This window comes from Kogia breviceps, chromosome 3, assembly GCF_026419965.1.
Source record: "Kogia breviceps isolate mKogBre1 chromosome 3, mKogBre1 haplotype 1, whole genome shotgun sequence".
NCBI lineage: Eukaryota > Metazoa > Chordata > Mammalia > Artiodactyla > Physeteridae > Kogia > Kogia breviceps.
In genome coordinates, this window is record NC_081312.1 from 41,448,276 (window position 1) to 41,588,926 (window position 140,651).

A 140,651-nucleotide genomic window follows, 5' to 3' on the forward strand; every position below is an offset into this window, starting at 1 on the left:
TCAATCCCTGCTCTGGGAAGATCCCATATGCCACAGAGCAACTAAGCCTGTGCACCACAGCTACACAACTACTGAACCTGTACTCTAGAGCCCATGAGCCACAACTACTGAAACCCATGCGCCTAGAGCCCATGCTCCGCAACAAGAGAAGCCACCACAGTGAGAAGTCCACACACCATGACGAAGAGTAACCCCCGCTTGCCACAACTAGAGAAAGCCCATGCACAGCAATGAAGACCCAACACAGCCAAAAGTAAATAAGTAAGTAAATTTATTTTTTTAAAAAAAGTAAGTTTGGCTTTTATTATCTTTAATAGCTGTTCATGATGATTTCTCTTCTAAATATTGAAGTGACTGAAATACTCATGTGGTAAATACATACATTTCTACTTTTATCTTCTTACAATGTATTGGAAAAAAGTCTGGAAATAGCACTGTATTAAAACAGTTCCATGGTAATAGGAAATCTTCACTGTTTCTGAAGTCTGTTGTAGCTGTTGTTTAAATTCTTGATAATGTTAATATTAGTTAAAAGTAAGTCTTAAAAAGAATATTTAAAACTTTCAATAACGAACTATTAAAGGATGACATATATGACTGACGTTTTCATATTCTTTTTGAGAGTTAACAGTGGCCCAACTTGTTAACATTGACAGATATTTGGGCTTTAATTTTATTTATTTTCTATCTACAGAGGTTTTAGATCCATTTCCATAATATAATTAATACCTTCATTCAAAACTTAATAATATAGTAATGCTTAAGTTTCTATACATGAAAAATATTAAAACTTTCACCTAACTTGAAAAATTATTTAAGCATCTTAGTCATTGAAGGAAAAACACAAAATGCAAGCCAGAAGACAAAAGCAAAAATCACGAATCTTGGTCTTAAGCAACTTCCAAGGTTATATCGTCAATTCAGGTCACATTCTACACAGTTTTCTTAGCTACATTTCTTTAAAATTGTAAATCATGCACAATTATCACCTGAGACACTATAAATCATTGAAAATAAAATTTTATTTCATTTATTCTGCTTACTAAAACAGGAAAGTGTGTCAATACATTTAATAAAAATTTTCCCAAAATGTAGAAAACAAATGTTCTGATTGACTTCCAGCTAATTAAAAAACTTAAGCCATCTGATTACTCCAAAGTATCCTATTCTATAAGTTGCATGTGTTACCTAGATGAGCTTTCTTTTTCAAGTTTTTGTAATAGTACACTTGCACCTTTGCCATTAACTCTAAATTAGCCTTTTTTTGTTTTTGATTTTGGAGGATAGGAAGTTTTATATAAATAGTGTACTGATTGCTGTAGACCATAATATTAAATTGTTGCAATTATATGAGACCTATATGTTGTATTTTTACTTGTATGAATCTGTGTATGTTTATGTGGTATTAGGACCACCCCAAAATATGCCTCAATGGCATATTGATTTGTTTGAATTAAAGTTACTTAAAACACGACTGATGCAAGAGGGACACATTGACCCTTCCTCTCTGTCTCTCTGAAGGTAGGAAATAAATCTCCCGTATGAAATGTGCCCTGGCTGTACCTGGAGGCAAAAAGATGTAGGGAATTCAGGGCCTAGAAGCTTGTATTAACAAACCTTGTTACTTCTTTACTAATTTACAACCCAAGCCTAAACTTTACGTAAATTCCTTACTAATTAAGAACCCAAACCTGAGTTTATTTATCCTGTCAAATTCTCACAAATTTATTTTTCTTCATGTAAAAAGATATAAAAGCTGCCTGCTTTGTGTCAGTCTCTTCGCATCGTTTTATGATCTTCTGTGTGCACAAAATTCAGCTGGTTTTTCTACTGTTATCTGTCGTGTGTAAATTTTATTATTATTCCAGCTATGAGAACCCAGGAGGGGTAGAGGAGGAAATTTCGCCCCTTGTCCCTGACTGATAGTTGCATGTATTCATTAAATTCATGGATGTACACTATGTTGTTGCTTAAAAACTACAATGGTGGCAATTTAAAGACTATTTTGTTGCTAATAATGGCTTAATACCTAAAACTGAACAGAGTTGGTCACAAGGTAAATTAACCAGGGAAATATGCCAGTTTTGACTTCATTTCCATCCTATTGAATGACTGCATTCATTCTCTTTAGATTTAAAGCTCTTCATTCTACTATTCCTCAACACTCTATAGAATTCCATCTTGCTTTTCACCTATATTTTAACAGTTTAACATAGATGGCTGGATCAAGTCCATTGTTCCAATTGTATGTAGCTTAAAAAGCTCTGCAGTGTTTTACTGTTTCCATTGTATCTGGCTTCTCTGAGTGCTCTGCTCACTGCATTTTACTGCTGTTCTCTCTGTTTTCTAAACCCATTTATGCCTATTCTTTCTGAAGACACTTGTTCATCTGAGCACTCAAATTGACTTCTCATTCTATTTTCTTAACTAAAAATGCACCATTAAGGTTGATTGAAATCATTTAAAGAACTGCATAAAAAAATGAAAGGCTATAAGAAAGTAGACTACCAGTGTTTGTAAATACCTGTTTTCAGCCAAATTGGTAGGATGAAATAAGAAATAATTGGAAACTTAAAAATATTATTGATATATTTTTTACAGATTAGTCTTTTTTGGTTATTCTTTGAGAAACATACTTGTAAAACATTTGGGGGCAGGGAGGGAAGGGAAGGTGTTATGTTGTAATTAAAGATGAAACAGTCAAAGAGTAGAGCCAAACTACTAAAATTATTTAAAACATTTTAATGTTTTACAGTAAGCAATATGTAAAACATGCAGGTCCATGATTAAAATCTACAGCTTTTAAACCACACGATCTTAAATTTTTTTTGTTTAAAATACAGATATTGTTGTTTAAAAATAAATGTAATCATAATGGTTTACAAAACTATAAACTGTAAATGATTTATTTAATATCATCACTAACCTTTTTTCCTACTTGTAATGTTTAAAAATGGAACTCTGTTGGTATGAAATACTTTTAAGCATTTGGAAGTTCATTAGAATTATAAAATTAAAAACTGGAAGAAAATGTAGAATACTATTTGTGAAAAATACTTCACATCCATTTTCATTTTATTGTTTGATCAAAATGAAATGAATTTTTAAAAGGTACCAAAATATGTTATCCCAATGGATTTTTATTCAGAGCATATGGAAATACCCTTTATTTATTTATTTTTTATTTTTTATTTTTTTTGCAGTATGCGGGCCTCTTACTGTTGTGGCCTCTCCCGTTGCGGAGCACAGGCTCCGGACGGGCAGGCTCAGTGGCCATGGCTCACGGGCCTAGCCGCTCCACGGCATGTGGGATCCCCCCCGGGTTGGGGCACGAACCCGTGTGCCCTGCATCGGCAGGCGGACTCTCAACCACTGCACCACCAGGGAAGCCCCAAGATACTCTTATTTTTAATGATACAATATAAGGAAAAAATATTCTAATTTAAAAATTAGCATTTCAGAATCACCAATATTTTATATGGAAAATAATGTTGACGAATTTGCTTTCTGATTTACCTAAAAGAGTGTATAGTTAAGGTAAGACCTAATAGATTACACATGAATGATAAATAATTTGATTTAAGGTAATTAACACTTTCAAAGCTCCTTCTAAGTTCCTTTGAATGTATTATTCTATTCTTAGGTCACAGAATTTCATGTTTTTGCTATAAAATCATATATTTTACTTTAATTATAAGGAAAAATCATCACCAAAACTAAATTTGAGATTAAAAAATGCATAAATTGAGCCTGAGAAATGTCTTTTCTGTAGTTTACAAAGCAATTTTATTCATAAATTGAAGAAAAAGAGTAATAATATAATTCATATTTTTATAAGATATAGACTTGTAGAAATAAAATATTAGTAATAAAATAACTGTGTACTTTTTGCTGACCTAGTTCTGAAAGACAACTGCAAACTAAAATTGCAATTTGGTACAGGTTTTTCTTTAGAAATACTTCAATAATGTGGATGTATGTAGAGGGTATTATGCTAAGTGAAGTAAGTCAGACAAAGACAAATACCGTATAATCTCACTTACATGTGGAATCTAAAAAACAAAACAAACAAAATGAAAAGAAAACAGATTCATAGATACAAAGAATGGGTGGTTGCTAGAGGGGAAGCAGAGAGGCATGGAGGGTGAAACAGGTGAAGCAGATTAAGAGATACAAACCTCTAGTTATAAAATAAATAAGCCAAGGGATGTAATATACAGCATAAGGAATATGGTCAATAATATTGTTAATAACTTTGTATGGGGACAGATGGTTACAAGACTTAGAGTGGCGATCATGTCAAATCACTATGTAGTACATCTAAAACTAACAATATTGTACGTCAACTATATTTCAATTTTAAAAAAAGAAAGAAAAAATATTTCAGTAATAGAGGAAAGTACAGAGAGATGAACAAGAGAAGTAGTTAAGCACTTGGAGGTTGTCCAAAAGTTCTAAGTTTTATAGCAGAGGAATTTTTAAAAAACAGCCAGTTTCTATACCAAAACAAACTGATAATAGATTCATTGAATAACCAACAGGACTCAGACTTAAGTGCTTGGTTCTACTCTTATAGAACTATAAATAATTTACTTCTTTTTATGTAACATTTAATTGAAGCTAAGCACCTATAGCATGACTAACAGTAAGATCTAATGTTTTAAAACATTAAAAACTTCTCATAATATAGGATAGCTTATGAGTAAATAATGAAATGACATGTTACTTAAACATAAGGACTATTTTAAAGCTAGTCATGAGTGCCTGCAAACACACACACACACAGATCCACACTAAATATTCTATGCAAAAATGTGCTCACAACCATAGTTAATTTTGTGTCAGTAGTAGAGAAATCAAGTAAAAAATAAAGTTCTAATAAACAGTTATAGTTAGTCTTCATAAATAGAAACCAGATCACTTTGACATTATCTATATGCAGTTCAGCAAGGTAGGCTCCTGGTCTATAGTTAAAGTGCCCTAAATTTTAGCTTTCCAGGTTGTTTGTGGAATTGTCCTTTAACTTAAAACAAGGCATACAATTATGCATATGACTGCATGCAAAATAAATTTATCATGATATTTGCTGGGGGGCAAAGAACTAATTTTACTGCAGAAATTATACATTTTCCCTAAGTTAAATACACTGAAAGAGAATGAATAAATAGTTTACAGTTTTTACACACATTAGGGCTCGACAACAGCTGATTAAACAGCACATTAGGAATAAATGTCAGTTCATTTGTAGTAATCGAAAAAGCAATGAATTTAGAGTTGAAAAAATCTAGGATTTGGTGTGATATCTTTTCCTTTTAAGGCCAGTTTTTTTAAATCTATAAATGGAGACAGTACATGTCACATCTACTTCATAAGTTTGTTATTAGGATAAACTATGTTAAATATGGACTAGCGGTTTATAGTAATAAGCACTACCTGCTTGTTTTGTTACAATCTGTTGTGAAATGTATTATGAATAATTTAAAATTTCACAGTTGGTGAATGATCTACTTAAAAATTTTTTTAGAGCAGATCTAAAGCAGACCCGTAAAAACATCTCTCATATTCAATTACATTTTCATTTGTTTTGTTGAATAGGAAAGGGATGAAGTTATAGCTACTGATTTAAGAACTGCAGGTAACCAACAGCTTAACCTGTCCAGGAGAGTATGTATCATCATCTGCTTTCATGGCAGAAAAACTTCAGAACTACTGTGTCAAATTATCCTAGTAATCATCCCCCTCATTGCTTTTATATGGAATTATTGATTGTATATTTATATTTAAAATGTTCTTTTTTTTTTTTTTTTTTTTTTTTTTTGCGGTACACGGGCCTCTCACTGTTGTGGCCCCTACCGTTGTGGAGCACAGGCTCCGGACGCGCAGGCTCAGCGGCCATGGCTCACGGGCCTAGCCGCTCCGCGGAATGTGGGATCTTCCCGGACCAGGGCACAAACCCGCGTCCCCTGCATTGGCAGGCGGTCGCTCAACCACTGCACCACCAGGGAAACCCTAAAATGTTCTTAAGGTTGGGTCAATGTCTGTTTCAGTACAGCACCTAGCAATGCCTATATACGTTTATTATTATTCTTAGTGTTTGTTACTATTAAATTAAGTATCACAAATTTACTTTCTAGAACAAATTAGAATTAAATTAAAATTTTATAATAAAAATATCTCAAAATTGAACAATGTGTTCAAAAAAATCAAGTGATCTCAAATATATTAGAAATGCATAGAGGAAAATGGAATAGAAGAAAATACATAGAAGAAATGGCTACAAGAAAAAAATGTCAAATGTTAAGTGGATGCTGGATAATAAGTTATGTTTCTCCTGCTTTATACTTTTCTGCTCTTGTAAATTTTTCTCCAGTGAAAACCTGTTACTTTATTTTTCCCATCCAGTTTATTATTTACAAAGATACTTTTTACTATAAAAGTAGCATATATTGAGCATTTCATTTATACATAGTCATAAGAGAAAGAAAAAGCAAATGATGTCAAGTTAAGTAACAAATAGTGAAGAGCAGATGCTTATCATGACACTGTAATGACAGCAGTTGTCAGAACTAAAGGGCAACAAAGACATCTTCTGGACACCTTAAGAACTGCATGGTTCCTTTTTAAACAAAGGATCTTATTTCTACCTTAGAGTAATAGTTGTTTAAAAACCACACATTAAGAAAGGTAAAATCAATCTGTATTAGGTTTGAAATTTTAAATATTACAAAATTAAACTACAAACATACAGTATTTAAAGAAGACACAAAATTGTTGCATTAGTTTCCAAAATATCCTTAAAACTATTTCCAGATAGATTATAAAATAAAAATATTTTAGTAAAAATAATTTATTTTCATATAAGGAACACATAAAATAATATGAAAATTACATGTAGTATTGAACCACTCTACTTGAAAAATTTAAACAGAATACTTCATGAATCTTGGAGCCCATTGATATAAAAATATGATTGGCAATTTAATCATTAAAGAACTGTGTTTAATAAATAAACAAATTGAAAACCACATTTGATTTGTGATTTGTCCTAGTACTATACAATGTAATTATCAATATTTTAGAAAACTTATTTCCAGTAAAATATAATTGAGTCCAAATTTTAAATGTGTCCACTTATTTTGAACATGTGTTTATTTAGCCTAAAACTCATTTGTAAAATTATATCATTAGGGGCACATTCAATGAATTATGTATATGAGATACTATTCTTTTATTCTTAGAGCATGAATGGCTGGTTGCACTCATAGCCACCTTCAGGAAGTACTATTGATGCCTATGATTTCCATCTCTAAACAATTCATACGGTGGACTCAGTTTGAGGCTATTTTTTTCAAAATATAGTCCTAAAAAACTAATCTGTAGTTCAACTAGCAAAACTCAACTTGCTTTAGTAATAGTTGTGTTTGGTAAGAAATGTGTGCTTTAGCTTTAGGTAAGCCTAAATGAACAGATATTCTACAAATTAAAGTATGCTTATTTCCTAAAATTACCTTTTCTTAGTATCTTTATATGAGAAGCCAAAATGAGATTTTACAACTAAATGCTTCCAATACCCCAGGACTAAACATTTGATTCTATGAACTTTGTTTTATGTCACTTGTATCTTTTCAAATTGTTGTATGATATACTTCATGATTTTTCTAACATAGAAAATCAAATGAATAACTAAGATAACCATAAAGAAAGTTTAAGAAAGATGATATTAAATAAAATTCACCAAGGGTGATAGAGATTATCTTCATATGGAACTGAAGTGCTTCAGTAACATAAGTAACGTGATTATCTTATATTTTTTATCACTGACACTGTCTGCTAGTTTTTGCACAACTACTAAACAGAAATAGGTTTCTTGGTATATATTCATTTCTCTTTAGGCAGTTACATTCGATTTGATCTTGGAAAGTGTCTGCCAGGAATTCTGTCAGAAACAAAATATTTATGAGTCAAGTAAGTAATGGTGACAATTTCTTAATGGATCAGCTCACTTAAGGTAATTCTGCAGTAAATAATTTTTGTATTTTGTATGTGTACAATTTCAAAAAGACAACAGAAGAGAGAATAATATCCTATTTTTGGCTATCTATAAATCAGGTTATCATGAGGATAAACCATTGATATCAAAATATGGTATCAATATATTACACTCACTAAATATATTCTCAGTGGGACATGACTGATTATAGCAGGGAAGTCAGTACAGCAAGTACCAGGCTTAAGCTAGATCTGCTGCTAGGTCTCTCTAATAGACACTCCAGAGATTGGCTACAAAGAAACTAGAGGACAGGTATTAACTGGAAATCTGGGTGGACAGGTGTTGAGCAGCAGAGTGAATTCTTAATGAGAAGTAGCATGTTCTTAGGCCTTCAGCTGACCTCTTGGGCTAGGATCCAAATTGGAGGAAGGGCGACTGGGAATTATAAGAAGCTTGAAGAATTTACATAATTCTCAGCCTTTGTGATTTCAGAGTTGAATTTATCTGTTGTTCAAAATATAGGTGAACTTCTTTGCATATTCAGTGATTATAAGTGACTTGGGAGAGAATACAATTAAAAGTAGTTCCCATAATAGTAGTTCCCAATTAATAGTAGTTCCCTATTTCTATAGATGACAAGCAAATTTGGGAAGTTGTTTTTTTTTTTAATGATGACAAGTCATATTGAAACACAGAATAGCTTTACCTTCCCTCATCTTGGTTGCTCTGGTATATTTGTGCACTTGGAGATGCCATATTCTGATGTGATAAAAGAGATGGAGAGAGATTTATCCCTCTGAGTTGCCGAAAAGCTATTTCTGCATGAATGCTCCGAGGATTACTTGTTAGAATCCCTGCATTCTTGTCTTTTTTGTCTGAAATTAGGAATTATGAAACAATGAAAAGCATTAATAAATTAATAAGGTTTGGTTGTCCTTCAGTTGACTGTGTGCTATACATATTTCATAACATGAATTAAAAATTTTAAATAAAAATTAAAATTGGACTATATTTCTAGCACTTAATGCTGCTTAAATTTTTCTGAGCTAGTGGATCAATTTGATTCCTTCTTGGTAATTTTTAAAAATATAAATATCCAGAGCTGTGTGCTATAATAAATGTATCGATAAAATGACCATACTTTTCAAAACAAAATTTGGGGCAACACAATCAGAAAATAGGAAAGAAATAGGACTTTTCCAGAAAATCCTAACAAAGTAGTTGCATAATGAATCTTAAAGAAAGATATCTGAGAAGAAAGTTATGGAAATGAATCCAGGGTTGAACTAATGCCCCTCCAAAGATATTGAAGACATTCTTGAAGATGACAGTGATGACACTGTACTATTAAGGAGGCTAATAACAATTTGGTATGTCTAGTTTTACTGATAGTTCTATCTACTGGACAAAAGCATTTAATTTCTCACTATGATTAAAATCTTGAAGCCATAAGTATGTAGAAGTATGAAAAATAAGTTAAACAAAAAATAACATCTTAGAGTAAATTATGTTGGATTTCTTTTAACTGAGTTTCCTTTAAAAATAATTGCATATTCTTAGTAGGCTTTTAGATCATTTTATTGTTATTGTGATGTTCAGTTTTATTGTCTAACAGTAGTCTGAGGCAAAGTGTGATGTTCAAAAGAATGGAAGAGGTGAGCCCTCAGGGAAAAGAGTAGCTACCCCCAATTTCACCAAAATGGTAGCCAGTGAAGATCTGGAATTAGAGAAGAGGCATGATCTAAGTCTGAATGAAAATATATAATAGAATGAAACATTTCCATGCCTTGTCCTTTTAATATACTCCCTTCCTTTAGAGAGCTACCTCTTGAAACACTTTCCTACTAATAGCTTCATGAATATGTAAAATAATATAGTGGTTTCAAGGATGAAGTTTGATCTTCTCTCTGTAAGATACACTTTGAACCCTAAGAGTCTGTTGTTACCAATATTTTTAAACCTCTGATTTCTACTTTTAGCAGGATGTACTACAGGTTTTAGTAGGCATTTGCTATGAAATATAAAATGTAATATTTTATTACAAAATGTAATAAAAGCTTTGAAAAGAAATGTCAAGAACAACTGTGCAAGTATCATAAAGTTCAAATTGCAAGCAAATGTTTAGTTACAACATATTAGTAGTTGAGTAGAACCAAAAAATACTATAGATTCTTTGAAATCAGAATGGTCACATGAAACTTGAACAAACATTCAATTTTAGGAAATGTAAATGTAAAATATGCAATTTTAAGTAGTATTAGAAATCAAAGTGAGATTTTTGTTTCAAATAAAGTGTTTTTGTTTTTTTACATTCACTCAGAAACTGTCAAAATACCTTCAACTTCACGAGTTAAAGTGAAGTCAGATCCCAAGCAATGGCTAAATCCACCAGGCCGAATTACATTTGTTATCTTTATGGGAGGAGCTTTCACTTGGCCAAATGATCCACCATCCACAGGAGAGTTGGTAACAGGAATAAACTACATAATAAAATAAAAGTTAAGAATGCCTTATCTCTGAAACTCAGATCAGTCGTCTTAGCCTTACCACAAGCCCCACTTGATAATCACCTTAAAACTTTTTAGGTCAGAAATTACATGCTTCCCTAAACTCAGAGTTTGTATGAGGCAAAAACTGTGAAACAGACAGATTTTTGGGCCCTTAACCCCTCTCAGAACCTTATGTTCTATTTTTTTCAGACTGCATTGTACTCATTACAACAGTCTAGGGTGATGGCACCTCCCCATTCCAAAGAGTCTTAACAAGGTAAGTGTAGAATTAAGAAAATGAGAATTAAGCCGTTACCCTTTTGTGATTTCTTTTTTTCTGAACAGGAATTTCTAGATGGTAAGAGTTGTATCTTCTACATCTTTGTGTTCCTCACATTACCTCCCCAGGTGTCTTGCAGTTAAATTAGTTTTTCAAAAACAAACAATAAAATGGGGACTAAGAAAAGCATCTTATAACAATCACTTTTAATGAGTGTGCTAACTCTCTAAACAGTGTTTACATTTTATGTTAGTTGAGAATTAAGAGGCTTTTAAAAGATTTTCAGGAATCAGCAAATGGAGGAGAGAAGTAATTTAGGCTGGAGACACTTGGTTTCCCTAGAAATTTATGCCTGCTCTGTCTTCAGTAAGACTGACCTTGTTTATACTTTAAAAAATATGAATTCTGAATATATGATTCAATTTATTGAGATACAGTCTTTTTCCATTTGTGTAAAATTACCCATTTCCCTCATATTTCAGTAAATGTAACCAAAATGCAGCTTTGTAATGAGCACTAAGGTATCAGGCCTTTTACTAAAGCTGATCCCAAATTCCGTAATTCCTTCATGGGAGTTTCATCCCATCATTAAACTAGAATATTGTCAAATTTTCTTCTGAAACCAGAGCACCAAAATGTTCTGGTTTAAAGGACAACTTTAGATTTCATTTATTTCCTCTTTATTTGCTGTTAAAAAGAAAGAACAGCAGCAACTAAAACAAAGAAAAATACATTAGACTGAACTGATAAAACTTGAAAAGTATTCTGTTCTTGTGTCTTCTGAACAGCTAAATGAATAGCTCAATTTTTTTCTAGCCAGGAAAATAAAAATTATTATTGCATCTTACAATAGATTTCTCTGAAATAAAGACTTTAAATACCCCCTTTATTTTACTAACCATATATAGATGAATTCTTTAAAACCCAATTTTTAAATAAAATATTTACATATAGAGTAAATGGAAAGATAATTAAATTCTTGTTTATGGCACCGATTTGAATGGCAAGAATAGGTATCTAGAATCACTGAATACAACATGGTAGTATAGAATGGGAAAAATCTTAGTTCACTATATGAGAAATAGAAAAGAATAGCCAACAAGCAAAACCTTTAGTGAAATAATCATCCATCATTGACTACAATTTGAGTTTATGTATTTTTTTTGCTATATGAAAGTAATTTAAAAAATATGGATATTGGGATCTTTAAAGTTGCTCTAAGTGATTTCTTTATATGGAATTTAGTGAGTATTTATGAAATTATATGGAATTTTTAAAATGTAGCCAATATTATCTTAAAATAGAATTTATAAAATATAATGTTACAATTTGTATAGGTCTCTCACTGGAGGCCTCACATATGCAGTATGATAGACATACATGCCCCCCCAAAATGTCCACATCCTAATCTCTAAAACCTGTGAATGCTTTACGTGGCAAAAAAGGACTTTACAGGCATAATTAAATTAAGGATTTTGAGATGGGGAGAATATCCTGGATTATCTAGGTGGGCTCAATACAATCACAAGGGTCCTTATAAGAGGGAGGCAGAGAGGGTCAGTGTGAGAGAAGATGTGATGATGGAAGCAGAGGTCAAAGTGATGCCATTGCTGGAAGAGGGCCATGAGCCAAGGAATGCAGATAGCCTCTAGAACTTTGAAAGGCAAAGAACAAATTCTCACCTAGAGCTTCCAGAAGGTATGCAGCCCTGCCGATACTTGTGATTTTAGCTCTGTAAGACTGATTTTTTGGACTTACAACCTCCAGAATTGTAAGATAATAAATTTGTGTTGTTTTAAGACACCAAATTTGAGGTAATTTGTTACAACAGCAATAAGAGACTAAAGTTTCCTTTAGTTTTCCACTTCTGGAAGCAAGAAGTGACTTGCTCATGGAATATAAGAGAGAAAGGGAAAGGAGGCGTAAATCATTGAACTAAATTTTAATTATTCTCTTTTTAAAGACTAGAGACTGTGACAATAATTCGGTAGATGACATTAGATGGTGCTGTCTCTTAATTATACAGATTAGTAGCTAAGATTTTTTTCACAAAGCATAGTTTTTAGAAAAACATTTGTAAATATAACCCATAAATGAACCAATTTCCTCTGCCTAATCTATATAATCTTTATTAACATTGTACAGCTCTAAGTTTCACAGGTCTCTATAGCTGTTTTGACCCATAATAGAATCCCCTTGGTTAATTTTTAAAAGTCAGGGAATAATAAGAATTAGATCTATAATTCTTTTTATAATTCTTTAAAAAAATTTTAAAACATAAAAGTACATGTGCCCACACATCTTTTGATGAAGGACCAAGGTCTTTTCTTTAAGAAAGAGTCCTTTGACTGGTATTTTATCTAATAGATAAATCCACCCTTAAGGGTTTTACCTACAATTTCCAGTTTTGGTTTTGTTAAAGCAGCAAGAATTCAACAACATGTGGAGAAAATTTGAATACAAGAAACTGTCTAGATTTAAAGAAATTTTCCCACATATTTGTCTGAATTTTTATAATTTTCTTCCTTATTTTGCATGTTTTTTCCTCCCAACCTAATTTGATATTATTTGTGTATGTGTAATCAATTATTTGTGATTTGTGTAATTGATCTTTTTCCAGACTTTACAGAGAATCCCATTTGGCTTTCATAGAAACACAGAAATAATAATTTAAAATTTGTACTGGTGTATCTGTTTATTTAAAATAAAAGTTATAAGTTTTTGAAAAAACACAGCCGACTCAATAAATATGTGAATCTATTGCTGAAGGCAGAAGGGAGCTTAGAGAGTAGCCTACTAGTATCAAACGTTCAATTTGCTCTGGGAACTAGTTAGTTTGTTTTACAAAGGGAGTGGAGAGTGTTGGGTAAACCAGTGAGATAAATGAAAGCATCTACAGTAGTCTTATCTCTTTCCTCTTCAGTTTAATTTTTAAAAGTAATCTTTGTTCACTGACTAATGCCCTTGCTCTCTGGCTTTCACTGACAGTAGAGGTTCATTTACATTCTCACTGCCCCACCTTAGTCCAGGTCTTCATAATCTCTCTCTTGGATTATTCTAAAAGCCTCTTAGCTGGTTTCTCTGCCTCCATTTCCTTCTTCCTTAAACCTTGCAAAGGCACAGCTCTAATAGTATTACTTCTTTGTTCAAAAACCATAGCTTTTCTGTGTTAAATTTAGTCTTTTTTTAAGATAGTTATGAAGAATCCTGATGGTCAATGATAGAATTTCCAAATGATATGCTTTTGTGGCTTCTCTCTCTAACCTCTTCCCTGTCATGCTCAGATACCCTACTAGGGTTCATAGGCAAAAGGCCCAATTAGGGCTACCGTGGTGGTGCAGTGGTTGAGAGTCCACCTGCCGATGCAGGGGATACAGGTTCGTGCCCCGGCCCGGGAAGATCCCACATTCCACGGAGCGGATAGGCCCGTGAGCCATGGCCACTGAGCCTGCGCGTCCGAAGCCGCAACGGGAGAGGCCACAGCAGTGAGAGGCCCGCGTACCGCAAAAAAAAAAAAAAAAAAAAAAAAAAAAAAAGCCCAATTATTCTGCCAATATACAAGAAAAGAGGCACACACACACACCTCCCTTGCTAGATGAACTACACAGTCCAGAGAGTTTGAGGTCATTGTTCCTTCCTTCCCTTTCTATCTCCTAAGTGGAGAGAGTTTTATTGTTAGTCACTGTTTATAAGAGTGATACGTTACAGTTTCTTACCTTCTAGCATTATCTGACATATGGAGCAAGAGGCACACAGTTTAAAATAATTTTCTCTATGTCAAAGTATGTTTTTTGAATAAGGAGCTTTCCTAGCTTCTATGTGTATGTGCTCTATTCACCAGATCAAGCTGCTTTTCACAGTAATCACCAAATACGTACTAAAATTATCTAGAAAAACATCATATATCAGGTTTAAACATTTAAGTAAAAACTCATGACAGAATGTTCATCTACTAATAATTTATGTATTTTAAAAGGAAAAGTGTAAATAATAGAATTATTACCAAATTTTTCTTTGCTTGTTGTTCAGAGAAGTGAAATTCAGCTTTTGCCCTATCATCTGAATTCACAGGGATTCCATCTAACATCTGTAAATTAGGCAGTCGAAATATAAGCACGTGGCGATGTAGCATTTTTCTACAAATCTGAATAAAGTTAAAACAATTCATTCCTTAAAAAAACTTTTTATTTCAAAGATTAACCTTTATAGAGAAGCATAGACAGCAGAGATGACAGGTAACAGCTAATTTGTAGTATTAAATTATATAAATACGAACTCCCTTTTTGAAAGATTTCTCAATTCCCTGTTATGCCAAATGAAGATGAGAAGTTTTTTTTTTTTTTAACCAAGGCTACCACTTGGAGATTTAGTCTCAGAGTGTATGGTATTGTTCATTAACTACAAGCAATCCCAACTCATGAATAGTATTATATTATAAAAGTTCACTTATAAGTAATTAGTTTGAAACTTGTATGATAATTTCCCATAGGCACTATGCAGTTTAATTCAATACACATCTATTGAACTATATGACATCACTTCATAGTATTAACCTACTGTAAAAATACTTGCATATGTATGTAAGAAAGTGTAGAAAGTGTTAACATAGTAGACTTGAGGCTGTTATCTTTAGAAGGATCTGTTTGCAAGGAGCTCTTGACAAGTGTTTGGTAATTGCATTTTGGAAGCTCTCCCACCCTTCCTTAACTGATAAGGGTAGTTCACTATGCCTAGACTGCTTATACAAACAATAGGATTCATGTTCAACCTGGGAGTCTGGAATTTTGGTATGTGATTGGCACAGGGTACCTACATGACCAGCTTCCAAAAAAACCCTTGAATGCTATTAAGTCTAATGGGATTTCCTGGGCAGAAATATAACACATTTGTTGCTACATTTTTGTTGGTGTGTGAGGAGTGCACACTGTGTGATCCCCTCATGTGAGGGAAAGAGCATAAGGAAGCCTGCACATGGATTCCTTCAGACTCTGCCCACGTGTTTTTCCTTCATCACCTGGCTGTGTATCCTCATTACATCACAGTAATAAATCTTAGCCATGAGTATAGCTATATGCTAAGTCCCTTGACTTTTAGCAAATCTTCTAGCAAATCTCTGAATATAGGTATGATCTGGGGTACTGACAACACAGAAGGAGTATGCAGCACTGTTTGTGATAACAAAAGAAAGAAAGAAAGATTATCATCAGAAGGGAATAAACTATTTTTTTAATGTAGTAGATACATATACATTAATGGAAAGAGATCTCTAAGCCATAAATTGAGTTAAAAAAAAGAGCACATTCAAGGCTACAAAGCCAGTTTCATAAAACCAAAGAATGTATAAATAGACTGTCTCTTCTGATTGAAAGGTAATAACACTAGAAATAAATAATAACAAGATAACTAGAAACAAGAAGTAGACCCCCTTGTATATGACAATGACAGTTTATATTGTAATCAGTTGGAAGAAGACGCTAGTCAATAAATTGTGCTTGGATAACTGTTTATGCATATGGAAACAGATAAAATTAACTCTTTTCTCACATTTTATAAAAATAAATTATATACAACTATAAATTATATTTAAAATAAATTAACTAATAAATTAGAAAAATAACACACTCACTGGATTGCCATAAACTGTAAGCTCTCTGAGGGAAGAGATACCATCAAGTTTTTCCAGTTCTGCCATATCCTATTAAAAAATTTAGCAGTAAGTTATTATTTGGTTAGACCCAACATCTTTCAGTATATGCTGATTTGAAGTAATTATATGTAAGTGTTGGATTGTAACGAGTTCATGATTGAATCTTCTGAAGTGAGCTTGATTGACAATATTCTGTATTGTTGATTAAAGACAGATCTGTGTACTATTGATTCCAAATACATGACTGGGTAAAGATGACCTGCTAACATGGGAAATAGGCCATACAGCAGCCCTTACTAGGAAAGACCATATTTTTTTCAGAAGATTTATGATCTATTCTAAACTCAGATTATATTTGGTTAATTCCCAAGAGGATTGACCTAGATGTGTAGAAAAGGAGGTGAATCTAGTCTAAACAATTTCAAAGGTGCATATCAAACACAACCTTCACCGTGAAGGAGCATGTCATATTGAATGGACTTAATACTGATATATTTGATGGGAAAGTATATAGTTGAAAAACTATTTCTCTAGTTGAATGACTTGCCTTTGCTACTGGATGGGATTATTTATTATTATCTATTTGACATTGGTGAAAGTTTGCAAATACATTTTAGTTTCTGCAAAGTTATTTCTAAAATGCTATTGCTGACAAAATTTAGGCAACAAGATCAGCTTCAGGTTGTTGCTAGTTCATAGTAATAAAACAAAGTTATTGATAAGCTCCTCTTCTTATTTGGGATGATTAGTGGGTTTAGCCAGTTCATCTAGTAACTATAAAAATTTTTAGACCTATTTTAGATCACTTGGAAGTGGAATTTGAGAAGCCACAGGAATGCCCCAGACCCTGTGTATCCTTGAAATTATTAGTAAAGCCTGATACTGGGTAAGGTCTCAGATTCATGTAAGTCTGATTTGACATATCCTTTGTGTTAGCTCAGTTGCTATCACTGGAAAGAGTTCCTATAGGATAGCAATTATCCTAATTTAGATTTCTTCTGGATAAAGCTTTGGAAGAACCATTGCCAGTTTTGGCAGGCTTTTTCTCAGATGAATGTTGTTTGACCCTTGATGTGTGAGTTGTATGTAGTTTTCTCTGTGTATGTATTTCCTAGTTGCTGTGTAGAAAAGGGCACTGCTCATGAATTCCTTGTAGCCTTGAACAGGCTTTTATATCACTCCAGAAAAGGCTTCCTGAACTCCAGCAAGAAGAGCCACTAACAAATATTGATCATGTATCTCCTATGTACCAGATGCTTTGCTATATTACTAATACAAATGTGGGCAAGAAAGACATGGTCCCTGCCCTTGCGGGGCAGTATACAGTTCAGTTTGTCTTCAAGATTGTCTTAGAGGTATGGGCAGAAATATCAAGATTGGTAAAAGGAGGGCTAACCGATCATCAGCAAAACACTGAGAGAAATGTTAGGGCTGTATGTGTGTACCTTCAACCCTCTTATCTGCATACTATCTCAGAAGAGAGTTTGGGCAGGCTCAGTTGGGGCAGTGGCCTAATGGAAATAGGCTGAATTATGAGCAGGTGAAACAAATGCAGGATGCTAGCTTAGGAAGCCTTGAGTGGGGAAAGATGGATTATTAAAGCCAAGTTGAAGTCCATTATCAGGAGTTGATTCAAATGTCAGGTAGACCAAGTACATATGTTAAGTTTAAAGGGGCAGAGGGAGTCTGGGATTGAGATGCGCAAATAGCTTGGACCAAGAGAAGTCAGGAACAAAAAATATCTCTTAGAGGATCTGCAGGTAGATGGATGTGGGTTGGTTGGGTTTATAAGTCTAGCAGCAGGGTGAGCATTTCTGCATCCCAGAGTATTTACATGTCATATAAATGATAAATAACACACTAGCAAAATTTTCATTGGTGTGCTTGGAAGCTTTATATTCAAAGGAGTTAAGTCTTGTAAATCTCATAAACGATGTTACCTGGATTTTATTATATCCTAGGAAGAGTTTCTCTAGTTTTACCAAAGGTTGTAATTTGCTCAGCTCTTGTAGTCTGTTTTCCTCTAGGTGAAGTGCCAACAGAGAGCTTGGTTTGGCAAAGGCACTATCATTAAAGGCTCTGATGCGGTTATGGTCCACTACCAATTCCTGAAGGACCTCTAAGTTGTCAAGCCCTTCAACTTGACTGATTTCATTCCCTGAAAAAGATAACTCATGATATGTCAAGTGAGCCCAAACTGAATAAAAGTTATCTATCTTCATTTAAATATTTTTTTATCAGATGATTCTTTAAGAAGTGAAGTATTAAAAAGAACATATTTCCAAGGAGAAACAGAAATGTAATTTACAGGAAGGTAGCATCATCATCAAATAACATTTAGCAAAATTTTTCCTTTAAGATATAATGTACAAAATGTACTGAATTGACCCAATCTGTCTGTTCAACAGTTAAGTGCTAAAATAGTTGATACTGATCAAAGTAGATGTATAAAAGTGCTACAGAAGATATGCTTCCTAGCTTATACAGCTCAATAACAAAAAAACAACCCAATCAAAAAAATGGGCAGAGGGCCTAAATAGACATTTCTCCAAAGAAGACATACAGATGGCTGAAGCATATGAAAAGATGTTCAACGTTGCTAATTATTAGAGAAATGCAAATCAAAACTACAATGGGGTACCACCTCACACTGGTCAGAATGGCCGTCATTAAAAAGTCTATAGACACAGTTTGCTTCTATGTCCTGGCTGTTGTAAATAGTGCTGCAATGAACATTGTGGTACATGACTCTTTTTTGAGTTATGGTTTTCTCAGGGTGTATGCCCAGTAGTGGGATTGGTGGGTCATATGGTAGTTCTATTTTTAGTTTTTCAAGGAACCTCCATACTGTTCTCCATAGTGGCTGTATCAATTTACATTCCCATCAGATGAATGGATAAAGAAGATGTGGCACATATATACAATGGAATATTACTCAGCCATAAAAAGAAATGAAATTGAGTTATTTGTAGTGAGGTGGATGGACCTAGAATCTGTCATACAGAGTGAAGTAAGTCAGAAAGAGAAAAACAAATACCGTATGCTCACACATATATAGAGAATCTAAAAAAAAAAAAAATGGTTCTGAAGAACCTAGGGGCAGGACAGGAATAAAGACGCAGACTTAGAGAGTGGACTTAATGACTTGGGGAGGGGGAAGGGTAAGCTGGGATGAAGTGAGAGAGTGGCATGGACATATATACACTACCAAATGTAAAGCAGATAGCTAGTGGGAAGCAGCCACATAGCACAGGGAGATCAGCTCGGTGCTTTGTGACCACCTAGAGAGGTGGGATAGGGAGGGTGGCAGGGAGACGCAAGAGGGAGGAGATATGGGGATATATGTATATGTATAGCTGATTCACTTTGTTATACAGCAGCAACTAACACAACAATGTAAAGCAATTATACTCCAATAAAGTTGTTTTTAAAAAAGTCTATAAATAACGGATGCTGGAGAGATTGTGGAGAAAAGGGAATCCTCCTACACTGTTGGTGGGAATGTAAATTGGTGCAGCCACTATGCAAAACAATATGGAGGTGCCTGAAAAAACTAAAAATAGAGTTGCCATATGATCCAGCAATCCCAATCCTGGGCATATATCTGGAGAAAACCATAATTCAAAAAGATGCATGCACCTCAATGTTCATTGCAGCACTATTTACAATATCCAAGACATGGAAGCAACTTAAATGTCCATCAACAGATGAATGGATAAAGAAGATACAATGGAATGTTACTCAGCCATAAAAAAGAATGAGATAGTGCCATTTGCAGCTACATGGATGGACCTAGAGATTATCATACTAACCGAAGTAAGTCAGAAAGAGAAAGACAAATACCATATGATATCACTTAAATGTGGAATCTAAAATATGACACAAATGAACCCATCCACAAAACAGAAACAGACTCACAAGCATAGAGAACAGACTTGTGGTTGCCAAGAGGGAGAGGGGCTGGGCGAAATATGTACTGGAGTTTGGGACTAGCAGATGCAAACTATTATATCTAGAATGGATAAACAACAAGAGCCTTCTGTGTAGCACAGGGAACTATATTCAATATCCTGTAATAAGTCGTAATGGAAAAGAATATGAAAAAGACTATATAAATGTATAACTGAATCACGTTGATGTACACCAGAAACTAACACAGCATTGTAAATCAACTATAATTTAATTTTAAAAACAAACAAAGAAAAACAACTTAAAAAAAAAAAAGACCAAAATGCACCAGGAAGTAGTTAGAAAAGCAAAAAAAAAAGATACACTTCCTGAGTATACTGGGTTATTCTAATAGGTATTCAAATAGGTATATCTAATTATTTATTAAAATAAACTAATTTGTAATGTTAGGTTGGAAGAATATACCTTAATTATGCTGTTACTTCTTTCTCAACATATTTTTACACTGCAACTACATTAAAAAATTAAGAATTTATTATGTTCATTAAAACCTCAATCCTTTCATTATAACCTATGATTTCTCTCAGCTGTAGCAATCAATAGTTTTATAAGTATGAATGATAACTTATATAAGAAGAGAACCGTTGAGTCGACCAAATGCTTTTATGTGTGTTTTCTATTAGATTCTTAAAATAGGACAGGGAAAATATCCTTTTTTAATGATCAGAAAACTGAGGGACAGAGAAACTGTCTTGCTCAATGACGTAGAAGTGGCAACACCAGGCCTACCCTAGACCTTTTACAATGCTGCTTCTGTGCCATTCTATCTTTCGTCCACTATTTATCCTCTTTGTTACTGGACTGAATTGTGTCCCCCCCAATTATTATGTGAAAGTCTTAACCCCTAGCCCCTCAGAACATGGCTGTATTTCGGTCTTTAAAGAGGTAACTAATGTTAAATGAGGTCATTGGGTGATCACTAATCCAATATCACTGGTGTCTTATGTGAAGAGGAGATTAGGACACAGAGGGAAGACCATGTGAAGATACAGAGTACAATTATAGGCCAAGAAGAGAGGCCCTCAGAAGTGACCAACCCTGCTGATATCTTGATCTTGGACTTCTGGCCTCCAGAACTGTGAGGAAATAAATTTTTGTTTAAGCCACCCAGGCTGTGACTTTGTTATGGCAGTCCTAGCAAACTAATATATTACTGAACATGTGATCCCACTTTCTTGGAATTCTCCTCTTTGTAATTTAACATATTTCATCGAACTTAAGATGCCAACAATTGTTAAGATATGTCAATATTTTGTGTATACTAAGAAAGGATAAAAAACATGGCTAGATAAACTATATTATGCCATCAATAAAGATACAACCTGATTTCAAGACATGTTAAAATATAAAAAGTGGGTGTCTCAGAATTGATGAAATATGAGAAAGTTACCTTATTTTGTTTTATTCCTTAGAGAAATTGATAACATCATAACCTTCAATGAAATTGCTCACAGAATCAAATCACAGACTTTGAAACATTACCAGTGCCTTACTTAAGAATGAGAAAAAGACTATTCAAGTCAGACTGAGAAAAATGACTCAGTTGTGTTAATATATTACTTTTATGAAATTATGTGTTTGGACGGTCACTTTTTTTTTTTTGCGGTACGCAGGCCTCTCACTGTGGTGGCCTCTCCCGTTGCGGAGCACAGGCTCCAGACGCACAGGCTCAGCAGCCATGGCTCGCGGGGCCAGCCGCTCCGCGGCATGTGGGATCTTCCCGGACCGGGGCACGAACCCGTGTCCCCTGCCATTGGCAGGCGGACTCTCAACCACTGTGCCACCAGGGAAGCCCTGGACAGTCACTTTTAATAAAGTCCAGTGGTATAAAAATCACGTGAAGTAGCTTTAAGTGCTGAATAATGTCTACAGTAGCATATTTTTGGCTATTTTTCATTTTAGAATGCTCACTAAACATGTAAGAAAGAAAACTCCAAAACAACAGTGCTAAATGTGATTTCAGGGATCATATATTTAACTAGCAGAATTTGCCATTGTTAGAAAACTCCCACTTATTTATTTACTTTTAAATTTTTTTACTTATGAGATATTATTTATTTCCCTTAACAGTTCATTTTTCCTTAATATCTTTACTGGAGTATAATTGCTTTACAATATTGTGTTAGTTGCTGCTGTATAACAAAGTGAATCAGATATATGTTTACATATATCCCCATATCCCCTCCCTCTTGTACCACCCTCCCACCCTCCCTATCCCACCCCTCTAAGTGGTCACAAAGCACGGAGCTGATCACCCTGTGTAATGCAGCTGCTTCCCACTAGCTAGCTGTTTTACATTTGGTAGTGTATATATGTCAGTGCTACTCTCTCACTTCATCCCAGCTTACCCTTCCCCCTCCCCACGTCCTCAAGTCCATTCTGTACATGTGTCATTTACATCTTTATTCCTGTCCTGCCCCTAGGTTCATCAGAACCATTTTTTCTTTTTTCTTTTTTTCCATATTTATGTGTTAGCATATGGTATTTGCTTTTCTTTCTGACTTACTACACTCTGTATGACAGAGTCTAGGTCCATCCACCTCACTACAGATAGCTCAATTTCATTTCTTTTTATGGCTAAGTAATATTCCATCGTATATATGTGCCACGTCTTCTTTATCCATTCATCTGTTGATGGATACTTAGGTTACTTCCATGGTCTGGCTATTGTAAATGTGTTGCAATGAACATTCTGGTACATGACTCTTTCTGAATTATGGTTTTCTAGGGTATATGCCCATAGTGGGATTGCTGGGTCATATGGTAGTTCTATTTTTAGTTTTTTAAGGAAATTCCGTACTGTTCTCCATAGTGGCTGTATCAATTTTCATTCCCACCAACAGTGCAAGAGGGTTCCCTTTTCTCTACATCCTCTCCAGCATTTATTGTTTGTAGATTTTTTGATGATGGCCATTCTGACTGGTGTGAGGTGATACCTCATTGTAGTTTTGATTTGCATTTCTCTAATGATCAGTGATGGTGAGCATCCTTTCACGTGTTTGTGGCAATCTATATCTTCTTTGGAGAAACGTCTATTTAGATCTTCTGCCCATTTTTGGATTGGGTTGTTTGTTCTTTTGATATTGAGCTGCATGGGCTGTTTATATATTTTGGAGATTAATCCTTTGTCAGTTGCTTCATTTGCAAATATTTTCTCCCATTCTGAGGGTTGTCTTTTCGTCTTGTTTATGGTTTCCTTTGCTGTGCAAAAGCTTTTCAATTTCATTAGGTCTCATTTGTTTATTTCTGTTTTTATTTCAAAACAAAAAGGGTGGATCAAAAAGGATCTTGCTGTGGTTTATGTCAAAGAGTGTTCTTCCTATGTTTTCCTCAAAGAGTTTTATAGTGTCTAGCCTTACATTTAGGTCTCTAATCCATTTTGAGTTTATTTGTGTATGGTGTTAGGAAGTGTTCTAATTTCATTCTTTTACTTATAGCTGTCCAGTTTTCCCAGCACCACTTATTGAACAGGCTGTCTTTTCTCCATTGTATATTCTTGCCTCCTTTATCAAAGATAAGGTGACCATATGTGCATGGATTTATCTCTGGGCTTTCTATCCTGTTCCATTGATCTATATTTCTGTTTTTGTGCCAGTACCATACTGTCTTTATTACTGTAACTTTGTAGTATAGGCTAAAGTAAGGGAGCCTGATTCCTTCAGCTCCATTTTTCTTTTTCAAGATTGCTTTGGGGGCTTCCCTGGTGGTGCGGTGGTTGGGAGTCCGCCTGCCGATGCAGGGGACGGGGGTTTGTGCCCCGGTCCGGGAGGATCCCACATGCCGCGGGGCGGCTGGGCCTGTGAGCCATGGCTGCTGAGCCTGCGCGTCCGGAGCCTGCACTCCACAGTGGGAGAGGCCACAGCGGTGAGAGGCCCGCGTACCACAAAAAAAAAAAAAAAAAAAAAAGATTGCTTTGGCTATTTGGGGTCTTTCCACACAAATTGTGAAACTTTTTGTTCTAGTACTGTGAAAAATGCCCTTGGTAGTTTGATAGGGATTGCAATGAATCTGTAAATAGCTTTGGGTAGTAGAGTCATTTTCACAATGTTGACTCTTCCAATCCAAGAACATGGCATATCTCTCCATCTGTTGGTATCATCTTTAATATCTTTCGTAAGTGTCTTATAGTTTTCTGCATACAGGTCTTTGTATTTAATTTGTGATGGTTAGATTAATATGTGTCTTGGCTTGTTTCTCCTTGGATTTATCCTGTATGGGACTCTCTGTGCTTCCCGGACTTGATTGACTCTTTCCTTTCCCATGTTAGGGAAGTTTTCAACTATAATCTCTTCAAATATTTTCTCAGTCCCTTTCTTCTTCTCTTCTTCTGGGACCCCTATAATTCAAATGTTGGTGCATTTAATGTTGTCCCAGAGGTCTCTGAGACTGTCCTCAATTCTTCTCATTCTTTTTTCTTTATTCTGCTCTGTGGTAGTTATTTCCACTCTTTTATCTTCCGGGTCACTTATCCGTTCTTCTGCCTCAGTTGTTCTGCTATTGATTCCTTCTAGAGAATTTTAAATTTCATTTATTGTGTTGTTCATTTCTGTTTGTTTGCTCTTTAGTTCTTCTAGGTCCTTGTTAAACGTTTCTTGTATTTTCTCCATTCTGTTTCCAAGTTTTTTGACCATCTTTACTGTCATCACTCTGAGTTCTTTTTTAGATAGCTGCCTGTTTCCCCTTCATTTGTTTGGTCTGGTGGGTTTTTACCATGCTCCTTCATCTGCTGCGTATTTCTATCTTCCCACTTAGCTTAACTTACTGTGTTTGGGGTCTCCTTTTCACGGGATGCAGGTTTATAATTCCTATTGTTTTTGGTGTCTGCCCCCTGTGGGTAAGGTTGGTTCAGTTGCTTGTGTAGGCTTCCTGGTGGAGGGCACTGGTGCCAGTGTTCTGGTGGGTGGGGCTGGATCTTGTCTTTCTGGTGGGCAGGGCTGCGTCTGGTGGTGTGTTTTTGGGGTGTCTGTGCATTTAGTATGATTTTAGGTAGCCTCTCTGCAAATCTGTGGGATTGTATTCCTGTCTTGCTAGTTGTTTGGCATGGGGTGTCTAGCACTGGAGCTTGCTAGCCATTGGGTGGAGCTGGGTCTTAGTGTTGAGACAGAGATCTCTGGGAGAGCTCTTGCCAATTGTTATTACTTGGGGCTGGGAGGTCTCTGGTGGTCCAATGTCTTAAACTTGGCTCTCCCACCCCAGACACTCAGGCCTGATATCAGGCCGGAGCATCAAGACCCTGTCAGCCATATGGCTCAGAAGAAGAGGGAGAAAAAAAGAAAGAAAAAATTAATTAATTAATTAAATTAAAATTTAAAAAAATTTTAAAAATTATTAAAATTAAAAAATTTAAAAGTAATTTAAAAAAGAAGAGAGCAACCAAACCAATAAACAAATCTACCAATGATAACAAGTGCTAAAAACTATACTAAGGTAAACATAAAAATCAGAAACAAGTCAGTCTCAGACAGCAAACCTGAAGTCTACATTTTACCGTCTCTACCAGTAAAGGGGCTTCCTATTGTGTGGAAACTTTTCCTCTTTCACAGCTCCCTCCCAGAGGTGGAGGTCCCATCCCTATTCTTTTGTCTCTGTTTTTACTTTTTTCTTTTGTTCCACCCAGGTATGTAGTGATTGCTTGCCCTTGGGAAGTCTGAGGTCTTCTGCCAATGTTCAGTAGGTGTTCTGTAGGTGTTCCACATGTAGATGTATTTTTGATGTATTTGTGAGGAGGAAGGTGATCTCCACGTCCTACTCCTCTGCCATCTTGATGGTCTCGCAGCTCCCACTTATTTAACTAGATAGTTACATTTTAGATAAATTTGACCCTTAATGCTTAAGATTCTAACTTGCTTCCCTACAGCCCCACCCTGCCCTTTCCCTAAAGACTGTACCTTTCCCACCATCTTGCAAATTTAACACAACATGTGAAATGTAAGTTCATTAACTCGCTGGTAGACCATGGCATGGCCTCATCTTATCGCTGCCTACATTTGTGTACTCCTCTACAACTTTTGCCCTCTTCCCTCTTTAGACTGACCTTAGAGTTATCTCCTCCTGTTCAGTATCTTTAACCTAACTCACCTCTTTACAAACCTTTAAAATGTGCTTATAATTTCACTAGCTACCATCTGATCTCTTACCTTCTTTTCAGGGACAAGTTCCTTGAGCATGCAACCTCTGACCTCTGTTTGTTGTCTTTACTGCCTATCCAACCACTTCCCTCTAATTGTTTTCACTTTGGTTTTTGCTCTTCCCATACTTCCAGATCTGATACTCTGAAGGTTACTAATGGTCTCCTTTTTTGTTGAATCCAATTGTGTACATCCAGTATTTTTTTCATAGGCCTCATTCTTTTTATCATTTGACTTTAAATCAATCACCCTCTTTTCTCCTAACATTTAGAGTTTGTATTTCTTGGTTTTCTTTCAAAATTTTGTGAATTATTCCTTTGCTGGTGCTTATTCCACCCTTCTTAATACTGGATGTGGGGTGTGGAAGGAAATTGCTCAGAGGTAGTGGGTTTGTCTCCACATCTCTTTTTGGCTTTTCATTCTTTCTCTATACTTATTTCCTAAGTAAGCACATATGCTATGACTTTACCTGTTACCTCCACTGGGATAATTCTAAAATATACATCTCCAGTTCTGACCTGTGGTGCAGTACTACAACCTGAAAATGTTTCCATTTTAATGTCTCAAAGTTGTCACAACACTAACTAATCTTTCCCTAGCTTTAGTACCTCACTTTGCCCAATCTCTTAATGAAAGCATGCAAACATCTTGAACTATTTTTCTTTCCTTGTATATCTAGTCATTAAGTACTAATATTTACTTCTTTTAAACTGCATTTTGGACTCACCCTTTCCTCTGACACCACTCTAGCCCCATTATGTCATTCATGTTGCATAGAAAATGCCATGTGTTTTGGTGTCAGAGCTAGAATGCAATATTCTATAGCTCTAGAATATCACACTTACATTATTTATATAAATAACCCAAGATAAACCCATTAGTGATTACTAAAATATTTTTGTCAATGAATCTGTTCTAATGTTGATGCTTATATTTGCTTTCAAAACAGGATGATAATCAAATCAGTTTTTAATAATAAAGACTTACACATGAACAGTGTTGCTACTCACCCTGAAGAAAGAGGAATTTTAAATTTCTTAGTCTGTTAAGTTGTAGCTGAATCAGATTACAAATTCCATTGTAGCCCAAATGAAGAACTTCTAAACTGTGCATTATTGGAGGCAAATTTTCACTGCTCATTGTATCTCTGAAACACACATGTAAGTTTGAGCCCATAAACTTAATTTCACACCAGCTGTTTGTATAAACATGAAAAGACAGTTTAGTATGTACTTACTATAAATTGAAGTTTAAAAAGAAAAAGAATGAATTTACTAATAAATCAAACTATATTATTCTGTCTTCATAATTTATATAATAATCACATTTTCTTCTTTAAAAACAGTTTTATATGCTAAAGAACAAAGAAATACAGAAAGAGTTACTTGAAATAAAAGGCAAGAGCCAGTGCAATCAGGCAAGAAAAAGAAAAAACCAATGTATTCAGATTGGAAAGGAATTAGTAAAACTGTCTTTATTCTCAGATGACAGGATCTTATATTTAGAAAATACTTAGGAATCCACCAAAAAACTATTATTGCACCAATAAACGAGTTCAGCAAGATTACAGGGTAAAATATTAATATACAAAAATCAACTGAATTTCTATACATCTTCAATAAACTGAGAATGAAATTAAGACTTCTATTCACAATAGTATAAAAAAGGATAAAATACTTCACAAAAAATTAACTAAAGGAGTACAAAATGTATACACAGAAGACTACAAAACATTGCTGAGATAAATTAAAAATCTAAATAAATGGAGAAATATTCCATGTTCACAGATTAGAAGACTCCCTATTACTACTAAGATGGTAGTTGTCCCAAAATTGATCAATAGATTCAATGCAATCTCTATCAAAAGTCCAGCAGGTTTTCTTTCTTTCTTTTTTTCTCCAGAAAATAACCGTCTCATCATAACAGTTATAAGGAAATGCAAATAACCCAGAATATCCAAAACAATCTTTAAAAGGAACAAAGTTGGAGGGCTTACACGTCCTGATTTCAAAACTTATAAAGCTGCAGTAATCAAACCAGTCTGGAACTGGCAAAAGGACAGACACCTAGATCAATGGAATAGAATTAAGAGTCCAGAAACAAACTTTTATATTTATGGTCAATTGATTTTCAACAAAGGTACCAAGGCAACTCAGTGGGGGAAAGGATAGTATATTAAACAAATGGTGCTGGGACAAATGAATATACACGTGCAAAAATGGTAATATATGGCAAAATGGCATATATCCAGACAATGGAATGCCCAACATATTCAGCAATAAAAAAAGAATGAACTATTAATAGATGCTATAACATGGATGAATCTCAAAAACATTATGCTAAGTGTAAGAAGTCAAATGCAAAAGACCACATATTATATGATTCCATTTATATAAAATGTCTAGAAAACATAACTCTATAGAAAGTAGATTAGTGGTTTCTTGGACCTAGAGGTGCAAAAGGGAATTGACTCCAAATAGGCACAAGGCATCTCTCTGTTGTGTGATGGAAATGTTCTAAAACTGTACTGCAGTAGGTAGTAGTTGCACAACTCTATAAATTTAGTAAAAATTATACACTTAAAATGAGTGAATATGGTAAGTAAACTGTACTTCAGTAAAGCTGTTAAAAAACAAATATGAGTAGTCTCCAATATAAAGGATGTGTATAAATTTTCATAGCAACTTTAATCAAAATAACTTCAAACTGGAAACAACCCAAATGTTCATCAATGATAAATAGATAAACAACTTGTCATATAATGGAATACTACTCAGCAATAAAATGAAATGAATTATTGACACTTGCAACAACATAGATGAATCTCAAAAGAATTCTGCTAAGTGAAAGAAGACAGATACAAAAGACTACTTACTATATGATTTTAATCATATGAAATTCTAGAAAAAGGCAAACTGATAGTGATAGAAAGCAGATCAGTAGTTGTCACCAGGATGTGGAGGGAGGGAATTGTGAAGAGTTATAAAGGGAAGTTTGGGGATGGGAATAGTTTGTGCCTTGATTGTGGTAATGGTTATATGACTAAATACATTTGTCAAAATTCATTAAACTGTACACTTAAATTGGTGAGTTTTTTAATATGTAAATAATACTTCAGTAAAGATGATAAAAACTCAAGGAATGCCCTTCATTGGGAAAACTGGAATGAAAGTATTTTGACTTGGAGATATATTTATATTTTCCTACCAAAAAAGTGTAGGAAGGTGGGAGGTAAGTCCTCATCTTCTTCATAAGGTATCTTTTCCATTGATGTTGGGGCATTAAGTAACCAGGTAAGTAATTTAGAAACAACCAAAACAAAGGTTAAAAGAAACCTAAGTCCATACTACTGGGTAAGGGGCTCTTTTGTGGGTAATAACATTTTGAGGTTAGATGATAGTAATGGTTGCACAACCTTTTGGATATACTAAAACAATCACTGAATTGTACATAAAGGGTAAGTGTTATGGTATGTGAATTGTATCTCAATTTTAAAAAACCAAGGTATTAAAATATAAGGTTTTTTCTTTCATTTTTTACAATATAAGTATGAAATGGAGAAGGCTGGGGAAAAACAATAACAAAGGAGTATTTTGGTATCTTTTTATTTGTGAAGTTTATTTTTGGCATGTAGCATGTAGCTATTAAATTAAGTATTAAAATAAGCTAAATGTATGTACTGCTGTCACTAATGTAACTAACTGCTTTTTAAATTCCCAACCAAAATTATTTATAGTTGTAAAAATAAAGAATAATACCTGTTTATTTTTGAAGTTCCTTGCTGCCCATAGCCACTTGAAGGCACTTTCTGGTAGAGTAGTTGTCTATTGGTCAAGTGAGTCTGAGGCTTTAGTCGGGGCATGATTGATTCGATATGATTATAGTTGAGGCATAAGACCTACAGAAGGAATCCATTATTAATCAGATATTAACATATGAATGATGCTGTAAATATATCTTTGGTTTGAGATTATCACCATTCTAAAAACTATTAAAACGGTATGGATAAATCTTGGACTATACAACATAATTTAATATATTAGTGTTAAAAAATGACAAATTTTTATGTCCCAAATTGTCTGGATTTGACTTTGAATGTGTTTTTTATTATCTGACATGCTGAAAAATACACCATTTCAAACTAAATAATGGAGACCCTAGAAAGCTGCTCAACTTTCTCAATCTGTACTCCTGACTTCTCGAAGCCTTATTTAGATGAAATAACTCTAGTTGGAGAGATCGTTATTTCCCTAAGTTTAAAAGGCATTAGTAGGTGGCTCAAAGCTATAGGACAGGAGGCAATGAGGCTGCTTTGAGAACCACAGTGTCCTCCAGCTTCACTCACTACAAAGGCAGCCTTCCATCCCATCTCCTGCTAGAGAGGAAGATTCACTGTTTATAAAGACAATCGCATAAAATTGACATCAGCCGTAATAACTTTGGGAAGTAATGCTTTTTTTTCTTGGTGAAAAAATACTTTTGGAAAATTAATTTCTCTTCTTTAATGACATGAATATACATGTCATTAAAGTAAAGAAGATTACAACTTGCACTGAAAACCTTGAAAGAAAAAAAGAAAATTTGTGAGTGACTCACCTTCACGTTAGGCAGATAGATTAATCCACTGAATGAGGTAAGATTATTGTTCTGTAGATTCACATTACACACATTTCTAAATTGGTCAACTGGAATCAAATCCACAGTTCTGAATTTAGACAGAGTAAATACAGTTATAATTTTAACAGGCAAATTATATCGGTGAATCTCTCATGTGTAACCCCAAAGGCATTTTTAAAAAATCTCATCTGACAAATTCTATGGAAAAGAATTTCCTTAACATAAAATATATGCATCAGGGCTTCCCTGATGCATACAGTATTTGTATCATACAAATACTATATACAGTATTTGTACACAAATACTGTATTTGTATACAAATACAAATCATACAGTATTTGTTTATCTCTGGCTGACGTATTTCACTTAGCATGATACCCTCCATGTCCATCCATGTTGTTGCAAATAGCAAAAACAAAATTTCATGCTTTTTTGTGGCTGAGTACTATTCCATTTTATATGTATATACCACATCTTCTTTATTCATATGTTTATGGTCACTTAGGTTTCTTCCATATCTTGGCAATTGTAAATAATGTTGCTATGAACATTGGGGTGCATGTATCTTTTTTGAATTCGTGTTTTCATTTTTTCCCAGGAGTGGAATTGCTGGGTCACATGGTAGTTCTGTTTTTAGTTTTTTTGAGAAACCATACTGTTTTTCATAGTGGCTGTACCAATTTACAGTCCTACCAACAGTATATGAGAGTTCCTTTTTCTCCACATCCTCGCCAACATTTGTTATTTGTGGTCTTTTTGATGATAGCTATTCTGACAAGTGTGAGATGATATCTCATTGTGGTTTTAATTTGCATTTCTCTGATGATAAATGATGTTGAGCATCTTTTCATGTGCCTGTTGGCTATCTGTATGTCTTCTTTGGAAAATGTCAATTCAGATCTCTTCTGCCCATTTTTAATCAGGTTGGTTTTTGTTGTTTTGTTTTTTTGATGTTGAATTTTATGGTCTGTTTATATATTTTGGATATTAACCTCTTGTTGGTCATATATTTAATTTGCAAATACTTTTTCACATTCAGTAGGTTGTCTTTTCATTTTGTTGATGGTTTCCTTGGCTGTGCAAAAGCCTACCACACCTTTAAACAAATCCTCAACCCTGAAGTTACAATTATGATACACTTTATACATTGAAAGTCATTTATTCTTTTGACATGTTTTCATTAGTTATTTCCTAAGTGCAGTCAATGTGTTTGGAAAGGCTACAACAAATATGAAAGTCACTGTCTGTGTCCTCAAGAAATGGGATTCAGAAAAACTATAATAAAAAAGGAAGGGCCTTCTATGTTGTACAAAGAGATTTAAAATTTTATTCTGTAGACAGTGGGAAGACACTGAACAATGTTGAGAAGGGAAGTGATCTGATAAAACTTGCATCTTAGAAGGAGGTATGGATAATAGATGGATTTGCAGGTAAGGTTATATAAGACAAAAAACCAATAGTTTCTAAATTAGTTAATTCCCCAACCTAGGACAACGGCAATGACTATGGAAAGAAGGAGGAACTATGACACACACTTAAGACACAGACTCTATAGAATGTAGTGATTAATTAAAAACGGAGGATAAAGGAGAGAGAGAGCGGACTCTAGATTTTTGGCTTGGGCGACAACAGGTGAATGTTGTTTCCTAGATGCTATCTAGAGAGCAATTGAATATTCAAATTAGGAGCCTAGGTTTGGGATAAATTAGGGGGTCATCGTCATAAATTAAAACTATGGCTAAAGATGTCTGCCTGTGAAGAGTGCAGAATAGAAAAAGAAAGAAGAGAAATGGATTTATTAAACAGGAGGACAATGATAACATTCATGAGAAGAGCATCAGAGGAATGGTGGCAGTGGTAGCCAGATAGCATTGGATTAGAGTGATACAATGTGAGGAGCAAACCTAGTATGTTCCAATTTTAAAAGCTTGGTTGTAAAAGAAAAGGGAAGTATAAGGTCTTAGAAAGAGATTGATGAGATTTTTAATCATAGTGTGTGATAATAAAAGTTATTAATGCAATTCAAAGATGGTAAAGTTAGTATGAGATTGTGAAGTAGTGTAGATGATCTTCTGAATTACTGGTTATATTTGGATAAGATGTATAAATTATAAACCTTAGAAAAATAATAATAACTGTAATAATATCAAATAGCATAGAATAAAATGATTGTACCTGATGGATGATGAAGTCCAATTTAGTTCTTGCATTTGGGTGAAGTCTGAATGTCCTTGTCGTTCAGCAATCATATCAGAAGTAAGTCTGCCACCAAACAAATCTTTTGCACACTCAGTCTCTGATGGTTCCTATATATGAGGATATTTAGAAAGTGATGTTCTCTCTTACAGATGACTAAATGACATTAATTCTTTGGTTCCAGGTCAAAATGGAATAGCCTCATTTCTCCCTATTTCCTACTAAGTACAGCTAAACCCCTGGATATTATATATAAAATAAATATAGGAGACTGAAAGGTACAGAGAAGAAGGCAGACCACCTAGGGACCTTGGGACCTGAGGAATGGCACTGTGGTGAGTCCTCTGGTGTGTTACTGAGATAATAATAAGACAGAGACTGCAGATAGCTATGTGGCAGATCTCCCTGTGGGAAGGCCCTGAATATAGCTGGCAAGTCAGACTGAGGCTGGTAGCCCTGGGGGGGCTACAAATGGGTCTTGACAGGAATAGATACTGACTCTGGACTGGAATTTGCTTACCCAGTGTAAATGCAAATGCACATAATGCTATAAAAGAACTGGAACAGAAGATATTGCACCAATCTGGACAGTTGACTTATTTCTTCAGACCAAGGAACACACGTTAACAGCCCATAATGTCTAACAGTGGGCAGAAAGCTATCCTCCTCAGAGTAGTAGTTCGATAGAGAACTGGAATGGGCAATTAAAACATTGGTTGTCTAAAATGGGGAGGAGATAAAAGCATGATGGGCTGGCTTACATACCTTCCTAAGAGTGCTCATACTTAGTGTGAACATGAATGGGGCTAAAGGAGGGTCCCCACTGGATAGACTTCTGTTTTTCTGGTGCATCTGGGGGATGGGGCAAGGATGCTGATATGACTATGCAATTCTTGCGAAAGAAGGATAATGCTGGTATAACCATTATATTTTTTCTTTCCTTCTTCCTCACATCACCTCAAATTTTTTTTCTACCTGATGCAGTGGCCACAGGACCACAGCTACAGCTACAAATACTGGAAACAAGGATAATTCCTAAGTGAGAAACTATGTTTTTAAGCCTTTTGTCAGGATTCCTAAAGGGCTGATGGGGGTAGGTTTTACCTTCACCCCATCCGGCAAAACTGGGGTTAACAGTGAATGTATCTGTATTTCCTGGTAGCAAAAATAGCCCACTAGTTTTGCACCTATATAACCTTGTCCTATCTGAAGGGGGGTGGACCAAGGGGAGGTATATGCTAGACTAGGCCAGCACAGTGGCCGAACCTAATATTCCTTCCAAAGTTGGAAAAGTATGGGTGTAAATGGAGAGAACAGGGAAGGGCACTTACGGGTAAAGGAACTAATAAATAGGTTATGTAATGAGGAAATCCAATATTATATTACTTCAAAAGAGGTTCAGAGCAAGAGATGATATTGTCTCAGTTCAATTATATCAGATGCCTGAAGAAAGGGTTAAGCTATGTGTTTTGAGACCACTCCTGCTTTTGGAACCTGACAAAGTCTCCAATGGAAACCTGCAAATCTGAGTGGCCTCACTGTGAGAGACATTTCTATATGATTATGGACTGGATAATTACTGAATGGGATTACAGTAATATTCCAATATATTTTGAATTTTCTGATTATTTTGCTGTAAAGGATCTGTGTTCAAAGGCCAGAGCATGAGCTATGATATTGTGATTTATAATAAGAAACCTGTATTTGGTCTTTGTCTACTGTTCTGGCACATAGCTCTTAAAACCCTCATAATTTCCTATATAAGAGTCGTAGGGGCATCTTTTATTATAATATTTGTTTTTTTGTTTTCGGTTCCTGAAACAGGTCCAGAGCCATAAAGGTGAAAGGACTGTGTTGCTATTTATGACAAGCTCCTTTCAACCAACCTGAGTTTATCTTAACAAGATGACTTTTGGAAAGTCCTTAAGAATGGGGGCTGGTTGCCAGGGGAATCAACCATGATTAGAGGGTTGGAACTTCCAGTACCACTCCCTTACTTCCCAGTATGATTATATATCCATGGAGCCTTGGGCACCAAGTGAGGCTCAGCTGTCCATGCTTTACTATTAAAAAGTCATGTCACTTGGAATGTCATTTAAATTCTCTGGAGTTCTTTGTGCTCATTTATAAAATAAAGGATTTGGACTATGTCATTTCTAAAGTCCATGTCCATTTACCTCTCAAACACTCTAAGATTATATTGCTCTTCTACTTCCCTCTGTGTCTACTTTTGGTGACTTCTTTTCCTCTTTACATTTCCTAAATGGAACTATTAAAGCCTCACTTGGATTTCTTTACTTTCTTTACTCTCTTTCCTTAGTCAATGTTATATGCTTTTGGTTTTAGTCATCAGCTTTCTTCGTGTGTCTAACACTTATCTTATTTCTTCCTGTAATCATATTTCTGTTATGATATCTCTTAGTGGAATAGACTCAAGTCTTGTAGACATCTTTTATTCTTCCATTTCCTTGTCCTTCAAATTTAATTGGTTGCCAAGTTCTGTCAATTCTTCCCAGTATTTCTCCTGCCTTTCAGCTCTCCATTTTTAAAACCACTTCCCCTTGGTTTATTTCAGTTTCTCATTACATCACATGTAGACCACGCTAATAGCCTCCTGTTGGTTTTTCATCGATCACTCTGAACACTGCTGTTAAATTTCCTAATATATAGTTTTCAATATGTTATTCCCTAACTCAAAAATCTTGAATGCCTTCCCATTACCTCTCAATTAAAGTCTAAATTATTCAGTCTGGTCTTCATGTCCATTATTAATTCATATATTTATATTCTACCTCATTCCACAAAGAATTTGTGGCAGCTTACAGGAGGAACATATAATCAAATAGTAAAATGCAAATAATAAATACTGAAGATCAAGACTGAGAATGATGTAAGTTAGAATAGATCAAAACTGAGGATAGGGACAGATAGACCATAAGTCCTACAGGGTTTCTGTCATTGAACCATAAATGTGGCCCTGAGCTTTTAGGTAGTCAAAGTGAAAAGGAAAATAGTTTAAAAATACTCATTGTCAGTGAGGAGAGCATAACTTTTCCTCAGGGGGAAAAGTTTTTCCTACACTGACTTCTAAAAGCACTTTCTCAGGTGGCCCTTCAAATGAGGGCACAGAGAGATAGGAAGGATAAGGTACTCAACACCACCATTGGAGCACATACAGTACTAGTTTCATGAGAATGTTTTTAAAACGTCCCTCAATGAAAGCCAACACCTAAATAAAACCCAGTATACAAGATTCTAGAGAATTGTTTGTGTTTGGGGGAGAATGTTTTTGATTCTTCATTCTGAGGAGGGCCCTGAAAAAATCAGGGTTAGAATTAGTAATCTTCTCAGAGCACCTCAAAGTCCCAAATAATCATGAACTATCTCTCAATTTCCTAGAAATTTGATGAGTTTTATTGTCTGACAGGGGCTAGGCAATGTTACACAGGGAACCTTTTTATTCTTCACCCATTTGTTGTGCACTTATCCTGTTACATGGAAATCAGGAGCCCTGTATGAACTTACTAGTTATAGAATCCAAGTTTCCAAATATTGCTTTCATATTCAGTCCTATGTTCTGTGTTATTTTTTACACAGTATAAAAAGTTATTTTTTTACTAGTATAGTTTACTAGTAATGTTGACATACCATTTTTTGGTTCAAATATGTTTTTCTTAAATCTTAACAACTGTATTTTTCCAGGTAATAGGAAGCTGTTTTTAGGCCCAAGAGGACAGTAGGGGTCCAAGGCAGTTTCTCCTATCCTGTCTCATAAATCTGTTAGGCACTGAATTCAGTGGGTGCAAATGTAAGCAGCATCTTCCCTCCCCAACTACCTCAATTTAAACAATTAAAAACTGGCCAGAGGAGAAACATTTAAAACCCAGATCTGAAATGTGCTTTGGAGACCTAGATTTTAATAAGCATAATAAGCTAGGGTAACATACTAGTGATAAAGCAACATTCAAAATGATTATGGCCTACGGATATATTAATATGAAGCCTGCACCAAATGCTATGAGTCAATAAAACAACTTACAATTGAGATTCCATCCAGAGCTTTCAGTTCTGGAAGATGAAATATTACAAACAACCGGTAGTTTTCTTGATTCCATACAATAATGTTTCCATACATGGCTAGAATGACCAGGTTGCATAAACCCTGGTAATAAAAATACATATATTCAAAGTGATATATATATATCTCACTCTAACAAGTTTTTTTCCCCTTCAGAGTTTAATCATCCTTGAATATTAATATTAAATTACTCTATCATTTCATAGTGATTTGAGTGCTTTTAAGTATGCTGCTGTTTAGTGCAAGCGTTGTACTTTCATACTATTAAGGTCTAATTTTGTGCAGTATTTCAGTGGTCTATATTATATGATCAGAATCCCTTTTTGGATGCTGGTGCTAAATGTATTACCCATGATAAAGACTTGTAAAGAAATTTAGCAAAGTTTAAAACATATACTTTGTTTATGGAATAACGATCGGTTAAATAGTATGTGTGTATACAGATACAACAGTGAAATGAAACAATGAAAAACACAGTCTTCTGATGAGGGATAAAACTGAAGTGCTTCTGCCTTGTAAGAGAGTAGCAGAATTCATCTTAAGGGAAAATGTGCTTCCTTATTAGATAAGATGTTTGTTGTGAAGGAAGGGCCCTGAGTAGATATGGATGGGAGAGGTTAAGACAAGAGGGAGTAAAACTAATCTGCATCTGTAATGTAAAATGGTTTGTTTTGTTGCTGTTGTTGATTAGGTTGACTCTGCAGCTCTAGAAGTAGTTGTATTGGGGGAATTCAATGATGATAAGGCTGCAAGTAAGGAAAGATGGGAAATGGACATAAGTTTTTGGTAGGAGATAAAGCCCTAGCAATATGGTATCAGCAAAAGGAAAGAGGCCACTGCAAGTCCCAATGGTAGGAAATGGCCATCAAATTCATTTTTCTTGATTTTTATTTTCTTCCTTACATTTTTCTATATTTTCCAAATTCTGTACAGTGAACATGCATTACTTTCATAGTATAAAGAAATAAGAAAATATTTAGAAAACCAAAAACATTAGTACCCCAGATAGTCACCTTTAAATTGTAGATCTCCTGATTGAGAACAATATAGTTATTGCCTATGTATAATTCAGTTAGTGTAAAAGCTTTTTGTAAACCACTCAGTGAAGTGATTTTGTTGTTCTCAAGAGAAAGGGAATGAAGATGAAGCATGTTATCAAAAGTATGCTTTTCCAAACCAGTGAGGAGATTATTATTTATGCTGAGGCGGGTTAATTTAGTCAGCTTGGAAATGCCTAGAAAAATAAGCAAATTCAAGAAAAGATTCAGACAGCACTGAAAGGTTAATTTAAAAAATAACTGGCTGGTTGTTTTACTGTTTCTCTTTTTCTAAGTTCAAATGGCTTTACAGATTTTATAATATTAACCATCATTGTTTTTCCTTTTGTTAAAGAATAATAGAATGTGTACTAAGTCTTAGATAATATATTAAATTCCAATTTTGGATTTCCAAGTAGACTCATTTTTTTAGGTGTTAAGGGAAGGTATTGTATAGGAAATACTGAATTTAAGCTTTCAAATAACCTTTAAATTATGTAATTAATTAAGGTTTTCACCATCACAATAATGTAAAGCTCTACTTTACAAAGCTCAAAATAATCACCAACCCCCATTGTAAAACATTAAGGGTCAGGAACTAGAATACAACACTCTGGAAAGTATTCCTTACTGTGCCATCATTTGTATTAAAAAGAATCTAATTCTGCCTTTGTATGCTTGAAAGTACTCTAAGACAGAACTTTAGAAAATGCTTCTTCCCACCACAATCTAACCCCCTATGTACATTACGTGCTGTAGACACTTTATAACTATAGGTAGGACCGTGCTGTTGACAGATAAGAACTCTGGAGTCAGACCTGGTTTCAAATGTTGGTTTCACACTAGATTTGGGACCATAGGTAAATTATGTAAAATTATGTAACCTCTGAGCCTAATTTTCTTCATCCATGAAATGGATATACTGAAATCTACTTCTAACAGTTATGTAATTAAATGGAATGGCACTTGAAAAGTATCAGTTATAGCTTTTGGCAAATAAATAATCAGTCCTCAATAAATTTTATTCATGCACCCCTTTCACACCAGCCTTTATCATGGGACTATGAAATGCTGAAAGCAAATCAATCTAGGGCAAGTTAGGATGTACTATCAAAGCAAAAATCCTTAAATGCATATTAAGCCTATCTGTGTTTGGAAAAAAGAAGATAAATATCTGTTAAAGTTTAGTGGGGTAGCTATGTTTGAAAAGTGGGTATAGGGAAAATACAGGTTGAAGGAGTCTTCCTTTCAGTGGGCTTATGGAGGGGAATAAAAAGGAAATAGGGTTCTCAACTGTTATATACATAGCAAAATTAACACCCTATTGTATGGGAATGGAGACTAGTGATAGTTGTAAACACAGATGCCTGACCTACACCTCCCCCCCTTCACTGTTTTCTTAGCTGAAATCTACAGAGGAGAGGCCTGTGGATATATATACTCAATAAGTTTCCTAAGTGATTCTTATGATGAAGCAATTTTTAGAAACTATTGTTAACAGCCATTAAAATAAAGTATAACAAATGTTATACATGCTGTTTTTAATACTTGCTTTTGCATATGTAATTTTTTAAAGTAAAATTTTCTATTTTATGAAAAAGGTAGTACACACATGCTAAAAACAATTCAAAAGCTAATAAAGTATAAATTAAGTCTCTTTCCCAGGCATGATTTTCAATTCCTACCTTCTCTCCTTGACAAGGACAGCCTTGTTACCAAAATGCACATCCAGAAATGTATTATACCTAGATAAGTATGCATGATATGTGTGTGTGTACACTTATGCAGGCATTAGTAAAGCTGCTTAATTTGTACTTGTATGTGAATCCCAGTAAAAGGTTATATAGTACATCTGATTTTCAACCTCTAGTGAATAAAATGTTCATTTTGTTGAAAGTCTTCAAATTTCCAAATGTAACCTTAATTCCATATTTTGAAAAATGAACTGAGCTGCTTTATCTTTTTCAAAAGCACACCTCATTCTTTCATTTATTTACTCAATGGTACAGAGTTTGAATACTGACTAGTTTATAATGTGCTAAGTTTGGTAATAGATGGTAAACACGGGTTAAAAGAGGGGAGGGAAGGCAACTAGTTAGGCTCATTATATATGGTAGCCAGTCACAGATCCCGCTAAAGAGGTGTTTAGAGTACTCTACTCCAAACCTTCTTGGAAATTCTCAGGAGACCTTCCTCTTCAGAAATTCTATCCTCAGTGTTATTCACTTTTTGCTCTTTTTAATTAGACATTCATATTTTAAGACTTTAGAAATCTCTAATACCTTACCTCCTATCTTTGAGATGCAGTTTCCATCTAATGTGAGCTCTTCCAAGTTAACACAAGATTCCAAGCCTTCCATTTTAGTGAGATTATTGTTGCTGAATGATGCCCACTTCAAATTTTCCAATTTTTCTAAATTTGTGATTTCAAAAAGATGTTGCCCATCTAAATTTAAGGCAGTTATCTGTAGAATAATTCACATTATATGTTGCTTCTGGATGATATCAATAACTTCAATGTTATAAGATAAAAAGTCTAATGAAATAATTCAAATGTGGTAAGTAACATTAAAAAGTCCCCTAGGAACTAAAGATATTGCAAAGTTCTTAGTTTACAGAAAAGTAAAATTTGACGAGATTATAACTCAGAGAGGGACTTATATGGTATTATAGACACTGAGCTATGCCAGTCAGATTCCCCGCAGTGAAGGCTTTGTCCCAGTTGCTGCAAGTGCTGTTGGCAGAAAGCCTTCAACTGTCAGTCCCTTCAGGGACAGCATCAGCAGCAGAGAGCTGCCTTGCCCAAGGTCATGCTCCTTCCCAGGTTGGCCCACATCCAATGATGAAGGGAAAGAAAGGCCTGGCCATCTCAGCCCAACTTGGGACAGATTTAAAGGGCCATTCTAATTTCACAACTCCCTGTGGGGTCAGCTAAGACTATCACGGAGCCGGCATCACAACTAAATATCTATGTATATTCTGTAATAAAAGGAATGCCACTAATATCTTCCATTTTCAAGGGTCAGATTCTCTTAGCCCAGTTTCTATCTTTGGCAAGAGGTAAAAGGGTGCTTCTTGAGCAAGAAGCTGCTAGTGCTCCAAAACTTTTCCCTTAGCCTTGGCTGAATTCTGACCAGTTCCCCCATTCTCTTGCCAGGATTCTTGATCCCTTTTACCTCGCCATCCAAACTTTTGGCTTGGTCTCTGGCTCTGAGCTTTAAAGTTTTCTTGCTTATTTTGATATATCATCAGAATCTACCCTTTGGTTTTGTAGTGTACCTTTATGCTAAATTTCCTGTTCTGTAGTGACCACTGCTGAGTTCTAGCCCCTGTGACATAACTACTCATGACTTGACTTCTCTTTTACTTTTAATTTGGCTCTTCTAGTTTTCTGCACGTTACCTGTCTATGCCCTCGTTATGATACAAAGCCAAAGTTGACTAAAAAATCAATTGAAATTAAATTTTTATATTAGGTTTAATAGATTGTCTTTACCTTCAAGTACCAGTTTCCACTCAGATGTGAATGTGGTCCTAACTTTGAAATCTGTGTCAGAATTTTGGCAGAAGGCCATATACTAAGAATCCGTGATCTCTCCTCTTTAGTACTAGAATGCCGTAAGAGAGATAACTAATAAAACAAAAACATATAAAGGAAATAGTACAGAGAGGTCCATATATATATATATATAGTTAAAAGAATTGTTTCCTAGATGAGCGGCCCAATGAATACTTTTAAAATATGACATTTTCTTTGCCTTAAAATGTTTTCAGTATCTGGATATACTTTATATATCTCACTCATTTTTTTGTTTTAGCAGACATTTAACCACAAAATAATATATATAAAACTGTGAAAGGATTGTTATAAAACAAACACCATACAATCCATCATGAAACCAGTTTAAGAGCCAGAATATTCCTACTACCCTAGAACCTCCCTGGGTGCCCCATCCTAATCTTTTGTTCTCTCCTTCTCCTTGGAAGCCATCACTCATCTCAAGTGAATCAATCCCCTAAGAAGCAATCTTAGGGGATTTTGTATCTACCATACTTGCTATCTTTATAGACTCATGTTTATATCCATAAATAAAATATAAGTCTTATACATATTCAAACTTTATATAAATTGAATAATATGTTTACGTTCTTCTATGACTTGCTTTTTTGCTCAGCATCATATCCATGAGATTCATTTACGCTTCTTCCTGTAGCTGTAGTTCATTCATATGTCATTGCTATATAATATTTCCTTATCAGTTCTCCCATGAATGAACGAACATTGAGCTGATTTCAGTTTTTTGCTATTATAAGCATTGCTGTCATAAATATTCTTGTGCATGACTCTTGGTATATATATGCAAGAGTAACTATATAACTTGCTAGGTTTAGGGTATGTATATATTCAGCTTTACTAGATAGGGCCAATTTGTTATACAAAATGGGTGTACCAATTGTAACCTTTACTTCAAACCTTTGTGAAAACTTGATATTGTCAAGGGTTTCCCCCACACACACAGTGGCCATAAATTGGTAGATCATTTAAGTTTTAATGTTTATTTTCTTGCGTATTAATGTGATAGAGCATCTTTTCCTAAGTTGTTTGGCTGTTCTGATTTCCTCTCCAGTGAAATGTCTGTTTAAATCTTTTACTCAGTTTTCTGTTTGATTGGTTGTCTTTTTCCTGATATATTTAGGATATATAAAGAATATTTTTTTTCAGATGTGTTTCAGATTTCTTTTCCCACTATATAGCTTGTCTTTCTGCCCTTTGAGGAATAGATGTATTAATTTTAACATAGACAAATCCAGTCTTTTATAGTTTATGCTCTTTGTTTCTTGCATAATAAATTCTTCCCTCATTCAAGGTTACAATGATAATCTCTGATCTTTTCTTCTAAAACATTTTTGGTTTTGTTTTTTGTAGTGAAAACCTTAATGCACTTGTTCCAGTGCCTTTTATTGACTAGCTCCCTGATTTGTACAGGCAGCTCTGTTATTTATCAAGTTTTCAGGTATGTGTGCATCTACACTGGGTCTTTATACTCTGTTGTATTGGTCTATTTGTCTAACTCTGCCAATTCCACAATGTCTTACAGGATTTTAGTAAGTTTTGATTTCTGGTAGGATAAATCCCCAACTCTTCTTCAGGAGTTAATTATATTTTTATCAACAAAAGAGTTTCTTTCCTTCACTTTGAACAGATACAAAATTAAACATTACATTAAGGAATTAATATTCAAATATTCCTCAAAAAGTAAATAGCTAGATAACTAGAGTGGAGATATTTAGGATGTTGAAACTACTTTGGCCAAAGTAGGGTTCTTAATCTGGATAATATAGGTATTTCCCCTTCCCCAAGTTAATAGGTTTTGTTTTCTTTCAGCCAGACACATATAATATCAATACTAGGTAAATAATTTACTAAATGCTTTCTCAAGGCCTTGAAGCTTACCTTATCCACAGAAAGTTGCTTATTTTCATGTAGGTTCTAAAGGACTCTGGTGAGTTCAGGTTGACTAGGAAAAAAACAGTTACCCTAGAGGTATTTTTGGGGTAGTGTGCAGGGATGAGAATCCATATACCCAGTTGGTATTTAAATGGAATACATTTAAACAGAAAGAAAAATTCAAGTGATATGATTGTTATAGACTGATTTTTTTATTAGCATGCTAAGAGAGAATATAAAATCTCAATAACAAAATAAGAGTATGGGAAATATTATTTGTATATTCTAAATAGAACAAGAAATATTAAACAGTAAAATCCAACCTGAGTAATCTTTGTCCCAGAAATAAATTTCATAGCTGCTGTTGCTTCTTCTTCAGAAATAAGGACTCCATCTAACTGAGTAAGAGTCTTTAATCTGCCAATAACACTCAGCCTTAATGTGGCTGGCTTGGGAAAAATACCAAAAGTTAATTTTTACAAAATATTACATGTGCTATGACATGGAAAGGAGTTCTTTGTTCTTTCCCACATAATTCAAATTATGCATCTCCTACTTTATTATATTTGTCTAAAAATAAAGGCTTAACTTAATTCTTTAAATAATAGTTGAAATTAAATTATATTTAAGAATTAATCTTTTTTGTTTGAAGGTGGATAGTTCTACTCTTGTGAAGAGAGGAAATCCCACAAGCTGTTGAAAAGTGACTGTGGTGAAAAGTGTTCACAGAACAACTTCAGTGCCTCCTGTTTATCTAGATCAGCATTTAGCTAGTCAGCTCCATGAGTGATCCAATACAGATCTTTAGCTCTTGACATTTAATTTGGCAACAGGGCTATAGCTGTACTGTGATCATTCAGGAAGTCTGATTTGGCAAAAGAAAAATATCCTTCAATTTTACTGAGCTAAAAAGGAGAAATACAATAGTATAAACATAGTAATATGGCCAATTTAATAGAACCAATCATGCTTTAGTCCCTTTTAAAAATGTTGAACACAGTCTATATACATTTTTGAAAAGCAAGGAAAGGAATAGTCTTGAAATTATAAACTTGGAGCTTATTTTAAATACTTGGAGATACTCTTCAATATAATCATTGAATATTGAAATTTCTTAGCATGAATCTACATATTTTTGTGATGAGAAAGAATAGCGTTCAATCAAATTTCCTTTTTGTAACAACATAAATAAGACTATAATTCAGGTTTATCAGGGAATGTGAGGCATAGGAACCAAGAATAATAGAATACAGTGAGAGAAACATACTATTGTTAATTTAAAAGTAAACATGCTTTTGTTAATTTTTCCCCCTTTAATAGTATGTTTCTCTCACTGTATTCTATTATTCTTGGTTCCTATGCCTCATTACAGTAGGGTTCTAGCATGCTGAGCTATACTGCAATATGAAAATTCTCTGAAGGTGTGCAAATGGCAGTGACATCTAACACTCTTAAAACCACAATACTCTTAAACTATTAGAGGTTGCAAAAAAAGTCTGATGTGAAATTAAAGACTTTTCTTATAGTAACATTTTATTCACTTGATCACTACACTAAATTCAACTTATCAAATACTTAAGGGAATTCTAGCAAGACAAAGATAGTTTGACTATTTCTGGCTATTCTTGAATAGTAGTGAGAAAACAGCTTTGAAATAAAAATGATTGTTTGCTTTTTTATAAACATTTCTGTTTCATACCTTTTGCCATGGATTATGTTGAATATCCAGAGTGAGAAGGCTTGTGGTGTGTTTGCATAACATATTTATTTCATCACCAGACTTTTTCAGTTGATTCCAGCTCAAGTCTAAGTGCTTAAGTTTCATCAGACCTCTAAATCCCTCAAGAGTTATCACATGGTTATGGCTTGCATCCAAATATTCAAGGTTATACTGCAACACATACAAATAGAAGTGATGCTAGAAGGATCACGGTTTGTATTTACATAGTTCTTTTCTCTCTGATTCTCTAAATATTTTACGTGCTTTTTTGGCAATCGTCACAGAAGACCTAAACAGTAGTTATACTGCAGCAATGGTATCAATGTACATATTTTCCTAGTCATTTTCTCTTAATTCGCACTTCAGCCTTTTAACATAGAGTGGCAATGTTTGTTTTCATGGAGGAGAAGGCAAAGAGAAACTGGCAAGATAATTGTCTCCAACAAACAAAGAATTACATTTCTTATATCTAGGCTTCTAGTTTATACCATTGAACTCATGGCCTGGTTAAAAAAGGTTCATCTTCAGAGGCAGAAACTAAACCTATTCCATTCTTTAATTTCCTTTTTTAGAAGTACATGATTTTTAATAATAATTTTTAAAAATTATTAAAGTAACACATGTTCTTGTTGGAGATCTGAGAAATACAGTAAATAAATAAAAAGAAAAAATAGAAGGCATATATAATTCTGTTGCTCAGAAAGAACCACTGAAAACATTTTTTATTATATGCCAATATATTTTTTCTTATATAAAACGTATTTATTATTCTGTTCTATAGAATTTTGTACCCTTCTAACATGTTCACACACCATTAAATATTCTTCAAGATGATTTTTCATGGGGCTTCCCTGGTGGCACAGTGGTTTAGAGTCCTCCTGCCAATGTGGGGGACATGGGTTCGAGCCCTGATCTGGGAAGATCCCACATGCCGCAGAGCAACTAAGCCCGTGTGTCACAACTACTGAGCCTTCACTCTAGAGCCCATGAGCCACAACTACTGAGCCCAAGTGCCACAACTATGGAAGCCCATGTGCCTAGAGCCCATGCTCCACGACAAGAGAGGCCATTGCAGTGAGAAGCCCACACACTGCAATGAAGAGTAGGCCCTGCTCGCCGCAACTAGAGAAAGCCCGTGTGCAGCAACGAAGGCCCAATGCCACCAAAACTAAATAAATAAATTTATTTTTTAAATGATTTTTCATGATTGCATAGTATTCTAATATGTGAATTATTAGTATTGTTTTTGTTTGTTTGTTTTTGTGGTATACGGGCCTCTCACTGTTGTGGCCTCTCCCATTGAGGAGCACAGGCTCTGGACGTGCAGGCTCAGCAGCCATGGCTCACGGGCCTAGCCGCTCTGTGGCATGTGGGATTTTCCCAGACCGGGGCACAAACCCATGTCCCCTGCATCAGCAGGCGGACTCTCAACCACTGCGCCACCAGGAAAGCCCCATTAGTATTGTTTTAAACATTTCATTATGGACATTTATGTGGCTTCTAATTGTTGTCAACACTGCAACAAATGTCCATGGTCATAATACTTTAACTGAGATGCCAATATTTTTTCAGAAAAGGTTTTTAGAAATAAGAGTACTGGTTTTAAGGATTTCTGTATTGTTAAGACTCTTGATAAATGTTGCCAAATAGTTTTAAGGAAGTTTGTACCAGTTTATTCTTCCAGCAATGGAATTTGAGAATGCTCATTTCCTTAAATACCCACCAATCCACACACCTTATTTTAATTTACATTATTATCAGTGAAGTTGCACATCTTCTCCATGTGTTTATATTAGACATTTAAAAATTTTGTTTGTTGTGTTTCTCATCTTTGGCCATTTATATATTCAGATCTTTATTTTACATATTTGAAGAAGTCTTTAAGACTTTAATTTGTTACTTCTACTTGTTGCAAACAAAATTTTCTTTTAAAGTATATATGAACTCAGACCCAGAACAAGAAAGAGATAAAGAGTACTTGAAGAAAATATTTGCAACATATTTTTTAAAATAAAAATAATATTACTATAAATTAAAAATAAACTTGATTTCTTTACAGTTTAAAACAAACAATTGTTTGAATTCAACATAGAGTTAGTCTCTGCTATATAATGCATAGTTCATATTGTTGGAATAGTGTCTATTATATTGACTCAGGTTTCGAGTTGAGGGTTCAGATCATTAAAATCTAAAAAATTTCTGGAAATCAAATAGTGTTACTGACTTTTTAATCTCATAACTAAGCATAGTAAAAAAATCCTATAATTTACTGTGATTATAATTTCTTGAACAAAAGGATATTTGGCAGTAAAAAAGTATTAAGGATATAATCTTAGAACATTCTTTTAAATTAAATTAATTTAGATTTATAAAAATTTACTATATGGCCCATCTTCTCCCATTTTTCATCAAAAAGTGGTTAAAAACTTGTCCCAAATTCTGGCGCTTGCATATAGACTAGCATTTGTGAATCTTGCATCATATAAAGATAACTGCCCTCTTTCCTTGAAAACAGGGGTGGGATCTTCACTTTTTTATATTCCCAAAATATAAAACAGACTCCATACACTCCATAAATATTCAAGGAATATTTTCAGTTTTGTAGCAGAGTTTTGTGTTTTAACATTTCTTTTGCTTCAGTTTACATCTTTTGTAAGTTACAGTACAATGTAGCCCAACTTACAAATATTAAAACCCACAAGACCTCTTTAAAATATTTTATGGGTAATAGTTCAATCTCTAAATGTAGATTAGCTGTCTCAAGGCATTAGAAACACTTTAAAAATAAATTTCTCATTGGAAAAGATAATACAGAAGTACTATTTCTGTAAAAATTTAGGCCCATAATCTATTAAAGTTGCAAATAGCCATACATATTTGTCTTTCCTTGGCCAATTCTGACTATGGTGTAGCTATTTTCAGAGAAAAAAAAAAAATTGTTCCTATTCCTTTTGCTTGGATACTCTCCTTTTCTGATAGTTCAGGTGAGTGAATGACAGGCATACAGCTTACACCATTTCAATTTACCTTATGTGGATGTCTTATTTAGATTTTTTAAAACTATAAAAACTATATAGTGTATTTCCACCATTTATGAGGCCCAGGTCTTCCATTATATAAACAGTCACAAGTTGGGTATTTTGACTCACAAGGCAAGGCCAGGGTGATGAACACATAGTAACAATATGTTTACTTTCTGCAACCTAGTAGAACTAATGCCTAGCATGCAAGATGGGTATGGAAACTCTCCATGTTAGACATGCTTAAGGAAAATGATAGTAAAAGTGAGAGGCAAATTTAAAAACTTAGAAGACAATAGGAATAACAGGTGAGTGATTAAATTAGATCATAGCCTTTTATGATGCTGAGATAAATATAATTAATATTAAACACACATACAAAGTTGATTACTGTAGAATATAGAGGCTAGGCAGCATAGGTGTTCAATCTCTCTGAATCCCCACATAAAAAGAGAGTTAAAAATAAAACCAAAATTCTATGGACAACATTTATAACAAAGCTACATAACAAGGTAGCCCCATAAGTCTCAAAGAAGTTGGTGGGGATAAACCACCGACAACCACAAGACCTACATGGTGTCCAGGTCTATGTGAGAGGAAGAAGGAAGCATCAGGGCAGCATCTGATGGACCTGAGAATAAGAGAGCCCCCAAATAGCCAACCAATATTCAGTGGAAGGTATGAGGGCTAACTGAATACAGCAGTTGAAAGTGGGAGGAGTTTTGCCCTCTTTGACACCAGGTGAGTGCATGGGACCTAGAGTAAAAAGGTCTGAAGGGGATGGAGCAGTCTAGCCCCTACGAATCTTCAAACTGCCCCACCAGGGCTCCCTTACAGAACTGAATCTTTCTTGGGGAAGAAACTGATGGGCTAAATAAAAATTAAACAGGATAAGGACAAAAAAGGCAAATAAAAGAGAAAGTTCAGACTGAAGTGGAGGAAGAGAATAGAGCCAGGAAATTTCAGAAAGTTAGTGCTACAGTTTTTAAACAGTACATATAAACAGCAGAAGAAGGAGATCTGTGAAATTAGAAAAGCTTTCCCAAACCTCACTTTTGTTTTAAAAGTTAAGAACTAATTTCACTGGAAAATGAGCAGCAAAAAAGTCTTAAGGTCAAATCCCAGATAAAGCTGTGTGTGTGTGTGTGTGTGTGTGTGTGTGTGTGTTTGAGAGAGAGAGAGAGAGAGAGAGAGAAATATTGCTATATTGCTGCTGGCACTAAAAGTATACCAAAAATATATGCCCAAGAAACATATCATAACCATAAACCTATTATTCCAGCACAAGCAAAAAGATTTAAGAATGATATAAGATACAAAATAACAACATAAATCTGGATTAGAAAAACTCAGAAATGAGATGAAAGAATTCTAAATAAAATAATAAAAGCATTTCAGGAATGAAGATTAAACTAGTCAAAGACAAAAGAAGTAAACACAACAAATAATGCCTTAATTACAGAACTAGAACAAAAAATTTCACAATTTGTATGGAAACACAAAAGACCCCAAATAGCCAAAGCAATCTTGAGAATGAAAAATGGAGCTGGAGGAATCAGGCTCCCTGACTTCAGACTTACTACAAAGCTACAGTAATCAAGACAGTATGGTACTGGCACAAAACCAGAAATATAGATCAATGGAACAGGATAGAAATCCCAGAGATAAACCCACACACATATGGTCACCTTATCTTTGATAAAGGAGGCAAGAATACACAGTGGAGAAAAGACAGCCTCTTCAATAAGTGGTGCTGGGAAAACTGGACAGGTACATGTAAAAGTATGAAATTAGAACACTCCCTAACACCATACACAAAAATAAACTCAAAATGGGTTAAAGACCTACATGTAAGGCCAGACACTATCAAACTCTTAGAGGAAAACATAAGCAGAACACTCTATGACATAAATCACAGCAAGATCCTTTTTGACCCACCTCCTAGAGAAATGGAAATAAAAACAAAAATAAATAAATGGGACCTAATGAAACTTAAAAGCTTTTGCACAGCAAAGGATACCATAAACAAGACCAAAAGACAACCCTCAGAATGGGAGAAAATATTTGCAAATGAAGCAACTGACAAAGGATTAATCTCCAAAATTTATAAGCAACCCATACAGCTCAATAACAAAAAACAAACAACCCAATCCAAAAATGGGCAGAAGAACTAAATAGACATTTCTCCAAAGAAGATATACAGATTGCCAACAAACACATGAAAGAATGCTCAACATCATTAATCATTAGAGAAATGCAAATCAAAACTACAATGAGATATCATCTCACACTGGTCAGAATGACCATCATCAAAAAATGTACAAACAATAAATGCTGGAGAGGGTGTGGAGAAAACGGAACCCTCTTGCACTGCTGGTGGGAATGTAAATTGATACAGCCACTATGGAGAGCAGTATGGAGGTTCCTTAAAAAACTACAAATAGAACTACCATATGACCCTGCAATCCCACTACTGGGCATATACCCTGAGAAAACCATAATTCAAAAAGAGTCATGTACCAAAATGTTCATTGCAGCTCTATTTACAATAGCCAGGACATGGAAGCAACCTAAGTGTCCATCAACAGATGAATGGATAAAGAAGATGTGGCACATATATACAATGGAATATTACTCAGCCATAAAGGAAATGAAACTGAGTTATTTGTAGTGAGGTGGATGGACCTGGAGTCTGTCATACAGAGTGAAGTCAGAAGGAGAAAAACAAATACCGTATGCTAACACATATATATGGAATCTAAGAAAAAAAAATGTCATGAAGAGACTAGGGGTAGGACGGGAATAAAACACAGACCTACTAGAGCATGGACTTGAGGATATGGGGAGGGGGAAGGTTAAGCTGTGACAAAGTGAGAGAGTGGCATGGACATATATACACTACCAAATGTAAAATAGATAGCTAGTGGGAAGCTTCCGCATAGCACAGGGAGATCAGCTCAGTGGTTTGTGACCACCTAGAGGGGTGGGATAAGGAGGGTTGGAGGGAGGGAGACGCAAGAGGGAAGAGATATGGGAACATATGTATATGTATAACTGATTCACTTTGTTGTAAAGCAGCAAGTAACACACCATTGTAAAACAGTTATACTCCAATAAAGATGTTAAAAAAATAGTGCCTTAAGATAAATAGAAGGTGAAAAAGATGAAAAATTTAAAAATCAAATCAATATAAAATCTAAATGGAGAGATTAAAAGGACTCAAGAGAAAGTGACAAATAGTGAAGATAGATAAAGATTCAACATATGGATAATGGGAGTTCCTAAAGAAGAGAACCAAAGAATGGAAACAGAAAAATTGCTAAATACCTCCAGTTCAAAAAAATAAAAGAAAAAATGATTTTAATCTACATTTTGGAAAAGCATACTGTGAATCCGAAATATTGACCCAGAACAACCAAGCCTGTGACTTAAAAGGGAAAAAATTATACATTCTCATCAGAGTTTTCTACCACAACACTTTATGCCAGAAGAAAATGAAATAACATTTAAGATGCCCAAGAAAAGAAATTGTGAGCCAAGGATTTTATATCTAACAAAACTGCCTCTCATGTATAAAGGACATACATAAATTATTATCAACATTCAGTAACTGAAGGGATACTGTTTCCATAAGCCCTTCCTGAGGAATCTATAATAGAATATTTTTCAGACAATCAAAATGTTTGATACCACCCTAAGAACTGGTGATAAGAATTAAATACACAATTACCAATGAACTAAAAGGGAGAGTGTACAGAGTGTAAGGGCTACATGCTCTAACAAAGTAGATATAGTATGATAATTTTAATTATTTTTAAAAATAGAGAATGAAAAGAACATACAAAAAATTTTTAAAAAATCTTTCCATTAACATGTTGATGAGAGTATTAGCGCTTTCATTCTGAGACTGTTGTGTGTGTAATAGGGGATAAAACAAATGAGTGGTTATTAAATATCCTAATTCTATCACCTTGTATCCCTGAGAATCAGGATTATTGGTGTGGGAAAAAAAGATATAGATGTAAGTAACAGAGAAAGGTTAAGTTAAGTGATTTGCAGTCTTAAATTCGAATTGGAAGTATCAATATAAATTCATGAGGTTAGTTTTAGTTGCACATATACCACACACACACACACACACACCCCTCCCCCACAACAAATTCTGTCCAATGGAAAGACCTAGAAACAATGACCAACCCAGATTGTGGCCTTAAATACCACTTCTCTAAAAGAAACCAGGGCTCCTTGAAGAAACAGTTAATCCCATGTCTGCAACAGAAAAATGAATAAAATGTGTACGGAACATCTTTCATACCAGGCGGCAAAGAAGCTATCACAGACTGCTAGGGTCATGGCAAAAGGAGCTAACCTTATGATGCTTCCACTAGCTAAGGATGAGAAAATTTGAGCTTCAATCATGATAGTAATTGCAGTAAATTGAATATCATCAAATATGTTTAAGTCCGTGCATTCCTAATGATAGTAAAACTAAAAAAGTATTGCTTATCTTTGGGAATTTGTAAGAAACTAATTCATTATATTCAAAGTTGGTAAATTGGGCTTCCCTGGTGGTGCAGTGGTTTAGAGTCCGCCTGCCGATGCAGGGGACACGGGTTCGTGCCCCGGTCCGGGAAGATCCCACATGCTGCGGGGCGGCTAGGCCGTGTGCCATGGCTGCTGAGCCTGCGCGTCTGGAGCCTGTGCTCCGCAACGGGAGAGGCCACAACAGTGAGAGGCCCGCATACCGCAAAAAAAAAAAAAAAAAAAAAAAAAAAAGTTGGCAAATAATCTAACATCTATTCTGCATTTTCTATATGGGTGGTCCTACTGGGTATCCAAATAATAGATAAGGGGAAACGTCTCTATTTAAAAGTGTTCCAATTAATAAATGAAAAAGAAATTCTAGAATAAGAATGTTGCTATTTTGTAATCGCCAATGAATTAATAGATACAGGCATTAATAATGGCTCCTAGAATCAGAAAAGTGAGACAACTAGACATTATGTGTCCCTTGTAGTCTCGCCAGAGGAATGGAACCTGAGTCTGATCCAATCTCTAGATCCAGTTGCCAATTTGTAGAAAATCTGGAGGGTGTATCATAGGTAAGCAAATTGGCGGGGTCTGGACTGTGGGAAACTCTGGTTTTGAAGGTCCAAGTATTTCTACAGATAAACAGTGGGGAGCAGAAGGGGATAGAGGGAAACTTAAGAGACTTAAAAAATACAGTACATTAAAAAAAGGAAAACCAAATTTCTGTGCTAGGGATACACATTTGGGTGATGGAACTATAGGGGAAAAAGAGCAGGGAGAGGATAACTATTAGCAGTCAGGATAATGATTCCTTGAAGGAATGGGGCATATAGAAGGGATTTATGCTGTAGGTGGCAAAGTTTTATTTCTTGACCTGGATGCTAGTTAACAAGCATGTTCACCTTATAATAATTTACTGAACCACTTGTTTGTAGTATGTAGTTTTCAGTATCTGTGTTTTATTTTACATGTACAGTATCTCCTCTCTCTGAACATCCGAAGATCCTTACAGTCATTTTTAAAGACATGTTTATACACTGGATTCTTAATGTCTGAGGGGTCTGTATCTAACTACCTTTACTAGTTCTAAAATTTTAAAATACCACTTGGGCATAAAATTTGTCCAGTTCCCTTACCTGTAAAATGACTGTGGTAATAGTCATCCAATAAACAGGCTGTGAGGCTATGATGATGAAAGAAATTTTTGTATTAAAGAACGACAAAGCTACATTGCAAATACATGCTGGGCAGCTGGATAAGCTCACTCACCTTGCATGACTTAAGAGTTTAGTCTTTAAATCTGTGCCTAAGCAAAATTATAATGCCTGTTATAACCTTTGGAACTGCTAGCAAATCATTAGAAGAAAATTAAACAAAAATGCCCCAAATTTATATATAGTCCTGGGACCTCTATTAAACTACCTTCTTTCCTCAGTTGCATACCAAACCCAAGGGGAATTCTATTAAAAAGGACTTTGGCCTTACAGTTAAGTCTTTAATCCATTTTGCATGTGGCCGTCCAGTTTCCCAACACCATTAAAATTCCTAGAAGAAATATAGGCAGTATGCTCTTTTACGTCGGTCTTAGCAATGTCTTTCTAGATATGTCTCCTAAACAAAAGCAAAAATAAACAAATGGGACTACACCAAACTAAAAAGCTTCTGTACAGCAAAGGAAACCATCAACAAAATGAAAAGACAACCTACTGAATTGGAGAAGATATTTGCAAATCATATATCTGATAAGGGGCTGATATCCAAAATATATTAAAAAACTCATTCAACTCAACAACAAAAAAACCAACCCAATTTAAAAAATGGGCACAGGAGCTTTTTCCAAAGAAGACATACAGATGGCCAACAGGTGCATGAAAAGATGTTCATCACTAATTATTAGGGGAACACAAATCAAAACCACAATATCACCTCATGCCTATTAGAATAGCTATTATCAAAAAGGCAAGAATTAAAAAGAGGATGTGGAGAAAAGTAAACCCTCATACACTATTGGTGAGAATGTAAGTTGGTACAGCCACTATGAAAAACAGTATGGAGAGTCCTCAAAAATTAAGAATAGAACCACCATATGATCCAGCTTTTCTACTTCTGTGTATTTATCTGAAGAGTACAAAAACACTAACTCACAATATGCACCCCTATGTTCATAGCATCATTATTTACAATTGCCAAGATATGGAAGCCACCCAATTGTCCATCAACAGATGAATGGATAAAGAAGATGTGGTACATATATACAATGGAATATTACTCAGACATAAAAAAGATGAAATCTTGCCATTTGCAACAACATGGATGGACTTGGAGGGTATTATGCTAAGTGAAATAAGTCAGACAAAGACAAATACTGTATGATATCACTTGTATGTGGAGTAAAAAAAAACCAAAATAAATGAACAAACCAAACCAAATAAAAGCAAACATATAGATAAAAAGAACACAGTAGTGATTACCAGAGGGGAAGTAGGGTGGAGGGAGGGCAAAATGGGTAAAGGTGGTCAACTGTATGGTGATACATAGAAACTAAACTTTTGGTGGTGAGCACACTGCAGTGTATACAGAAGTTGAAATCTAATATTGTACACACTTTTATAAACTTATATGATGTCATAAACCAATGTTACCTCAATTTTAAAAAAGGGACTTTGGCTTAGTACAAGAAAAAAGGAAGAGGGGTTAATACTAAAATCTAAGGCCAATAAGCAAAGCAGCAACTCTCACCACAGTCTCAGAAGTAGCAGTACATGGGCCTTGACATGGCTGCAAGGAGATAGAGTAGAGAATGAGCAAGAGCTGAGAATGATGATATATTCTGAAAAGGTATGTCAGTGACTTGGGACCTATGGAAACAGGGGTTGCTGGGTTGGAGTTCTGGAACCCATATGTAATTATTTTTTTTATATGACATATAACAGGGAAAACAAAAGCCAGATAAGATCCATACCTGGGTGTACATGTGTATTACTGTATTTGTCCTTGATTTATAAGAAGGCAAACACAAATCAAACAAGATCTATGTGTGTGATGCAGGTAGAAAGGACAAGGCAGAGAGAAAGAGAACTAACCATATGGATAATAAACAGATAGGAAGACTTGACAACATTAGCTGTGAAGTAGTAAACTAGAAAGTGAAGAAGAAAGAAAGACTCACAATAAGGAGGAAAAAAAGAGTGAGAAAAAAAGAGCAGAAGAAATTGGAAATGACGCTTTATAAATGACATTTTCAAAACAGGTCTGGAGTAGCTTTACATTTATTTTCAAGTAGCTAGAAATCAGATGTGACCACAGGTGTATATTTGGTTTGTAAACAGAATCTAAATCTAAGGCCTATTTTAGAGAAATTAACATACTATATATATAGTTTATGTATGTTTTGTTCCTGAATTGGGCTGTTAATGTAGTATATATGAGGTCTAAATTACAAAAATAATTTATTCATTAAATTAATAATTTTATTTTACTTAAATAATTTCAAAAAGACAGTTCTTACCAGGTGGTATACATCATCTAAACAAGTAAATTCATTAAAGCTGATATTAAGTTTTCGAAGTCCTGTTAACTTGGAGAGATCTCTCAATTTACTCAAGCTGTTTCCATGTAGATTCAGACTCTGAAGTAAAATAAAATGTAAATAAAAAATAAGACAGATTATATCCAAATTATAGCTATTTAAATAACATTAAGAGAGAGCCAATGAGAAAAAAACATAATTTTGAAAATATAGTCTGATTTTATAATCTGATTTTAAAAGGTGTAGTTTCTAATAGCAGCATTGCATCTGGTTCTTGATTAATTTGATCTTCCACTTGCTCTAAGTTTATCAATAATCGCCATGAAATTATTTTTAGAAAATGGTTAAATATTTTGTTGTGATATTCTTTAGGGCAGACCTATTTCTCAGGTTAGTGAACAGTGTAGGCCCTAAACATTTTGGGTATTGGCTAGGTTGCCTCTCAAGAGAAAGGATGGCAAGGATACACCCTGATTACAGGAAACCATATGAGGGTACTGGACTAAGGAAGAAAGGCTGAGGGTGTTAAAGTGGGAGACAAATCAAAGAAGGAATTGGGAGAGTGTCTAAGACAGTTTCTACATCAGAATTTGGCCCAGATTTTCCCTGCCCATTTGATCCTGGGCTGTATAAAAATGAATGTTATTATATTTTTATATTTAGGGGAGACCCTGATGTCTACATAATTTTTCTCTTTATACCATTGTGAATGGTATCAAATGAAGATTTATGTATAGTCTACAAAATAAATAGTGGCACAAGAAAATGTCAATATAATTGACCACACTATTCACAACAAATGGGTATCATGATAAAATCAGGTATCTACCTCCCAACCCTCCTCACTTACCACCACCATCTTATACCCTATTATACTGTGGACATAACTAAATTCCTGGCAGGGAGAAACAATTGAATGTCAAATAGTTATCAAAACTTTGCTAAAATTAAGAAGGGCCAATTTATGCAGACTAGTTTACAGGTCACATATGACAGATTCTACAGATACCTTACACTTAACATGTTCACAATTGAATTCATCATCTTCTCTTATCTGCTTGGCAGTCCATATTTTCAATCCTGATTAAGAGTTTCACTATCTAACAGATGTTTTTGATCATCCATTTCCCCTCTTTTCTATATACATTTGATTCTAGAAATGTTTCTTAAACCAACTGCTCCATACCATCACCACTACAGTACCTTAGTTCAGACTATTATTTGTCCTTTGGACTACTACAATAGTTTCTACTGGATTTCTATACCACCAGTCTGACCACAGTTAAATCTAACCACAAGCTATCAGTTAGGGTCTTTAAAAACAGAGAGCCTATTCCCTAAACAAAAGAATGTAAACTTGTAAATTTGCCTTCTGAAATCCATCCTGATGTAGCTATAACCTCTTATTCTTCCAGCCACAGCCTCATGTATCTTCTTTGTATTCCAACCTACACCTATACTTCCACTGTCTCACACCTTATGTTCTAGTCACACTTAATTCCTCAGTGTTCCCTGAAGACACCAGGATCTTTCAAAACCATGTGCTTACAGATAAAGTATTTCCTCTGCTTGGAAGACAAAAACAACAAAATCTCTCATATCCTTCAAAAATCCACAAAAAACCCACCTCTTTCTGTGGACCTCTCCCAGCAACTCCAAACTTCCTGTATTTGTTTCCATATCTGTCTCCTCCACTGAAATAATCTCCTTGGGGCAGGGAAAATAACTTATTCATTGAACCACCATACTAACTTTATTGCCTAAAATACAGCAAACCTCAGTAAATGCTAAATGAATAAATCAGTGCAAAAGCCAGACATAACTCACAACTCTAATTTTCAGTATTTAATTGTGCTGTAAGAAAATATAAAATTATGTTACTCTGGGTTTTTTATTTCTACATATTTTATTTATTTTTATAGATGTCCTCGTAAAACTCGACCTATTGGGGATAACTGAAAAGAAAATAAGAGGCATGTACCCTCCCCTCAGTTTCTCTTACAGTAACAGCACAAAGAAGGGAGAACAAAGGGTGTGATATCTAAATATCCTTCTTCTAATATCTAGTATTCTTACTGGAAGCCCTAGAAAATTTGCTGGCTTTTAAGCAATATAGGCAAATTTAATATGAAAAAGCCCCTCCATTCTTATGTTATGCGTGTTGATCAAATTAATACAGTCAGGTGGAGGTCACAAGCTAGCCAAGGTATTCTGAAGTCTTAACTCTCCTCTCTGTTTCTTATCACAAACCAAAGATAATAAAAAAGACCTACCTTCTGGTGCTGTTTTTTTTTTAACTTTTATTTAATCGCTTTAAATCTATAGGAATACATGTTCTAGAAGCTCAGTCCACTCAGAGCACATTCATTTATTAAACCTTTCATTACAGAAGCTTCATTATCAATAATTCATTACTCAAATATGAAATCTTGACAGTATAGTTCAGAAACAATTTTTCCATGCTGTCAGCTGGCAGATTGCTCCTGTAATAAGTATACTGCACACTTAATGATAAAGGTGGTGATATTGCCATCATGTTTTGAAGTTTTCCTTCCTCTCTAATAATAATCCTCTAAGGTAACGACAGTCTCCTAGACTTGAAGATTTGGTGGATGATGCTAACACAGTTTTACCAAAGCAATCCCATGAACTTACTTTAAAAAGTGTTTCAAATATTTTTAGAAGCAGGCTGAAAACTGTTGACCTCACTTATTATTTAAAAAAATTTTTTTTGCTTTCTCTTTCTGTTTCACACAATCACTTGAGAAAAAAATGTCATCATAAACAATGGATTTAGAAATGTTAACTATGGAGCAAAGTAATTGACTTTCAAGATAAAAATCATTTCTGAATTTTTATCTGTACCTTAGCTTTCAGTGCATGCATAGAAGGATAGTGTCATGTAAGAATAGTTTGTCTTCTTAAGTATTCTTATCAATTTATCAGTTAATATCAATTTGTTTACTACTTCTGCAGGTTCAAGCAAACAACCCACTTTCCTTGTTAAGAACCACTCAAGACATTCTTTTTTAAAACAAGTAACTAATGAGTATCTCATGTGTACTAGATATTGTGCTAGATAATGACAGAGTTGATGCTAGTCCAGTCAGTGTTTATGAGTAAATTAGAAAAAGGCATCCTTAAGACACCTTTATTTTCCAGCTTTTAGAAAATTGTTGCAATAGGCTGATTTTGTTAGTAAAAGAAATTTTACCAACAGTCATCAAAAAATTGTTGTAGTAAATATACTACTCTTATTTGAAAGTTGCCCCTTAGGTGTGGCCCTTTTGTTCAATGTACACTGTACAATCTTATATTGTTGCCCTCATGCTGGGAATATAAATGACTAAGAACAGCCATAATCTCTGCCCCTGTGGAATTTATAGTTTAGGAAGGATACAAAGCATATGACAAAGGAATCTTACTTAGATTCTTATCTAGACCTAGAGGTAAGAGAAGGATTTAATGCTTAAGTATAGATAAAAAATATGTGTGGGAGTTAACTAGGAGAAATGGGGTCAGGGGAGAACATTCCATGCAGGAGTACAGTGCAGGAGTACAGTACAAGTGCAGAGGCTCTGTGTGGCTGCAAACAGGGTACATTAAAGAAACAAAAAGGAGGCTGAGCACAGATTGCTAAAGGTAGGGTAATATGAGAAGAGTGTGGAAAGACAGGCCAGGGACCAGGTCATGCAAAACCTTATAGGCCATATTAAGGACTCTGGGTTTTTTTCTTGTTTTTTTCTAAAATTATTTTGTGGTACGCGGGCCTCTCACTGTTGTGACCTCTCCCGTTGCGGAGCACAGGCTCCGGACGCACAGGCTCAGCGGCCATGGCTGACGGGCCTAGCTGCTCCGTGGCATGTGGGATCTTCCCGGACCGGGGCACGAATCCGTGTCCCCTGTATTGGCAGGTGGACTCTCAACCACTGCACCACCAGGGAAGCCCCTCTGATTTTATTTTTAAAACAATGGAAAATCATTTGAGCATTTCAAATAGGAGTAGTGAGGGGTGACAAATCAGACTTGCATTTTGAAAAGACTCCTCTGGCTTCAACATGGAGAATGGGTTGTGGCCTTAAAGCGGAAGCAGGACAAGGCCTCTTTTGCATAGCTCTAGTAGGCCGGTACCTCCCCACCCCCCAACACACAGACACACACAACTTGTATTGAGCTATAGTCAAGTTATATAGTGAATGGCATCCAAAGAGCACATTAACAGAATACAATGTGCATGGTGCCTCCTGGAGTTGTGTAGTAGCCCTATGGAAGTAGTCTAGGTCGGAGATAAAGGGAGTTTGGACAGAATGGTAGCAGATTTGAAATGGACAGATTGAGAGTCAGGATATAGAGGGAGGCTTAATATCTCAATAGAATTTCCTCAGTGTAAAGTAAGTTGCTTCAATAAGTTACTCAAATTCTGTTGATTAATTTTGTAAAGATAAAACTCCTGTATTCTATGTTGATTGGTCCTGGAAACTGTTTTGAAACTTACTATCTTAACAGTTAAAGAGAGTTTATTTGTTATTCAGGAATGAAATTCCTTGCAAATTACAAGGCTACCTCTAGACCTCCACTGTCCTCTATGATAGCCACTAGCCACATGGGGCTATTGAGCACTTGAACTGTGTCTGAACTGAGATGTGCTGTGAGTGTAAAATATACTCCAGGTTTCAGAGACTTAGCATGAAACTATCTGTTAATGAATCTTCGTATTGCCTGTAGGTTGAAATGATAATATTTGGGATATATTGAGTTAACTATAATATATTATTAAAATTAATCTTGCCCTTTAATTTTAAAAATCTTTAAAAATGTGGCTAATAGAAAATTCAAAATTACATATGTGGTTCATATTATATTAGTGGACAACACTGATCTGTAGAAGAAAAGGGCTGGGCACTTTTAAGCATGACCAGCATGGACAGCATGCTGCCTGGCATCATCAGATAGGTGGTTTAATATCTTTAGATATCTATCTTTAGATAGATTCTGACCAAATTCAAGGTTCATGTCCCCAAATTTTATTCCTCATCGTACTCACCACAATATGACTGTAAATACTAGTCTTGGCAAGGGAAAGTATTGTTTTATCATCCAAGCTAATAAGTTTTGGTCTGGGCTTGATCCTGGGATCCATTTTTATAACTTCATCATCAAATTTCAAATCCTGGGACAATACTGATCCTTCTGAATTTTTTTTGCTTTCTTCTAGAATAACATTGTTGAATGCAGAAAATAAAGAGTGAGCCTTGACCTAAAAAAATTATCAAAAATGTTGAAAATTTGGTTGCTGTATTTATCATTTTGAAAAAGAAATAGGCTATATAGGAAAGATGAGTTAACTTTTTTTTCCTGTTATATAGTAATATCTATGATGAGTATCACATTAGGAAATCTATGAGAGTAGAATAAAATTGTGGGCTAAGAATGGGTGTGTCCTCCTGCTGAAAATTCTGTAAAACTAGCAAAAGACAATTCTAAAATATTTTATAACAGTGGAGAGGGTACCAACAAAAGACTAAAAATTGTGAGATATAAATCAGAAGGGACTGAACTGACAAATAGGAGCAGAAATGTAACCTGCAGCCAAAATATGTGCAGGAGATAACCACTTCAAAGAGCAGATCCCAAGAAACTTGATGTTCAGAGTGAACAAGTAAAATAGCAGGAGGATGCTCTAGGTAATTATCAGGCACCTAAATAATTATCATAAGAACTGTGGATAAATGGGCAAAAACAACATGAACAAACAGAAATGGGTCTAGAAAAAAACAAAATGGTCCCTAAGAGAATTTTTTTTTTACTTTTTCATTTTATATTTATTTATTTATTTTGGCTGCACCGGGTGCTAGTTGCAGCATGCGGGATCTTCATTGCAGCATGTGGGATCTTTAGTTGCAGCACGTGAACTCTCAGTTGCAGCATGCATGGGGGATCTAGTTCCCCAACCAGGGATCAAACCCAGGCCTCCTGTGTTGGGAGCATGGAGTCTTACTCACTGGACTACCAGGGAAGTCCCCATAAGAGAATTTTTTAAAATCTGGGAGAACAAAGCATCTATAAAAGAATAGGCTGCTATAGAAAATAATAGGGTAAATGCTTTGAAGTCAAAATGAAAACAATTAGTGAAATAGCAACTATTCAATAAACGTTCTGAGAAACCAAATGGATACGACAGCAAATCAAATTAGCAAGTGGAAGCTAATATTGAAGACATCTTCCAGAACACAGAATTTAAAAACGGAAATGTAAATACAAGAGAAAAAAAATTAAAATACATGCAGGATCAGTTCAGAATGTCCAATGTTTAACAAACAGAGGTTCCAGAGGGCTTAACAGAGAATGGAAGAGAAGGAACGATCAAGGAATTAAGAGAAAGAAACTTCCCAGAGGTGACGAAAGAACTGAATATTCTGATTAAAAGAGCTCATGAAGTGGTAAGCAGAAGGATGATGGAGCTCTTTGCCGACATCACTGAAGTCAGTCACAACAGCCAGGGACTTGGCCTCACTACTTCTTGTTATGTCAGTTATTCTGCTTTCTGTTTGTTCGGATTTCTGTGTCTTTTGCTGAAAGCATATTTGACTGATACAATCTGCTTCATAACAATATAAAATATAAGTGCCCAGAACTATACTTAACAAGAAAGGTTTAAGATGTATATAAAAGAAAATATTGGAGAGGACTTGAGTAAATGGAATAACTTAACATGTTCATGGATGAGAGGCCCAATACTACAAAGTAGTCAGTTCGCCCCAAATTAAATTTAAATTCAATACAATCACCAACAAATCCTAATAGGACTTTTAAATAGAACTTAACAAACTGTTTCTAAATTTTATTTGAAGGAAATGTTCAAGAATAGCCAAGAATTAAAATATATATATATAAGTGGGGACAGGAGAAGAGAATTTGCCCTATCACATATCAAAACATATCATCAGGTTGTAATAACCAAAATAATGTGGTAGGTGTCCAAGATTAGACAGATCAATGGAACAGAAATAGAAGGATCTATAAATAGACCACTTACATATGAAAATAATTTTAATGATAGCTAATATTTCAAAATAGAGTAAAATAGATGATGCTTGGTCCATTTTTAAGGATAAAATCATTTGACCTACCCTACCTCACACAGAATAAAACAATTTCTAGATAGAATTAAAAAGCTAAAAGTTTTAGGTACTTCCCTGGTGGTCCAGTGGTAAAGAATCCACCTTCCAATGCAGGGGACGTGGGTTTGATCCCTGGTCGGGGAACTAAGATCCCACATGCTGCGGGGCCAGCTAAGCCCATGTGCCACAACTGCTGAGCCCGGGCGCCTCAACTAGAGAGCCACCTGCCACAACTACAGAGCCCATGCACTCTGGAGCCCGTGTGCCACAACTAGAGAAGGGAAAACCTGCACGCCACAACTAGAGAAGAGAAAACCCACACGCCACAACTAGTGAGAACCCAGGACACCTCAACGAAAGAAAAGCCAGTGCGCCGCAACAAAAGATCCCACATACCTCAACGAAGATCCCGTGTACTGCAACTAAGACCCGACACAGCCCAAAAAAAAAAAAAAAAAAAAAAGGCTAAAATTTTTAGAACAACCTATATTAGTATTGGAAGAAAATAAAGGAGAATATTTATATAAGCCTTATGAAATGAGACATAAAATTCAGAATCCATAATGTAAAAGATGGAGAGATCTGATCTCTTAAAAGTTAACTTATAAATTACAAATGAAAATGACAAATGCTTTTTTTGCTACAAATAAAATGAAAATACAAGTGACAGAAAACATTTGCAATATATATAAAAGATAAAGGATTAATATCCTGAATGCATATAAAGATTTTTCCAATCAATATGAAAAAGATAGAGTCCAATAGAAAATGGTCAAAGGATATAACAGGTGATTCATAAAACTATAAATAATCTATAAGCACATGAAAGGATAAAATATCCTTTCTTTGGCCATCAGATATAAACAAAAAGATTGATAATACCTGTGTTGGTAAAGATGTAAAGAAACAAGCACTGTCACACACTGTTGGAAATTTATAAAATGGTTCAACTTCTGTAAAGAGTACTGGCAAAATCTATCAAAATTAAAACACATAGGGCTTCCCTGGTGGCGCAGTGGTTGAGAATCCGCCTGCCGATGCAGGGGACACGGGTTCGTGCCCCGGTCCGGTTAGATCCCACATGCCGCGGAGCGGCTGGGCCCGTGAGCCATGGCCGCTGAGCCGGTGCGTCCGGCGCCTGTGCTCCGCAACGGGAGAGGCCACAACAGTGAGAGGCCCGCATACCACAAAAAAAAAAAAAAAAAAAAAAATGAAAACACATATATCCATATATCCTTTTGACTAGCCAATTCTTCTACAAATATGTGCTGCAGAAAAACTTCCATATTTGTATGGAAGATGCATCTGCAATGATACTCACTGAAATATTGTTTTAAATAGTAATAAAATTGGAGACAACCTATGTTTCATCAACAGGGGAACAGTCAAATAAATCAGAGTATTACTGAATAGTATGAAGTCACCAAAAGACTGAAGTATAGACCTATGTGTACTGAAGTGAAATTTGACCAAAACATATTGTTAAAGGCAAAAAATTTACAGAATACTTAGAACTTGACTCTACTACGTAAAATGGTACATGTTGTTATATGTGTAAATGCACAGAAAAAAAGATTGAAAGCAAACCCACAAAGCTATTAACAGTGGATGCCTTCAGGAAAGGGAGTGGTGGTGGGATTGAGGTGAAAGCAGATTTTCATGTTTATTCTGTATTCTTCAATACAGTTTGAATCTTTTCCAGTGAGACTACAGTTATATATTATTCATGTAATATATTTTCATGATAAAATATTTAGGTGTCATAATGATTTGTTTTGAAAATTAAGTCCTTTAAAGAATAATCATTTTATATTTATATATAGGCATACCTTGTTTTATTGTGTTTTGGTTTATTGCCATTTTTTACAAATTGAAGACATCAAGCAAGTCTATCAGTGCTATTTTTGCAACAGCCTTTGCTCACTTCATGTCTCTGTGTCACATTTGGTAATTCTCATAATATTTCAAACTTTTTCATTATTATTATATTTGTTATGGTGATCTGTGATGTTACTATTGTAATTGTTTTGAGGTGCCACAAACGATGCTTATATAAGATGCTGAACTTAATAAATGTTGTGTGTGTTCTGACTACTCCACTGACCAGCCATTTCCCTGTCTCTCTCCCTCTCTTTGGGCCTCTCTATTACCTGAGACAAGACAGTCTTAAAATAAGGCCAGTTAGTAAGCTTACAATGGCCTCTAAGTGTTTAAGTGAAAGGACGAGTCACATACCTCTCATTTTAAATCAAAAGCTAGAAATGACTAAGTTTAGTGAAGAAGGCAGGCTGAATGCTGAGATAAGCTGAAAGCTAGGCCTCCTGCTCCAAATAGTTAGCCAAGTTGTGAATGCAAAGGAAAAGTTCTTGAAGAAAATTAAAAGTACCACTCCAGTGAACACATGAATGATAAGAAAGTGAAACAGTCTTATTACTGATATGGAAAAAGATTTAGTGCTCTGGATAGAAGCTCAAACCAGCCACAACGTTCCCTTAAGTCAAAGCCTAATCCAGAGCAAGGCCCTAACTCTCTTCAATTCTATGAAGACTGAGAGAGGTGAGGAAACTGCAGAAGAAAAGTTTGAAACTAGCAGAAGTTGGTTCAATGCGGTTCAAGGAAAGAAGCCATCTCCATAACATAGAAGTGCAAGGTGAAGCAGCAAGTACTGATGTAGAAGCTGCAGCAAGTTATCCAGAAGATCCAGCTAAGATCATTAATGAAGGTCGCCACAAAATAGATTTTTAGATCGATTTCTATCTAAAAAAGTAGATTTTCAATGTAGATAAAACAGCTTTGTATTAGAAGATGCCATCTCCTTCATAGCCAAAAAGGAGAAGTCAGTGTGTGGCTTCAGAGCTTCAAAGGACAGACTGAGTCGCTTGTTAGGGGCTCTTTTAGTTGAAGCCAATGCTCATTTACCATTTTGAAACTCTTGGGGCCCTTAAATGCTAAATCTACTCTGCCTATGCTCTATAAATGGGACAACAAAACCTGGATGACAGCACATTTGTTTACAACATGGTTTGCTGAATATTTTAAGCCCACTGTCTAGACCTACTGCTCAGAAAAAAAGGATTCCTTTTAAAATACTACTGCTCATTGACAATGCACCTGGTCAACCAAGAGTTCTGATGGAGATGTACAATGAGATTTATGTTGTTTTTGTGCTTGCTAACATAACATCCTTTCTGCAGCCCATGGATTAAGGACTAATTTCAAATCTTATTATTTAAGAAATACATTTCATAAGGCTATAGCTGCCATATATAGAGATTCTTCTGACAGATCTGGGAAAAGGAAATTGAAAACTGTTTGGAAAGGATTTACCATTCTACATGTCATTAAGAACATTCATGATTCAGAAAGAGATCAAAATAACAACGCTAACAGGAGTTTGGAAGAAGTTGATTCCAACCCTCATGGATTGGAACCCCTTTGAGGGGTTCAAGACTTCAGTAGAGGAAGTATTGGCAGATATGGTGGAAATAGCAAGAGAACTAGATGTAAAGCCTGAAGATATGACTGAGTTACTGCAATCTCATGAGAAAACCTTACAGATGAGGAGTTGCTTCTTATGGATGAGCAAAGAAAGTGGTTTCTTGAGATGGAATCCATTCCCGGTGAAGATGCTGTGAAGATTGTTGAAGTGACAGCAAAGGGTTTAGAATATTACATAAACTTAGTTGATAAAGCAGTGGCAGGATTTGAGAGGACTGACTCCAATTCTGAAAGAAATTCTGTGGGTAAAATGCTATCAAACAGCACTGCAATGCTACAGAGAAATCAATCATGAAAGAAAAAGTCAATTGATGCGGCAGACTTCATTGTTGTCTTATTTTAAGGAATTGTCACAGCCAGCCGTTACCTTCAGCAACCACTACCCTGATCAGTCAGCAGCCGTCCCCGGTGGAGGCAAGATCCTCTACCAGCAGAAAGATTATGACTCACTGAAGGCTCAGATGACGAGTAACATTTTTTAGCAATTAAGTATACTTTTTTTTAATTAAGGTATGTATATATTTTTTTAGACATAATGCTGTTTCACACTTAATAGACTACAGTATAGTGTAAAAATAACTTTTATATGCACTGGGAAACCAAAAAATTCGTGTGACTAACTTTACTGCAATATTCACTTTATTGTAGTGGTCTGGCACTGAACCCACAATATTTCCAAGGTATGCCTGTATATATATTATAAACATAACATTATGAGGCTTCAAATTACTGTTCTGTTCTCATTTAAGGAATTCCAGTTTTTAAAATGCATTAATGGGATTTCCCTGGTGGTCCAGTGGTAAAGAATCCGCCTTCCAATGCAGGGGACGTGGGTTCGATCTCTGGTTGGGGAACTGAGATCCCACCTGCCTGGGGCAACTAAGCCCACGCGCCACAGCTACAGAGCCCTTGCGCCCTGGAGCCCATGTGCCACACAGAGAGAAGCCTGTGTGCAACAACGAAAGATCCTGCATGCCTCAACGATGATCCTGTGTACCACAACTAAGACGCACCGCAGCCAAAAAAATAAAGAAAAAATTTTAAAAATGCATTCATACCACTGTAATATACTCAAATTCTACGATGTATTCAGGCAAAACAAGGTCATGATCAAAGACAAACCACTTGTACTGCCGAATGCTGCAATCACAGTTTCTTTGTCCCATGATAGAATCTAGGGTAAAATAAAAAAAAAAACAAGCAAAACAAACACTCTTCAAAATGATATTTAATATACTTTTTGAACTCTTACATAGATTAATAAACTACAAACTCAAAGTTCCAAATATTATGTCATTGAGGTTTTTTTCTCTTATATCTTCCCACCACTGTAGACAATTTCTTAATTCTATAAATACTAGTCACCCTTTCACTACCCAGACTAGTAGGGTTTAGTTTTATTCATCTCCTTTTCCTTTTCATACTTTTTCACTTTTCTATTCAATGTTTAGCCATATAGTTTTTGACAAATATATTACTTTTTTGTTGTTAAAAGTTGGATGGGTTCTATTTTTTGAAATACATATAATATATTATACATATATATCTGTGTATGTAAAACATAAAACAAACTTTTACAAAAGAAAAAATCTACACGCACACATATATAAATGTCACTGAAGTAGGAAATAGAAATATAGAAGTTCATTAGTAGCTAGGAACAGGTTTTTATAAAAAAGTTTATAAGTTTTGTTAGGTAGAGCTTAAACTGTAAGCATCTGTATTAAATGAAAACATTTTGTATTCAGAAAGATGAAAATAGATTTATCTTCATGGCAGACATACTTAGTAAATATTTTCGAGGAATGAACACTGAATTAATCATTGGGTAGTTGGCTTGACTGATGGAGTCCTGATCACGAGCCTGAACACTCTGGCCAAGGAAAACCTTTGTAATCAGGAGGATGCCTAGTATGAAAAAACAAAATGTTTTAACACCAATTCATTTGAATAATTTTCCAATATCATCTTCCTTATTGGCCCCAGACTTGACTGTATATTTTGTAAAGGTAGAGATCCTGGCTATCTTGTCTGCCACCGTAAAGCACACAACACACTGCTTGATCCAAAATAGAAGTTCAATAAATATTTGTTGCATAAATAAAATGGTTATAAAAGAGATTTCCTGTGATTATATCAAGCAAAGCTTTACAGAGAAGGAAGAAGGAAAGAAGACAATATTTATCAATATTTTTATGAATTAATTTAAGAAATGTGTTCTTGTTAACTGGGTAAAAATTCATCTCTGTATCATCAGCACATAGCTTAGATCATAAGGGGCACTCAATATATGTCTACTGAATGGATGAACATTTCTTTTCCCTTTAGATATTAAGGAACCTTGAAATTCACTAAATCCTAAGGATCTCTAGGAGTCACTGAATCCTATGAAACAACTTCTAATTACTATGCATAAAGTATTCAGATGACTTTTTGTGTGTGTGTGTGTGTGTGTGCTGTACGCGGGCCTCTCACTGTTGTGGCCTCTCCCGTTGTGGAGCACAGGCTCCGGACGCGCAGGCTCAGCAGCCACGGCTCACGGGCCCAGCCACTCCGTGGCATGTGGGATCTTCCCGGACTGGGGCACGAACCCATGTCCCCTGCATTGGCAGGCGGACTCTCAACCACTGCGCCACCAGGGAAGCCCCAGATGACTTTTTAAAACCATGTACAAGTTATGAAATGTAAATTGGGAGAACCTAATTGTTTTAGAAAGTATATTCCAGAAGGATCAAGAAAAACATCATGGATATTTCTTTTTCTTTTAAAGATTTTTTTTGATGTGGACTATTGTTAAAGTCTTTATTGAATTTGTTAAAATATTCCTTCTGTTTTATGCTTTGGTGTTTTGGCCACAAGGCATGCGGGATCTCAGCTCCCCGACCAGGGATCGAACCAGCACCCCCTGCAATGGAAGGTGAAGTATTAACAACTGGACTGCCAGGGAAGTCCCTATCATGGATATTTCTTAAATGAGAATGGAGAAGGATGAGAAAAAAAGCAAATGGTTTTTTCAAATAGGAGTTCTTTCTAGATTCAGTAATCTCCTTAATTTTCTGATTATTATTAACTGAATGAAAGACTGAAAAACACACATAATTTAGTTCAGCATGAATCATCTTAACAGAGCTAGAGTCTGGAACCTAGAATATTACTTTTATAGAATTCAGTTAACCAAATTTCTGACTACCCAGTCTTCAGAAGGTTGGATAGTTAAGACCAAAGAATAGATGTCCCTTACTCCCTGACCTGATCAATTCTCTTTATTTTATATTCTTTGGTACTATGCATTAATACTTCATCTTTGTAGCTCTTATTATAATTGTAATTTTACATTTATTTGGATATTATTGTTTGTAAGCACCATAAAGGAGAAACTGTCTAGTCTGTATTGACTAAATCCCTATCACCAACCAAGTGCCTAATACCCAGTAAGCATTCAGTAAATACTGGTGGAACTGAAGAATGAAAAGTGGAAGAGGGTGGGGCAAGAGAGGACATGATGAGCTGGTCTTTGTCCACAGTCTATGGGTATCTGGGAACCTCTCCCAGAAGTGTACTACAAACTGACTCATGTACTTTTATTTACATATATTCAAGGTGCAAATAAAGTACTAATAACTGTGACTAAATTAAGATACCAAACATTTATCTTCTATAAGGCACCTTTAAAGCAATCCACACACTTCACAATATGTCTTCAGCCAATTTTAGATTTATAACCAGGTTTTCTTATCATCTTATATTTTGATAATTAAGGACAAATAAGGCCTGCCTTCCCGGGTGCTTTATATAATGATTATCATATAAATAGGCCAAGTTCTCTTTTCTCTTTCCTATGAATTTGGGGTTTGTATGGTGATTGTGTGTGTGTGTGTGTGTGTATGTGTATAACATGTACATAAATATGTTAAGTTTATGTTTAGGACAACTTAATGAACAAAAGCAGATTATGAAACTATTGATGTTGCTGATAATAATCACTCAGTAAATATTTGTTGACAACCTGACTAAAGTAATAGATCAGAAAGTCATGTATCATTACACTGGTAAATACTAAATAAAATGGGTTTCAGAAAACCTCCCAGGTTGATGAAACCAAGTATCAAAAATATTATGCAGATAATTAATGAATTTGAATACTTAGAACTTAAAAGTTCAGAAACACTGCATACTTGTATTACCATGTCTGAAGAGCTCATGCTCAAGAGAGTTTTTCTTCTCATCCTTGTACTTTTGCTGTAGAAATTCAATTCTGGGACATTCACATATACTTAGGCTGTTAGCAAGAATAACAGCTTCTTTTCTGAGAGGCAGCTATAAAGAAAAAACAAAGTATGAGTATTTTTACAAGATTGACAATACTTCAACTTTAGTAAGATGGTTTATCATTTTATGTTTATGTGTCTGTGCAAGGAAACTGCAGGTCAGACTCACTGAAAAGTAGACAACCTTCAGGTGCAACTTCATTCTATAAAACCATTTATATATTTTAAATTTATATGCAAATAGTTTTATGAAAAGTAATACAGAACAACATTTGTTCCTGTAAAACCAGCCAGAGTCAAAACTGACCACTCTGTGTAGTGCAGGAGCTATAGTTTTGCACGTTTTCAAGGATACTTCACTAGCAACTGTGCAAATTCCAAAAAGAAAATTCTGTGGGGAATTACACTGAAGATTCTTATTTAAATTAATAAATAGTCTAGTAATTGGTCTAATAATCTACATTATTTTCCAGATACATCTAATTGTGCTAATGCATGGAAATTTTAGTTTGCATTGTGATTAGAGTTATTTCTTTAAAAGGGTTTTATCAGAATATTCATATTACTTGCTGTGAAAGCAGCTCTAAAAAACAAACAAAAATCTCTATTTTTAGCAGTAAAAAAAAAACTAGACCTAAGAGAGATTATATGATCTATCCAAGGACTGAAGCAGAAATTGGCAAAGTCATGATTTGGACTCAGGTCTACTCCTCCTTGTCACTATCTTGGAGTTTTGAAATTATTACTAGCTTAATATTAGTAGCCAAATTATCTAAAATATATCTTTTATATAAATGCTGAATTGCCTATTTTCTTATTGAAATCTGATATTCAAAGAGATTTAGAAAAATAAATACTAAAATGTGGCTCATCTGATTACAAATTCCACATTCTAGTAATTATAATCTCAGATTTCCTATGAATATCACTAAATATCCATCAGATAGAGGCTATGTGCATGGCTCTCTGCCTGGACCGGACACTGCCAAACTAAGCCAAATCCTCCTTCTCAGCTGCTTACACAGCATATCTTTTTAATCAGATCCCATCTCTTAAATGATGCAGAACATAAATATCAATCTGTATTCATTGTGTGCACACCATAACATAGAAATTTAACTTATCTGATCTTTGTGCTACCCAGTGATTTTTCTAGCCAATTATGTTGCCCCATTTCTAAGATCTTAACAATGAGAGTAATTGATGGTGTGTGGAGAAAGAAGGGCAGAATAGTAAACTTTAACTTTCTGGTATTTTCTTGTTTAGAGGCAAGATGCGTAAAGAAAAGGAAACAAAGATGGGACAGTCAGAAAAATGTGAGGATAACAGTAGTGTATGGATGCTAAAGGAGGGTTTCAAAATGGAAAGAGCAATCAAAAGTATCAAATGTTTCAGCAGTAACCTGCCTCCTTAGCACAGAAGGCTGCATGTCAGTCTCATAATCAAATGTTTCAGCAATAATGGTGAATTTAATAAAAAAATTTTTCCATGTGCCAGGAACTGGTCTAGGAACTTTTTTGGTAAATTTTAATAATATATTTTATTTAATTTAATATTTTGCAAATATTATCATTTTAATATGTAATCAATATAAGAAGTTATAGTCTTTTTTCTGTACTAAGTCTTCAAAAACTGGTATTATATGTCTTAAAATTTTAGCACACTTTAATTCTGACCAGTCACATTTCAAATGCTCAGTTGTCACATGTGGGTGGTGGCTACCATATTGGACAGAGCAGTGTAGAACACTGCTGGAAGGATTAGAGATATTGTATCTCCTTTAGGAGGTGCAGGGGATAAAGTGCTAGCACAGTGTCTGGCAGGCAGAAAACACACAGAAATAGCCCCATCCTTCCTCTATCCTCTGTGCCCATGATGGTTCAGAGTTCTCTGATATGACCCTGAGCACCTCACTCGCCTTCCTCAATTCTTCACCTCCTTCCTACTTCTCTTCCAGAAAGTACAGTGAGGGCACTCTCACTATACCACCCTGCTGAAGCCACCATCATCTCTGACCTCCTCCGTATATTGCCCCTGTCATTGCTTCTACTCCCTCCAATTTATTCTCCACCAAGAGGTTGGAAAGCTTTTTTGGTGATGTTTTTTTAATTGTGGTTAAAAAAACCCACATAAGGTAAAAGCTACCATTTTAACCATTTTAAAGTGTACAATTCATTGGCATTAAGTACATTCACAATGTTGTACAACCATCACCACTATCCATTTCCAGAACGTCATCCCAAATTGAACATGTATACTCATTAAACAATAACTCTCTGTTCCTCTATCCTCCCCATCCCCTGGTAACCTCTATTCTGCTTTCTGTCTCTACCAATTTGCCTATTCTAGATATCTTATATAAGTGGAATCATACAGTATTTGTCCCTTTGTGTCTGGCTTCTTTTACTTAACAATGTTTTCAAGGTTCATCCATGTTGTAGCATGTATCAGAATTTGATTTCTTCTTATGACTGAATAATATTTTCTTGTATGTATATACCACATTTTATTTATCCATTCATCTGTTAATGGACATTTGGGTTGCTTCTACTTTTTGGCTATTGTGAATAATGATGCTATGAACAAGTATCCAAGAACCTTTTTGCACATATCTCACTAAATCCTAACCATTCTGTTAAGAAGATACTATTATTATCTTCACTTTACAGAATGGATGAAATAGGCACAGAGAGGTGAAGTCACCCAGCTGGTGAGTAGGAAAGCCAGGATTCAAATGCAGCAATACTTTGATTTTATGCGTGCCATGATGAGAAAAGGATTAGGAAACACTGCTCTATACCAGTGTGCTACAGCTGCCTTGTCAAATGGGTGGAGGAACGAGAAAGGTTGATTGGATATTTTGGAGCTCAGGAGTGACCAAGGATAAAGCAATATCAGTATCAAGGTGGGGAAAATGAAGTAGAGAATAAAGAAATGGTGGCAGTAAAAGTAAAGAGAAAAATAAGATGATAGAAAGCACAGCAGTGTTAACTGAATGAATTTTTTCGAGATGGAGAAGACCTTGGAGAGTTTAAAACAGATTAAAGAAGTGGATTTCAAGATCATCCACAAAAGGATCACAATATAAAATACAAGATGCCTAGAAAGATTAAATAGATAATCATGAAGATAAAGTAATTCATGATTCAACCAACTGTAGATTGAAAATATTTTTTTTTAATTCTGGAAAGTTCCAAAAAGCAAAATGAATTTGCCATGCTTCCACAACTATTTACATAGAATTTACAGTGTACTTACAACTATTAACATAGCATTTACATTGTATTAGGTATTACAAGTAATCTAGAGATGATTTAAAGTATACAGAAGGATGTGCATAGGTTATATGCCAATAGTATGCCATTTCATATAAGGGACTTGAGCATCCTTGGATTTCGGTATTTGTGGGAGGTCCTGGAACCAATCCCCCTCGGATACTGAGGGATTGTACTTTCCATGATAGCACTAAGCTTTCTGTGAAACAGTATAAGTTTGCTATAACATGAATGAAAGCATTGAGGATCAAACCACGCTTAATCAGTGGCAAAGCTTTATTCATTAGGAAGAAAGCATTATTCTAAGTGACATTTTATGCTACCTTGTTCGTTTCACTGTCTTTGAATCCTTTTTCAAGTATTTGTAGCAGATGCTTTTTCTTCACTGTAACTTCAGGATCAAAAACATAAAAAAGGCATTCCAGCATCTGTCGATAGCTCCTTAAGAATAATTAAGACAGAAAAAGTTTTAGAATTTATTTCAGAAAAGCCTAGCTGTAGATAAGTTGACCATATGCCTTTCCTAGGATATTTCCCATTTATGCTGGATGTTCCAGTGTCATTATTAAACTTCCACTCCTCCTCAGTCTCAAAAAGAGCTCCAGTGTGGATAAACTATGAGGTCATCCTAGTCAAGGAAGATGCATGAAAAGGAACTATTTACTGACAAGGATATTTTCAATATTGTAAACTTTTAAAACAGAAAGACTTTCTTTTACAAAATAAAATCAGACTGTTGTAAAAATGTTCCTTATGAAAGTTAACTTCTTACTCTGAATCATGCATATCTTCATTGTCCAAAAACTTTTGGAATTTCTCTTCAAATTTTAGTCTCAGAATACGGTTGTTAACCTTGATGACACGTTTTACTTTTACTCCTGTAATACCATATGTTCTGAAGTCCCATGTACAAAAACGTGATAGAATTAATTCATAGCAGGAATTAAACCTATATGGGAATACAAAATATATGCAAAGAAAAGAGATTTTCCTTAAAATTTTGAGAACACAAAGTTACATATGAAAAAAGTAATAGCTAATATTTTATTTTTTTTGCTAAAGATAAATGGTCATATAGTATAGCTCTGATTTGTATCTTATTCAATCAGTAAAAGAGGCACTAAACTTTGAAACATAAAATAATAGTTCTTTTATTAATTATATTTGTTCTGACTTAAAGATATGGAGCAATCCTCCTTTATTAAAACACTTCCATTTTGGCTTCAGTGAAACTACATGCATCTGGCTTTCATTTTACTGGCTGCTCTTTCATGTTTTTCTTTGCTGCTTCTCTTTCCTCTGACAGACTTCTAAATGTTGGATTGCCCCAGGAATTAGTCTTTGGCTCTCCTCTTGTTTCCATAAACTCTATCCCTAGGTGATTTCACCTGGTCCTTTGGGAATACATATTTTAACTATATTATTTATATATATATATAAATACATATACATATATATTTATTATACTAGTAAATTCCAACATTTTATTTTCAGGCTTTACCCTTACCCCACTAGCTGGATATACCCACATTTGAACATCCAACTACCTGCTTACTATGTTCACTTGTATATGTAATAGGCCTCTCAAATTTAACTCACCCAACACACCTGCCTTTAAACCTGCTCCTCCTGAGTGTTTTCCACCTCAGTATATGGCAACATCACCTAACTGGTAGCTTAGGTTAAAATCCCAGGAATAAACCTTGCCTCCTCTCTTCCTCACCAATATCCAAGTCTTCAGCAAGTCTGTTTGACGCTACATCTAAAATACATCCTGGGGCTTCCCTGGTGGCGCAGTGGTTGAGAGTCCGCCGGCCGATGCAGGGGATACGAGTTCATGCCCCGGTCTGGGAAGATCCCACATGCCGCAGAGCGGCTGGGCCCGTGAGCCATGGCCGCTGAGCCTGCGCGTCCGGAGCCTGTGCTCCGCAACGGGAGAGGCCACAACAGTGAGAGGCCCGCGTACCACAAAAATAAATAAATAAAATAAAATAAAATAAAATAAAATACATCCTGAATATGACCCTATTTAATCATTACCACTGCTATTTTCCTAGTTAAAATCACCATCATCTCTTAGTAGGGCTATTGCAATAACTTCATAACTAGAGATATAGAAGTGAAAGAGGCAGGGTCCCTGCTCTCACGGACCCTATCTTCCAAGGGAGTTGGACAAAAAAATAAACAAGACATAAAAAAAATCTAAACTGGTAAGCGCTCTGAAGAAAGAGAGGCTTGGGGTAAGGCTTAGGGTAAGAGAGGCTTGGAGAGGCAGGGGATACTTAAGACAAGTCTTGGGTGAGACCGTTCAAAGAAGATATTTGAGCTAAGAATTGAAGGAGAAGTAGGGGCCTGCTGTGTGAAGATCTCAGGAAAATGTACACAATGCTCATTTGCTCTCTGCTGCCCTTACCTGGCCATGTTCACAGTAATAGTTCTGGCACTGTCTTAAAGTAGCACAGAATTTAGATTAATTTGAAATTTAAGGGGGGGGGTCAACTGTATGGTGACAGATGGAAATTAAATATTTGGTGGTGAGCACGCTGTAATGTATACAAAAGTAGAAATATAATGTTGTACACATGAAACATGTAATGTTATAAACCAATGTTACCTTAATGAAAAAAAGTAAAAGTAAAAAATAAATTTGAAAAAAATGGATCAGTTTGAAAAGAAAGTTAAGTGCTCCTATATGGGGTACATCTGCCTTTGAATGAGATGACTGGTCCTCACTGGGATAATCAACCAGGGCCTGAGCATGGGTGTGGGCTAAGATCACAAAGGTAAGCTTCCTGATGGGTTGTCTCTTTCTAAGACTAACATCTGAGCTCCTAATTTAGAGCATTCGCCTTTCTCACTAGCAAAGACTGAACCAGTGCAGCTAGGAACTGCCCAGTTACTCTTCCCCGAGAGTTGAAAAGTGAGCTCCCCAAACGAAACTAATCCCAGAGGAGCTCACAGTCTGGTACAGGAGACAGATAGAAATAGTGCTGCAATCCAGCATAATGCTGCTAACTAGTTCAGAGGTCCGGTTAAACAAACAGATCATCATGTGCAGTGGGAAACCTACAGTGTCATATACAGAGGGATCATTTCCTGGGTGGGCCTAAATTAGTCCAAGTCACCCCTAAACAACATGTCCTGGAACCACTGAAACTCATTATTACTTGCACTCTAATTGTTATTATTATCATTATTATTGTGCTCTGGTAGAAACTAGTGCTATAGGCATTTTATGTAGATAAGGTTTTTGTTGTAAAGTAACAAAAGGGTAATTGAGAATTTCCCTTGAGAGTAATCAAGAATAGATGGAAGTGATGAATGGACAGTTCCCAGCTTCTAGCCTGGTCTCCCAGGAATGCAAGAACCAGGAATGGCACAGGAAACTCCAAGCTGTATGATCCTTTCATAGAGCTTTTCTTTGGGAATTAAGCAGCTGATCCCTTCCTCATATGGAATTCCTAGAGCCCTGGAGATACGGAACCCTGGTGCTGAGAGGCCAAGGGCTCTGTGCTACCTAGGGTCACAGAAGTAAAGCAATTCATTCAATCACCTGGCCACACCGTGGATGAGGAAACATCATTCAGAGGCCGCAATACTGCTGGAGGAGGGAGAAGAGACCTATGCTGATAGAGAAGTACTGAGACTTACAATATTATCAGTACATCATGGAGGATGATAACTTCTCACAGCATTGTTGAATATGTGCTACATGCAACTGGGAAGCATGTCATTACTGGTCTGATGTATACACATTTTAGTCTGAACCTGAAGTAATGACTCTCTAGGACTTTGTATAAAAGAATATTGAAATCTGCTACACCTTTCTTTCAAAGAGTCTGATAGATTTAAGGGCAAAATTCAAACTACCCAGCCCAGACTGCAAGACCCTTAATGATCAGGCCCTTGTCATGTGGAACTACTGAGTTCTCTGAACATATTATACTATTGCCACACCCTTTCCCATGCTGTTTCCTCTGCCTGCAAAGTCCTTCCTCTAATTCTTCGTATAGTTAACTTCTATTGGTACTTCAAAACTCAGATCAAAGCATCTCCCTCAAGTGTCACCACTTACAGAATACTTTCTCTAACTCACCACTCTGCTTTGATCTTCACACAGCTGCCCCCTCCTACATTCTCCATGTGTACAATCATCCCAGAACTTATTACTATTTCATTACCATAGTCTTCTACACCAGATTGTAGGCTTGATTAGAGAGGGAACTATATCTTATTTGACTTTTATCACTAGCATCTAGCACAGAATGTGACTTATGGTAGAAGCTCAGTGGATGAATGCTGAGCAAGTGAAAAAAGTAGAAAAGACTCAAAGATTAAAAAGATGCAGTCTCTATCTTCACCGAGTTTATAAACCAATAAAGTGAAGAAGTAATAGGACAAGTACAAGCAAAATTATAATAGAGTATAAGATAGGAGAGATAAAACTCGGTGCTATGAAGATTCAAAAAGAAGAAGAAATGACTATAGCTGATGGAGATGACTAGAAAATTCCTCACAAAGGAATGGCTTTTGATGTCATCCTTGAAGATAAAGTAAGTTTTGACAGGAAATGATAGAGCCAGGGCCTGGGATGCGAGGCATTCTGGGTGAAGGAAGTAGAACAGAGAAAACACTTATGTGATGGTGTACCAGGTATATTCCAAGAGCAGTGAGGCATGCACAGTTCAGCTGACTCTGAAAGGGTTTGAAAAGGGGTTAGGGTAGTTTAGAGACTATACAGTGAAGGACATTGAATGTCAGGGTGAAGAGTTAGAATGTAATTTGGAAGATAACAGGTTGCTACAGGAGGCTTTTGTTTTGTTTTTAACAGAGTGCTCTTGGCATAGGAAGGGACGGGCTATATGTAGCAATAGTCTAAGAGGAAGGTTATGACAGCCCTTGTGCAGGAGATTTTGGTTACAAAGGAGAGAACGAATGCAAGAGACAGTATGGAGAGAAACTGTGGGTCTTAGGCTGATTGGATATGGAGATTGAGGAAGAGAATGGAGTCAAGAATGGCTTCAGTGTTTGTTGTGCCTCTATGACTAAGAGGATGGTAGTGCTACAAACAGGAATGGAGGAGTCAGAAGGAAGGGGTGGTTTGTGGGCAGGAAGAGGAAAACAAAAGCAAAAAGATTAAGAACTAAGTATTTTCACATCACCTTGTCTAATCCTAACAGTAACCTTTTGAGATAGTTTTTTATTTTCTCATTTTACAGATGACATTAAGATGAGTTAAATAACTGTTTTAAGACTATGCAGATAGAGTTTGAACCTAGGCTTTCTGACTCTAACCCCACTGTCTATTTTTTACTTTACAGCTGAGTTCCCTTTTAAGTGTGTTGAGTTTGCTTTGCCAGTTGGACATTCAGCTAGAAATGTCTAATAGGTAGAAATTCAGGACTGGAGCAAAGGAGAGAGATTGTAACTTTAAGTAATTTTTGAAAGTGCAGGAGTAGAAGAGACTGTCCAGGGAGAGTGTAAAAAGAAAATAGGAAATGTCTAACTACAAGAAAAAAAAAAGAGAGGTGAAGTTACATGGAAGGAATGGCTAACAGCAACAAGATCTGCAGAGGTTAGGAGAGTGAGGGCCCCTCATGTCACTGGGTGCCCTCACTCATTCAGTAAGACCTGAATGTGAGAGCATCCACAGTGGTGATATACACGTTGACTAAGATATTCAGTTACACAGAGAGATGCCTACAGGCGTTCATTAATATACAAATGATGCACCCATTTAGCAAATGTAGAATGCACATGGTTTTAAATGGCTGGAGCTTAATAAAATCTATTAAAATCACTTCAAAATCCTAAACAAACATTTAATAAATACTGTTAACTGACTTGCTGACTTAAACCATATCAAAAATAAATATAAAACAGTATAAACAAAAAGTCTGAGTTTCTGTAGCTCCCTAAAACAGTACAGCATGAAATGTTTATATATAAAAAGTTAATTACTGAAAGTTATTTTATAGACAAAAGTGAACCTACTAAGTGAGTATCTATATATTGATATGGAGACTTCAATTAGTAGTTATCTATTGAGTTATGAATCCAGCCAGCCCTATGCTAGATGTAATGACTGATAAGGCACATCCTTTCTGTCCCCGAGGAGCTCACAGAGTCACTTATATATTGTTTTGTGGTACTTTGAAGTTATTTCTTTAAATTGTAAATGCCATGTATCTATAACCAGGTTAAAAAAGCTTTTCAAGCACAAGGACAGCATCTTTGATGCTTTGGAGTCCCCATCTGATAAATTTTGATAAATGTTGTCTGATGTCAATAGATAACTCAGTTGGCAATAGAGGTAAATAATATGATCTATAATGAAAATGCTGTAGTGGCAACAGTCTACTCAACAGGCAAGTCTCTGTAAAATCAGGACTGTTTTAAACTGAAAAATAAAGCTCTTAAATTTCATAAAAGAAATGAAGCTAAGAAATATTCAACGATATACAATTAGAAATCTGCAATGCTCTTTTACTATAAACATAGGCTTTTCTGATAGAAAACCTTTATGTTTTAGTTCTAGCTCTACTCCAGTACTTTTTATTTAAATGCTAAATATTGGCCTTAAAAATATTAAAGAAAAGTGTTTAAATTATAAAGCGACTAGATATGTACCACACAGAGCAATTTAAAGTACTTTAATAGTTATTTCCTAATATACATAAATGATCAGAGCTGAGGTAGCCAAGCTTGTAGTATGCTAAAAGTAACAAACAGTCCTTGAAATTCTGCCAACATGTATTTGATTTTCTCCTTAAAATGGATCAAGGTTATTTTTATTAAAACCAAGTAAACAATTATTAATGCTTATTAAAATCCACCAAAGCTATCTAAATTACTATCAGGCTGACACGGTTACCTAAATGGCTTTTTAGTTATTTTGCTTTTACATATTTTTTTCACTAATGTACTTGTTTTATAAAGAGCTTACTTTGCGATAAGTTAAAAAGAAACAAACAATTTAAAAAAATTCTGTTTAGGTTGAGTGAATACAAATGAAATACTGAAGAATTATGCATACATCCTGCTGAGAGACACCATTCAATTCTTAACACTTGAAAAATCAAGGCCTCTACTTGTTTACATGGGAACTGGGATGAATACCTTTTATATCTTTGTACATAAAAATCAAATATTGTGGTTAAGCAACAGTGATAACTGTTGGGCAGATGGATCTACTGATACAAAATAAAGTATTTTAACAGATCCCTTTGTTCCACGGGCAGAGCGTCTTAGACTTTTCCACCAAAGTACCCCCAAGGCCCTTCAGAAGCTTTTACTCACAGAGGTGAGTTAGAGCCATATCTAATAGAATCAGGGGGCTTGGCTTAAAGTAATGGATAACAGCCATACATTTTTCTTTCTAAAAGATTGTTGTAAGTTTTGTATTTTACTTCACAAAAACCAGTGTTTGTTTCAACACTGACTGTGAGTAAAACCATCCTATCCTCTGGGGTGATATATCAAGTCCATTCTATAGCTTTACATGTTTCCTTGTTCACGGGCTTCTCAGTTTTGAGAAAGTGGCTGCAGAAATATGAAAGTTATGATATTTTTGTGCCAAGGCTCTCTTTTTTTAGGATCATTTTTTGGGTTGTACCCTCCTGTTGAAGCAACACAACCACTTCCTTGTGTCTACCAGTAGGCCTTGATTCTGAAGTGTGGACACCTTTTTCCTGTTTCCATTTTGGGTGGCTTTTGCCATTTTTGTCCAAATGGGCTTTGCACACGAATTCCTGGTTTTTAAGTGTCTGCCTTATTTTAACTCATAAAGTCTATGTGCACCCTGACTCTATCTAGCTCTAGACAACTGGTTTCACTTTGATCATGGACCCCCCAGGAAATTTACTAGGCAGCCTCCTCCAGTGTTTGCAACTTGCTGTTGACAATCCTGCTTTGTCACTCCTTCCCTATTCTAGCCTCTCACCCAGTATTCAGAATCCAGGGCTATATTCAGTCCAGAAATAAACCGTATAAACATACATAAAATTAATTCTTGACCATAAGCTTTTCTAAATTATATTCTGCCCTTGGGCTAAGGAAAATTAAGTAAAGAGCAAAGAAATACTATTAGGATGTTTTCAAGTTAGCTCATGGCAATAGTATAAACAGAGAAATGTATATATGGTAAAGTAGGTAACTGCCAATTTTCAGTGGATGAATACTCTATATGGAAAGTGTTTTGAAATGGGACATTTTAAGATTTTTGTAAGTTGATACTTTGGTTGATGATCCTAAGCACTTAAAATTAGTTTTAAAGCTATAACTAAATATCAGAAGATTTACCAGTCATCAGATTGAGTGCCTTCTTCAAAGTGGATGTTTCCCACAGTCTCCAACTCAATTAACAAAAATGAGATTAATAAACTATGACTTTTCTTCTTTTGTTTTACTTCAATACGATAAATTCCTTCAATTCTATTTAAGAAAAAAAAATAAAGCTATTAAAATGATCTAAAATTCACAACATTAAAATTCATGATAGTTTCTTCTAAGCTGATGTTAAAATATAAGGCTTTCATCAATGAATAAAGCAAGCTTGGTGCTAACAGTTAAACCAAGTAAAAGACATTCTGTTTTTGGCAATTAAAATCACCTCAAATTTTGCTAACCTCAGAGTAAGTGAAGCTTAGAAGACTCTCCTGGCTCCACCATTTATGATTCTCAGATCTTAGACAAGTCACAACATTTTTCTGCTGCAATTTCTTAGAAAATGACAAGATTGATAGTACCTACACCTGAATAGGCTTTTCTGAGGATTATAGGCAAAATATATGTAAAGCTCTTAGCCAAGAGCTTGGCACAGAGTAAGAACTCAATAAATATTAGTTATTATTTTGTTACTGTTATTACAGGGAAAACTAACTTATCCACTTAGTGCCTTAGTAAATTAAAAAAAATATTCACAATACTTACTAAGTCTTCTTGCTTTATGTTTCTAGTTGATACTCAACCTGAGTTTCTTTCTGCATGATTCCAGACAACCTTTGTATGTGCTTTCTGCCCCAGTAGCAGCTAACGTTAAAAAAACTAATGTTTTTAATTTGCAGACACTAGAGTCATGATGTGACAAGAAGCCACTCAGGGGAAGTCCAGTGTTCCTAGTAAAGTATTGCTTCTGTAAAAAACTATATGCTAACTTTGAACCAATGATGCCTACCACTACTAAGAACTGGACTGGAAAAACATGTGTTTTACTTCATACTGTAATTCTTTCCATTCCTGAAGGAGAGAATTGAGCTCGACCAGTGGCCCAGAACATTCTTTTCCCTCATGTTTTAAATTTGAACAACTAGATAATTCATTAAACATACTCATCTAGTTTTTTGTTCCAGAATGTTACCCTTTCATTCAAGGCATTTAGTTTGGTCACTATCTTCTGTTGAAGACTTGGTTCTTCTGTGACAGTTTCACAGTTTTTTGATTTTTCAAGCTCAGTTACTTTATTGTTACTGGATCTATCATTGTGCCCTTTGCCAGATCCTCTGAGTTCAGTCAGTTCCCATTCCAACTGTTGAAATCAGTGTGACAGAAAGCAAAATTGTTTAGTGGAATCTATTAAATATTTGGTTAACTTAAATTAACAAAGTAGCAATCTAGATAATAAATAAGCCAAACTTCATAAAAACATGGCAAGCATGTGATTATAACTTTAGTACAAGTTTGGTCAACCAATTTCTCTTGACCAAGTGAAAGCCAATATTAAATACTTCAAACATGGCAGTTCTCTCAATTGAAAATAAGAAAAGCAAAGAAATAAATTTTAAAATATTATTGATGAGTTAGCTTCTAATAAAGCCAAAGTAAAATGATAAGAAATGCTGGTTTTGTAACAAAGAGAATAAACTTGAAATAATGTGACTTTTATCACTCCTACTTTTCAAGTTTTCAACTACTTTGGTATTCTGAGAAACAACATAAAAATACACACAAGTGTGGACATAGGGGTGCACATTTTTCTCTTTGCCTCAGTCTCCTATATGGCTCAGCACAGCAATGTCTTTATTTAAAATTTTGATATTTGGGATTTTTTCTTATTGTTCGTAATGGACTTTTTTTGCATTCATTTGTGTTTTTAAGAAATATTATAATAGGGACTTCCCTGGTGGTGCATTGGTTAAGATTCCACACTCCCAATGCAGGGGGCCTGGGTTCAATCCCTGGTCAGGGAACTAGATCCTACGTGCATGCTGCACCTAAGACCGGCACAACCAAATAAATTTAAATAAATAAATAAATATTTTAAATATATATATTATAATAAAGTATATGATTTATATTAATTATGGAGGTTTTAGACCTTCCCTTACACTTTGGGTCCAGGGTGAGTGCCTCATTTGCCTTACCCTAACCCCAGCATCGTAGAATGGATTTCAAGATAAACTGTACTGTACACAGAGAAGTGCATACAAATAGAAATTTGCTAAGTATCTGTACTCCTTTCTCTATAATGGCTATTACAGCTGTTAAAAAAATGAAGTAAGTGTATTTTATAAAAATACCTATAGTTTATATAATCTATAACTATTATTTTTCACATATTAATACACCCATTTGCACATGAAAATGGCAGATATAAAATGATTTCCATATACTGGTTCTCCTGTGATTTTTTTATTCAAATAAACAAATTATGTTAATGTTTTAACTTTAAGAATACCTTTCTGATTATAATATGAATTTAAACCTGTTCATTTCAGAAGGAGTACTAAATATATTTTAAAAACTTGATTTTTAATGGCTACATACCATTCAATCTTAAGAATGAGTAATTCTGCCTCTCTTTTTAAACATTTAGGTAGTTTCCAATTTTTTGTTGTTATTAATAGTACAGTGATGAATATTCTCATATAAATATCCAAATCTTTAAATAGAGTACTAGAAGTAGATTTACTGGGTCAAAGGCTATGAGCATTTTTAGGCTGTTAGTAATATACATGACCCAATTACACTCTCATCAGTGGTGTAATAGTGTCACACCCATCTTCACCAGGCAGGCTATGACAAATTTATAGGTGAAAATGGTTGCTTGTTGTCTTACTTCATTTTAGGAAATTAATAATCAGATTGAGGTCCTCTTTCAAATGTTTATTTTTATTTCTTCTTGTGTAAAATGATAGTTTATGGAATTTGCTTAATTTTTCTATTTGGATATATACTTTTTTGTCTTTAAAAATTTTTAATTAATTAATTTATTTTTGGCGGCATTGGGTCTTCGTTGGTGAGCGCAGGCTTTCTCTAGTTGTGGTGAGTGAGGGCTACTCTTCGTTGTCGTGCACAGGCTTCTCATTACAGTGGCTTCTCTTGTTGCGGAGCACAGGCTCTAGGCATGCGGGCTTCATGGGCTTAGTTGCTCCGTGGCATGTGGGATCTTCCCAGACTAGGGATTGAACCCGTGTCCCCTGCATTGGCAGGTGGATTCTTAACCACTGTGCCACCAGGGAAGTTCCTACCTTTTTGTCTTGTTTTATGTATGAGTCCTTTTATACTAAGGATATTATGTTTGTCCTTCATGTTTGTTGAAAACAATTTTTCAGGCTTTGTTTATTGTTTATTTTCATTAATGATGCTTTTTAGTACAAAAGTGTTTTACTTTTTTTTTTTAAAATCAAATCTAAATTCTGTTCCCTGTGATTTCTAGTATTTTTCTTATTTGGCAGGCTGAGATCAGTTAAATATATTAATCCATATATTCTTCTGCTTTTTTATGTTTTCATTTTTACATTTAATTCTTTTTTCCCCACTGTATTTACTTTTAGTAAAGTATAAACTAAGGATCCAAGTCCCCCATTCCCAAGTAGTTTGACTATTTTTGTAACACCATTTTTTGAATAAACCATTATTTTCTTATACCTTTATTTTTAATACAATAAGTTCTTATATAGACAAAGTTCTGTTTTGAGGTATGTAATCATTCATTTTTCAGAGTCTACTTTTAGTAAAGGAAATCCAATTTATTCTAAATTTAAAAAGCACATATAACTACTAAAGCACAAACTATTAAAGTATACAACATGATGGGAACTTTATAACAAGCTATACTTTAATAGTATACAACATACAATAGTAAAGAAGTACTTTAGCATTTTAAACAAGAAAATGAATTTTGAGCACAGCCTGCTGGTATCTAATAAAAATGTAGTGAAATAAGTCTAACAGATCTCTATAACTCACTGAATCATATTGAATTACACAGCATTTTAAAAATTTTATAAATTAATATGCCTACACCTTTTTTAAATTGCAGATTTCTAAGCACAGAATGAAGCTTAGTTAAGTACCTTGAATCAAAACATTTTCAGGGCAAACTTACGTGAAATTTAGTATTAATTTAAAAAGTTATGTATATTTATAAATGCATACATACATATAAAATTTTAAAGATAATAGTATCTTATCTGCCAGTTTTCTTAAGACAAGGCTATTGAAATTTTACAATATTAAATCTCACATTTTTTTTCAAAAGGCTGAATAGTTTTATTCGTTCTTCTGGCAACTTCTGTAATTTACATTTTCGATCATTCAGTTTTTCAAGGTCTTCATTAAGATGCCTCTGAACAGTTTTTATACGCATATTGTAATACATTATTTTTTTCATTGCTGTGGTCTAAAAGTGAGAAAAAAGGTTAGCTGAAACAAAAAACATTATAGGTAATTATTAGTGGTATTATATGAGTGTGGTAGGTTCTATATAATTATTCTTAAGTTTTACATTCTCAGTTACTAATAATGATATTAGTTGAAATGATAATGGCTACACAGAATTCTCTATTTAAATTTAATAAGCAAAACATAAAATTTCAAAGATGTTCTTTGTGTATAATATTTTAAGTGTGAGGCATATTTACATTTACTTTCAATGACAGCATAAAGAGACTATAGAAAGAACTCAATTTACAAAATAGTGTCATTTAGCTAATGTGGCAGTACTACTAAAGCTAATATATTATTCCTATTTGATTAATTTAGAGAAAAAATAAATTTAAAAGAATAAAAGCAAATTTAACATTATTCAATTCATTTTTTAAATGCATGGCTAAGAAATAGGATTTCATGGGTTTTTTTTTCCCAAATCTATAAAAGAATGCTCTAAATGAACTTGTTTTAGATTGAGCAAATTACTAAATTGTCAATCTAATCCAGTTATCTTGAATTCCTTAATATCAATGGATCATGCACTTATTAATGTTTATCATGAAAAATTGATTAAATCCACCATTAAGAAATATACCAGGTAAATGGTGCTCAAGAGTTATATTAGTCAAAAAGAACTAGCTGAGAAGAAAATAAACGAATCAGGTGCATATTATAATGTGACCTAGTTTTAACTGTTTACCTGAAATAATGAAGGCATTTCTTTTTATCGGGAAATCTGTACCTCAAGTAAGTTGGAAGGCTTATACACTGTTGTGTGATTTATTTAGTAGAGAGTGGATAGTCAAGATCCCAACAGAATTATTTGGTATAACAGATAGAATGGAAACAAATATATGGCTTGATGAACAGATAAAAGAATTCCCTCTCCACACATATTATGAAATTCTGAAACTGAAATCACTAAATTTTTCTGCAAAAAAATTAGGCATTCATAACATAGAAGAGTTAAGGGAAAAAAGGCTGTTTTAGGGTGATGATTAGCAGATAAAAATTCCTGATCAAGAAGAGCTTGTTTCTCAGGTGCAACTGAGTAGAAAAAACTGTAACTAAGGAAATAGCAGATGGTGTTTCTTGATTTTTTTTTTTTTTTTTGCCTACAAGTGGCAAGTAAAGTCAGAACTTACCTACCCAAGTGACACACTTCCCCATCCACAATATTCCCTTGGTGATTCATCCAGTCCTCGGCTTGGTATCATCCTTCTGCTTTCAATTCCCATATCTTTATCTCCAATCCAGGCAACTCTCTTAAATAACAGTCTCATATATCCATCTTGGATATTCAAAAGATTGTTCAAACTTTATATGCTTAACATTAAGCTGTGATTCTTCCTTCTAAATGTACTCCTCCCATACTCTTCCTCATCTCATCAAATAGCAACTCCTTCCCTCCTTCAGTTGCTTGGGTTAGTTGCTTGAAATTATTCTCTATTTTTTCCTCTACACTTCAAATTCAATCTATCAGCAAATCTAGATGGGTTCTACCTTCTAACTACTGCTACAATTACTTTTGATTACTTTTTACTACCCCCTCTACAGTGCCCTGTATCAAACCATCAGCATCTCTCATCCAAGTTTCTGGAATCTAACTGGTCTCTCTGCTTTCACCATGTCCTTTAATCCTCTATTCTTTTTTTTTTTTTTTTTTAATTTATTTATTTATATTTGGCTGTGTTGGGTCTTCGTTTCTGTGCGAGGGCTTCCTCCAGTTGTAGCAAGCGGGGGCCACTCTTCATCGCGGTGCGCAGGCCTCTCACTATCGCAGCCTCTCCCATTGCGGAGCACAGGCTCCAGACGCGCAGGCTCAGTAATTATGGCTCACGGGCCTAGTTGCTCCACGGCATGTGGGATCTTCCCAGACCGGGGCTCGAACCCGCGTCCCCTGCATTGGCAGGCGGATTCTCAACCACTGCGCCACCAGGGAAGCCCTAATCCTCTATTCTTAATTCATTAACCAAAAGGATCCCTTTAAAACATAAGTCATCTTGTTTCCTCCTCCTCTCAAAATTTTCCAGTGGCCTCATGTCACTCAAAGTAAAAGCCAAAGTCCTTACAACATTCTTCAGTCTCACGTGATCTGCCCCCCACCACTCCTGTATTCATCTCTTACTTCTTTCTTTCCTCTTCGCTTACTCAGCTCCAGCCATACTAGCCTCCTTGTTGTGCTTAAAATATGAGGCACGACGCTCCTGCTCAAGGTCTTCATACTTGCTGATCCCTGAAAAACTTGCTCCCTTATTTCCTTCAGGTCTCTGCTCAAATGTTGCCTTAGTAAATCCTTTCCCAACAGTTCTATATAAAAGACCCTACAGCCCTTCCTCTGCCCCTACCAACAATCTTGTTTCCTTCACCCTTATTTCATTTTTCTCCATAGCATTTATCACCATCTGACATACTAGTTTTTCACTCACTTAGCTGCTTACTATCTGTCTTCTCTCACTAAATGTAAACTCCAAGGAAGCAGGGTTTTTCTTTTTCTGTTTTGGTCACTCTATTTCTAGTGCCTTGAACTGTGCCTCGAATGTAATAGGCATTAAATATTTGTTAGATAAGTTAATCAGCCAAGTAATTTAGTGAAGCACATTCAACCTGCTCACCTTTTCAGAAAATGTGTGATGAAAAACTACAGAGATGATAATGGAAATTTCAAAAATATGGTTGTCACTGCAAAGTTTTGTCATTATTTTTGACTTAACATTGTTAGAGAAGACATTCCTCCCTGACCCTCCAATGACTCTGAACATTTGCTAGTAGACAATAACTCTAGCCTTTTGCTCAATATTACAAGACAGCTCACTTCTTAGATTGGGATGGGAGAGAGGATAATCTCAGTTTTGAAAAGAAGAGAGGAGACAATGGAACTTGAGAATAAATCCTCAGGCTACCAAGAGAAGAGATACAAGATAAATGGATAAAGACATTCTTTATCTATGTTGAGATGATGGATGAGCCACAAGGAAAGGATGGGAGGGCTTCATGTGGGCACATTCTAGACACTCATAAACTATTTATTGAATGGTTAACTGAATAAACAGATGGGACTCAAATAGACTAGAAGGAGAGGTAGAAATATAATGTGGGAAGAATATTAAGAAACATGGTAAATTCCTATGAACTCTACTCTCAAATTATAAAGCCTTTCGTACCGTGGCATAGTAGTCCCTTTACTGGGAGATTCACCATCAGTGACAGCCTAGGAAAATCCCTTTTCAAGATTCTGGAGCTCTTCAAGATTTTGGCAGTGTGGGTAGATTCACTTATACTTACAGAGAACCCCAAACTATCTTTAATTAGATTAAAATCTGCCTAATCCTGGCATACTACCATCAACCATGGGTATCTTCTAATTTTGATATATAATACTCCAAATAAGAGGAGGTTACTTGTTTCATTTCTACTTTATTTAGGCTTTATTAATTTTCATATATATAGCATTAGTTTATTCTTAACACTGATAATTTTTCAGATTTCTTTCAAGTTTTATGTAAGTTTAAATGTTTTCTATTATTTTACCTTCCAATACTGTCATCAAAATTGAGATTCTAGTACTAATGTTATTATTTGTATGCATCTGTGTGAAATATCCAGCTCACTGGGCAAAAGTAGAATTGGTGACAACACTGACAAGATAATACTACCTACCACATGTTGACACAGCCAGAAAGAAGTAGTTAATTAAACTTAAGACACAGACACCTGATTAGGTATGCACTTACATCTGCCAGTTCCTTGATTTGCTTTGCTGACACATCAAACGTGTCAAGTCTTTGAAGGCAAGGCAAATGATACAACACATGTGTGGAATAATTACACAGCAGACAAACTGGATTGGTTTTATACTGAGGATCATTGAAACATAAATCCTTTAAGCGACGCAGCCTGGTTAAGTTAGTGAGGTCCTAAAACAACAGCAACAATAATGGTCAATTGATTAATTGCATCTCTCCATTTCTAAAGGAGGCATTTGAGCTCTTAAGATCACCCATAATTTAATGTAATGCATTCTAATTATGTGCTTTAATATGTTAAAGTTATTTAGATGCATAAAGTGTTATTCTCTATTGAAAAAGATGCTAAATACATGAAAATTGGATCAACAATAATTAGACAGCAGACTCTATATAACTATATATTTTAAATGTAAAATGACAAAGAGTATTTACTAAATCATGTATCCCACATGAAACCTTGAAGCCCATTTATTCCTTAAGACACCATTCCCTCTCTGCACAGCCCCTTTGCTAACAATTGCCCCAGAAGTAATAAGGATGTAGGTCTCCTACCTCCTTCACCATACTCACCACACTGACCACCCAGGAACACAGCTCGCTATTTTCCTCAGCCTCCAGGTCTACTCTTCTCACCAAAGGCTATGGCACCTATGTTTTAATATAATTAACACTGAACTCCTGATTTTTAGGGTTTTTTTGGTTTGAGGTTTTTGTTGTTGTTTGTTTCTATAAATGCCCTTTCTGCCTATTAAGGGCAACTGAAAGCTAGCTTTCTCCTGAGGGCCTCATTTTCCTCACAGCCTCTGGAGGGGTAGGGTTTGACGATGCACTTCCAGACCAATGTTATTCCTTAACATCTTTTATCTTGAAGTTTAAGTCACTGTTTACACCTTCCTTTATTTGGGATCTGGCCCTTGCTTAACTCTTCAGTCTTGTCTCTTCTATTTAAACCCTGACATTTTATGTTTTAGCCATACAACAACTTGAAGTTTCAGAATGTCCCAGACCCTTTAGACATTCATGCTTCTGCCTTTGAATGGACTGAACTTCACCCCAATTTTACCTTTTAATCTGTCAAGATTCAACCTAGGTATCATCTTCTTTGAGAGCCTTGTTTCATCCCCCAGGCTTGGGGTAGGTGTTCCTCCTATGAACTCTCTTAGCCACTGGGCTTACCTTTGTTATAGAATTTATCACACCCTATTGTCAATTATCCACAAGTCTATAAGCCAAGGGTCTGTATGTGCTTTGGCCCTCAGTCCACAAGCTAAGAATGGTGATTGCAATTTTAAAGTGTTGGGAAAAAATAAAGAAGAATGTGTGACAGAGGCCATATATGGTCCACAAAGCCTGAAGTATCTTCCTTCTGTCCTTTTATAGAAAAAGTTTGCCAATTCCTGAGATAAACTCTTTGAGAACAGGGTTTGTGTCCTGTTAACAATGCATTCCCAGCACTCAGCATTTAGAACACAGCAGGCACTAAATAAATAATGTGAATTGAATTGAATGCTTATTACTTTCTACCGACCTCTAAGACACCCTCACATCTTTCTCAATAATAGTATTACTAGGGTGGTGCCTGGGGTAGGAAGGTACTGTGGTAGAGTTGGACTTAAATGAATGCAATGCTAGTTAAGAGACTCAGAATCAGAATTAAAGGAAATCCAAAGCAAGGACCAGGAGGCACTAATTTAGAAGATAAAGTATCAATACAAATGGAATTGGGAAGCAGGTAGTGAAATCAGGCTGGTAGAATTAAGAGTAAGACAGGGTGAGGTGGATAATGTGTGTCCAAACTCTCTCTGGACAAGTGAGAACTTGGCTTACTGGCTGGACCTAAGGCTATGGCTAGGCCCATGGCATGAGTGGGACTAACTAAGCAGGGTGACTCTAAAAAGGAGATTTCTGAATAGAGTTGTGCAGAGAATTATTTGGTCAAATTCTGCAGGGCAAAGAAGGTAAACCATTGACTATGCTGAAGAGTAAAGATACTGTTTGATTTCTGGGTGGCTCTGTTGCATTTGACCATCAGTCTGGGCTATGGCAGGTGTGAACTTTGAAGTCTTATGCAGGAATCCTCCACCTACACTCAGAAGTTAGATGACGCTGGAGTCTATGAAAGCACATCTCACTTTCACCAGGATAGTATCTTTTTAGGGTGACTGGAAAGGTTACACATAAAAATTCAAAATAATAATATTTCAGGAATATTCCTAACATGTGAATAATAAAAGTTGCTGTGAGTCATGTTCGATGTTTTTATGAGAAGAAGCCATAATTATTATAGAGAGCCTTTTTAATTTTATGCCATACAATGAATCTTCACAATAATCCTATTTTATCCCCATTCTTTTGATGAGGAGATTGAAATAGGTTAACATAATTAAAGTGATAGTAATAATAATAAAATAGCATATCTATTGAGTGCTTACTGTCTTTAGTCATTATTCTAGGAGCTTTATATTATTATTTCACTTCAACTTCATGTTACCATTGTATTATGCTGCCTTTAGTTTGTGGCAGGGCTAGAAATGACAGATCTTTCTGCCTGTGCAGCCTCTGCTCTTTACCACAAGGCTGCCATGGCTGGCCAGGGTGAGATAAACTTCCATATGGCTTCTTGGCAGGATGATACCTTATCCTCCCAGCCTTCTGCACTTATCTTCTTCAGCCTCTACTCATGATTCTCTCCCTCATTCCGTTCCAGGCACAGAGGATTTCTAGTTTTCTATATTTGCCACACTCTTTCCACCACTTAGGTCCTTCACACCTTTGCTTGGAATGCTCTTTCCCTAGGTAACTCCTGCTTATGTCCCACTTGTTAGCTTAAACATTACCTCCCACAGCATTCTGAATTTATCTTTCATAGCTCCCTCTGATCTCTGCTGCTGATGTTACTCAAATAACATTGATTTCTTACCTCCACACCTTTTTGCATATTGTTCTTCTCATCTTGGAATGCCTACTTCCTACTGCGTTGTAGAAAATCCTCCCAAAAATGCCTGTTGAAATTCTGTCAACCCTTCAATGTTCACATCAGATATTTCCTCTTGAATTTGACCAATAAAATTATATTTTATTGAAATTTCTTTTTAAGGTGTTTATAACATTCTGCCTCATTCTATAGATTTTTGGTGTCTTATATTCTTCTCTGAGTAAAAGAATGCCTACTTTAATATTGATCAATTCAAAATTATTTCTATAGCTAATTTGCTCACCTATTGTCTAGAGGAAGTGTTTGAAAATGTACCTTCAGTCTGACACTGTCAAAATTATGAATGCCATATGTTTTCACCCACATTATATACCATAAACATTGTCTTCTTATTTGTTTTTTCTCTCTCATTTATGTGCTTGACAAATGGGTATTGAGATTCATTACAAGTCAAGTACTACTTTAAGTATTGTGGCTATAGCAGTGAACAAAACAAGCCAAATTCCTGTACTCATGGAGCTTGTATTCTAGTAAGGGTTGTGGGTAAGTGCCAATAGGAAAAATAAAACTGGGATAAAGTAATGGAATGCTTCTGGTTGAGGAGGGTAGTAGGGGACATTGCTATTTTACTTAAATTAGGCAGGAAAGGTGTCACTAAGAACATAACATTTGAATAACATCCAGAAAGAAATGAGATGAGCCACGAAGATATACGGGGGAAGAATACTCCAGCAAGTGCAAAGGCCCTAAGGTGAATGTATCTTAGATATATTTAAGGAACAGTGAGGAGACCAGAGTGGCTAGAATGATGAAAACAAAGGGGAGAGTGGTAGAAGCTGTGGTCAGAGAGATACTGGGGAGACTAGATTATATAGAGTCTGGTGGGCCATTGTAAGAACTGACTTTTACTCTGAAAGAGATGAGAAGCCAAGGGAGGGTTTTGAGCAGAAGTGATTTGATCTGACATATTTTTAAAAGAGTGGGCTTCTATGTGGAGAACAGACTGAGTGTAGTGAAAGGGTAAACACAGGGAGAACTGTTAGGAGGCTTTTTTTTTTCCAATAATGCAGGAAAGAGATGATGGTGTCTTCAACCAGGTTGATAGTGATGCAGGTGGTAAAAAATGGTCAGACTTTGGATATATTCTGAAGGTAGAGCCAACAGAATTTGCTGATGGACTGGATATCGGGTATGAATGAATAAGAGGAGTCAAAAATGACTCAAGGATTTTGGCTTAAGTTATTAGAAGAATTGAGATGACATTTAGAGAAATGGAGAAGGCTGTAGGAGATGAAGGTTCACTAGAGGGGAAATCACTTTGAGTTAGGATAGATGTCTATTATTTGGGGTAGCTGTTAGGGCAAGTAGAGATACCAATTTAGGAGTAATAAGTGAATAAAGGTATTTAAAGTTATAAGATGATTAGATTAGAGAATGAATGCAGATAGAAATGAGAAAAGATCTTGGACTAACTTGGGGCAATCCATTTTTTAGATGCTAGGAGAGGATGAAAAACCAGAAAACCAAAGAGGTGTAGCCAGAAAGATGGGAGAAAAACTAAGAGAAAGTGGTATCCTAAGAGCCAAGTAAATAGTTATTTGTTTGGTTTCAATAGTGTCAGATCGTTAGGGCCAATTTAATCAGGTGACTCTAAAATTTCTGGGGGTATTGGGTAGTCCAAAACAAATTACTCTTTAAGTGGGGACTATTTAGTCCATTTTCTGCAAAAAGATGGTTCATGATTCAGGTTGATAAATAAAATAAATTATTCCACTTAAACATACCTTGAAAGAACATATTTGGTTACCAGAAAGGTTTAATCTTTCTAGTTGTTCATTGGGATCAAGACATCGACCTTTAATTAAAAAAAACAAGATGAGAAAAAAGTTAAATTTCTCATTTTACCTCCTGTTCATATCTTGTCATATTTCTGAGCTGTATATGACCATCTTTTCTTGCATATAAATGAGACTAACGGTAACATATAATTAGTAACCACTAATCAATGGGTAGTATTTTCACATCCTGTAATTATAGATTTAGAAATGCTTTTCAAAGATATTATGACTGTACTTTTCATATTGACAAAAAATTATTGTAACATTATCTCATATTCCAAATAAAACTGTACATACCAATGCTGCTTATTAGATTTCCAGCAAGGTTGAGATCACTTAAATTCTTCAAAGTTTGCAAGCCCTAAAATTTTAGACAATATATAATTTAGAAGAAATCATTAAAATCTATGTTTATAAATCATCTGAGCAATCTGGTTAGTTCTCCAGGTGTTCCAAGCAGCAGGTGCTGTTTACTTTACAAGCTTAGAAGTACGTGGGTGCCTCAGTGAAGTCTACTTTGTTCTCTGGAACCTGGAAAGAATTTTTGAAGGAGAAGCAAACAGGGAGGGAAGTAGAGAGAAAAAGAGGAGGAGGAGTAGCAAAAAGAACACATCACACAGAGTGTGTTTAAAATCTTAGGCAAGTTACATACAAAACTTCTCTAAACCTCCTTTTTTTTTTTTTTTTTAACTTTCAGAGAAGAAATAACACCTTACCTCCCACACATGGTGGGAGGAGTAAAGAAAATGATGCATACGAAGTTCTCTATATGTTACAATATGCTACATACACATTAGTTCTTCTTAACTAATTAAACTAGTCATGAATATTTCTTGGACATTGTGGTTAAACTCTACAGAAGTTGACTTTAAATATAAATCACTGAAATTATCTTACCTCAATATTTTTAATTGCATTGTGGTTCAGCCAAAGAACCTCCAATCTGGATAATTTCTCTAAATTTTCTATTTTAGAAATTTTATTAAAATATAAGTACAGTTTTTCTAAATTTCTACATTCTTGAATACCTTCAATTTTCTGTTAAAAAAAGAGGAGGCTGAATAGTGTTAACTTGTATTTTTCTATTAATCCTTCAATAAAGTAGATTTTAAGTACATTTTCCTTAAAAATCACATTTTCAGAATAGATTGCAAAATCAACACCCAGCAAAATGAACTAAAATATAAAAAATCATACAATCCCTCTGCCTAAATACTATTTTCAATTTTCATATTCTTTTTCATTCAACTTGATACCTGTTTTTATATGGTTATAATCATAACCATATATATTTTGCAATATTGCTTTTCATTATAGATGTTATAATTTTCACACAACCAATAGGGTCAAAGTAAACCAATTTCACTACAAAGCAGTACTGGGTATTATTTAATCTGATTTGATTACTAAAAAGTAGAATGTGTCTATGTTTTGGTTCTTTATTTCTATTTTCTCCTTTGTATAAATCTATTTTTATATTTTGTCCATTTATCTGTTTTTGTTTTGTTTTGTTTTACTGGGCAAAGGATTTAATTGCAATTTGTCATTATGAATCTATCTGTTTTGATCCATGCCTGAAGCATATACTTCAATGAATTATTTTTCCAAAGCCAAAGAACTTAGCATAACCTTCATGTAAGGTTATGTTTAGACTTACCTCTATGCAGCATTCGGCAATCCAAAGTTCTTTAAGCCGTAAACAAGTTTCTAGTCCTGAAATTTCTTTTATATCTTGTGCAACAATTGTGAGACTTGTTAAATTAGGAAATAATGATAGTCCGACTATACGAGGATACCCTGAGAAAAACATTTCCAGTTTTGAAGTATCTGATCCTTCCTGTCCAATCATCTCATAAGATAAACCATTGCATAAACACTGTTTTCAAAAAAGAAATTGGATTATTACCTGTTTAAGATAATAAAAAATTATTTTTGCCATTAGAATGATAAACTGTCAGTTTCACTGATGTCATTTTTCACTCAAAAGAAGAAACATTGTGTCATATATATGATTTTTCTCTACTTCCAAAGATCATGGTGTAGAAGAAATCTCTAGATAAGCTCCAGAAAGGAGTGTAGAAATGTTCCATTTAATATTCTTACAAATGTAGTTGAAAAGAAACCTGACTTTGACTCACCAGTTCTTTAATTATGTCTTCTTGGTTTAGGTTTTCACATTCAAGCATCTTCCATTAAAAATAAAGGTTATAATAATATATCTGTTAAGGAAAAGGAAAAGTTGAAATAAGTACTAGAGTCATGCCATATCATTTAAAGGAATCTTAAAGTTACTTAGGTGGAATTACTCACCTGTGGCTTGACATTTTCCAACAGTACATTACCAAGTATGTCTGGACCCCAATACAGTCCATTCCATCTCTGAAGTTTTCTCTTAGACAGTTTTTTTTTTGTGTGTGTGTGGTACACGGGCCTCTCACTGTTGTGGCCTCTCCCGTTGCAGAGCACAGGCTCCGGACGCACAGGCCCAGTGGCCATGGCTAACGGGCCCTGCCGCTCCGCGGCACGTGGGATCTTCCCTGACCGGGGCACGAACCTGTGTCCCCTGCATCAGGAGGCGGACTCTCAACCACTGCGCCACCAGGGAAGCCCAGACAGTTATTTTTTATTCTGAATTTAATTCTCTCTCTCCATAACTCCTCCCCATTCACTGTCATTTTACCTCCTGGGTTCAAATAAAACAAGCATAATTTTTGTTTCACACTATGACCCTTTAATACTTGAAGAACATAGTCATCTCTCTTCTCTACCTTCACCTTGCCCTCAGTTCATGTCTTTTAGTTCTCTCACTAGAAAGAGCCCTGGTTTTCTCCCTTGAACCAGTTCCAGTTCATTCATCCTATTATACTATGGTGTTCCAAACTGAATACAGTTCTCTAAGTATAGTTAGCAAAGAAAAGAATCTTCAGGGCTTAGTGACATACCATAGGCATGGTAATAAATGTTTATTAAAATGAATTAGTCAACTTCCTCATTTTAGATGGTGTGAACTACTAAATACCTAAGTAGCTTCAATAAAATTTAACCTTATTTTTCATAATTTTAAATATGTTCATTATATTATTCCAGACACATACTATTTAAAAAATATAGGAATTCTGGTTTTAATATGAGGACATGACAAAGCAAGATGTAGAAATTGTACTTATTTGTTTATTGTGATTCTACCTTTTACGATAACTCCTCCACAGATATGTGTGTACATACATGTGTGTATAGATATAGAATAGAGATATGTATGTGTGTTTATGATTAGGTATACGTAAGGAGAAAATATGTAAAGATACATACTAAGTTGTTAACATGAGTTACCTTGGATATCGGTGAAAGCTGATGTGGTTATAATAGGCATGAGAGGTTGGATGGAGATGGATCTAGGTAAAAAGGAAAAAAAACCCTACACTTTAAAAAAGCATGTTTAGTATTGTATAATATGAATATATAACCATTTACTTATTCATTCTATTGTTAGTAGACATTTGAACTGTCTCCAGTTTGGAGCTGAATAGTGTTTCCCTGGACATTTTTATTATGCAGGACATAGGTACAGTTTTCTTTGGGGTTTATACCTAGGAGTAGAATGAGAAAGAAACTATTGGTGTACATAACATGGATGATTTTCACAAACACAATATTGAACAAAGGAAGACACAAACACAATGAGTACATACTGCATGACTCCATTCATATAAAATCTGGAAACTAATCTATGGTATTAGAAGTCAAGATAGTTATTACCTTTCAGGGCTGATTGACTAGGAGGAGGCAAACGATAGGTTCTGGAGTGCTGATGAAGATAAATTTTTTGATCTAGGTGCTAAAGGAATGCATTTACTTCGAGAGAATAAAATTAGATACCTAAGATTTGTGTGGTTTCTACATATATGTTATGAAATTTTATGTAAATGTTTATTTTTTAAAGTATTTATATGCTCACTTTTAATCATTTATGCAAAATTTTATACATGTGCAGGTGTACATGTAAATTAAAAATTTTAAGAAAAAAAAGATGGTGACTTGAGGCCATGTATTTACCTACCTTCTCTGCTCAAATCTCGCTGGAATGACTAGGGAACTCAGAAAATAAGAAAGGAATGTGTAGCAGTGCTAGCAAAAGAGCACTGAGGCCAGAGATGTTGAGAAAGGTCTTTTGAATGAAGATAAAGCAGATGGCATCAGACTGAGAGAAAAAGCCCATCAGTACAGACCAGCCCCAAATTCAAGGTACCAGAGGAAGAAATTTTACAAAACTATCCTAAAAAATTCCCCAAACTCAGAGCAGCAGTGATTGGGAAGAAAGTGGCTGTGGGCTATCCAAAGAGTACAAATCAATGGATTTTGAGATCTGTATCAGGGTAATGTGCACAGCCTATATTTGTACTCAGGCTTTGTAAACTGGGGACATTGCTCCACTATGCTGAGGAAGGGATCCCAGCTAGCACCACAAAGAAAAGTACACCCAGAAAGTTATCCTCATACACTGGAATCTCTGTTCATTCACTCATTCATTCATTTATGCATTGAGGACTAATATCTACCAGTTAGAGAATAATAGATATGGGAGAAAAGAGAAGACCTCTTTGATAATGTGGAATCTGGGCAAAGAACTGTGGAAAATGAGGCAGTACGGGCTATGAGGAATCTTGGGGAAAAGCATCAAAGCATGGGGAAAAGAAAATGCAAAAAAAATTGGGTGAGAGTATACTTGACATGTTTGTAGAATACCAAGTGAGATGATGTAGCTGGAGCACAGTGAGGGAGATGGAGACGGGTAGGATGTGGGGTCAGAGAGGTTCTGTGGGGTCAGATCATGTGCTATCCTGTATGGTTTTATGAGGATTTTGGATTTCATTATGAGTAAGATGGAAAGCTGTATGAGGATTTTGAATGAAAGAATAACACAAGCTGTCTTAGGTTTCAAAAAGGATCACCCTAGCTATTCTGTTGAAAATGGCCTGTAGCAGTTGAGGGGAGAAGCAAGGAGATCAGTCAAGGGGCAGTTGTAATAACATGAGAGAGGATGGCAGCTGGAATAGGGTGGTAGTAGTGAGGATGGTGAGCAGTGATTAGATGATGGATCTATATGAAAAGTAATATTGATCATTCCTTCCCTGCTTCCAATTGGCAACTGTCTCTTTACCCCATTCTTGGACAACCCCCAGATATTACAGCATAGGAATGGCCAGGCAAGGGAGCATGTAGCAAGGAACAACCTGAAGGAATTTAGATACTCCATCAGAGGCCCATACAGGGATGCAGGCCACAGTCTTCCCTCCTTAGGTTTACTTGGATGGTACCCCAAGTAAAGGAGGGCTTTGTAGCACCTCTTCTTATCAGAAGAGAAGCCCCTACATTCTGGTTTAATGTCTGTGAGCACCAAAGGAAAAGTCTGTCTGCCCACCACCACACAAGGGATAAAACCTGCCTTTAACACCCCCAAAGTCAACAAACAACCATCCAAGTTTTCTAGTCCACGTCCAAGATATCTATTACAGAAGAAATTAACTGCTCCCTTTGTTATTCACTAAATTATCACATATACTTGAGCCTAATTTTGGACTTTCTAATCTGCTTTCCCTTAGCTCTATCTATTCCTACAATATTATCCTGTATTAATTACTGTGATTCATGTTGTAAATTTCTATCTCATTTTCTTTTTTGGAAATTTCCAGTTATTCTTTCATATTTATTTTTCCAAATAAGATTTATGATTATTTTGCATTTAGTTTTTAAAAATTCACTTGGGATTTTGACTGAGATTCTATCGTAAAGATTAATTTAGGGAGAACTTCCATCTTTACAGTATTGAGTCTTCCTCTAAAACAAGATATAACTCTCCATTTATTCAAGAAGACTACTATGCATATTTGGGGTACCAACCTTTTCTTTCACTTCACCTTATCTTCCCTTCACCAATGCCCTCACTTAGGAAAAAACTTGTTGTAATTCAATAGTTAATTAGCAAAACAAAATTTAACTTAAAACCCTCAAATTCTATAATTTGTGTAACTACATCTGAATTATGTGATTGTGCATAATTAATTATGCATAATTATGAGCCTTCCTGGTATTTACAAGTCTTGTATGTTTTCTCCAGTCACAAGTGGTCCCAAGGCTTCCAGTTTCTGATTCCATCAAGAGGTGAGTGTCCTGATGCCCAGCTTGTACCCACTCTCCTGCGCCTTGGGAAAGCTCTTTTCAGGGCCTGCCCATCTAAGATACTACAGATCTTCTCTAGTTTCTCCAGGGAGCCAGGAGCCACCAGGAGCTTTTATAGCTTTCACGCTTCCAGTCTCAAAACTTGGGTTGATCTAGTCACCTCTGCTCTCTGCTTTGGAGTGCTGCTGGAAGATTTCACATGGCTGGTTGGTCATGTGAGTTGAAATCACTGCAAATGTATGGTCTCTAACTTGAGTTGAATCCAACAACAGACATTTTATATTTCCTCTTCAACTTCCTCTCCTAGGGAGTAGGACTAGAGATACAGATCTGGGATTCACAGCGTCTGGACTATTACTCTAAACTTTCACCACTCTTCTCAAGTTCTCTCTCTCTCAGCAGATGATCTTCTCCACATTTTCACAGAGAACAGTGACACCATCAGATATACTCTCCTTAAATTCCCATACCTCTTAAAATATAGTTGACTCTTGAACAATGCAGGTTTGAACTGCACAGACCCACTTATATGCAGATTTTTCCACAGTAAATACTGCAGTACTACATGGTCCATGCCTTATTGAATCCGAGGATAAGGAGGATCGAAGGATAAGAGGGCTGACTATAAGTTATACATGGATTAACCCCCAGTTAATCAGTTCAAGGGTCAACTGTATTTCTTTCACTTTCTGATTCCTGTCTTAGTAAAAGTATCCTTTCTCTTGCCCAAAATGAATCCCTTTTCCTGTGTACTCATCCCATCCTCTTCAGTCACTTTCAGAACTTTGGTCTGTCAAATTTTCCTTCTTTTCATTTATTCCCCTCTTTCTTTCTCTAGGGTCTCTTCTCTCTCCATATATGAATGTTAGGTCATTACTATCTTTTTTAAAAAGCTCTCCTATCCTGTATTCAATGAACAGCTGATTTTAGATCCCTTTACAGGAAAACTTTTAGATATAAGTCATTAGTACCATATTATATAGCATTAGGAAACATTACAAAAGATATGTAGTCATTAGCAATACTTCAGTACCTGTATTCAGTTCTCAGTTTACTGCAGTCTCAGTGAGGACACCTCAGGCCACTGCAGTTTCTTTTTCCAGGTCAACAATAATCTAATTGCCAAAGACACTAGACATGTTTCAGCTCTCAGTTTGACCCTGTCATGGAATCTGATGATGCTGATGGCTCTTTTTCTTCTTTGGTGTGACTTTTTCTCCTTGGCTTCTCTATTTGTTATGTAAAACTTATTTTTCTGATTAACAGTTTCCTTCTTGGTGAAGAATTACTAATTTTTATCTTCCTCTTTTCTGTGCAACACCCAACTACGCACATGGAAAGCTCCACGTGAATGTGTCTCAAACTCAGTATGTTCAAAACTGACCTCTGTATTTTCCAGCCAGCCTGCTTCTCCTAATGCATGTTTTCTCTTGGTAAGTGACACCATGCTTCTAATCATCCAAGCCAGAAGCCTGGAACTTATGCTCAACCACTCTTTTATTCTTTCCCCCACTTTTGCTCACTCATTAAATCTTTCTGCATATACCTCTTAAATGTCTATCACGTTGTTTTTTTGTTTTTTTTTCCTCCCCTCTATCCAGTTGCCTCTGCTTTGATTCAGGCTCTAATCACTTCAACTTAACCGATGCTTTCCCTATAGTCCCACTTCCTGCCAGTCAATCCTCTACTCTACTGTGACAGCAACCTCCTGAAAGGGAAATCCACTCACGCTGCTCCTCTTGGAAGGTATTCATGGTCTCCAAACTCTAACTCCTGTCTACCTCTCAAGCTCATCAACCACAAACTCCCAGGAACAACCCAGGCTCTGGCGACTACTATAGTTCTCTGAATGGCATGGGGTATTTCTGTTCTTTGGCACATGCTGTTTCCCCTCCCTAACTGTCTCTTGACTTTACGGCATACTCCATATACCCTTAAAGATTTAAATCAAGGGCCTTCTCTGTGAAGACTTTAATTCTCTCTGATAGTATTATAATCATTCTTTTCCTTGTGACTCCAATTAAAGCCAGCATATGCCCTATATACAATACCTGTTCCACTGTATTGTGATGCTTCCAGGTCTTTCCTCCTTGCCTGGTTACATGTTTACTGAAGGCAGGGACAAAGAACCTACCACAGTGCCTGACACATGCTTGGTGTTTGATAAAAATTTGTTGAATGGTTTGAATTAATTGTCATACCACAGGGTCCTATATGGTATAACTTAAATACTTTCTGTACATGACCAATCAGAGTAGAACAATAATTAGAGTACAAAGGGCAATGTTTCTGTCTGCCATGAGAGCTGAGGAGGATGTCACTGTGAGAAAATCAAATTTCTTTTATACAAACTAGAAGCCCTGTATGGTCAAGTAGTTTCCTCCCGTGGGTACAAATGGATCACAATCCATCCATTATTACTGATGGGCCAAAAAACGCCCTTCCATCTCTAGGTGAGCAGTATCAAGTGTGTCCAAGGAGCACTTCGTTCCCTCAGTAAAGGCTGCACAGGTGGCTGTGGGCCACCCTCCCTCTCCTCCTCCTTCTCTTTAGCTTTGCTCTGGCAACCGTGACGGCCTCAGATAAAGTCATGTCACTGTCTCTCATTATCATCATCGCCACTGCACCGTTACAGGGGCCTTTTGACCTCAGCGTTGCTTTTCTCTTGTCTTCCTCCCAGTGTGGCCAGAGAGAGAGGAGAGGGGAGCAGAGACTCCCGGGGCCTGCCTACAGGTGAGGTACTCCCAAAGGCCACCAGGGGATAGTCACTCACCTTATCCCAGAGAGAGGATGGATTCCGGGGCAATCCGAGACAGAACAGAGTCCATTCCCACTTCTTAATCCCTATCTTGCAGCAGCAGGCACGACACCCTCACTACCGTGGGGCCTTGTGTGTACACACTACCCCGATGCGGTTGCCTAGGAAACCCGCCGTCCGCCTCCTGTGACCGCTAGGTGGGGAGGGGGGGAAAGGGGCGGGGAAAGCGGTGGCCGACTCGTTTCTGGATCACGTGGTGGCAAGCTCCAACCAATCAGCAGAGGTCGGAGTCCACCCGGAAGACCCTTCTGGTGCTCCTGGGAAAGGGTGGGGAGCTTCCCGAGCAGCAGGTCATTTGATCCCTGCAGGTAGCTTTTCACCCACCTTTGCCGGATCAGAGGCCCGGACGGGAAGCGACGACTTATGGCGGGGACCTAGGCGTTGCCTCTTCCAGTCCCGGCTCTTTCCTACTGAAAATCTTTGACCTCCTTTGGAAGCCCGGAGCCTCGCTGGACTTGAGCCCCAAAGACACGACGCTGTGATGTCAAGGCGGCCAGACGTCCGGAACAGGCCCTGATGCCCCCCGCGCGCCGCTGGTCCTGCGGCCCGCCACCGCCGCCCTCCAGGAGTGTAGCTGACTTTAGCACGAAGCCACTGAGCGCAGAGCGAGCCGAATGGAAGGACAGCGCAGGCCTACGTAACTCCCTGGTGCCCTTAAGAGAAGACATAGGACCTCCAAGGGGCTTCTTGTCGTTCGTCGACAGGTTTTTCAGGGCCGTTTAAGTATTACAAAGTGTACAGGAGGCCAAAAAATTTTACAAAATAAAATTTAAAGAGGGAAAGGAAAGAACTTTTTTTTTTTTTGCGGTATGCGGGCCTCTCACTGTTGTGGCCTCTCCCGTTGCGGAGCACAGGCTCCGGACGCACAGGCCCAGCGGCCATGGCTCACGGGCTTAGTTGCTCCGCGGCATGTGGGATCTTCCCGGACCAGGGCACGAACCCGTGTCCCCTGCATCGGCAGGCGGATTCTCAACCACTGCGCCACCAGGGAAGCCCAGGAAAGAACTTTTAAGAGTGGGCAGAGGGGCTGAGAAATGAATGAACTTAGGCAAATCAAAGTAACTGCAGGTCTCGTTTCATTTTCTAGATCTGCGCTGTCCCACATGGCAACCACTAGCCACAGCCACGTGAAATGTGGCTAGTCCGAATTGAGTTGTGCTGTGAAACACACATGGTATTTTGAAGACCTAGCATGAAAAAAATATGTATTGATTACATGTTGAAATTATAATGGTTTTTGATATATTGGTTTAAATAAAAAAGCCTTATTAAAATTACTGTTTCTTTTTACTTTTTAAAAGCGGCGATTAGGAAATTTTAAATTACATGTGTGATTTCTATTATATTTCTGTTGGAGAGCACTACTATATTTTTTGAAAAGTTGATTTGTGTAGAATTTTTATGACGTTCAGTTCATGCAAAATAGTGTCTGTAGTGCTCTTTTCCGTCACGAGATGGCTGCCTCATTCAATAGACTATAGTTTAAAACTGCTTTCTCATGAAAAATATGAGTGCAGATTTTAAAATATATTTTCATTTCAAATATTTTATCTGTAATATTGACTGTTTATAAACATACATAAACATAGAAAAATAAAAAAATAATTTTACCTGTACGTTTTTCTATTTCACAGAAATTTCAGTTTCTGTCATTAATTAGTTAAAAATTAATTAAAATATTTATGGTTTAAGGGTTTAAAAAAAGGACCAGAAAAATCTGATTCATATTTGTACTTTTAGTATTAACTTCTCTGAAAATCTAGTTGAACAAGATGACCTGTCTGGGTAAATTTTCATCTTAGAGTGTAAAAATTAGATAACAATAGTTCAGAAATTTACACTTTTAAATTAAATTAAGAAATTGGATCAGAAATCAATTAGATGAATTATCTACATCAAGCTTCTCATTTTGGGAGATGCAACTCTTGCATAAAAGTATAGAGATTATCTGCTTTGATATTGTTAGAAATTTTTATTGTGGCTTTCCTAACCAGTAAAGGACTAGGAGAAAGCTAACACAGTTTTCTTTATATTATATAAAGGAGTAATTTTAAGAATGTTATTTCTAGGTAAAGCTCAAGGATTTGGTCAGCAACTGCGTCAGAGTTCCTGTATAGCTGTAGACTGATAACCATTGGTGAGTTGCTAAACTAAAGCCCTTGTCCTAGTAATTCTTAAAGGAAGAATTGCCTGTTAGTGTGTTCTAGATGGTGTTTGGAGCAGAAGGTGATTACAGTTAAAACCAGAGAAAGCATACAGAATCAGTGACCATTCTTGTTAATCTCCTTTTCTTATTTTAAAGCTTCTTTATGATATGGTTTTATGTGTCTGTACCAGAAACAATAGAATTAGAAGCCACTAAAAGTCAAGCAAAGTAAAACATTCTAAGTGAAATAAGACTTCATTTCATTCATCAGTCTGTTCATACTCCTAGACAAAGGCCAAAACATATAAATTTAAATCTACTTTATTTATGGATAAAGGTATCTTGAACCTGAAAACAATTGGGAAACTATCTTACCACTGATTATGGCATACTTACCGTGTCACTACCTGAATTAAAGAGGAATTACTTAAACAAAATAGAGATGACTATAGACCTAAATAAGAAAATCTTTCTTTATTAAAATATTTTGAATAGATGGTTAAATTGATTTCCCCCAAAGCCCTATTCTTATTGGTAGACAACAGTGGAGACATCTAATTACAATTTGGCTTTGTAGTGTCTTCAAGTTTAATTCCAGAGAACCAAAAGTCTGGAGATTTCAAATGCTAATTTAATTTTTAAATTCTTGTTGACATTTGATCCTTATGCAAATGAGTACTCTCCAGTTAATGATTTTATTAGATTATCTGTGAAAATTTGCTATCACATGTTTAAATTTGATATATCATGAAAACATGAAGGCAGCACAACTTAGGGTTTATTTGGCAGTGGAAGAGATAATTTTGTGGTGCGTATAAAGTCATCAGCAGGGGCCCTCTTATTACTCATGTCTGGCAATGAATATATATTATTCAATTAAAAGGTAGGAATTATCCTGAAATAAAACTTTAATTAGACCAACAGAATGCTATTTCTAATGAGTCTATCTAAAAATGTTAAATAATCTTTGTCCATGATTTGTTGACATATAATTAATGCGCAAGCTTTTCTTAAAAGGCAGCCAGAACGGAACTGTAAAAAGATACTCCACTTCAGACAACATAACCTCCTTATTTTATCTTCCTAATTCCATTTGTATTCAGCTTTATGGTAGGAAATTGAAGGATAGTGACTTTAAGAAGGGATGGTAGTCTTTTTTTAAAAAAAAAAACAATGACAATCATTTATTTTGTTCACAAGCATGGAGGTTGAGTAGAATATTAATTCTTTTACTACACTTTTTTTTTTAACATCATTATTGGAGTATAATTTCTTTACAATGGTGTGTTAGTTTCTGCTTTACAACAAAGTGAATCAGTTATACATAAACATATGTTCCCATATCTCTTCCCTCTTGCGTCTCCCTCCCTCAAACCCTCCTTATCCCACCCCTCTAGGTGGTCACAAAGCACCGAGCTGATCTCCCTGTGCCATGCGGCTGCTTCCCACTACCCTACGTTTGGTAGTGTATATATATGTCCATGCCACTCTCTCACTTTGTCACAGTTTACCCTTCCCCCTCTCCGTATCCTCAAGGTCATGCTCTAGTAGGTCTCTGTTTTATTCCCATCCTACCCCTAGTCTCTTCATGACATTTTTTTTCTTAGATTCCATATATATATGTGTTACCATATGGTATTTGTTTTTCTCCTTCTGACTTACTTCACTCTGTATGACAGACTCCAGGTCCATCCACCTCACTACAAATAACTCAGTTTCATTTCTTTTTATGGCTAAGTGATATTCCACTGTATATATGTGCCACATCTTCTTTATCCATTCATCTGTCAGTGGACACTTAAGTTGCTTCCATTTCCTGGCTATTGTAAATAGAGCTGCAATGAACATTGTGGTACATGACTCTTTTTGAATCATGGTTTTCTCAGAGTATATGCCCAGTAGTGGGATTGCAGGGTCATATGGTAGTTCTATTTGTAGTTTTTTTAAGGAACCTCCATACTGTTCTCCATAGTGGCTGTATCAATTTACATTACCACCAGTAGTGCAAGAGTGTTCCCTTTTCTCCACACCCTCTCCAGCATTTATGGTTTCTAGATTTTTTGATGATGGCCATTCTGACCGGTATGAGATGATATCTCATTGTAGTTTTGATTTGCATTTCTCTAATGATTAATGATGTTGCACATTCTTTCATGTGTTTGTTGGCAATCTGTATATCTTCTTTGGAGAAATGTCTGTTTACGTCTTCTGCCCATTTTTGGATTGGGTTGTTCGTTTTTTTGTTATTGAGCTGCATGAGTTGCTTATAAATTTTGGATATTAATCCTTTGTCAGTTGCTTCATTTGCAACTATTTTCTCCCATTCTGAGGGTTGCCTTTTGGTGTTGTTTATGGTATCCTTTGCTGTGCAAAAGCTTTTAAGTTTCATTAGGTCCCATTTGTTTATTTTTGTTTTTATTTCCATTTCTCTAGGAGATGGGTCAAAAAGGATCTTGCTGTGATTTATGTCATAGAGTGTTCTGCCTACGTTTTCCTCTAAGAGTTTGATAGTGTCTGGTCTTACATTCAGGTCTTTATCCCATTCTGAGTTTATTTTTGTGTATGGTGTTAGGGAGTGTTCTAATTTCATACTTTTACATATACATGTCCAGTTTTCCCAGCACCATTTATTGAAGAGGCTGTCTTCTCTCCACTGTATATTCTTGACTCCTATATCAAAGAAAAGGTGACCATATGTGTGTGGGTTTATCTCTGGGCTTTCTATCCTGTTCCATTGATCTATATTTCTGTTTTTATGCCAGTACCATACTGTCTTGATTACTGTAGCTTTGTAGTATAGTCTGAAGTCAGGGAGCCTGATTCCTACAGCTCCGTTTTTCATTCTCAAGATTGCTTTGGCTATTTGGGGTCTTTTGTGTTTCCATACAAATTGTGAAATTTTTTGTTCTAGTTCTGTAAAAAAATGCCAGTGGTAGTTTGATAGAGATTGCTTTGAATCTGTAGATTGCTTTGGGTAGTAGAGTCATTTTCACAATGTTGATTCTCCCAATTCAAGAACATGGTATATCTCTCCATCTATTTGTATCATCTTTAATGTCTTTCATCAGTGTCTTATAGTTTTCTGCATACAAGTCTTTTGTCTCCTTAGGTAGGTTTATTCCTAGATATTTTATACTTTTTGTTGCAGTGGTAAATGGGAGTGTTTTCTTAATTTCCCTCTCAGATTTTTCATCATTAGTGTATAAGAATGCCAGAGATTTCTGTGCATTAATTTGGTATCCTGCTACTTTACCAAATTCATTGATTAGCTCTATTAGTTTCCTGGTAGCATCCTTAGGATTCTCTATGTATAGTATCATGTCATCTGCAAACAGTGACAGCTTTACTTCTTTTCCAATTTGGATTCCTTTTATTTCTTTTTCTTCTCTGATTGCTGTGGCTAGAACTTCCAATACTATGTTGAATAAGAGTGGTGAGAGTGGGCAAGCTTGTCTTGTTCCTGATCTTAGTGGAAATGGTTTCAGTTTTTCACCATTGAGGATGATGTTGGCTGTGGGTTTGTCATATATGGCCTTTATTATGTTGTGGAAAGTTCCCTCTATGCCTACTTTCTGCAGGGTTTTTATCATAAATTGGTGTTGAATTTTGTCAAAAGCTTTCTCTGCATCTATTGAGATGATCATATGGTTTTTCTCCTTTGGTTTGTTGATATGGTGTATCATGTTGATTGATTTGCATATATTGAAGAATTCCTGCATTCCTGGAATAAACCCCACTTGATCATGGTGTATGATCCTTTTAATGTGCTGTTGGATTCGGTTTGCTAGTATTTTGTTGAGGATTTTGCATCTATGTTCATCAGTGATATTGGCCTGTAGTTTTCTTTCTTTGTGACGTCTTTGTCTGGTTTTAGTATCAGAGTTATGGTGGCCTCATAGAATGAGTTTGGGAGTGTCCCTCCCTCTGCTATCTTTTGGAAGAGTTTGAGAAGGATAGGTGTTAGCTCTTCTCTAAATGTTTGATAGAATTCGCCTGTGAAGCCATCTGGTCCTGGGCTTTTGTTTGTTGGAAGATTTTTAATCACAGTTTCAATTTCGGTGCTTGTGATTGGTCTGTTCATATTTTCTATTTCTTCCTGGTTCAGTCTCGGCAGGTTGTGCATTTCTAAGAATTTGTCCATTTCTTCCAGGCTGTCCTTTTCTTTGGCATACAGTTGCTTGTAGTAATCTCTTTTTCATTTCTAATTCTATTGATTTGAGTCTTCTCCCTTTTTTTCTTGATGAGTCTGGCTAATGGTTTATCAATTTTGTTTATCTTCTCAAAGAACCAAGTTTTAATTTTATTGATCTTTGCTATCATTTCCTTCATTTCTTTTTCATTTATTTCTGATCTGATCTTTATGATTTCTTTCCTTCTGCTAAATTTGGGGGTGTTTTTGTTCTTCTTTCTCTAGTTGCCTTAGGTGCAAGGTTAGGCTGTTTATTCGAGATGTCTCCTGTTTCTTAAGGTAGGATTGTATTGCTATAAACTTCCCTCTTAGAACTGCTTTGGCTGCATCCCATAGATTTTGGGTTGTCGTGCCTCCATTGTCATTTGTTTCTAAGTATTTTTTGTTTTCCTCTTTGATTTCTTCAGTGATCACTTCATTATTAAGTAGTGTATTGTTTAGCCGCCATGTGTTTGTATTTTTTACAGATCTTTTCCTGTAATTGATATCTAGTCTCACAGCAATGTGGTCAGAAAACATACTTGATACAATTTCAGTTTTCTTAAACTTGCCAAGGCTAGATTTGTGACCCAAGATATGATCTATCCTGAAGAATGTTCCATGAGCACTTAAGAAAAATGTGTATTCTGTTGTTTTTGGATGGAACATCCTATAAATATCAATTAAGTCCATCTTGTGTAATGTATCATTTAAAGCTTATGTTTCCTTACTTATTTTCATTTTGGATGATCTGTCCATTGGTGAAAGTGGGGTGTTAAAGTCCCCTACTATGACTGTGTTACTGTCGATTTCCCCTTTTATGGCTGTTAGTATTTGCCTTATGTATTGAGGTCCTCCTATGCTGGGGGCATAAATATTTACAATTGTTATATCTTCTTCTTGGATTGATCCCTTAATCATTATGTAGTGTCCTTCTTTGTCTCTTGTAATAGTCTTTATTTTAAAGTCTGTTTTGTCTGATATGAGAATTGCTACTCCAGCTTTCTTCTGATTTCCATTTGCATGGAATATCTTTTTCCATCCCCTCACTTTCAGTCTGTATGTGTCCCTAGGTTTGAAGTGGGTCTCTTGTAGACAGCATATATATGGGTCTTGTTTTTGTATCCATTCATCCAGTCTGTGTCTTTTGGTGGGAGCATTTAATCCATTTACATTTAAGGTAATTATCGATATGTATGTTCCTGTTACCATTTTCTTAATTGTTTTGGGTTTATTATTGTAGGTCTTTTCCTTCTCTTGTTTTTCCTGCCTATAGAAGTTCCTTTAGCATTTGTTGTAAAGCTGGTTTGGTGGTGCTGAATTCTCTTACCTTTTGCTTGTCTGTAAAGCTTTTAATTTCTCCATCAAATCTGAATGAGATCCTTGCTGGGTAGAGTAATCTTGGTTGTAGGTTTTTCTCTTTCATCACTTTAAATATGTCTTGCCACTCCCTTCTGGCTTGTAGAATTTCTTCTGAAAGTTCAGGTGTTAACCTCATGGGGATTCCCTTATGTGTTACTTGTTTTTTTTCCGTTGCTCCTTTTAATACTTTTTCTTTGTATTTAATTTTTGATAGTTTGATTAATATGTGTGTTGGCATGTTTCTCCTTGGATTTATCCTGTATGGGACTCTCTGTGCTTTCTGGATGTGATTAACTATTTCCTTTCCCATATTAAGGAAGTTTTCAACTATAATCTCTTCAAATATATTCTCAGTCCCTTTCTTTTGCTCTTCCTCTTCTGGGACCCCTATAATTCGAATGTTGGTGCATTTAATGTTGTTCCAGAGGTCTCTGAGACTGTCCTCAATTCTTTTCATCTTTTTTCTTTACTCTGCTCTGCAGTAGTTATTTCCACTATTTTATCTTCCAGGTCACTTATCCGTTCTTCTGCCTCAGTTATTCTGCTATTGATCCCATCTAGAGTATTTTAAATTTCATTTATTGTGTTGCTGTTGCTTGCTTCCTCTTTATTTCTTCTAGGTCCTTGTTAAATGTTTCTTGCAATTTGTCTATTCTATTTCCAAGATTTTGAATCATCTTTACTATCATTATTCTGAATTCTTTTTCAGGTAGACTGCCTATTTCCTCTTCATTTGTTAGGTCTAGTGGGTTTTTACCTTGCTCCTTCATCTGCTGTGTGTTTTTCTGTCTTTTCATTTTGCTTATCTTACTGTGTTTGGGGTCTCCTTTTTGCAGGCTTCAGGTTCCCATTGTTTTTGGTGTTTGTCCCCAGTGAGTAAGGTTGGTTCAGTGGATTGTGTAGGTTTCCTGGTTGAGGGGACTAGTGCCTGTGTTCTGGTGGATGAGGCTGGATCTTGTCTTTCTGGTGTGAAGGTCCACGTCTGGTGGTGTGTTTTGGGGTGTCTGCAGCCTTATTATGATTTTAGGCAGCCTCTCTGCTAATGGATGGGGCTGTAATCCTGTCTTGCTAGTTGTTTGGCATAAGCTGTCCAGGACTGTAGCCTTCTGGTCGTTGAGTGAGGCTGGGTCTTGGTATTGAGATTGAGATCTCTGGGAGATTTTTGCCATTTGATATTACGTGGAGCTGGGAGGTCTCTTGTGGACCAGTGTCCTGAAGTTGGTTCTCCCACCTCAGAGACAGCCCTGATGCCTGGCTGGAGCACCAAGAGCCATTAATCCACACGGCCAGGTACGTGAGGAGTTTCTTGCCTTTTGGAAGGTCTGAGGTCTTCTGCCAGCATTCAGTGGGTGTTCTATAGGAGCAGTTCCACGTGTAGATGTATTTCTGATGTATCTGTGAGGAGGAAGGTGATCTCCGCATCTTACTATTCTGCCATCTTCTCTCGCCCTCCTACTACACTCTTACTGACTGTGGTAGTCTTAATTCGCTAGAGAGCTGACCAGTTCTTTGTGTGGGAGAATTCTTTCCTCTACCTCCTTTCTTTTGTTGTCTTTTATTTATTTATTATACCTGAGACCCAGAAAGTTGATTGTATTCCTCAGATCACAGCACATTATCATCATTTGTCTATATAAGTCCCTTGTTTTATTTTATATCCAGTCCTACCCCCATCCCAATAATAGGCATACATTTGATGTTTCTCATAAACCTTGAGTTGTGCATCTATCTTTGAAAAACAGGCAGTATTGTTTTGTGTGTCTGTATTTTTTATTTATAAAAAGTTATTGTGGATTTTTGCCAGAGCCTGCAACCAAGTGGGAGTGGAGTGGAGCGGCTGTTGTTGCCGACTTTCCTCCTCCCCATGGTCCAGTCAGCTGGTTGATTAGGCCATCGGCCCTCAAGCTGAGACCTGTCTCTTATTTAATTCTGGGGAGTGCCTGGCCGACATGAGTGATGTAGAGGAGAACAACTTCGAGGGCAGAGAGTCTCGCTCTCAGTCAGAATCTCCAAAGGGAACTCTTGCTCATGTAAAATCAGAGAGCAGGTCAGGATCTCGTAGTCCATCAAGAGTTTCCAAACACTCTGAATCCCATTCTCGATCAAGATCAAAATCCAGGTCGAGGTCAAGGAGGCATTCTCATAGATGTTACACTTGATCCAGATCCCATTCTCACTCTCATAGGAGATGATCTCAAAGTAGGTCCTATACACCATAATACCGGTGTCGCAGGAGCCAAAGTCATTCTCCAATGTCTAACCAGAGAAGACATACAGGCAGCAGGGCAAATCCAGATCCCAACACTTGTCTAGGAGTGTTTGGCCTCAGTTTGTACACAACAGAGAGAGATCTTCACGAAGTGTTTTCTTGATATGGACCATTGAGTAGTGTCAATGTGGTTTATGACCAGTGAACTGGACGATCACGAGGATTTGCTTTTGTTTATTTCAAGAGAATAGATGACTCAAAGGAGACTATGGAAAGGTCAAATGGAATGGAGCTGGATGGTAGAAGAATTTGTGTAGATTATTCTATCACCAAGAGAGTGCACACACCTTCACCAGGCATATACATGGGCAGACCAACTCACAGTGGTGGTGGAGGTGGTAGAGGTGGAGGTGGAGGAGGTGGCAGACGTCTAGATTCTTACTATGATAGAGGATATGATCGTGGGTATGACAGATACGAAGACTATGATTACCGGTACAGAAGATCGTCTGCTCCTTAGTATAGTCGATACTGATCACGATCAAGATCTTGTTCCTACAGCCCAATACACTATTGATAAACAGAGTGGTTGCAGTTGAGGATATCTTTTTTTTTCTTTTTTTTTCCCTTTCTCTTTTTTTGTTTAATTCTGGATTTCGCCAAGCTTCTAATCCTTCCTACTCCTTAAAAAGAACCCTTAAAAACATCTTTGGTTTATTTAGCATTTACACTTTGTTGATTGTATTGCTGTTTTCACCCCTTTTATTATATTCTTAAAGATGTAATTGTTGTCATTTTGAGTAGTTAAACATCTTGAGTAAAAAAAGAACTCCCAGTGTTATGCTTTTGTAAATGTTTTTTTGTTTGTCGCTTTTACAGAAAATTAACTCCTGCCTTATCGAATGAGGAAAAAAATGATTTTTTAAAGCTTCTTTTGTGTTAGATATTGTATTAGACATGGTGTTAGAGAGCTGTATTTACTACAAACTCCTTTTTTTTTTTTTTTTTTTTTTTTTTTGTGGTAGGCGGGTCTCTCACTGTTGTGGTCTTTCCCTTTGCGGAGCACAGGCTCCGGACGCGCAGGCTCAGCAGCCATGGCTCACGGGCCCAGCCGCTCCGCGGCACGTGGGATCTTCCCGGACCGGGGCACGAACCCATGTCTCCTGCATCGGCAGGCGGATTCTCAACCACTGCGCCACCAGGGAAGCCCTACAAACTCCTTTTTTAACTTTCTTTTGGGAAAGTTAGTAACATAAAGTAGTTCAGTCATGTCAGGTTTGTCTGGGGTGGCATGGAGCAATCAAATAATTGAGTGTAGAAATTTTGAAACTATAGAAGAAAACACTTGGTCATTTCTTTTGAAGAATGGAATTTTTGAACCCTAAAAATTATGTCTTTTTTTAGAGATGAAAAGCTTGTGGACTCCTACAAAACATGTTGTATTTAAAATACATTTGTTGGGCTTCCCTGGTGGTGCAGTGGTTGGGAGTCCGCCTGCCGATGCAGGAGACACGGGTTCGTGCCCTGGTCCGGGAGGATCCCACATGCCGCGGAGCGGCTAGGCCCGTGAGCCATGGCCGCCAGGCCTGCGCGTCCGGAGCCTGTGCTCCGCAATGGGAGAGGCCACAACAGTGAGAGGCCCGCATACCGCAAAAAAAAAAAAAAAAAAAAAAAAAAAAAAAAAAAAAAAAAAAAAATACATTTGTTAAAACTTAAAAACGTAAAGTTTGATTTTTGTGTTGAAATTTTTGAAGTTTAATCAGTGAAGGACAAGGCTTATTATTTATTATTTAGAGCAGTTGTATGCTTTGCTGTTAGAAATTTTGGTACTGGGGAAAATGGTTTAAGTAGGCTATTGTATAGAGTCCTTAGAAATAGTGAGGGGAATGGTAGTCTCCTTTCAAATAAAAGTTAATTTCTTTGAAAAAAAAGTTATTGTGCTATAAATTGTATTTTGATTCTCTTTCATTCGGTGCTATTTTAGGATCTATCCTTGTTTCTGTATGTTCATGTAGTTCATTGTTTCTGTATTATGCACATTATTCCATAATATATATCTATCATGTTTTATCTTTCATTTATTCCCCTAGTGATGGGCACATATTTTGACTACAATAAACAATAGGGTATTAAACAGCCTTGAAATTGTTTTCTTAAGGACATTTTCTCTGGGGTATATGCCAGGAATAGAATTATTGGGCAAAAGGCAAACATTTACTTCACTAGATATCATCTGATAACTTACCAGAATGGCTGTCCCAGATTTCGCTCCCACCAGTAGTGCTTGAGAATTCTCATTCCCCTTTTTAGGGAAATATAATTAAAACCAAAATCTCCTGGATACCCAGAAAACCTCTCCACAAGGGTAGAAGGAAAAGAAAACAGTTTTAGTACTGAATAAACATTAAACCAGAATATGATTCATATCACAGGCAATCCCCTGAAGAGATGGAAGACAGAAAGAAACCTAACCCTTATATATAGTCAAGCAGATACAACCCATCCCATACATGTTCTCAAATGATAACTAGGCCTTAAACAAGAGGATGTGACACAGAGAATGGACTGGAGGACACGGAGATGGGGAAGGATAAGCTGGGACGTAGTGAGAGAATAGCATGAACATATATACACTACCAACTGTAAAATAGATAGCTAGTGGGAAGCAGCTACATAGCACAGGGAGATCAGCTCTGTGCTTTATGACCACCTAGAGGTGTGGGATAGGGAGGGTGAGAGGGAGATGCAAGAGGGAGGGGATATGGGGATATACGTATACATATAGCTGATTCACTTTGTTATACAGCAGAAATGAACACAGCATTATAAAGCAATTATACTCCAATAAAGATGTTAAAAAAATAATATACTGAAAAGGTAAAGGTGGGGGAGGAGCAAAAACACAGGCCATATTAAATAGAAGGTCAGGGGGCAGCCAGCACATTCACTAACCCGAGTTCTCACTTGTAATAGGGGGAAAATCTCCCAACTATGATTATCTGATCAAATTCCTCCTTCCACACTTCCCCTCCCCCCACTACCTTACCATCGTGCCTTCCTTAATAATTCTATCAAGTTCTTTTAGCCAGAAACCCCCTTATCCTTGATGGTTCCTCTTGGCAATTTTTTTTTATCCACTGACCCCTCTTAACCCTGCTCCTTGGCTGTAAGTCCCTACTTGTCCTTGTTGTATTCAGAATGGAGCTCTATAGTCATGTCTCTCTTCCCCTGTTACAATAGTTCCTGCATGAAATTTACCTTCACCACTTTAATTTCTGTCTGGCTCTGGTTTTCTCTGACACTATCTTCCTTGATGATTTAATTTCAAAAAGATGGCTCCCAGGTCCTTGAGAAAGACATTCCTGGGTTATAAAGTTGGCAAGAGGCTTAGGTTTTTAAAAGGGACAAAGAAAGAATTCACAATTACAAGTATTCTAAAGAAATGCTCTGAAAGAAAAGGAGAAGAGAAGATTCTCTTTACCATTTTTATACCAGGGAAAATTAAATGTTTTTTCTTTTTGGATTTGTATTTACCCATACACCTATATCTTTGCTGAATGTTTAATGTCTGCCTCCACCACTATGCTTTGAGCTCTGTGAGGGCAGGAATCACATCTCTCTCATTTCCCGTTGTGTTCCCAGCATCTACCTTAGTGGCTGTCGCATAGCAAATGCTCAAGAAAGATTTGTGGAAGGTATGAATACCAAGTAATATGCCAAGGGCTTTATATGAACATTCTCTTATTTTGATCACTTTGGTGTATTAGGCCTCTAGAACACATCCATAGAATCCTATCCCTCCTTCACTTTGGGAAAGCAAGAGTTAGCAAATAATTTTTTTTGTCTGCAAACTTACAGGAAATTCCAAGATGAAGATTGTGATTTATAAAACCCAAATTGATAATGATAGTTTACCCTAAATGTCCAGCTCCTTTCTCTGGAAGATAGTAGTGTCTCTCCAAAATTCAAGTCCATGTGGAACCTCACAACATGATCTTATTTAGATTTAGGTTCTTCATATATGTAATTAATTAAGATGCGGTCATACTGGATTAGAGTAGCCCCTAAATCCAGTGACTGTGTCCTTATAAAGATGTCACGTGAAGACACAGATACAGAGAGAATATCATGTGAAGACAGAAACAGAGATTACGGTCATGCACCTGCAAGCCAAGGAATGCCAAGGATAGCTGGCAAACACCAGAACCCAGGAAGAGGCAAAGAAGGACTCTTCCTGAGAACCTTCAGAGAGATCATGACCTTGCCCCCACCTTGATTTCAGACTTCTAGCCTTCAGAGCTGTGGGAGAATAAGTTTCTGCTTTAAACCACCTAGTTTGTGGTAATTTATTATAGCAGCTCTAGGAAATAATTGCAGGTACTATTAGGAAGGGGAAAGTATCTTGCCCAAAGTTACGCATACAGGAAGGGATCCAAAGCAGAACTTGATCAAAGAGCCAGAAATAAGATTAGAGTTGAGGGAAGAGCCCAGTTTGAGCCAGGCAGAGACAAGAAGAGTGTAGCCAGACTTTTCTGCCCCACCTCTGGTATGAGGCAGGTTAAATCATACTAACATCCCTATATACACTTTGACCATCCCATTGTCTTTCTTAATTCCTGCCCCAGCTCATCTCCTTCTCTCTATTACTAACACTACTGCCTTAGTTCAGGGTGAAAAATTTTTTTTTACCAATAGCCTCTAAATTATTTTCCAGCCACTAATCTTTGTCCACTAGCCTATCTTCCTCATTACCTCCACGGTTATGGTCTTAAAAAACAGATCTGATAAAGTCATGCTTTAATAGACCTCCCATGCATCATCCTTTATGTGTGTGTTCATTTGTGCATTCATTAATTCAGCAAATATTTATTGAACTTCCACTGTGAGCCAAGCACTCTTCTAGACACTATAGATAGTTAGTGAACAAAATAGGTTAAAATATCTATCTTTATGTAGCTCGCATTCTAATGGAGAAAAGACAGATAAATAAAATGTATAGCAGGTTAGCTAGAGATGAGTGCTAAGAAGAAAAGTAAAGAAGAGAAAGGAGATAAGAAGTGTGTGTGTGTGTGTGTGTGTGTGTGTGTGTGTGTGTGTGTGTGTGTGTTTATGCAATTTCAAATTGGATGTCCAGGGAAGGCCACTGTCAGTAGATGATATCTGAGTAATGACTGGAAGGACGCGAGGCATGAGTCATGATGATGTATGGGGAAGACTATACAGGATTGGATGTGGGGTGTGAAAAAAAGAGAAGATGATTCCAAGGCTTTGACCTGAGCAGTTGTAGGAAAGACATGGCATTTTCTGAAAAGGGAAAGCTGCAAATGAAACAGGTTTTAGGGGTGGGAGGATATTAAAGCATAGACTTGGATATTTTAGGTTGAAGATCCCTATTAGAAATACAAGTAGAGAAGCTAAGTAAGAAGTTGGACTTATGAGTCTGGAGTCCAGGAGAGATATCCAGGCTGGAAATACAAATTTCATCAGCCTAAAGATGGTATTTAAAGTCATTAGACTGGATTAAATTTCCAAAAGAATAGATGTGGGTAGAAAAGAGAAGAGGTTGAAAGATTAAGCTGTGGGACACTTGAATACTTAAGTTAAGAGAGATGAGAAAGAACCACCAAAGACTAAGAATCTTAGCCAAAAGAGTGGGAGGAAAACCAGGAAAGTATGGTGTTCTAGAGCCAAATGAAGAAAATTGAGTAATGGTAGGTCAAGGAAGATGAAGCCTGAGAATTGAGGTCATTGATGCTACAAAAAAGGACAGTTTCTAAGGAGTGGGTTCAAGAAGAATGGAAGGAGAGAAATTGGAGAACATGAGTATTACAGAAAACTCTTTCAAGGAGTTTTGCTCTAAAAGGAAGAAGAGAAATGGGGGCATAAGCTAGAGGAGAAATAGGGTCAATGAAGATATTTTTCAAGTTGGGAGAATAACAGCATGCTTTTATGCTAATGAGAATGATCCAGTGGAGACCAAAAAGTATCCAAGAGATAGAGGGAGAATTGTTGCAGCAACATCATTGAGGAGTTGAGAGAAGGTGGGTGCACATAGGTCACAGGGTTAGCCCTAGCTAAGAGCTTGGACGGGAGATCAGCTACAGTGTATTCGTACAGAAGCAGGTGAGTAGGTATATGTGGTGGTAGAGGTGTGTAGAAGCCTTCTTTTCATGGTTTCAGTTTTCTCAGTGAGGTAGAAAGAAGGTCATCTGAGAGTAAGAATTTGGAGAGATGCTGACGTTTGATGAGAGATGAAAAAGTATGATATAATGATCCAGGTGAGTGAGTGGACTAGGGAAACAGCATATGATTGCCTAACAGCATTACTTTCTTATGAGTTTAGTGACCAGGAGTGTAAGTGATACTTGTCAGTGTGGTTGTGATTTTCCTCCATCCACAGTCAGCTGTGTGACTGCTAGCATGGAAGATAAAGAAGAGTTGAATTTGACCAGATATATGCACAAAGTGAAAGAGGGCGGATAGCTTGAGAGTGTATTCACAGGAAGGTCAGTAGTGATTGACCTTGGAATTTAAGCTGGATGTGGAAGGAAGTGACTTCATGAGGAAGGTAAGGTGATAAGAGTGGTAGGATCTATGGATTATGAATACCAGTGGGGCCACACAAGAAAATACCCAATTTTTAGCACTTCATAAAATACAAGCTCAAATTACCTCTTGCTTCCTCAACCTCACACCCCACTTGGCAGCAATTCCTCCATCCACACCAAACTTATTTCCAGAGTATTGCAAGGCCTTGCACCACATTACCCTTTTGTACCTACTAGTTCTTAGGCCTCAAATGCTTTTTTCCCCTTCCTGCCTACCTTATCCTACAAATCCCTTTCAACGCCTTCACTCAATACCCCAGCAGAGTAAGCTGTTCTCTCTTTCCAACTTGCACCCAGGTCTTGGTTCATGCTTCCATTACAGATATAGCACATTTATCTATGGTGAGTCTCTTCAACCAGACTGTGATCTTTATGAGTCAGGGCTACATCTCATTCATCCTTGCATTTCTGTAGATAATAACAAAGTAGAAACCTAAAAATAATGCCTGAATGAATAAATGAATGAATGAATACCACTAGGCTAAAGAACCACCACCTTAGACTAAACCAAAATAGACTGCAAACCTATTGTTTGCAAACCTATCTGATTATTAGAATCACTTGTAGAATGTTTTTAAGATTCTAAGGATATATCCCAGAGAATACAATTCCATAGGTTTAGAGTAAGGTTCACAAATTTATGTTTTAAAAAGTTTTCCAGATGCTGTTAGTAATCAGTCATGTTGAGATACCCTAGCTAATTATCAAGCTCTAACTAGAAGCTGATTCGATGATGAAGAAATTAGCTTCTTTATCTCTTTATTTTCCTTAGAAAAAATACAAGCATCCTTGATAAAAATGTCCATTATCCCGCTGTCCTTTCTCCAAAAAACTGGTAAAAAAAATAACACTAAGATGATAGTTAACACTAAGAATTGATAGTATAATACTTCTCCCAGGAAAAGATTCCTCTTGTGGCACAATTTTAGATTTCTGGAAAAAAAAAATTTTTGACAAGGGAGTTTATTAACCTGGAATCCTTTTGTTGTTAAGTGAAGAAAATCCAATTCAAATGTTTAAGAAAATGGAAAAAAAAAATGACCTTCACAAACAACAGGTCAAATGTCCAGGGGTAGGAATAGGTTTAGGCAAAGCTACACATCCAGGATTCATTCAAATGAAAATATCTGGACTCAGTTTCTCCATGACTCTGATCTATTTTAATCAGCTTCATTTTCAGAGAGGAGCATCTCCACATAGTGCCATCTGCCAGCTTAAGGACCCTAATGGAAAGAGGGGGTCTTTTTCCTACCAGTTTCAACACAATTTCTGATATTCAAGCCTGATTGGCCTAACTTGGATCATATGCTCAACTGGAATGCTCTGATTGGCCTGGGCTGAGGGGGGGGGGGGGTCAGGCCCACCAGGGTCTCAGGTATACTGTAAGAAGAGAGTTGATACTTGAAGGAAAATTGAGGTGTTCTTACCAGAATTTTGAATGCTGCGAAGGCAAAACCAGCAGATGTGCACTGTAGAGAGAGTGGCTGTCCCCACAACCTTTATATCACAATGTGTAGGTAAGCATTACCCCCACATACACCAAACCAGGGCTGCTTTGACTTTGTATAGATTTATCCTCATTTCTTTTCCATCTGTAGTATTTTACAGTAAAATATTTGAGAAGTTAAGAGAGCAAATGTGAGACCCCACCCCCCTTCCGCACCCCCAATCTACTACAGGAGATTTGCTCCTGATTTCATCTGTTGGTGCCCCCAGATTAGCGGGAGGCAGCAATTTTGCCTAATGAATCACCTGAATAGACTCAAGTTTTCCCTTGAGTGTGCTCTAGCAAGGTCTAGTGGGAATAGGGGATGTTAGTGAGCCTTTCTCTACAGATACACAACGATTCTCCCAATGACTTTTCCAGTATTAAAGCTGATATTTTAATCTCCAGTTATCTGTCTCATGTCTATTTCCCAGTTGGTTCCAAGCTTGGGAAGGAAAGAAAGAGGTATTATTTATTTGCTTTTTAAAGCTTAATTCTATAGTTTGGGTTAAGTGTACTTTTGTATAATCCAAATGTTTGTAATTTAAAATGAATATTGACACTGAAAAAAACAGAGTATTCCATTAGTCAGAATAAGGAACTCTTTTTTCATTTTGGGAAAGTGAAAGTTTGCTATACTCTTACTACAGGCCTACCTCTTAGCCACATGTACACAAAGATGACAGTATCTGTAGAAATTAGAGCCAGCCTACATAGAAACACTTGATTTGCTTTACAAACCATGGCTAAAATACACATCTGTTCACTTGACAAGAGATCTTGGAAAAAGATGTAACACTGTTATTAAATACCGAGAACTCTGAGACAATTACTAGTTGTGGCCAGCACCATTTTGCTAGCTATCCCAGAATGATCATTATATGAGCCAACCTGCAAACACAACACCTGAATAGAAGCAGAATTTTAATTGTGCAAATAAAAGATGAATACCAAGCTGAGCATTAGATTATAATTAACTTTAAGTGATCCTCTTAAATCAGATCCAGGACCTCAAAAATAAGCCATTCATGCCCTTGAAAACATTAGTAACATATGGTAAAAGCTAATACATATATAATGTTAATGTCTCATATGTATTTTCATTTGTATGTATGTATTTATATATATACTGAAGTTTACCTAAGATAGTGCATTTTGTATCAGAGTTATCAGAGTTTTAAAATTTTTGTGCGTATGAGACCTTGGCCATTTAATTCACCTTTTGTCTTAAAGCAGAGTCACATTAAGAATCGTCCCAGATACTCTTTATTTAAAAGATATGTTAGCAATATTTCAGTTTAATTTTAAAAATCCCTATTGACAAAATGTTTACCCCCAAGCCGGACCTAAATCTGAAATTCTATAGACTCTACCTTTTTCTGTCTGTTTTCATCTTCAGTGAAGACAACTACTGACCTCCATATTGAAAAGTTTGTATTCTAGATCAACCCTCTTCAGTAGAAATAAAATGTGGGCCATATATGTAATTTTATTTTAAAAATATTGATTGATTGATTTAATGATTTATTTATTTATTTATTATTGAAGTATAGTTGATTTACAATATTATATTAGTTTTTGCACAACATAGTGATTCAATATTTTTATAGATTATACTCCATTTAAAGTTATTACAAAATAATGGCTATATTTCTCTGTGCTGTGCAATATATCCTTTTTGCTTATCTATTTCATACATAGTACTTTGTATCTCTTAATCTCATATGCATATATGTAATTTTAAATGTTCTATTAGCCATAGTAAAAAAAGTAAAACAAACAGATAAAATTAATGTTTTTACAATATTTAAAATATCACATATATTATCATCAGAAAAGTCATTTTTTTAAATTGAGGTATAATTGACATACAACATTATATTAGTCTCAGGTGTACAATGTAATGATTTGATATTTGTATGTACTGTGAAATGATCACCACAGTAAGTCTAGTTGATATCCATCACCATACTTAGTTACAGAATTTTTTTCTTTTGATGAGAACTTTTAAGATTTACTCTTTTAGCAACTTTCAAATATGCAATACAGCATTATTAACTATAGTTGCTATGCTGCACATTACTTCTTCATGACTTATTTATTTTATAACTGGAAGTTTGTATCTTTTGCTTCTATTTACCCTTTCATCACACCTCCCCCCAACCTCCACCTCTGGCAACCACCAATATGTTCTCTGTATCTGTGAGCTTGGTTTTCTTTTGTTGTTGTTTGTGTTTGATTCCATATGTAAGTGAGATCATATAGTATTTATCTGTCTTTGTCTGACTTATTTCACTCTGCATAATGCCTCAAGGTCAATCTATGTTGTCACAAATGGTAAGATTTTATTCTTTTTCATGGCTGAGTTTTATATATGTATATATATATATATATATATATATATATATATCTCACATTTTTCTTTATCCATTGATCTATCGGTGGACACTTCGGTTGTTTCCATATCTTGGCTCTTGTAAATAATGCTGCAATGAATCTGGGGTTCCATATATCTTTTCAAGCTAGTGTTTTTGTTCTCTTCAGACAAATACCCAGAAGTGGAACTGCTGCATCAAATGGTAGTTCTATTTTTAATTTTTTGAGGAAACTCTATACTGTTTTCCACAATGGCTGCATCAATTTACATTCCCATCAACAGTGCTCAAGAGTTCCCTTTTTGCCATATCCTTGACAACACATATTTCTTGTCTTTTTGATTATAGCCATTCTGATAGGTGTGAGGTGGTATCTCATTGTGGTTTTGATTTGCATTTCCCTGATGGTTAGTGATGTTAAGCATCTTTTCATGTGTCTGTTGGCCATCTCTATGTCTTCTTTGGAAAAATGTCAATTCAGATCCTCTGCCCATATTTTAATTGAATTATTTGGTTTCTTTGCTATTCAGCTGTATGAGTCCTTTATGTATTTTGAATATTAACCCCTTATCATACATATGATTTCCAAATATTTTCTCCCATTTAGTATGTTCCCTTTTCATTTTGTTGATGGTTCCCTTTACTGTGCAGATGAAATTAATTTTAATGATATTTTCTTAACCCAACATATCAAAATATTATCATTTCAACATCTAATCAATATAAAACATCATTAATGAGTGATTTTGCATTCTTTCTTTCATATGAAGTTTTCAAAATTCAGTGTATATTTTATCCTTGCAGTATATCTAAATTCAGACCAGCCACATTTCAAGTGCTCATAGACACACCTGTGAATAGTGGCTACCATATTCAAATGTGCAATTCTAAATGATTGTTTTTAATTTTTTTAATTTAGAATTTAGATGAATATTAAACTTAGGTTTGGCTGCAGTGAAAGAAGACACAAAATAATCATGGCTTTATAAATATAGAAGTTTATTTCTCCCTTTTACAATGTTGGGAAATAGTGGTCTGGGATTAGTAAGGTGTCAGGGACCCAGCTTTTTTATCTTGTTGCTTTGCTTTGTATGGCCTCTATTAATAAGATCACCTCATGGTCTAACATGCTTGCAGCAGAGAGGAGGAAAGAGAAGGTGGAAATTTCATATGATAGTCATATACCATCAGCCAGAACTTAGTCACAAGTCCATAGGTAGCTGCAGGAGAGGATGAAAATTTTAATGTTAATTTAAGGTAGCCTTATATCCATCTTAAAATTGGAGATTTTACTACTGTAGAAGAAAAGGAAATGGATAATGAGGGGAAAACAGTAGTCTTTATTTCAAGAGGGTCTTTGAAAACTCAATCGATTTTTTTTTTTTTAAACTCAATAGATTTTTGAAGAGATTGTCTTGAATATACTCATCACTGTTTGGAAGTGTAACAAGACATCTTTAGGGTTATATCTACTTCAATAGAATTAATCAACAAATTTGTTAATTTACTGGCAAATCTACTGACATTTAACATTCCAGAAGATAGAGATGCAAATGGGTTGTGTGACCTTAGAACTGTAACAGTACGATGTGTAACATTCAGAGAGGCTTCTGCTACAATAAAAATGACCCCTCGGTCTTGGCTTATAACTAGATCACTTGAGATGCCTTTTCTTATTCCAGCTTCCCAATCTTATATTCATACATGCACATATTTAAATGCCTAGTTATTAAATTTGAGTTGTCATGTGTTCAAGAAATGTATTAAATCTAGAAGTCCTCTAAATGTGGAATAGTTTCTGGAGAAAAAATGGGCTAAGTGGAGGATGGACTCCATTTCTCCTTTTTTGGCAGGTTTGCTTTTTTACCATTTAATCATTTTGTTAGGTGTTTTTTTTTCTTCCTAAATATCTCTAAATATCCAGAAGGCAAGGGCCTATATTTTATTGTTTTTGTGTTTCCCAGACACTTTAGTAGAGTATTTGAATAAGCAGATATTTGGTATTTCTAATTAAAATGCACCACTACCCTAAGGCTATGAAATCTAGGGCAAATATCCAAGGATCAATGTTACAGATAGTACAAAAAACTCAAAGCCATACCTTTCCTTCCCCTCTTCAAAAACTGTTTGCCTACTTTCTCAAGATATATCCTAACAGTTGAAATAAAAATTCTCTCATTCTCCATCCCTCAATCGATACTCTTTAACTTCTGTTCCAACAAAAAGCGTCACTGTTTCTGGAAAATTATTTAAATTGTGTGGAGACTTGAAGCCTGGTGATAAATAAATGGGTTTCCAGCTAAGTTTTTATGGCAACTTAGAGTGACTTCAATAATTTAAACGGGGTGCAGCAAAGTTCTCAAAATGAATTCACTTTTATTTAAGTTAGTAAATGAATGCATTAGTAGACAGTTTAGGTCTGTCTGAGAAAGGGAAGGAGAGAGGAACCAACCAGGGGAAGTAAAATGTCATACAATAAAATAAATGGGAAAGAAACATCAAGTCAGCTTGAGCCTCACTGTAATTTTCTCCACTAGACTGGGCAGCTCTCAGAGGACAGGGTCCCTCTCTCAGGCTTCTCCTGCATTCAGGCCTCAGGAGCACACTTGCCACTGAGTGGTTACTCAACACATGTGTGTCGTGAAATGACAGAACAGTTAAGACTCCTTCTTATTACAGTGGCCCCAAGAAATAACCCCTGAAATGCTGCCAAAGTTGGTGAGCTAAAAAGATATCTGAATAAAAATGATGACTTTAAAGGGATCACATTTGCCTTTCCCACATCAAACTCTTTTTATAAGTGTAATCATGGTTGCTATTCTCATTTAAAACTATTTCAGCAGCCGCTTGATCGGATTCAAAGGAAAAATGAATGAGAAAAGATTTAAGCCCCTTCTAAAGTTGTAGATCAGAGAATGGAGAAGAAAGGATAAATGAGATGATTGCAGACGAGATCTTTGTGTTCTTCAGTTGTAGACGTTTCTCTTTGCCCCGAATGCACTTTATATCTTTAATTCTTCACTTTTACTTCTTCCTAATTCAACTGAAGTGATTATTGAATTCATCTGCAAACCTTGTTTTGAATGCCTCAATTCTTTAAGTTGCCGTTAAGAATTTTCCTACTGGATATCCCATTTAAAGAAAAAAAAACAAGGCTCATTTTTTCAAGGCTTTAAAAAATATTCTTAGATTTTGTCACTATTTTTCTTCCCTTAGGTTTTATTTATTAGTTCAATTTAAATGAATTGCTAATCATTAGGAATATTATTAAAGCCATAAATACAATGACTCAAATGAGTGCTATGCCAGCCATTGATGAACAGCTGTAATGAGTGACTGACAGGTATTTCAAATCACAGGTATTTCAAAGTTTATTATGTTTCTTTTTTTTTTTGTAATAATAATACACTTGACTAATTTGTAAAATATCCCTTTCCCTGCTTTCTAGAATATCAAAGCTTATTTATACTAGAGAGAGCTTTAAATTTAGAATTTCACCACAAAAAATCTCTTAATTAGAACAGGAATACTCAACGTTTTGGTCTCCTTTATACTGTTAAAAATTATTGAGGACCGCAAAGAACTTTTGTTTATGTGAGTTATGCCAATTGATATTTACCATTTAATTCAAAATTACAACTCAGAAATTTAAAATATGTTTATTAATTTATTTTAAAAACATTTCATGCTAACATAAACAACATATGTTTGTGAAAAATAACTGTACTTTCTGAAAGAAACGCTTTGGTGATAAACAAAGCAATGTTTTACATGTTTTAAAAATTCTTTAGTGTCTGATGTAAGGGAAGATATTTGAATTCTCATACCTGCTTTTGCAGTCAATCTGTTACAGAATCTCAGATCACATAGCTTCATGCACCCATGAGAGAATGAGAGTGAAAGGCAAATAATAACTTAATATTGTTATGAAATCAGTTTTGACCTCACAAACCCCAAGAGTCACTGGCCACACATTGAGAACCACTGGTTTAGAACAATATTTGGCCCATGAAAAGAAAAGGTGCAATGTCCATAATTGAAAGTAAATAAATTTAGAATTCTAAGCCTAGATGCTACTCCATCAGTTACTGGAAAACAATCTTAAAATACATTTTAAAATAATCTCTTTACTATTTAAGTTGTAGAGGTAGAGATTAATTTTTAAATTCTGAAAAATTCCACGTGTTTGACACCGCTAAGTGCCAGTAATATAAGGATAGATACATACATGGAGCAGAACTTTAAAAAAGTCTTCAGAAGTTGTCATTTGTGAACTTTGTTTCAACTAGTTACCACTGTCATATTGCCTAATAGAGTCAGCTCAAGGTTTTGAACTCTAACTTCAGAACTGATGGGCTTTGTGAATGTGGGCCAGTTACTTCACTCCTATAAGCCTCTAAGCCTTAGTGTACTCATTTGTGAAATGGGAAAAAGTGCCGCACTGCAGAATTGTAAGGATCAGAGGGTGTGTTTGTGTGTGTGTGTGTGTGTGTGTGTGTGTGTGTGTGTGTGTGTGTGTGTGTGTGTGAAATCAGAGAGCTAATAGCTGTGACTATAAGGATTAAGTTTACAGTTTGAGACAGATTTTGATGGACAGCCACGTTGAATTCCACCTGAAAACAGGTGGGGGCAGTGGTGAACTGCATGAGTTGGGAGGCTTTGGCAAACCTTAGCTGCAGATGGACTGCCAAAACCCTACTGAAAAAACGTCAAGCCAAATGCAAGCAAGATGCAGAGATGGCATCAGAGGAGTGTGCAGATCAGTTGCAATGAGTACAGAGACACAGAAGCCAGAAACCAGGGTGAATGTAGGGATGAAAGCCGAAGAGCAAGGTGCCATGTTACTAGAGTGGAGAGTCAGATCAAGGCCAGGAACTAGGAACAAGGACCTAGAGAGGGTGCAAAGAATCTTGAGAGATAGAAGTCAGGTCCTGGTTGAGCTTAGTGAGGGATGAAACCCTTTGAGGTGATGGCCTGGGCCAGTCACACAGCCCCAGCCTGATCTGAAAGACAACCTGCCCCAGTGTTGTGGTAGAGAAGGGGGGCGAACTGGGGGCTTTTACCATGCTTCCACCCAGGCACAAGATGGATCTGGCCTGGGTGAAGTGAATATATTCCCCTGCTTCAGCCCCTCTTCCCCCTTTCTTTTGTAACAGAACTGCTTTTTCCTGTGGAGAACTCATTCCAAATAGAAAAATGGCTGACCCACCTAGAGTGATCAATCTTCCAGGTTCGCCTGGAACTGAGGGGATTCCCTAGTATATAGACTCTCAGCTTTAAAACTGGAAGAATTCCAGGCAAACTGGGACAAGTTGGTCATCCTGCCCTACATTATAACCAACTCTCTTTCTAAAGGACCTCACATATCACCCCAAATCAAGGTGATCGAAGTCCTCCCCAGAACATTCTCCTCAGAGCTATCAGCAAAGATGGTTCTATTGATCCTGGCTGGACTAAGTTAGTGAGATGGATGTTATGATCTGCCAATGGTCATTTCACCCACTACAGGGAGAATTTCTGTCCAAGAGATAAAGATGAATCCTGGTCCCTGATTATCATCTCAGTCCAGCTGAGCCTGAACTTATAAATTCTGTCTTCTGCACCAGGAGAGATTTAGAACAAATGAATGGACCTTTGGCTTAATCTTTGGACAATTGGATGCTGTTCTCAGTAGTAACAACCTGTTTTTGTCCTTATTGGAAATATGGCCCTCTTCGAAATAATACTTTCAGGCTTTCTGTGCTTTGGTTCTTAAGGGCTTCTTCTTCCATATCATATAATTTTGGGTGATTAGATGGGCAAGGGATAGGGAATGGAAAATTTGTGTAATAAGTTTGTGAAAATGCTGAGTCAGGGCTGAGTTAGGAAAGATGCTTCCACAGCTGTAATTTTCAAGTTTTAGTGGATATAAGAATAAGTTGAGGTGCTTATTTCCAGTGAATCTAACTCAGTAGGTCTGGGGTAGGGCCCAGGAATAAGCATCTTAAGCAAGAATTTCAAGTGATTCTGATGTAGTTGGTCTCTAGAACATACTTTGAGAAATATTCCTCCATGGTATGTTCAGAACAATATGCTTGGGGGGAGGAAAGACCCTGATAGTCTGGGTGTACTAGAATAGATGCAGGGTGGACCATCTTTGTGGTTTTTAAATGTCTTTTGGGCCTTTAATTATGCTTGGCTTATTTTCCTTAAGCAGTTTGGTAAGCTTGGAAGTCAGGATGAAGAAATATGGAAGAAGGTATATTTATATATCCCTCACACATCTCTCCTGTAATCCCACAAACCCCAAAAGTACTACCAACTGTTGGAGCTTGGTGGCCTGCCCCAATCATGCATGTCAGGAAATGTCTTGAGGGAAGATGATTCCAGAGAATTGACCTTTACAGTCTCATACTTGGGTTGATTCAGCTCATCAAAGAGCCAGTGTTGCCAGCAGCAATTCAGGGTCATATGAGAGAATGGGCCAGAACTCCCTGGAGTTGTGAAAACAATCATCCAGAATATGATTGCACCCCAATCCAACATGTAAAGAATGGTGTTCCTCAGGTGGGGCACTGTCACAGACTGGTTGGAAGGAAGTCTCAGAATACTTGAATCTGTATTCTCAGAGGGATGAACATACCCCATTAGAAGTGGGACTTCCAGCACCAGGGTGGTAGCTTCCATGGTACTATAAGTGTACTGGAAGTTTTGATATTCTCTGCATATCTCAGGAACACTTTGCTTAGCTGCTGGTTTTTGGACAGAGTCCAGCAAAACCATAGACCTTGTTAGGGGAGCAAAATGCCAGCTCTGAGGCAGACCACGAATTTTGAAACCTAGGAAAAAGTAAGATACATATTACACTCAGGATTACAGTCTGTTAGAGAAACAGAGTAGTTATCATGAGTAGATAGTTCTCAAGGTTGATCTCTCACCGTTTCAATTCCAGTAGAGCAATGAAGTCTGCTGAAGTGTTTGGCTCCTGGGAATGCCATTCACATAAAGTGCGATGGGCATGGAGCTCCGTGAAATTTTTAAAGTATGGTAACATTTGGGGAAATATTGGGTAGAAGTAAATGTGGTCCTTAGTTATCAGTCAAAGTGTATAGTTCCCAAAACTTCTTAGGTTGCTAGAACTTGTTGAGGAACTGTAGAATGATCGATGAAGGTGCTGGGGTTGCTCCCTGATGAAATTCATCCTTTGGTAGGAGCCTCATTGCCCAGAGCTGGATTTTTCCACTCCCTGTCTCCAGTGGGAGCTTGTAAATGGCATAGTGGCTTGCCTGCCCAAATTCAAAGAGGACGAGAAAGCTGGAGTCAGTGTAGCCTAAGTGTATCAGTTTAAGATGGTGCCTGAGAAGGCCACCAAGTTTGAAAAAAATTACAGACACATCTAAGCTGGTATTTAAGGGGCATTGAATCAGCTTCAATCAGTAGGCACAGTAATCTGGACAGAATCACTACTATATCCTCTTAGGTAGCCCAAATGGACTGACTATTCAGACCTTCCTTAAACTCATTATCTAGAGTGGCTTTATTCCAATCCAAACTGAGTGAGCTAATTTAAATGAGCAATTTAGGACAAAACTAAGCTATGGCTCTGCTACTGCCACTGAAGCTTCCAGACTCAGCCATCATCTTTAGGCATCCTTCAAAATCCACCCCAATTAAGCTGTGTATTCTCCATAGCAGCAGAGAAGGAGACTGTATTTATTATCACTGGAGATTTGAATCTCTATCCCTCCTGGTGATTTATGAGGAAGCCCAAATTTCAAGGTATCTGTGCTGAAGTCTACAGTTCAAAGATTTTAACTAAAGCTAGAGCCATACCAAGAGGTTGAACAGAGTCTTCTGTTTCTTTCAAATTTATTTAGAAAGCTGAGAGAGGAAATTATAGGAGAAACAAGGGAAAAGTGCGATGGACTTCAGTCTTTGAAATATTTAGGAATGCTGTGACCTTTTACATGGCTGTGGGGGTGGGTAGTATTCCTCTATGTGTCTTAGGGGTTAATGGGCAGAATAGGCAAGGACTGACAGAACGCAAGCTGTTAATTTTAGATCCTGCAGGGGCCACAGCTGCACAAAGGCCTCTATCCCATGGGTGACAGACATAGAGAACAGAAAACCAAGGAGTGAGAAGCTAGTTACTCTGCTTCATCTGGGAAGTGAGTGGAGACTTGCAAGGTGAAAAGAGGCTGAAGTGAAACTAGGGAAGGCTGAGTTCTCAGAAGGGAAGCCATATGTGAGGGAGAGACCAGGACAAGGAGAGATGGAAAGCTGAAGTCTCAGCTACTTCATCTCCAGAAGGAAAATGTGCATCAAAGCCAGAACCCAGGAAATCATAGCATCTGGAGGTATCTGGTGGAGACCCTGGGTAGATATCTCAGGACTCATATGGAGTAGTGTCCCTTGGAGGTGATGACCCTGCTTAGTCTAAAGGATCCCCAATGTCTCTTCTTCTAGTGGGACTCTTCACACTTCATTCATTTATTTAGCCCAAATGTATTAAGTATCTACTGTATGCTAGTCACTTCTATAAAATGTGCATATAAGTCAATGAGCAAAAAGACATCCTAAGAACTCAATGATTCCCTGTTTAACACAACATATAGGAAGAAGTTCATTTTTACAGGACCGAAATAACTTTTGGTCAACGTATATGTCTTTTTTTTTTTTTTTTTTTACTACTGATTTTATTTATTTATTTATTTTAAACCTCTTTATTGGAGTATAATTGCTTTACAATGTTGTGCTAGTTTCTGCTTTATAACAAAGTGAATCAGCTATACATATACATATATCCCCATATCTCTTCCCTCTTGCATCTCCCTCCCTCCCACCCTCTGTATCCCACCCCTCTAGGTGGTCACAAAGCACCGAGCTGATCTCCCTGTGCTATGCGACTGCTTCCCACTAGCTATCTATTTTATATTTGGTAGTGTATGTATGTCCATGCCACTCTCTCACTTTGTCCCAGCTTACCCTTCCCCCTCCCTGTATCCTCAAGTCCATTCTCTAGTAGGTCTGTATCTTTATTCCAGTCTTGCCCCTGGGTTCTTCATGACCATTTTCTTTTTTGTTTTTTAGATTCCATATATATGTGTTAGCATACGGTATTTATTTTTCTCTTTCTGACTTACTTCACTCTGTATGACAGACTCTAGGTCCATCCATCTCACTACAAATAACTCAATTTCATTTCTTTTTATGGCTGAGTAATATTCCATTGTACATATGTGCCACGTCTTCTTTATCCATTCATCTTTCGATGGACACTTAGGTTGCTTCCATGTCCTGACTATTGTAAATAGAGCTGCAATGAACATTGTGGTACATGACTCTTTTTGAATTATGGTTTTCTCAGGGTATATGCCCAGTAGTGGAGTTGCTGGGTCATATGGTAGTTCTATTTTTAGCTTTTTAAGGAACCTCCATACTGTTATCCATAGTAGCTGCAACAATTTACATTCCCACCAACAGTGCAAGAGGGTTCCCTTTTCTCCACACCCTCTCTAGCATTTATGGTTTGTAGATTTTTTGATGATGGCCATTCTGACTGGTGTGAGATTATATCATAATGTAGTTTTGATTTGTATTTCTCTAATGATTAATGATGTTGAGAATTCTTTCATGTGTTTGTTGGCAATCTGTATATCTTCTTTGGAGAAATGTCTGTTTAGGTCTTCTGCCCATTTTTGGATTGTGTTGTTTGTATTTTTGATATTGAGCTGCAGTCTTTTCAATGTACTTTCACAGCAGCACTCCTGGTAGTGTGTCCAGCTGGTCAGCTCAGCACTGCTGTTTCTTAGCATTTTGTCACAAAGCAGGGGCATCATTGCCTGTGGCTCTGCATCCATTGATTTTTATGATGTTTCTTCAGCTTGAAATTATTTTGCTCTTTTGTTCACGTCGGTGCACCTACTTAATATCTTGCAGCTGTTTGTGCTTTACATGTGTCCTGCTCAGGTGCAGTGTTTAATGTACCCTTATTTCTAGGGTAATTTAGTTTTCAGAAGCCCAACTTTCTACATTTTGTGAAAATGCATCCCATTAATGGTAGTTGGAATGCTGGCATTGTCAATTAGGCTTTAGGTAAACCACTATTTATTATGGGATCAAAGTGTCTTGAAGAGACACTAAGAGCTTTCCCTTTAGAATAATTTAGAGCCATTTATTGAGTGCTGGGTATATGTCAGTCATTGCACTAAATACAAAATAATAGATAATGTTTATTAAGAGCTCATTATAGGGGCTTCCCTGGTAGTACAGTGGTTAAGAATCTGCCTGCCAATGCAGGGGACACGAGTTCGAGCCCTGGTCCCGGAAGATCCCACATTGCTGTGGGGCAACTAAGCCTGTGTGCCGCAACTACTGAGCCTGTGCTCTGGAGCCTGCGAGCCACAATTACTGAGCCCGTATGCCACAACTACTAAAGCCTGCACCCCTAGAGCCCATCCTCCGCAACAAGAGAAGCCGCCACAATGAGAAGCCTGCGCACCACAACAAAGAGTATCTCTGGCTCGCCGTAACTAGAGAAAGCCCTCGTGCAGCCACAAAGATCCAATGCAGCCAAAAAATAAAAATAAATAAAAAAGAACTCACTATACATCAGACACTATGCTAAGTCTTTTATATTATCATGTCATTCAATCTTCACAACAGTCCTGTGGAGGACATACCATTATTCTGATTTTCCAGATGAGGAAGCTGAGGCAGAGAGAGTAGCTTACCAAAGGTCTCACAGCTAGACCATGGCAGAGCTGGTATCCAAATTCAAGCCACATGACACAGAGCTCATGCTCTTAACCCTAAATGTATGACCCACCTTATGCAAACTTCACAGTAGTCTTATGAGGTCTACATTATGACTGTACTTTAATTATTATTACGGATATTAGAAGCTGAGGCTTTGGGGGAGTTAAGTTATTTCCCTGAGTTGAGTAGGTTGGATAGTCACAATTTGGACCCAGGAAGTCTGATACCACAGTGCCCTTTTGTTCTTTCTTGCTACACTATACTGCTAGTAAGTGATGCAATAGATATTCAAATCCTGCCTGACTTCAGAATCCCTAATCAGTCCAATACTGTCCATCTGGAAAGTCAGTCTCAGGTGGTTTTCTTTGTTTGTTTTTCTGTTTGTTTTGGATAATGATTTGTACTAAGTGGCATAACTATTGTGGCCATCTAACATTCAACTCCACTGGAGTTACTGAAGAAATTTTAGAAATAAAATACCTTAAACATACCTTAAAATGCTTTGATGAAAGTTCAAGTTTATTATTCATTTGACAATATTATCTTCCAGAGAAAGATCATATTAGAAAGCCTTTGATAAAGAGCAGTCAGAAAGCTCTTTAATAATTTTGGTATTCTCCATTTGAAGAATTAGAGTCTAGCATATCTGAGAAAAAATGTACTGTAAAATTATAATGGAAGTCAATTGGAAAAAGCAATACAAATTACAAATACTAGGCTTACATGCAATTTTTCTTCTGCTGAAACCCTGCTGTTGCCACCTTCATGCTTTGCAGATGACTCTGTCTTACATGTAACCATCTGAAGTGAATCTCCCTCATTACCAGCTTGAACTTTTTCTCAGTGTTCATCTGCCTTGTATTCTCTTTCTTCTATCTCTGAAAAAGAATTAAGTTTCCTACATTCTAAATTTAATCCTTGCCCTCAAGGGCTTGTACCAGGTGTGGGGTCCTATGGAGAGACTAGATTGGGCAGGGATTTTTTCTAGGGTAGATGGGAGCTGACAAAAGTCTAGAAGTGATGGTGAGCTGTGGACCGAGAGGGGGGTCAATGTATCAGAGGTAAGTATCAAGCATCTGCTGCAAGGAGAGCTTTCAAGGCTCCAGGGAAGCAGTCAGGATCCAAGGAAAGCAAGAGCAGATCAAAAAGCGACGTTGTGGTGGCTCCATATGAAATGTTTTCATACATAGGCAAAGACAAAAAGAGAGGATGGCTTCTTGCTTCTTTTGGTGCGATAGGTATGGCAGGCAAGGAGAACCAGGTGCTGATTCCATCTTAATCCGTTGACTTCATCAATTATTTCCTGTCCTTGAATCTACACTTTTCCCCTCTCCACTGTATCCTCCCCCTTAGCTTATATGTTTTCCTGTCCTTTTCTAAAAGCCCACACTTTCCTTTAATCCCTTTACTTCTTTAAGCAAGTATCACCTTTCTTCCCTGTCCTTCCTAGTGGCCAAATTCAATGGCCAATTCAGTCATCATCAGCAGCAGGCTCTCTGTGGGATTAAACATTGTTGAAGATGCTCACACTTGAAACTCCTCCCTTGGTTGTGCTCCCCCCATCTCTGTGGATATTCTTTCTTCTTCTTTGAATTCAAATAAGTATGTATTTCTTAAGGATGTGCTCTTGGCTGGCTTCTCAGATCTCGATATACTGTCTCCCCTGGCAGACTCATCCAACCTTATGACTTGGTTTATTCTCTCTACCTAGGTGACTCCTAATCTCAATCACCAGCTTAGACCTTGACCTCCTTTTCATATTCCAGGAGCCAGCTAGATACCTTCACCTAAGTGTCTTATCTGCACATTAAATTCTGCATGGCCAAACATTAACGAGCTATTCTACAACCAGCTTCTCTTCCTGTGTTGTTAAGTTTCCATTAATGACATTTATAAATTATCTGTCCCCGAAATTCTTTGGATCAGTTTTTACTCTTCCTACATTCAGTCAGGTACCAAATTCAGTTGATTGAAATATTTCTAATATTTGTCCCCCCATTTATATTATTTCCTCTTTCTTAGTGCCCTTCATCAAAACAACTTTAATAGCCTGCTAGCCAGCCTCCTTATCATTAGTTTTCTTCCCCTAAAATCCATTTTAATTGCTGCTGTCTTTTCCTGAATGACATCTATTTATGTCTCTTTAAAACTCTTATTTTAAAAACAAATCCAAACACCCTAACCTGGCTTTCTAGGTCCTTCACAATCTGATCCCAACCAATTTTTCTATTTTTATTTCCCACTTTACATACCTTTTACTCTAGAAAAATGTACTTAGTCACTCTTCTCTGTAAGTGCCCTATAATTGCTCTCTTCCGTGCCCTTGCTGTTCCTTAGATCAGAATGATCTCTATTCATCAGCTCCTCATGTACAGATCCTACAACTTCCAAAGCCTCGCTCAAATAGTTCTCTTTCCATAAAGCTTTTCTTGATATCTCCAGATGGCAGTAATTTGCCATAACACTTTATCTGAGCCTTTTCCTAGTGCTTATCAACTTCTACTTTGGATTTTGATTATTCACAGGCACATTTTATTATCTCCATGGTTTGATTATAAACATCTTGAAAAGCTGATTCATCTTTGTATTCCCAAAATGTCTGGTACAAATGTTTGAACAAAGTTTATAAGGCTCACCAAATATTCTATGTACTTCCTTATGTTTCCCAGTATCCTTTGCATTAGACTTGGGGCTTATGACCCGTTCTGACCAATATTCTATAAGAAGTGATATGTGAAACTTTCAGTACGAGGTATTTTGGAACAGATGAGAATTCTACACTCTTTCTTCCCTTTTCTCCTTCTATGATGATCTACAAGGCTGTGTGTCCCAAACGGTCTAATGGCAAGTTGATGGACCATTATAAACATTTTCACAATTGAAGAGATAATTTCTACTACACTATTACAATCTGCAAGGATTGTTGAACATGTCCATAATCTGTTGAAATATATTCATTCCTGGGGAAGTTAAGCATCTTCCTCTGACTCCTAAGGCCTGCAGTTGCAATCCTGCATGCTGTCCTACTTGGGCAGTATGAAGTGCTGGCTCTTCTCTTTTTCTCACCAAAATCTAAGCTCAGCTTAGTAAAGTTATATGATAATCCACTATAAGATATTAATACTGAGTTACCTTATGGGGAGATGCTACCATTTACTAAGGTCAGCAGTACTGACTACCAAGGTCAGCAGTACTGACCTTCCAAAATTATGATGGAATAATGATGGTACTGATGCTATCAAGGTCAGCAGTACTGACCTTCCAAAATTATAAAGTCAAAATGTTGAATTTCCAACACCATTGACGAGCTAGAGTAGGAGCAACATTTGGTAGTAAGATCTTTCTAAAGTCTCCAAAGTAAAGTTGCACAGGAAGCCATGATTCTGTTGAAGAATAACATTATTCCAGAGTATCATCTAGATGTTTCTGCAGAACAATTGTTTCTCTACATAAGGTGGTTGACCTATTGCTTTTATTTATTTTATTGCTTTTATTTATTTATTTATTTATTTATTTATTTATTTTTTGCGTTACGTGGGCCTCTCACTGTTGTGGCCTCTCCCGTTGCGGAGAACAGACTCTGGACGCACAGGCTCAGCGGCCATGGCTCACGGGCCCAGCCGCTCCACGGCATGTGGGATCTTCGCGGACCGGGGCACGAACCCGTGTTCCCTGCATCGGCAGGCGGACTCTCAACCACTGCGCCACCAGGGAAGCCCGACCTATTGCTTTTAAAACAGAAAGCTAACCCCCTGAGTGATATTCTATGATGCTAAGCCTGTTTCAAAGAGACAGAGCCCAATGTTCTCTTTTTTTTGCTTATTTATTCAAGTGAAATAAGTATTCCTCTTTACTGACTATGTGTAGGAATCCTGCACCATCTTCATGTTAAGGACTTCTGTTTGGAACCTTCTACTATCATCAGGACCTTCACTTATGTTATTTTCCCGGTTATGATAGGCTTATCTTGATTTATCACTGCTTTACACCTGTAAGCAAATAGGGATCAGTGAGATAAATGACCAACGATGGGACAGTTCATAAGGCATACAAGCCACAGAGTTTGTGTGGTCCTATCTGCTCTGTGACACCAGTGGTCAAACTTATATTATGGTGTATATGGAATTATAAATACAGCCTGGCTCTGAGCCCTTTTACCTCAGTATTCCCCTTAATTCCCTTGGCACTCTCATATAAACGTAAGCTTCTGCCAAGTTCTGTTTTAGGTCCCCACTTATAGTGGATTTCCTGCTTAGTCCCTAAATTTGATGAAAAGGCAACTTGATGGATAAAGAGCTGCAAGAAAGAAAAGAAAGAAAACATTTTCTCCTCAGACCAGGCTAACCCCAAAGAAGCCCCTGGGACCTAGGATTTTCTAACATATTTTTCAAGCCCAAAGATGAAGGTATGTCATCTGACAAGACTACAGACTCTTGGAAGATGGTATGACCCTCTTCACCAAGAGAGGTTGGGATCATATTAATAAGGCCAGAACCTCTTAAATTGGAACTAACCCTATAAAGTATGAGTCAACCACTAATCTGGGGTTGCA

The 140,651-nt window shown here is 36.2% G+C and overlaps 1 protein-coding gene and 1 pseudogene across 1 annotated transcript; one reads left to right on the forward strand and one right to left on the reverse strand.

The window, feature by feature from the left end:
• Positions 1-7,896: 7,896 nt before the first annotated feature.
• Positions 7,897-105,124, reverse strand: LRRC9 (leucine rich repeat containing 9). Its single transcript, XM_059059636.2, has 33 exons — positions 104,964-105,124; positions 98,152-98,232; positions 97,671-97,889; positions 96,911-97,051; positions 96,311-96,374; positions 95,960-96,030; positions 91,226-91,408; positions 87,307-87,462; positions 84,170-84,366; positions 83,142-83,273; positions 75,613-75,789; positions 75,164-75,281; positions 71,482-71,614; positions 69,083-69,205; positions 68,356-68,471; positions 61,723-61,935; positions 56,658-56,777; positions 45,579-45,770; positions 44,203-44,328; positions 41,927-42,061; positions 40,719-40,896; positions 38,408-38,628; positions 37,356-37,478; positions 33,296-33,426; positions 31,100-31,208; positions 30,262-30,401; positions 27,514-27,650; positions 18,347-18,564; positions 16,386-16,454; positions 14,763-14,903; positions 10,326-10,470; positions 8,697-8,865; positions 7,897-7,936 (listed from the first exon to the last, which is right to left on the reverse strand). Exons 2-33 carry the CDS (start codon positions 98,197-98,199, stop codon positions 7,897-7,899), a joined length of 4,485 nt encoding a protein of 1,494 aa, XP_058915619.1. The 5' UTR covers positions 98,200-98,232; positions 104,964-105,124.
• Positions 105,125-114,579: 9,455 nt separating this feature from the next.
• Positions 114,580-115,470, forward strand: LOC131753859 (transformer-2 protein homolog alpha pseudogene; annotated as a pseudogene).
• The last annotated feature ends 25,181 nt before the right edge of the window (positions 115,471-140,651 follow it).

What these genes read in the sequence shown, in the direction of transcription:
- LRRC9 (XM_059059636.2), bottom strand. Translation starts at nt 98,199, where the DNA reads ATGCTTGAATGTGAAAACCTAAACCAAGAAGACATAATTAAAGAACTG. An exon ending in AGGAGATCTACAATTTAAAG is followed by an intron (nt 37,479 to 38,407) that starts GTGACTATCTGG and finishes TTTTATTACCAG; the next exon opens with GGTTTATGCAACCTGGTCAT. An exon ending in TTACAGTTTATGGCAATCCA is followed by an intron (nt 14,904 to 16,385) that starts GTGAGTGTGTTA and finishes AACTTTATTCAG; the next exon opens with ATTTGTAGAAAAATGCTACA.